The sequence below is a fragment of the Gorilla gorilla genome, chromosome 18, assembly GCF_029281585.2.
Source record: "Gorilla gorilla gorilla isolate KB3781 chromosome 18, NHGRI_mGorGor1-v2.1_pri, whole genome shotgun sequence".
NCBI classification, from domain to species: domain Eukaryota; kingdom Metazoa; phylum Chordata; class Mammalia; order Primates; family Hominidae; genus Gorilla; species Gorilla gorilla.
This window is the reverse complement of record NC_073242.2, coordinates 104,667,340-104,782,119: the sequence shown is the minus strand read 5'-3', so window position 1 is coordinate 104,782,119 and position 114,780 is coordinate 104,667,340. Positions and strand designations below refer to the sequence as shown.

The window sequence follows — 114,780 nt, the reverse complement described above, 5'->3', positions numbered from 1 at the left end:
ACAAACAAAAATTTACACCTTAACTAAAGGTATGGATCCTCAGCGCCACCTACCTGCCCTGGAGTGGGCCTGGAATATCTCTGGATATGAGCTTCTTTCCATTTTCCTCTTCTGTTCTTCTAATTTAAAGAAAAGAAAAAGCTGTTCATTTGTTTCATCATACCAAATTTCTAACGCCTGAACATGCAAACATGACCATGTTGCCTATAACCTCCCAGTGACTGAGGCAGGATTTCAAACAGATTTATCACATCTCCCTGCCTCCAGTTTCAGGTATCGTTTGAATTTCTGGAAAAGACAAGAATATGCAACAAAAAAGTTCCACCCACTTCTTGTTTACTTGGTGCTCTATATGACCTGAATATATAGTAAGTATTTATAGAGTCAAATCAATATATTAAGTAAATGAAACTCTTAATAGACAGAATTAAATAGTATAAGTCTTTCCTCTCAATTTCAAAATCCTTTAATTACAAGGCACCTTTTACCCAAGACAAACACCAATTTTCAAGTCAGCTGAAGCTGTGTGTGACACTGTGAAGCCAAGAGGCACCTTTAACAGAAAGAACCCAGAGCCACTGGCTTCACAGCAGGCTGAACTCGTTGAACAGGGTCACCTCTGTCCTACTCACCTCTGACTGTCCTCCAGCATCTTCACTGCCTCCTTCAAGTTTTTTCCCATTTCAGCTAACGTGGGGTCTGCTATCTGGGGAAAAAAAAAAAAAAAGAAAGAAAGAAATTTTAATAATCCTCTATTACCTCTACAACACAATTCACCCAGAAAAATTAAGTGCATAATTTCTTCTGGATTTACTGTGAAATACATGATTTTAAAACCTGCAATAGTACAAAAGTATAACAGAAAAAGTAAAAGTCTTCCAGCCCCACTTCCTAGAGGAAGCTGCTGTTTTTATTTTTATTTTTTGAGATGGAGTCTTACTCTGTTGCCCAGACTAGAGTGCAATGGCACGACCTTGCTCACTGCAACCTCTGCCTCCTGGGTTCAAGTGATTCTCTTGCCTCAGCCTCCCAAGTAGCTGGGATTACAGGCACACACCACCATGCCCAGCTAATTTTTATATTTTTAGTAGAGACGGGGGCTTCCACCATGTTGGCCATGCTAGTCTCGAACTCTTGACCTCAAGTGATCTGCCCGCCTTAGCTTCCCAAAGTGCTGGGATTGCAGGTGTGAGCCACCGTGCCTGGCCTCCTTAAGTTCCTTTTGAATTTTAGTGCCATGTGTACACCTATCTCCCATCCAAAAAGTAAACAAAATAGAATTTAAATTTTTCTGCAGAATTATAATTTTTTCACCATTCATTCTGGGAAGAACCACGTGAGGCCAAAACCAAGGACCCTACCCTTCTTCACTTGGTACCACCTTCCCACTTGACAAGTTACAAGTCCCATGGGGGTAACCACAAGGTCCCCTCAGCCTGGCCATTGTACACAGCCCCAGGGTACTGGCAACGCATGACCTACACTCCAAGGCAACTGGACAACTTGGTCTTTGGTAAGATCACTTATGATAACAAAGTGAGTCAGCTTCGCTTCAGACAAGCCATGTGGCAGTGATACAAAGACACGCTATTTTGACAAATATTATTTTTGAGACAGTCACTCTGTTACACAGACTGGGGTACAGTGGTTTGATCGTGGCTCACTGCAGCCTTGACCTCCAGGGATCAAGTGATCCTCCCACCTCAGCCTCCTGAGTACCTGGGAATACAAGTGCTCGCCACCATGCCTGGCTAATTTTCAAAATTTTTTTGTAGATACAAGGTCTCATTATGCCGCACAGGCTGGTCTCAAACTCCTGAGCTCAAGTTATCCTTCTGCTGGGATTACAGGCTGAGCCACTGTGCCCGAACTTTTTGCAGAATTAAAACATACACATTCATTTTCCTTTCTCTATTCTTAATCTCTGTAGTTATTTTTAGGGAGAAAATTCTTGTTGACTTCAATCTCTATGTAGTATGAGTTGTGTTATAACAATAAATTATATATTATATTACATATAATATCATATATAAGTTATAGCTCTTTTGTTCCCCTCTTACTCTTCTAAGTGTGCTGCTTAAAGGAAGAGCTGTGTTTACCTTTTCCTATTGCTCACTGTATATCTAGCAATATCTTACAGCATGGCATACAATACGTACGTATTTAAAACTGCATTGCCTCCTCAAAATTGTTTTTAAGAAATTCCACTCCATTTATCAACATAAGATTCAGAAATTGTTACATTCTAGAAGGGACCTAAGGGATCTAGTCCAGGGATTTTCCAGCTGTGTTCTCCTGAGCCTTAAGGTCCCTGGGAGGACTCTGAGAAGGAAGGGTTAGGTAAGCAGTTGGGGCTTCTAACTCCCTAGCAGATCAGCTCTGTTTTGTATAACAGGGTTTTGAGTAAAGTTTTTATTTGTAAAAAGTTTCATTGAATGATAAAGGGGATATCACCACCGACCCCACAGAAATACAAACTACCATCAAAGAATACTATAAACATCTCTACGCAAATAAACTAGAAAATCTAGAAGAAATGGATAAATTCCTCGACACATACACCCTCCCAAGACTAAACCAGGAAGAAGCTGAATCTCTGAATAGACCAATAACAGGCTCTGAAATTGTGGCAATAATTAAGAGCTTACCAACCAAAAAAAGTCCAGGACCAGATGGATTCACAGCCGAATTCTACCAGAGGTAAAAGGAGGAGCTGGTACCATTCCTTCTGAAACTATTCCAATCAATAGAAAAAGAGGAAATCCTTCCTAACTCATTTTATGAGGCCAGCATTATTCTGATACCAAAGCCTGGCAGAGACACAACAAAAAAAGAGAATTTTAGACCAATATCCGTGATGAACATCGATGCAAAAATCCTCAATAAAACACTGGCAAACCGAATCCAGCAGCACACGAAAAAGCTTATCCACCATCATCAAGTGGGCTTCATCCCTGGGATGCAAGGCTGGTTCAACATATGCAAATCAACAAATGTAATCCAGCATATAAACAGAACCAACAACAAAAAGCATACGATTATATCAATAGATGCAGAAAGGCCTTTGACAAAATTCAACAACCCTTCATGCTAAAAACTCTCAATAAATTGGGTATTGATGGACCGTATCTCAAAATAATAAGAGCTATTTATGACAAACCCACAGCCAATATCATACTGAATGGGCAAAAACTGGAAGCATTCCCTTTGAAAACTGGCACAAGACAGGGATGCCCTCTCTCACCACTCCTATTCAACACAGTGTTGGAAGTTCTGGCCAGGGCAATGAGGCAGGAGAAGGAAATAAAGGGTATTCAATTAGGAAAAGAGGAAGTCAAATTGTTCGTTTGCAGATGACATGATTGCATATCTAGAAAACCCCATCGTCTCAGCCCAAAATCTCCTTAAACTGATAGGCAACTTCAGCAAAGTCTCAGGATACAGAATCAATGTACAAAAATCACAAGCATTCTTATACACCAATAACAGACAAACGGAGAGCCAAATCATGAGTGAACTCCCATTCACAATTGCTTCAAAGAGAATAAAATACCTAGGAATCCAGCTTACAAGGGATGTGAAGGGCCTCTTCAAGGAAAACTACAAACCACTGCTCAATGAAATAAAAGAGGATACAAACAAATGGAAGAACTTTCCATGCTCATGGGTAGGAAGAATTAATATTGTGAAAACGGCCACACTGCCCAAGGTAATTTATAGATTCAATGCCATCCCCAATATAGATTCAATGCCATCCCCATCAAGCTACCAATGACTTTCTTCACAGAATTGGAAAAAACTACTTTAAAGTTCATATGGAACCAAAAAAGAGCCCGCATTGCCAAGTCACTCCTAAGCCAGAAAAACAAAGCTGGAGGCATCACGCTACCTGGCTTCAAACTATACTACAAGGCTACAGTAACCAAAACAGCATGGTACTGGTACCAATACAGAGATATAGACCAATGGAACAGAATAGAGCCCTCAGAAACAATGCCGCATATTACAACTATCTGATCTTTGACAAACCTGACAAAAACAAGAAATGGGGAAAGGATTCCCTATTTAATAAATGGTGCTGGGAAAACTGGCTAGCCATATGTAGAAAGCTGAAACTGGATCCCTTCCTTACATCTTATACAAAAATTAATTCAAGATGGATTAAAGACTTAAACATTAGACCTAAAACCATAAAAACCCTAGAAGAAAACTTAGGCCTTACCATTCAGGACACAGGCATGGGCAAGGACTTCATGTCTAAAACACCAAAAGCAATGGCAACAAAAGCCAAAATTGACAAATGGGATCTCATTAAACTAAAGAGCTTCTGCACAGCAAAAGAAACCACCATCAGAGTGAACAGGCAACCTACAGAATGGGAGAAAATTTTTGCAATCTACTCACCTGACAAAGGGCTAATATCCAGAATCTACAAAGAACTCAAACACATTTACAAGAAAAAAAACAAACAACCCCATCAAAAAGTGGGCGAAGGATATGAACAGACACTTCTCAAAAGAAGACATTTATGCAGCCAAAAGACACATGAAAAAATGCTCATCATTACTGGCCATCAGAGAATGCAAATCAAAACCACAATGAGATACCATCTCACACCAGTTAGAATGGCAATCATTAAAAGGTCAGGAAACAACAGGTACTGGAGAGGATGTGGAGAAATAGGAACACTTTTACACTGTTGGCGGGACTCTAAACTAGTTCAACCATTGTGGAAGTCAGTGTGGCGATTCCTCAGGGATCTAGAACTAGAAATACCATTTGATCCAGCCATCCCATTACTGGGTATATACCCAAAGGATTATAAATCATGCCGCTATAAAGACACATGCACACGTATGTTTATTGTGGCACTATTCACAATAGCAAAGACTTGGAACCAACCCAAATGTCCATCAATGATAGACTGGATTAAGAAAATGTGGCACATATACACCATGGAATACTATGCAGCCACAAAAAATGGTGAGTTCATGTCCTCTGTAGGGACATGGATGAAGCTTGAAACCATCATTCTCAGCAAACTGTCTCAAGGACAAAACAACAAACACCGCATGTTCTTACTCATAGGTGGGAATTGAACAATGAGACTAAATGGACACAGGAAGGGGAACATCATACACTGTTGCTTGTTGTGGGATGGGGGGAGGGAGGAGGGATAGCATTAGGAGATATACCTAACGCTAAATGAAGAGTTAATGGGTGTGGCACACCAACATGGCACATGTATACATATGTAACAAACCTGCACGTTGTGCACACGTACCCTAAAACTTAAAAAGTATACTTTTAAAAAATTTTTTTTAAAAATTAAAAAAAAAAGTGTCATTGAAAAGAAGAAAAAAAATTCTTTTGAAGGCCAAGGCAGAAGAATCACTTGAGGCCAGGAGTTTCAGATCAGCTTGGGCAACATAGTGAGAAATAAATTAGCTGGGTGTGGTGGTGCACCCCTGTAGTCCTAGCTACTTGGGAGGCAGAGGTAGGAGGATCACTTGAGCCTGGGAGTTTGAGGCTACAGTAAGCTATGATTGTGTCACTGCACTCCAGCCTGGAACAGAGTAAAACCCTGTCTCAAAAAAAAAAAAAAAAAAAAAAAAAAGTATAGCATAAAAACGTCTGATTCTGGTCTAACATTTTGGAGGTGAGGAAACTAAGATGCAGAGAGGTTAAGCGACTTGCCTATGGTCATGGAGCTGATAAATGACAATGAGGTGCCAAAACCTGGGGTCCCTGACTCTTGTTTCTGACCTCTATTATATCACACTGGCTCCCACAAGGGCTTACAAGGTAATCATTTAGCCACGACCAAATTTTTAGATAAAATAGACAAATTTTAAAACAAGTGTTTTCAATAAAATTCACCACTTTAACTATGAGAAGGCTCAGAAAGCACTCGAAAAAGGCCTCAGTGCTGACAGTGAGGAGAATGAGGAATATGATGGTCAAGAGAATTTATCTTCACCCCTGAGTCAGCTGGTGATGCTCCTGATGATCCTCACTGCTGTGACACTCCCATGTGTCCCCTACCACCTAGCCAAATGATAAGATAAACAGTTTGGCTTGATTCACACCTTCATGCTCCCAACGACCATCCTGTCTGAAACATCCTCATGACTTTTATCTATCTCTCGCCTAGCACCTATTCAATTACAAGTCAATAATTCCAGGAAGCCTTTACAGATAAAGCCACTTTTGCTCTTTCCCATCCCCTCTAATGATACTGATGCCTTTTTTCCTAAACCAAAAAATCTAGATTTGTTGCTTAACAATGTTGGTTGTATTTATGGGGACAATGGGACAGAATGCTTGCAGTTGTTGTGGCTGCCATTTATCCTCATGATTCCTTACACCCTTTACTGTGAATTGTTTTATAGATGTGCTTTCCAGTATAAACGTGCTCTCCAATTAGATTACAAGCTTCTTGAAGGCAAGGATTCAGACTCCTACTAATTTTGACTTCTCTTTAGACCACGGGTCTAAAGTTAGCTCAATTCTCCAATTGTCACATTAACCTGAAAATCCCTTAGGAAGGCATGCCAGAGTGGATATCAACATACTGTTCTCTAAGTGCAACACAGCTATTTCTTTCAACAGAATTATAATGAATATTTCCGTTAAGAATAGATAAAATATGCCAGGTGTGGTGGCTCATGCCTGTAATCCCAGCACTTTGAGAGGTCAAGCCAGGAGGATCAGTTGAGTCCGGGAGTTTGAGATGAGCCTGGGCAACATGGCAAAACCTCGTCTCTACAAAAAAATACAAAAAAAGTAAGCTGGGCATGGTAGTGCATGCCTGTGCTCTCAGCTACTCAGGAGGCTGAGGCAAGAGGACTGCTTGAGCCCAGGAGGTCAAGGTTACAGTGAGACAAGATTGTGCCACTGCCTGGGTGACAGAGCAACAACTTGTCTCAAAAAAAAAAAAAAAAAAAAAATAGACAAAATACAGCTTAGGCAATATGACAAAACCCCATATCTGCAAAAAATACAAAAATCAGCCAGGCGTGGTGGTGCATGCCTGTAGTCCCAACTACTTGGGAGGTTTAGGTGGGATGATCACTTGAGCCTGGGAGGTTGAGGCTCTGGTGGTGAGCCATGATCACACCACTGCACTCCAGCCTGGTCAACAGAGTGAGAACCTGTCTCGACAACAACAAATACACACACACACACACACATATCTAAATACATATATAATACATATATATACACACAAAATAGTTTAGAAGCCGCATTGTGTGAACATGCATTTATAAACACTAAAATCCCATGTAATGACAAGCTGCTTAAACTGAAAGGCAGGAGGGAAATGCAGATTCGCAATCCCCAGGTGAATCTCTGACTCTGGAGTGCACACGCAGTTTACGTAAATGTAAACTGGCTTATGTTTAAATTGTTCTTGCTGGCCGGGCGCAGTGGCTCACGCCTATAATCCCAGCACGTTGGGAGGCCGAGGTGGACGGATCACCTGAGGCCCAGGAGTTCGAGACCAGCTTGGCCAACATGGCAAAATCCCGTCTCTACTAAAAATACAAAAATTAGCTGGGCATGGTCACGTATGCCTGTAGTCCTAGGTACTTGGAAGGCTGAGGCAGGAGAATCGCTTGAACCCAGAAGGTAGAGGCTGCAGTGAGCTGAAATTGCGACACTGCACTTCAGCCTTGGCGCCAGAGCAAGACTGTCTCAAAAAATTAAATAAAAATAAATAAATCGTTCTTGCTCTTCAGGGAGTAAGCCCAGGGGGGAGTGGGTGGGTAGGAAAAGCATCACTGATAGTTAAGTTTGGGTGAATAAATGTGAACAATGACTCCAATGCCATAGACCCTCACGTGTTTGTTGCATTAATTGGATAATTCAAAATATAAAGTATTATCCAGTTTCAGGATAATATTAAGATCTAAACCAATGAATGCTCTATGAAAAGTTGTAGATTAACTGATCCCTTAAAACTAAAAACAGCGTCTTCATAAGCTTCTACTGAGGGCAGCTACCACTTCCTTCATCACATTTCTTATCCTCAATAGCTGTGGGCAATGTCAAAATAGCTGTATGATCAACATTAATAAACAACACCAGGGCAACAGCCAGACACAAACCTAAATGAAGAATTAAATTGTATAAAGATGTATAAAGATGTCTATTAGTTAGTACATAGGAAACTGATAATGTTGGCAGAAAAAAAAAACAGGCCAGGCGCAGTGGCTCACACCTGTAATCCCAGCACTTTGGGAGGCCAAGGTTGGCGGATCACCTGAGGCCAGGTGCTTGAGACCAGCCTGGCCAACATAGCAAAACCCCGTCTCTACTAAAAATACAGAAATTAGCCAGGCGTGGTGGGGGGTGCCTGTAATCCCAGCTATTCGGGAGACTGAGGCAGGAGAACTGCTTGAACCTGGGAGGCGGAGGCTGCAGTGAGCAGAGATGGTACCACTGCACTCCAGCCTAGGCGACAGCAAAATTCCATCTCAAAAAACAAAAACAAAAAACAAAGGAAAAACAGTATTCTATGTCAAGTTCCTGGGAAGAATGTCAAATAATTTCTGAATCCCTTAGCACTGAGTGCAGGGTCAGACACAGAGTAAGCATTCAATCAGATTTATGATCCTTATAATTACTAATACTTACTGGGTTGCTTACTATATTCCAGGCATTGTGCTAATAATTAACGCCTCTACACACATTACTTCCTCACAAGCCCCAAATCATAGTACATTTTAGAGCCAGAACTTAAAACTAAGTAAAATTCTAGGACCAGTGCTCTTAACCACTGGGCAATACTGCTTCTCAATTTTATCAAGTAAGTAAATGAAGCAACTCAACACTTTAAAAAAGCTTGTACTCAAAAATCATATTTAGAACTAAGGTTTAATTTTAAAGATTATCCTTGCTTGATTAATGTTTTCACCTGGGAAGAAAGTGACTCTTTACAGGGAAAATTTCTACTTTACAACAGTCTCAACTAGATGGCCGTAAACTCATCATCCAGATCAGGGCATTTTTTTTTTTTTTTCCTTTTTCCACCAACTCTTAAACCCAAGCATTTTTAAGGGTGAAAGCATGGCCAGGCATGGTGGCTCACACCTGTAAAACCAGCACTTTGGGAGGCCAAAGCGGGGCAGATCACCCGATGTCAAGAGTCTGAGACCAGCCTGGCCAACATGGTGAAACCCCGTCTCTACTAAAACTACAAATATTAGCTGGGCGTGGCGGTGTGCGCCTGTAGTCCCAGCTACTCAGGAGGCTGAGGCACAAGAATCACTTGAACCTGGGAGGTGGAGAATGCAGTTAGCCAAGAATGCGCCACTGCACTCTAGCCTGGGCAGCAGAGCAAGACTCTGTCTCAAACAAAAATCCCAAAACCAAAAAAAGTGCAACAAAGCATTTACAGAGTGGGTATATCTACGTGCACATTTTCTGATAGATACTAATTGCTGAGAATTTAGACACAGTTTTACCTCTCTACAAATTCATAAATTATATTTCAAGTACAGTTAATTCTGTTGTATAAATGAAGTGGGTTCAATATTTTTGCTACAATTTTATCTAACACAGTTGCATGATAGGTATGATTTAATTCTCCTTTCCTAAGAAGAACCATTCAAAAAACAACAACAACAACAACAACAAAAAAAAAACAAGAAAACCAGGCCCACTCGGGGTCACTGGTGAATTCTACCAGACATTTAGGGAAGAAGTAACAGGTCCTCTATACAAACTGTTCCAGAAACTAAGGGAGAGAATACTGCCCCCCATTCCGTGAGCCAGCATTACTCTGATACCAAAGCCAGACCGAGAAAAGCCGCTGGCCGGGCGCGGTGGCTCACGCCTGCAATCCCAGCACTTTGGGAGGCCGAGGTGGGAGGATCACGTGAGCCCCAGAGTTTGAGACCAGCCCGGGCAACATGGCAAGACTCCGTCTCTAAAAAACCAAAAAATTAGCTGGGCGTGGAGGCACAGTCCTGTAGTCCCAGGTGCTCAGGGGGCCGAGGGTGGAGGACCGCTTGAGCCCAGGAGGTTGAGGCTGCAGTGAGCTGAGATCACGCCACTGCCCTCTAGCCTGGGTGACAGAGCAAGACCCTGTCTCAAAAAAAAAAAAAAAAAAAAAACTACAGATAATCTCTGCAAAGAGAATCCAGTAATATGTGAGTATAACATACGACTCGGCAAGATCTATCCTGGGAACACGAGGCTGGCTGAAAATGACTCGGTGTAACTCGCTGTGTGGACACACAGAGGAACCACGGAGCGAAAGCATCTGAGAAATTCGGCCCCCACTGTGAGAAAGCCTCCGCAGACCAGGAACAGGGAGAACATCCTCGCCAATGAGCGTGCTTACCGCTGTGTGAGGGGAGACGTCCCCCAGGACTGGGAACGAGGACGGCACACAAACCAGCAGGGCTCACTCAAGGCTGGCCGTGGTCTGCCCTGACATCCACCACAACACCCTGCGGGTTCCAGGCTGTGCAGCGGGCAAGAGAAAGGAAGTAACATACACAGAGAGGTGAAAAGGAAGTAACGTACACAGAGGGGTGAAAAGGAAGACGACAAACGGACCCACTGACAGACATGGGCTGTCCACGCAGAAAACCCCAAAGAGCCGACAGAGAGCTTTGAGATCTAGTAAGTGTGTTTCATAAAGATGCAAAACACAAGGTCAATAAATTCTATATGCTACCAACGAACAACTGGAAACGGGAACCTTAAAAGCACCGTTGACAACAGGAAACCATCAGGAAACACCCAGAAGTCTCACAACATTCACATCAAGCGTACACGGAAAGCTACAAAAATCCTGCCAAGAGACACGGACGGCGCCTGTGGACTGGGCCTCCCGCGGCTATGAAGACGGCAGCTGGGCCCACAGGGATCCATTCACTCAGTGAGATCTCACTCAAAAGTTCAGATTTTTTGTTTTTGTTTTGGAAATGGAGTTTCGCTCTCGTTGCCCAGGCTGGAGTGCAGTGGCGCGATCTTGGCTCACTGCAACCTCCACCTCCCCAGTAGCTGGGATTACAGGCGTGTGCCACCATCCCTGGCTTTTTTTTTTTTTTTTTTTTTTGAGACAGAGTCTCGTTCTGTCGCCCAGGGTGGAGTACGGTGGCGCGATCTCAGCTCACCGCAAGCTCCGCCTTCCGGGTTCACGTCATTCTCCTGCCTCAGCCTCCCAAGTAGCTGGGACTACAGGTGCCTGTCATCACGCACAGCTAATTTTTTGTATTTTTAGTAGAGACGGGGTTTCACCGTGTTAGCCAGGATGGTCTCGATCTCCTGACCTCGTGATCCACCCGCCTTGGCCTCCCAAAGTGCTGGGATGACAGGCGTGAGCCACCGCGCCCAGCCAGAAGGAGCTTATTCTTATGTGTTTTCATACAAAGGCAAAGAAACCAGAATAGCCAACGTAGCGCGGGACAGAAGCAGTGAGAAGCTCAGCACAGGATGGCAAAAGTGACCACATCGCTCCAGCGTGCACCACGGGAGGCTGGTGGGGGCCACGGTCCACGTGGTCACGGGACCAGCGCTCACCACCACGTCACAGTCCAACACACGTTCCCACAGGATGGCCGAGCAAGGACGGGCTGAGTCTAAGATTCACACACAGGCAGCCCAACACCAGAATGGCCCCGACAGTTCCCCACGGCGCCCAAGTCGGAGGCTTCTCACCGCAGCCAGCTCTGCCGCGGGAACGGACAGACGCGTGCAGCAGTGAGACGGAGGAAGGTTCCGGAACAGAGCCCGCACACGGCACAGTCACGACGCCGAGGCAACGCTGCGGCCTGCAAAGCTGGTGTTGGGACAGTCGGACACCCGGACACCCACATACCACAAGGGGAACCTCAATCCGAGCTTCACACCCCACAGGGAAGGTTACTCAAGCGGACCCCAGACCAAAACGCAAAACATCGCAGAGGAAAATCTTTGTGGCTTCGGATTCAGGAATGAATTCTTAGATATGACACCAAAAACACCGCTGAAAAATAACCAGTCAGTGTCTCCTCCTCCAAATTCAGAACATCTCTGAGACACCACGTGAAGAGGGGGTGAAAACCTACATCACAAACTAGGAAAAAGGTGAACACTTCGCAAATAAAGGGTTTGTATCCTGAAGACACGAAGAACCCTCACACTCCGTGAGAAAGCAACCAGCCCATGGCCTCTCGGGGCCTCCGAGGCTGGAAGGCCGAAGTGGGGGCTGGAATGGCCACGGGCCCTGCAGCCTGCCCAGCAGGTGCCAGCCGTGGGATAAGGACAGACGTCGTTGGCGAAACACGTCTTGACTCGGCCTCCCCGTGCTGGGCCTGATGTGTGAAGCCTCGCGCCCAGGATCACAGAACCCCACGCGGGGGACAACGGGCGGGGGGCTCCCGGGTCCCGCCACTGAGCTGCGGTAAACAGGGTGCCGCAGGGAGACTGCACCGAGGCCCGGCCCCGTCGTCGGCTGTCCTTACCTCACCGGCCCCGTGTCAGGTCTCACCCCCACCGCCGTGTCCGCGCACCCCACCTGACTGGCCCCACATCCCCTGGCTGCACACACACCCGTCCCCCCACTCACCCGTTCCCCCACTCACCCGTCCTCCCACTCACCCGTCCTTCCAGGGCTCTCCCGCGGTCTCCTCGGCCACCAGGATGTCGTACTCCTCGGCCGCATACTTCTCCCAGTCCGAGAGCTCGGGGCCGCCGCTGTCACCGTCCTGGAGGAAGCACACGGGTTACGCACATGGCGTGGCACGGCCCAGCGCGCGTGCCCGCTGCACTCACCCTGCGCAGGGAGATCTGCTCTTTCTGCTCGTGGTCGAGGTACTTCTCGATGTTGAAGAAGGTGTCGAAGACGACGTTGGCCAGCTCGCAGCGCTTCAGGTCCTGCAGCGTGATCTTCCCTGCGAGGAGGGGAGTGCGTCCAAGGCGCGTGAGCCCGGCCTCACCTTTGGGGCCTGAGTGTGGGGTGCGTGCATCCTGTCACACGTGCTTAAGGACGCGGCACGAAGCTCCAGGCTCTCACGCCACGTGTTTGACGTGAAAGGCGGACACACGAGTGTCCTGGTTCTGGGTGGGGACTGAGGCGTGGGAGGCCATGACGCGGAGGCGGCTAGGGGCCACTGATGCCCCAAGGACGCGTGGACTGGGACGTGGCGCAGGGAGGCGTGGCCAGCAGGGGCGCCCCTGGATCTGAAATTACAGAGAACGGAGCTCCCCGTGCAGGCAGAGGCCAGAGTGTGTCCCGGGGACACTGAGCAGCAGGAGGAGCCCCACGGCCAGGGAGGGGCAGGGCTGCAGGGCGGTGCCCGGGCCTCAGAGCCATCTCCAAAGTGAAAGTCCCAGAGCTGAATTCTGAGATGCAGAAGAAAGCCAGGCGGCATGGACGGTGGGGCTCCCCTTTGCCTTAGAGGGCACGGGGGTGGGTGGGAGGAGCTGGGTCGATGGTGCGGAGGGAACAGGGCTGAGAAGAGAAGCGGGGTGGGGGTGAGAGGGGAGGAGCCGGGGTGGGGGTGAGAGGGGAGGAGCCGGGGTGGGGGTGAGAGGGGAGGAGCCGGGGTGGGGGTGAGAGGGGAGGAGCGGGGGGGAGAGGGGAGGAGCCGGAGGGGGGAGAGGGGAGGAGCCGGGGGTGTGAGAGGGGAGGAGCCGGGGGGGGTGAGAGGGGAGGAGCCGGGGGGGTGAGAGGGGAGGAGCCGGGGGGGTGGGGGTGAGAGAGGAGGAGACGGGGGGTGGGGGTGAGAGGGGAGGAGACGGGGTTGGTGGGGGTGAGAGGGGAGGAGACGGGGGGGTGGGGGTGAGAGGGGAGGAGACGGGGGGGTGGGGGTGAGAGGGGAGGAGACGGAGGGTGGGGGTGAGAGGGGAGGAGACGGGGGGGGGTGAGAGGGGAGGAGACGGGGGGGGGGTGAGAGGGGAGGAGCGGGGGGGGGGGTGAGAGCGGAGGACCGCCTTGAGCGACAACAGCACGAACGTGGTAACTGCTCCCTCAGCCCAGTGCTGACATCCCCAGTGAGCTCCGGCCCTAGGTTCTCCAGGTCACCCTCGGGGGGTGTTGACGCCCCGAATAGGAGGTTCTTGCGGCCCTTTCCCAGTGTCCCCTGGCAGCAGGGACAGCGCCTCACAGGGACGTCCCTTCACCCTGGGCCGTCCTCCCTCCCGTCCGTCCCTCACCCTGGGCCGTCCTCCCTCCCGTCCGTCCCCTCTCCCTGGGCCGTCCTCCCTCCCGTCCGTCCCCTCACCCTGGGCCGTCCTCCCTCCCGTCCGTCCCTTCACCCTGGGCCGTCCTCTCGCCCGTCCGTCCCTTCACCCTGGGCCGTCCTCTCGCCCGTCCGTCCCTTCACCCTGGGCCGTCCTCTCGCCCGTCCGTCCCCTCACCCTGGGCCGTGCCCTCACGGGGCATCACCTTCAGTCCTCGGCTTGACCAGGTCCAGCATCTGGCAGAGGCAGTCCTGGGAGGGCAGGGCCTCGATGGCCATGCTGTCCAGCCTTCGGCACTGCTCCTCGTAGAAGTACTCGAGCTCGAACATGGACAGGGCGCCGTCCCCGTCCAGGTCCATGCAGCGGAACCAGTACTCGATGCTGCGGCACAGCGAACTCTGTCAGCCCCTGCCCTGGGCCCTCCCAGCCCGTGACCTGCAGCCCCTGGGGCAGCCCCCCACCGGGCGCGCACACGTTCCCCCTGTGCCTTGCAGCCCCCACCGGGCACGCACGCGTCCCCGTCCCCTGCAGCCCCCACCGGGCACGCACGCGTCCCCGTCCCCTGCAGCCCCCACAGGGCGCACACGCGTCCCTGTCCCCTGCAGCCCCCACCGGGCGTGCACGCGTCCCCCTGTGCCGTGCAGCCCCCAGCAGGCGTGCAGGCATCCGCCTGGGGACACATGTCACATGGGCGGCTCCCGGCCCCTCCACCGGGACAAACGCACGCCGCAGCAGGAACCCACCTGGTCGGTGTTTTTTTGTCTTCCTCAGAGATCAAAAACCAGACAAAGTCGGCATAGCTGATCTTCCCCTCCTTCTGCACTTTTCTGCCTCTAGATCCAAAGCCAGGATGGAGAGACGATGATGCATGTCAGGGAGAGCTTCACAGAAACGGAGCCCCTGCCCACGCGCCTTGGTGAGGGGAGCCCCCCGGGCCCGGCCGTCCTCCTGCCCCTCCTCCTGCCCCTCCAGGGAGGAGGTGGAGGCCCCATGGCCAGAGGGTTTCCCCCAGATCCAGGTGGGGTCAGGAGTGCACCTTCGTTACTGCTCACTCAGGCCCAGCGCCCGACAAGAACCCCCGACCTGGGGCCTGGGCCACCCCCTTCCTCAGACCTCACGTGACAGAGTCTTGTGCCACCCCCCCACTAGGGTTTCACGTGACAGAGACACGTGCCCCCCTCCTCAGGGCCTGGGGTGACAGCCACTCGCTGTGGGGACACGAAAAGCTCATGTCAGGCAACGATGAGGAGAGGGACCCGGGTCCTCACAGGGGCAATGGCTGCCGTCAGGCGCCTGAGCCGTACGTACTGTGTGACTGCTCCTGAGAAGATCCTGTCGATCATCTTGGTAGAAATGGCTGGAAAGGAATGGGGTTGATGGGCAGCCCGCACCGTGCCTCGGCCCCAACGTCACCACCCCCCAGAGCCGAGACTGGATGCGGTGGGGACCGAAAAGCTGAGAGGAGGCCTGGGTCTGGGAGAGCCCCGGGGCCCCGATGCCCCTGCACGGCCCCTCCTGGGTGCCCGCCACGCTTTCCCGTCAAGCAGAGCCAAGTCCAGTGTGAAATCCACAGAGCGCAAAGCTGACCGCGGCTCCAAGACCGACTTGTAAAGAGCAGAATATTCAGGCCTCAAAGGTTCAGCTTTCAGACGGAGAGAGAGACCTCGAGTGTGATCACGGAAACAAACACGTTTCAACCAAAGCTTCACTAACGAGAGGCGGGAGTGAAACCTCACTAACAGGAGGCGACAGTGAGACCTCAGCAACAGGAGGCCGGAGTGAAACCTCAGCAACAGGAGGCGGGAGTGCTACCTCAGCAACAGGAGGCGGGAGGGAGACCTCACCAACAGGAGGCGGGAGGGAGACCTCACCAACGAGAGGCGGGAGTGAAACCTCACCAACGAGAGGCGGGAGGGAGACCTCACTAACGAGAGGCGGGAGTGAAACCTCACCAACAGGAGGCGGGAGGGAGACCTCACTAACGAGAGGCGGGAGTGAAAGCACCGTCGCCGTCAGCTCGGGCCGCCACGAGAAGGTCCCGCAGCCTGGGCGGCCATCCCTGCGGTCACCGGTGTCCCTGGGACGCATGAGCCAAGGTGCCCCCCTCTTCAGGCCGCAGTGCGGGAGAAACAGCGCAGCCTGGCCGCACACGGCATCCTGCCCTGGGACCGAGAGTGAGCTCCATCCAGAGGAACGCGGAAAGCTGGGGCCGCGCCGGGGGTTCACAGGGACAGTGAGCGCCTGGTTCTGGGCCGATTCCCAGCTGTGCAGGTGCTGGCTCAGGCCACACGGGCCGGCGCTGTGGAGCTGTGCTCTCATCGTGGCTAGGTAGGGGCCCAGGGCGCAGGTGGCTCCCTGAACTGAGCGCAGGACAAATCCAGGGAATGCTACGTCTGCTCAGGTGCATGTCCGACGCAGGGATCTACTGCAGCCACGCGACCCACGACCAGCCCCGGGAGACGCAGACGGGTGCAGCTCACATTCGGGGAACCAGGCATATATGAGTCGACCACACACAACAGATGCCACCGTAATTCGGAAACAGTCTTGGTCATATGCTTTTTTTGAGGTAAAAAGCACACTTAGGCCGGGCGCGGTGGCTCACGCCTGTAATCCCAGCACTTTGGGAGACCGAGGCGGGCGGATCACGAGGTCAGGAGATCGAGACCATCCTGGCTAACACGGTGAAACCCCGTCTCTACTAAAAATACAAAAAATTAGCCGGGCGTGGTAGTGGGCGCCTGTAGTCCCAGCTACTCGGGAGGCTGAGGCAGGAGAATGGCGTGAACCCGGGAGGTGGAGCTTGCAGTGAGCCGAGATCGCGCCACTGCACTCCAGCCTGGGCGACAAAGCAAGACTCCGTCTCAAAAAAAAAAAGCACACTTAAAGGAATCCTTTAGAAAACTCCAGCCCCACAGGCCACAGGTCGCTTTGAGTTCCTGCAAGTGTGGATGACTCTTAGAAGGGCCGGGAGGCGGTGGCTGCTGTGAGGACACCTGGGCGGCACCAGCTCCCGCGGAGGTATTTGAACGACCTCTAAGCCTGGGACTCCACCTAGTCCGGGATTGGATGGAAACTGCTCCAGGCCTTGGGGGCTGCAACCTGGAGCTCCTGAGGGAAGGCGTGTGGTCTGCCCGCCCTTGCTCGGGTGTTAACAAGGAAGCCCCACAGCGCTGCTGGCCCTCGGGCCAGGAGCTTCAGGACCAGCGGCCACACTGACCCTGTAGACGGCCGCAGGCAGAGGCCTCGGGCAGAGGCGCACGCGGGGACCCAGACACGGGCCAGCGACTGGGGAAGGAGAGGCAGCTGCAGACACAGAGCGGCGAGTGGGGAAGGAGAGGCAGCTGCAGACACACAGCGGGGAGTGCGGAAGGAGAGGCAGCTGCAGACCCGCAGGCCCTGAGAGAAGGGTGTGCTCGGTGTCCCCGCGGCCCGCCCGCCCCTGTGCCCCCGCGCACCGTGGTCATTGTGCCGCGCCAGGTCGTCCGCATCGATGAGCAGGTCGTGGTCCGTGTCCAGCTCCCAGAACTTGCAGTAGATGACGCAGAAATGCTCGTACGAGAAGAATTCGGTCAGCTGGTTGATGTCCGCCTCCTCCTCCAGCAGCGCCACATTCTGCCAAAGGACCCAGGCGGCCTGAGCGCGGGGCCTCTGCGGGGACGCCCCAAGTCCGCCCGGCTGCGGGCGGGGCAGGGAAGGCTGGGCGGGGCGGGGCCGCTCCGTGGGTGGGGGGGACTGGGCAGCTGGGGCCGGGGGCGCTCCGAGTGGGGGCAACTCTGCGGTGGGGGGAGTTCCAGCATGGGGGTGGCTCCCTAGGCGGGCGTGGGGGTGGGGGTCAGCTCTGGGGGAGTCAGGGCTCGGCTCGCCCTCAGGGTGGTGCCCAGTACGGCCCCACCCGCCTCCTAGATCAACCGTGGACCCCCAACCGCAGGCGGCGCGGTTCCAGTGCTCACAGGCCTGGGGGTGGGCTGGGAGCGCGGTGGAGGTGGAGGTGGAGGTGGGGGTGGGGGTGGGGGTGGGAGTGGGGGGGAGGGGGAAGGAGGGGGAGGGAGGGAGAGGGGGGAGGGAAGGGACTGGAGGTAGGAGAGGTAGGGACAAGGCAGGGGGCAGGGGGCAGGGGGCAGGGGGCAGGGGGCAGGGGGCCGCTCCGCACCTGCAGGAAGGAGCTCCTCCGCAGCTCGGCGCAGGTGATCCTGCCGGACCAGGACCGGTTCACGGCGTAGAAGATCCGCTGGATGACCTGCGGGGGCGCCGTCAGTGCGGTGGGTGCGCAGACCCCCAGGAGCCCCGCCCCACACGGAGACCGGGAGCCAGGAGAGGGGCGGCCTTGGTCTCAGCCCCACCGGGCCCGCCAGGGCACAGGCGGGGGCAGCGGGAAGGGCCCTGCGGGAGGCGCCACCCCAGGCCGCGGAAAGCGGGGAGGGTCTGGCCGGGGACGCCCCGGAGCTACACGGGTCCAGGACAGGTGGGAAAGGGGCGCGGCCACCCCGAAAACCAGAGTCCCCCCAACACCGGGCTCCTGGGCGGGCGGAGACCCTCCCAGGGCGCGGCCGCCTCCTCCGAAAGCTCAGGACCCCCGGGCCCCGCCCGCCCCGCTCCGCAGAAGCCCCGCGGCGGCCGCTGGAGAAACACCCGCGCCCCGCGCTGGAACCGACGGCCTCTCCGCTGGGGACCCACCGTGGTGATGTAGCGCGAGTGGAACTCGGACGCCTCCTTCAGGAACGACAGCCCCGGGTGCGTGTTCACCACGTCCTGCGGGTGGGAAGACACGAGGCGCGCGGTGTAGACGCCGGCCCTCCCGTGAGGTGTGCGGTGTGGACGCTGCAGACGCGGGCCCTCCCATGAGGTGTGCGGTATAAACGCGGGCCCTCCCGTGAGGGATGAGGCCTGTGGTGTAGACGCCGGCCCTCCCGTGAGGCATGCGGTGTAGACGCGGGCCCTCCCATGAGGTGTGCGGTGTAGACGCGGGCCCTCCCATGAGGGATGAGGCGTATGGTGTAGACGCCCGCCCTCCCGTGAGTGATGAGGCATGTGGTGTAGACGCGGGCCCTCCCATGAGGTGTGCGGTGTAGACGCGGGCCCTCCTGTGAGGGATGAGGTGTGCGGTGTAGACACCGGCCCTCCCGTGACGGATGAGGCGTATGGTGTAGACGCGGGCCCTCCCGTGAGGCATGCGGTGTAGACGCGGGCCCTCCCGTGAGGGATAAGGCGTATGGTGTAGACGCCAGCCCTCCCGTGAGTGATGAGGCATGTGGTGTAGACGCGGGCCCTCCCATGAGGTGTGCGGTGTAGACGCGGACCCTCCCGTGAGGGATGAGGCGTGTGGTCTAGACACCGGCCCTCCCGTGAGGCATGCGGTGTAGACGCGGGCCCTCCCGTGAGGCATGCGGTGTAGACGCGGGCCCTCCCATGAGGCGTGCGGTGTAGACGCCGGCCCTCCCGTGAGGCATGCGCTGTAGACGCGGGCGCTCCCATGAGGTGTGCGGTGTAGACGTGGGCCCTCCTGTAAAGGATAAGGCATATGGTGTAGACGCCAGCCCTCCCGTGAGGGATAAGGCCTGTGGTATAGACGCAGGCTCTCACCTGCAAGAAGGGGACAAAGTCCTCCTGCACCAGGTAGTTGCAGCTGGGGCTCATGAGCAGATGGACGAACTTGGCCGTGTCATCGTGGCAGTTCTGGAGGATTCTGGAAGGACAGGATGACTGGGCACCACCCTCACAGGGGGGTGGCTTTCGACCCCACAGACGCAGGGTGGGAACACGTGTGTGGTGTTCCACGTGGTGCGTGGCAGGTGGCCGCACAGGACGGCCAGGCCTGTGCCCGTATAAGGGTTTCTCCTCTCACTGCGGCAGCCTCAGGGGGCACCCGTCCTGGCACCACGGGGACCCGGGGACACCTCTGCCCTCCCGACACAGCCCCCTGCCCAGCCCAGGACTCACTTTCTCCACATGGTGACGAACTTGTGGACGGACACGGAGCCCGTGCGCTCCCCGCCGGCGCCATAGAAGAGCAGCCCCTTCCAGTAGAGGGGGCAGCTGCAGGCCTGGGGCAGAGAGGGCAGGAGTGGGCAGTCAGCGGGGCCTGGACGCTGGCGCTCCTGCTGCGTACCTCGCGCCTGACCGACGCTGCCCAGAGACCCTCTGCTGCAGAAAGACACAGCACGCTCAGCGAGGCCTGTCCGGGCGTCTGCAAACTCAACGTGGTTTTCGCTCCAGCCTTCAAACAGTCGCGAGAGCTGAGCGTGGGAGTGCCGGGCACGCAGTCTCCCCTGACCACAGACCACGCGTGGGCACTGTAACCAGAGGCGGCTGCATCCCCAGCGTCTGGAAATCAAGCGGCACGTACTAAGAACCAGTAAGTATGGGAATAAATGGCCCCGTCAGCCAGGCAACGCGGTGAATCGGACGGCGACAGAAACATCTCATGGAATGTGTGGGACGCACCTACAGCAGCGACCCATGGCAGGTTCACAGCCTTAAATACACGCGTGAGGAAGGAAAGTTTAAAATCGATCGTCTACACTTCTACCCCAAAGGAACAAATACATGGCAGAGATGCAACGAAAAGTAAATAGTAACAGAAAATCAACAAAATCAAAACTCAATGATTTGAAAGATTTCTTAAAAATTAATTAACCCTGGCTGGACTCGGTGGCTCATGGCTGTAATCCCAGCACTTTAGGAGGCCAAGGGGGGTGGATCACCTGAGGTCAGGAATTGGAGACCAGCCTGGCCAACATGGTGAAACCCTGTCTCTACTAAAAACACAAAAATTAGCCTGGCATGGTGGCAGACGCCTGTAATCCCAGCTACTCGGGAGGCTGAGGCAGGAGAATCACTTGATCCTGGGAGGTGGAGGTTGCAGTGAGCCACGATCACACCACTGCACTCCAGCCTGGGCGACAGAGAGAGACTCTGTCTCAAAAAAAAAAAAAAAAAAAAAAAAGAGAGCAAATACAGATTAGCCATGTCAGCTGTAACTACAGATCCTACAAACATCAGATAGTGGATGCTCATGAATCACTTTATGCCTATAAGTCAGATGACTGGTGAAACAGACTCCCTGATGAACAAGTCAAAAAATAAACTACAATAGAAAATCTGAAAGAGCTGTTTCTGCAAGAAATTGTGTCCATAATTTAAAACTGTTCCACCAAGAAAATTCCAGCCCCCAAAGGCTGCTCCCATGAGTCGACCAAACATTGAAGGAAGAAATCACACATGCATTCCCCTGGAGAAGAAAAACGAGGGGCGTTTCCCAGTGCCTGTTCCGAGGCTGGCACAGCCTGGACGCGGTCAGGGACACAGGAAGTCACAGGCCAGTTATCACTGGAGAGCAGAGGCAGAAATCCCACACAGAACACACAGTAGCAAGTCCAACTCGGCAATAACTGAAAAATCATAATAATAATAGACCAGGAAACCAGAATCAGGAGGGACACTCTTACTCTCATAAAGGGTGCTATGGCCTGAATGCCTGGGTCCCCAAGATCCACGTGTTGAAATCCTCTCCCCCGAGGCGATGGTGTTGGGAGGTGGGGCCTCATGAATGCGATGAGTCCCCTTCTAAGGGACCCCAGAGAGCTCCCTCACCCCTTCCACCCCGTGAGGACGCAGCGGGAAGGCGCCGTCGATGAACCAGGCACCACTCTGCCACACCGAGATCTTCCAGCCTGCAGACCTGTGAACAGTAAATGTCTTGCTGGTGACGAGCTGCCCGGGCTATGGTGTTTCGTGACAGCAGCCTGAATGCTCAGACAAAGGGCCTCTACGAAACACCCCAGCTGCTCAGACAGCGATGACACACGAACACTTCCTCCCTGTGCTGGGAACAAGAAGACAGTGTCACCACCAAGGCCGCCTGGACGGCCGAGCCAGGGCAGCAGGCAAGGGAAAGGCTGAAAGATACGCCGACAGGCAGGAAGAGGCAGAATCGTCATAATTCACAAGCAACACACTGTGTAGACAATCCAAATGCTTACCAAATACGGGAATTAATAAGTATCTTCAGCAAAGTTGCTGCATCCAAGGACAATATGCAAAAATAAATTATTTCAATATACTGGCAACAAACAACTAGAAAATAAAATCTTCAATAATGCCATCTATCAAGAGCATGAAAAATCAACCTACGAAAAAATGGAACAAAAATCACACACAGTGTCTACAAAGCAAACTGCAGGGCACGGCTGGGTGAAATTAAAGACAACCTCAACGTGGTGAGGTGGACCTCACTGCTGAGTTCACAGACTGCAATTTCCTCCAGACGACTCTGTTGACCCAGAGTCCACGCGATCCCCACCCAAAGTCCAGCAATCCCCATCCACATGCACCGAGGGCCTGTTGTTTTGGGGTTTGTAGTATACACGGACAGGCTCATGTGAAAACTTACCAGGGAACACAAAAGAACTCACAGGGGGACCAAGTTGGTGGATATAAGTCCTACCGCCCGGTTTCAACCCTTCCTGTAAAGTCAGAGTAATGAAGACTCAGTCAGTCTCCGTCAGGCACCGGTGGCCTAAGAGAGCAAGGGAAGGAAGTGAGTTGGGACAGAGCCCCGTGGAATATCCACAGGCAAACACACTTCACACAAACTGAATACCAGGGGATCCCAGCCCGAAGGGTGAAAGGCCAAACAGCGGCCCTCCTGGAAGGAAACGAGTGACGCTGCACGGCTCTGCCGTGGCCAAGGTTTCTTTCATGGGACACACGTGCACTCCCTGAAGGAAGAGAGCGGCCTGCTGCACCGCCCCAGCGCAGGACTCAGGGTCAGCTACCAGCACGGGAAACACCACGACAGGACATGACACAGAGGGAGAAATGTCTCTGCAAGGCGAGATTCTGATGAGGGACTCAGAGGCAGAATTTTAAGCATCAGTGAGAAACAGGCCCGAACACGACCGAGTCTGGACATGCGCTGCCCTCCGGAGAGGGGTGCACGGCGGCCGTAGACAAGGGGAAGCGCCCAGCACTGGCGCTGGTGAGGGCAGGGTTCACGGGGCACGGAGAGGTGGCAACAAGAACATGACACGCGCGGCAGAGACAAAAAGGACTGAAGACGCCAGACCCCGCGAGGCTGCCAGGCAGCTGGGTGTCCTCCGCGTTGCTGGGGGAACTGGGACGCCGCGCAACTGCCGGGAAAGCGGCCCACGGGGCGGCTGAGCATAAAGCCCCATGGCCCGGCCAGGGCATCCGTCCTCCCAGAAGCACACCAGTGGGAAGAGGGCCTGTGCCCGTGAGAGCCTGCACGGATGGGGATGTCGGCTGCTTGGTTCACGGTGCCCCAGGCGAGAGGAGCCGGACGTGAGAGCAGGGACTAGAGGAATAAACTGTGGCAGAGTCGTCCTGACAGGTGCAGGGCGGGAGTGACCACGGAGGGCGTGGGGGACTGCGGAGGGGGCTGCGCGCCACAGCGGGGATTGCAGTGCAGCTATGGGAAAGGACGCTCTCCGGCTGGCGCACCTGTGCAGCTGGAGGGGCCAGGCCCTGCAGGACGCACAGGCACGTGCCGGCTCCCGTGATGAGGCTCCTGACGGAGCTCAGCCCTGGCCACCTGGAAGGGCGTCCCGGTGCGGTGGGAGGGAACGAGCTGGGTGCAGCACCGGGCCCTCGGGCTGGTGCTAGTCCCACGCTTTTGACCTCATGAGACCATTCTGGCTCACAGGCTGTGCAGGTTTCAAACCCCAAGCGCTCAACACCCAGGGATGGGGGGATGTGTGAGCCTTCACATCTGTGCTCCTCACCGTGTGCAAGACACACCGTAATGACCCAGTGGCAGGGATGGAGCATCAAATCTATCCAGCCCTACAGGCTAGCGTCTAATGTGTCCAGACCTACAGGCTGGAGTACAGTGTGTGATCACAGCGTGATCCATTTTTTATTTTACTTGTTTTTCGAGACACGGTCTTGCTGTTGCCCAGGCTGGAGTGCAGTGTGTGATCACAGCTCAGTGCAGTCTCAACTTCACGGGCTCAAGCAATCCTCCCACCTTAGCCTCCCAAGTAGCTGGGACCACAGGTGTGCGCTATCATGCCTGGGTAATTTTTAAAATTTCTACAGTGAAGTCTCACTATGTTGCCGAGGCTGGTCTGGAACCCTTGGCCGCAAGCCATCCTCCCGCCTTGGCCTCTCAAAGTGCTGGGACTACAGGGATGACACTGCAACCAGAGACAGCTGCACCCCCGGCGTCTGGGGGATGAGAACTGAGCGGGAGAGTGCTGGGCACACAGTCCCCCCACCACACCAAACCCGAAAATTACCTCCAAATGAATTAGCTCATAATTTAAAATAATCCTAAAGTAAATGGAGATAATCAACTCTAAAATGCAAACGATACAAAGGAAAGCAGTTTTACCTGAATGTTACAAAATCCTTATCAGAAAGGGAATAAAACATCAGACACCCTGATCTGACTTTTAAAAGTCTTTTCGTGATCGACACACAGGAAGACCGACTCCTTGTGGGGCCCGGCAACGCAGCGGCATGCCCACCCGCACGGCCAGGACAGGGAACGAGGCCGCCAGCCCTGACAGTCCCTTCCGGCCCTCCGCAGTCCGCTACGGCGACGGCCCCCAGGCCTCCTCCCTGTGGCTCCGGTTCACCTTTTCCAGGACACGGCAACGGGACCCGGCCATCTGCGGACTTTTAGACCTGGCTTCCCTCGCTCAGCACACGCGTGTGGGACTCACACACCTTGCTCTGTGTGGATCGTCTGCCCGTGTACTGCTGAACCCTATTCCATTATGGCTCTGCTGACCTCAGAGTAGCTCCCTGAGCAGGAAACACCACCGGCCCCAAGGCCCACGTGATGGTGCTGCTGAGCGGGGGACTCACGAGGCGGACAAAGTCCTGAGCGTCTACACTCGCACAGGGCACGCCGACACCGACCGACGGGTGTGAGAGGACAAAGGAGGACGCCACAACCACGGCCGGCAAGTTCAGCACGCGTTTCTCGGCGGGTGACGGGACAAGAGGACAATCTGCAGACACGTAAAGATGTGTGAAAACGCTGCCGAGCTACGTGAGCGAGTGACATCGCGGAGCCGGAGGAGTCTTCAGGGTCACATGAACCAGTGGTGGGCTTTGGCTCGGAGTCCCCACCCAAGTCTTAGGGAGAACTGTGATCCTGAGTGTTGGAGCAGGGCTCTGCTGGGGGGTGACTGGGTGATGAGGGTGGACAGCCCCCTTGCTGCTCTCGTAATCCTGAGTTCTTGTGAGATCCGACGGTCTAAAAGTGGGTGGCAGTGGCCGGGCGCGGTGGCTCACGCCTGTCATCCCAGCACTTTGAGACGCCAAGGCGGGTGGATCACCTGAGGTCAAGAGTTCGAGACCAGCATGGCCAACATGGTGAAACCCCGTTTCTCCTAAAAATACACAAATTAGCCGGGCGTGATGGCGCATGCCTGTAATCCCAGCTACTCGGGAGGCTGAGGCAGGAGAATTGCTTGAACCCAGGAGGTGGAGGTTGCAGTGAGGTGAGATGGTGCCATTGCACTCCAGCTTGGGTGACAGAGCAAGACTCTGTCTCCAAAAAAAAAAAAGAGAAAAGATGATACAGACAGCCTGTGTTTACTGAAACAATTCATGCTGTCGTTAAAAACCTTCCCACAGAGAAAACTGTCCCAAATGGCTTCACTGATGAGTTCTACCAAACATTCAAATAAAAATAACACCCATTCTAAACAAATGGCTCCAGAAAAGTGAATTCTAAAGGACATTTTCCAAGCAACTCTCCGAGGCCAGCATCCCCCCGATGCTAAACCAGACCAAGCTATCACAAGAAAAGGAGACCGCAGGCCAGTCCTTCCGAGCGCAGATGCAACCCCTTGCAAGGCCTGGCAATGTGGACCCAACACATAGGAGAAGTGTGACACCGTGTGGTGGACCCGGGATCGGGGGCTGGGGGCTCACCCAAAGACTGGGGCTCACCCAGGGACCAGGGGCTCGCCCAAAGACCGGGGGCTCACCCAGGGACTGAGGGCTCACCCAGGGACCGGGGGCTCGCCCAAACACTGGGGGCTCACCCAGGGACCAGGGGCTCACCCAAACACCGGGGGCTCACCCAAAGACCGGGGCTCACCCAGGGACCAGGGGCTCACCCAAAGACTGGGGCTCACCCAAACACCAGGGGCTCACCCAAACACAGGGGGCTCACCCAAAGACTGGGGCTCACCCAAACACAGGGGGCTCACCCAAAGACCGGGGCTCATCCAGGGACCAGGGGCTCGCCCAAAGACCGGGGGCTCACCCAGGGACCAGGGGCTCACCCAAACACAGGGGGCTCACCCAAACACCGGGGGCTCACCCAAACACTGGGGCTGCCTTCACGCTGAGACGTCAGTCAGGTCAAGACCAGTCCTTCATGACCGCAGACGCTACCCCTGCGTGGCCGGGCAATGCACAGCTGATGCACAGAAGAAGCGTGACACGCTGCGGTGGAACAGGGACCGGACCGGGGGCTCACCCAAGGACCGGGGCTGCCTTCACACTCAGACTCAGTCAGGTCCATTCACCTTTTAGAGGACCAAAGGAAAACCTCACTGCCCCCTCAATACACGCAGAAATACACACCTAGCATCCCGGACAAACTTCAAGGCACTTTTATAATTTTAAAAAGTAAACTGAGGCCAGGCGTGGTGGCTCATGCCTGTCATCATCCCAGCACTTTGAGAGGCTGAGGCAAGAGGATCCTTCCAGCCCAGGAGTTCCAGACCAGCCTGGGCAACGTAGCAGAACCCTGTCTCTACCAAAAAAGAAAAAATCAGCCAGGTGTGATGGCGGGTGCCAGCAGTCACGGCTACTCGGGAGGGCTGAGGTGGGTGGATCACTGGAGCCCAGGACGTCGAGGCTGCAGTGAGCTGAGATCATGCCACTGCACTCCAGCCCGGGGGCAGAATGAGAACCTGTCTCAAAAAAAAAAACAAGAGCTCCCAGCAAACAAGAAACCAAAAGGGAAGGGGCCTCCTGAGTCTGATGAAGGACGCCAGGCAGGGCCGCTGCGTCAGGGACGACTTGAGCCCGAGGCGGGAAGGGGCGTGCTCTCCACAGCTCTCCAGCACTGCACTGGCAGGCCGAGCCTGTGTACAGAAAGTCAGGGAGGAGACACAGATGCAGACGAGAAGAGAAAGGCTGAACTGTGCTCACCTGAAGATGACCTGACCGTGCGTTAGAGACTCTGCCGGACTTAAAGGTTGAGCTGGTAGAGCTGATGACTGAGTTAAACTTGGTCAGAAAATGCAAAGTCCACATATAAAAACTAACAGTGCTTCTCAACATTCACAATTGACAATCATATTAAAGTAAAAAAATACCACGTACAGTGTCATTAGAAACAGGAAATGCTTGGGTATCAATGTGATGAACCGTGAACAAGACCAAACTACGAGGCGTACTGAAAGAAGTGAAAGATGCCTGAAATAAGGGAGAGCTGGACCGCGTTCATGAGACGGAAGCCTCAATATGGTTGAGATTCTTCCGAGTTCATCTAGAGTCAACAGGATGCCGACGCAATCCCAGCAGGCTGTCGTAGCAATGGAGGGGCCGGTTCTAAAATTCACACAGTGGGAACGAACAACGGTGCAGCCACTCGGGAAGACAGCGTGCAGGTTCCCCAGAAAGCCGGAAGTGGAACTGCACATGCACAGGGAACACCACGCGATCCGACCCTCCACACACGCACATGGAACACCGTGCTGTATATGCAACAAACATCTCTGAGCTCTGTGCTCCAAATGGTTATGGTGGTGAATTCTGTTATGTGAATTTTCCCATAATAAAAAAAGTGCCTGCTGTCCGATTCTGTTCACATAAAATTCCAGAAAATTCCGGCTAATCTATATTGACAGAAAGGAGGCCTGAGGTAGCGTGGGATGAGGGCAGGCGTGCGTCAGAAAGCAGCAGAGAAAAGTCCAGCGCACGTGCCCGCTCAAGCGCAAGGATGCAGGGACACCTATTGTCTTGGTGCTGTGGATAGTTTCACGGGTGGGTACGGACGTCAAAGCTCATTGAACTGCACCTTCCACACGCACCATGCATCCCACATCAGTTATATCTCAACACAGCTGCCCCAAAATGAAAAAAAGGCAAACTGATGAGAAAGAAACACGTAAGGTGGTCAACACGTACATCAGGGAAATGAGGAGTGCAGCCAGGACGGGACGCCTGCACACACGCAGAACGGCTAAAGGCAAAGCGTGTGGCCACGTGCCCGCAGGGGTCAACGCTGCTGCCTGGAAATGCGTCACTCAGGGCCACCCCGGAAGCACGTTTTTTTTTTTTTTTTTTTTTTTTTGCCTAGAGACACAGTCTTGCTTAGTTGCCCAGGCTGGAGTGCAGTGGTGCGATCTTGGCTCACTGCAACCTCCACCTCCTGGGTTCAAGCGATTTTCCTGTCTCAGCCTCCCGAGTAGCTGGAATGACAGGCGCCCGCCACCATACCTGGCTAATTTTTGTATTTTTAGTAGAGATGGGGTTTCATCATGTTGGCCAGGCTGGCCTCGAACTCCTGACCTCAGGTGATCTGCCTACCTCAGCCTCCCGAAGTGCTGGGATTAGTGGAGTGAGCCACCACTCCTGGGCCCTGGAAGCAGTTTTACAGCTTCTTACAAAACTAAACATGTGGCCACCAGATGAGGCAGAGCTCACCTCTGTGGTATTAATCACCTCAGGAAAACGCAAGCATGTCTGCGTAAATCAGTGCACACACACACAGCAGCTTTACTCACAACAGGCAAAAACCAAAGCAACCAGACGTCTATCGACCCCGGAACAGGGGAGAGATGGAGCACACACACAGCAGAAGCTACTCAGTGATAGAAAGAACAAACTGCCCATTCGGCCAGGGACACATAGTGAGCCCCACAGTATCCACGCCCTGGCCAGCCACACGTGAGCGCCACAGTATCCACACCCCACCAGCCCCACAGTAACCACACCCCGCCAGACACACAGTGAACTCCATGGTAACCACACCCCGCCAGACACACAGTGAACCCCACAGACACCACGCCCCAGCCAGCCACACGGCGAGCCCCACAGTAACCACACCCCGCCAGACACACAGTGAACCCCACAGACACCACGCCCCGGCCAGCCACACGCGAGCTCCACAGTATCCACACCCCGCCAGCCACACAGCGAGCCCCACGGTATCCACACCTTGGCCAGCCACACAGCTATAGCCCCACAGTATCCACACCACAGGACTTAATCATTCCTCAACACACACATAGCGAAACATCTTGCTGTACCCTGTATACGCAAATATTACTTGTCCATTCAAAATAAAATTTAAAATAAAGATGCTGCCAGGAAGAAGTGAGAAACCACAGACAAAATGCTCCAAGAGTCCTCATGTGAAATTCTAAGAGAGGCAAAGCTACAGCGACCGGAAGCACATCTGCGGCTGGCCCGGGCCAGGGAGAAAAGAGGGGGACTGATGAGGCACAAAAGGTGTGTGCTTTACCAAAACGGATCAAATTGTACACTTAAAATTGGTGAATCTTAGTGTGTGTAATTATATGACAATACAGCTGACAAAACAAAAAACTATTCAATAAACTAAAAAAAATGACAGAAGGAAATGTATGTAAAAAAAGATGACCGTAGAAATTCATGAGGGAAAGAACTGAAATAATCTGTAACACTGACAGCTGCTTACTGAAAGAGATATACGTTACTGTGTAGCATGACGGATCAAGAAAGGAACCAGAAATAAATGATTCTGTCAAGAAAGTGTCTATATATGATGCAGATATGATCAAGATTTTGTAAATCATACAAGACAAAAGCTTTAGGAGCAAGAAATTTCTAAGCTATGCAAAAAATTGTTTTAGAAAAAATGTAAATCATCAAAATAGTTTCAATAAATGAAAACCTTGAATTAGCCAACAACGTTTAAAGGAAATTAACAAAGAGAAAAGTGTGTTTTCCTGTGGGGGCAGCCTAGGGGGTGGAGTTTGGTGGAGGGGAAGGAGCTGATGATTCTTTCTCAAATGGCTTCAGAGAAAACACAGAGGAGTGAAAATGATGAAAGGGAGGAAATGATGTATGAGATCAGCCCTGACTCACATAGACAGGAACAACCGGGCCAGGAGAAGGCACACACGGACCTCGCTGCACGGCCACGGCTAAGATCCACGGGGGAACCCCCCTCATCAAACTCAAAGTCCCCTCAGATGTGAGTTCTCAAGCAGCCGCCGGCCAAAGTCCACCCGCCTGACAACACGCCGTGGGCTGTGACTCCAGGCCCTCACTCACTCACTCACGCGACGGAGAATTCGAAACGGCGCGGGCCTCACGCAGGGAAGCGTGATGATGCCACCCCTACTTGTTCGTCCCCTGGGCCGGGGGCCCGGCTCACAGAAAACCATCCCAAAGGCACACGATGGAGACGTGGACGGACATCCGCACATGGCGGTGAGCTGGGCGCCACCGAGACAGGCTCAGCAGCCTTTCGGGGAAGCTGAAGTTTGCCTGCGGCCCCCACACATGCTGGACGCTCACAGCGTTCTGCCGCCACAGCGCAGGTGGATTAAGTCGCGACAGTGCACACCCTGCTGGCCTCTGCCCACAGTCACCGTGGGTGCCCGAGCACCATGCTCTCTGCCTGCAGGGCCGGGTCGGTGCGTGCATGGACAGTGGGGCCTGTGGAGGTGTCTCTCGGACTCCCAGCGGTGCAGACACTGCAAGCGACACAACTTCAGTCTCAGAACTCTCCCCTGCCCTGCTGGGTCACACCCAGGTCACCCTGCTTCTCTGGGGCATCAAAGACAACGAGAAAACTTGCTTTTTACCACCAAACGTGACATCCAGCCAACGGACCAAGTTCTTTCAAGTCTTAAAGCCTCACTACCTTAGACGGCCACCAAGGCCAGTGCCGCGGTGCGTGGTAGCGAGGTGACACCGAGAACTGAGTCCTGGAAGGAAAACGACATGAAGCGCGCACGTGAGAACCAGGTGCCGAGGCGGGGGAGAACCAGGTGCCGAGGCGGGGAAGCACCGCGGGGTTGGGGGGGGGGGCACCGCTGTGGGGGGCGGCACCACGGAGGGAGGGGGCGCCGTGGGGGAGAAGCACCGTGGGGATGAAGCACCGCGTGGGGAGGGGCGCTGTGGCGGGGAAGCATCGTGGGGATGGGCACCCTGGCGGGGAAGCACCGCGTGGGGGCGCGGGGGGGGGGCGCCGTGGCGGGGAAGCACTCAGGGGAATACATGGGTCCCATGCAGGAACCTCACTGTGTTGCGCGAGTGGCTTTGTAGGACCCGAAGCGGACGCAGCACGTGAGCTGCAAAAGAGGTGACTGACCCAGCCCAAGGCGTGCAGAGACCGTGTGGGTGGGGCCGGGCACACTCCGCGAGGGTGAGTTCTCCACACAACGAAGGCTGTACTGAAAAGGATGAAGGTGTCCCAGCAGACGGAATGCCAGCAAAGAGACCTCCCAGTGAAGGAACTCTCAGAGATACCCCACAACTTCAAGAGCACCAAGGATAAAACGCGGAAGCTGAGCAAGGCGTGTAAAGTCGAGAGAGTCTGCCAGGGCACGGAGCAGGTGCTAACTCCACACGGGACAAGGAGATGGCACTGCTGTAACTACTTTTGGCAAGTTTTTACTGAGAGATAAAACAATTCTTAATGTTTCTGGTGTTTTAAATTACAGCATACTAGGTAAATATTAGTTCTTTTCATTCACTACATGTTTGCAACCGACTATAAGAAAGTTTCTAATATTTCAACAAAAATGATTATAGAATGATCCTAATTTTTACTGGAAGATGGTTTTGCATGGTTGTGACTTATCTGGTCCTTTCATGGCCCCACACTGCCGTACAAGACAGGGACACCTCTACAAATACCGAGTGACTTAGCAAAAACAAATATGCAAGTGTACAACAGCATGCTAATTTTTCTCTAAGAAATGCAAGAAGTATGTATGTTCATAGTCATACATATATTTGTACATAATTGCTCATATTAAAAGCTAAAATAACAATAAGAGGATAAACCAAAGCTATGGAAACTATTACCTCCGGGGTAGAAACAGCACAGACAGGGACAGAACCTGGACTTATCTGAATGTGTCTGGTTTGTTAGTGTTCACTTTGTAACCATGGAGGTTTTTACATATTTATAAAAAACTTTTTAAAATACTTTAAAAACACAATCCCTAATAGAAAAAGGGCGGGGACACTTCTTAATGTGTTCTTTCAGACCCGTATTGCCCTAAAACCAAAACCAGACAAAGGACTCACAAGAAAACTACCAAGCACTGTCTTCTCTGTGAATCCAGTTGCAAAATTATTGGAATCCAGCAACATATAAAAAAGATGAGACACAGCGACCATGCGGAATTTATGCCAGGAAGCAAGGCTGGTTTAACATCCGAAAACCAACTCATTTAATAGACTGTATTAATAAGTTAAAAAAACAAAAACCGGCCAGGTGCAGGGGCTCACGCCTGTAATCCCAGCACTTTGGGAGGCCGAGGCAGGCGGATCACTTGAAGTCAGGAGTTCAAGACCAGCCTGGCCAATATGGTGAAACCCCATCTCTACTAAAAATATAAAAATTAGCCAGGCATGGTGGTGCATGCCTACAGTCCCAGCTACTTGGGAGGCTGCGGCAGGAGAATCACTTGAACCCAGAAGGTGCAGGTTGCAGTGAGCCGAGATTACACCACTGCACTCCAGCCTGGGCGACAGAGCAAGACTTTGTCTCAAACAAGCAAACCCAAAAAACAAAAACCTGCTCACTCCCGAGGACCCCCTTCACAGCTGCAGAGCTGGAGAGGGCCGGGGGGCAGGGGTCTCACCGTGAGGGGCTCACATGTACCGTGCACCGAGGCTCTGGGGCTCTGACCCGGAGAAGTGGGAGCATCCGCTGCCCAGCGACTCCACGTGGAGGGTAGGAGGCTGGAGATGCGGGCACAGGTCCCTGGAAACATAATCGCCCACCAGGGGTCCAGACACGCATCTGGTGTAGGCCTTGCCTTGGTAACGCACAGACACTAAACTGAGTGTGCTCCATCTGCGGGCGTTCACGCGGTCAGCCTGGAAAGCATGCAGCTGAGAAGGAAAGCAGGCGGCGAATGATGCACGCAGCGCCGCAGCACTCAGGGTGAGTCTAGAAATGGGCCCATGGGGCTGCTGCCAGGAGACAGGGGTCCACAGCTGCCCAGCCTGGGATGGCCGCTCCTTGGGCAGAAATGGGCATGGCCAGGAGGGTGCAGAACGGCCTCTGAGAGCCACGAGAGCTGGCGCCACTGGCCCCGGAGGGGAGAGAAGGGGAGGGTGGCAAAGGGCGGGCCTGCACTCTTCACAGCCTCAGGATGAGAATGCAGACGGAATTCCCACTCGGGTTTCAGATGATTAAGAATTCACACAGCAGCAACCAGACAGCAAACCTCAGACCACAACTATAACCTCAGAGAAAACCTGGGCCGCTTCCGCACACGTGTGACATGCACCCTCCTCGGCCGCTCCGCTTCACTCACGCTCCTGTGACACGCACCCGCCTCGGCCGCGCCGCCTCACGCTCGCTCCTGTGACACGCACCCGCCTCGGCCGCGCCACCTCACTCACGCTCCTGTGACACGCACCCTCCTCGGCCGCGCCGCCTCACTCACGCTCGTGTGACACGCACCCGCCTCGGCCGCTCTGCCTCACTCACGCTTGTGTGAGACGCACCCGCCTCGGCCGCTCCGCCTCACTCACGCTCATGTGACACGCACCCGCCTCGGCCGCTCCGCCTCACTCATGCTTGTGTGACACGCACCCGCCTCGGCCGCTCCGCCTCACTCACGCTTGTGACACGCACCCGCCTCAGCCGCTCCGCCTCACCCTCACATGCCCGCAGTACCACCTCGGCTGCTTCACGTCCCAGGAGTGACACGCACCTTGTGCACCAGGCCCATGTCGTCCATGGTGGCCCTCTCGTGGGGGAACCGGGCGAAGGTGCTCTCGATCTTGCTGATGACGGCATCCACGTTGACGGAGTCCTGCGGGTGTCCTCTGGGGAAGTAGAAGGTCGGAATGCTTTGGCTCGTGGCCGGGGGCAGAGGCTCTTCTTTCCGCGTCTGAACCTGAAGAGTCGACAGACAGCGCTCAGTTAGAACCTGGGAGCACTGAACGCCTTCTTCACCCGGACAACACACGGGGCCTCTCTAGGGCCGACGGTGCTGAGGCCACCTGATCCCAGCCGGGAGAGGACACACTGCAATCCCTGCGGGGGACCACACACGTACTCCACTGCAGGGCACACCTTCACCCAGGAGGCCACACCATGCTGCCATGGACCCCACTCTGGGTGGCTGCTCTGTGCCACTGAGCCCCCACCACACCGAGCAGGGCCCTGGGGACAAGGGCAGCTACGTGCCCCAGGCGCCTGAGAGCCCAGCCAGGACCCACTCCCGATTCCCATGAGCCACACCACTGACCCCACCACACCTGGCAGGGACCTGGGGAAAAGGGCAGCCACGCACCCCAGACGCCTGAGAGCTCAGATGTGGAGAGGCACAGGTGCCATCCACAGGCAACCCTGTCCCTGGAGCCCGGGCCACTCACATTCTGAGAGGCAGAGGCAGGGCAGGCAACCACATAGCCAGGAGAAGGGGTCGTCCACCAGGTACTGCTGCGGACACGCCTCAGCCCCTCACCCGGTGCACAGCCCACGCCCACGGGCTCTTGGCCCCACTCAGCACCAGCACTCCCCTCACCCAGTATATCCGCAGGCCCCAGAACACTCACTCAAGAGTCTCCTGCTTGCATCTCTACACAACCTGCGAGGTGGACATTTGATCTCATCCCGTGATGTTAAAACACCATCTGCAACAGTTAATGGCATCAGCAACCGTACTGCGTCCTCCTCCATCAACTGCCCAAGGGACGGTGCTGCGTCCTCCCCCACCATCAACTACTGAAGGGACGGGACTGCGTCCTCCTCCTCCTCCAACTACCCAGGGAACGGGGCTGTGTCCTTTCCCATCAACCACTCAGGGGACAGGGTTGCGTCCTCCTCCATCAACTACCCAGGGGACAGGGCTGCGTCCTCCTCCCCCATCAACTACCCAGGGGACGGGGCTGCGTCGTCCTCCCCCATCAACTACCCAGGGGACGGGGCTGTGTCCTCCCCCATCAACTACCCAGGGGACGGGGCTGCGTCCTCCTCCCCCATCAACTACCCAGGGGACGGGGCTGCGTCCTCCTCCATCAACTACCCAGGGGACGGGGCTGCGTCCTCCTCCCCCATCAACTACCCAGGGGACGGGGCTGCGTCCTCCTCCCCCATCAACTACCCAGGGGACGGGGCTGCGTCGTCCTCCCCCATCAACTACCCAGGGGACGGGGCTGTGTCCTCCCCCCATCAACTACCCAGGGGACGGGGCTGCGTCCTCCTCCTCCATCAACTACCCAGGGGACGGGGCTGCGTCCTCCTCCTCCTCCATCAACCACCCAGGGGACGGGGCTGCGTCCTCCTCCATCAACCACCCAGGGGACGGGGCTGCGTCCTCCTCCATCAACCACCCAGGGGACGGGGCTGCGTCCTCCTCCATCAACCACCCAGGGGACGGGGCTGCGTCCTCCTCCATCAACCACCCAGGGGACGGGGCTGCGTCCTCCTCCATCAACCACCCAGGGGACGGGGCTGCGTCCTCCTCCATCAACCACCCAGGGGACGGGGCTGCGTCCTCCTCCATCAACCACCCAGGGGACGGGGCTGCGTCCTCCTCCATCAACCACCCAGGGGACGGGGCTGCGTCCTCCTCCATCAACCACCCAGGGGACGCGGCTGCGTCCTCCTCCATCAACCACCCAGGGGACGGGGCTGCGTCCTCCTCCATCAACCACCCAGGGGACGGGGCTGCGTCCTCCTCCATCAACTACCCAGGGGACGGGGCTGTGTCCTCCTCCATCAACTACCCAGGGGACGGGGCTGCGTCCTCCTCCCCCATCAACTACCCAGGGGACGGGGCTGCGTCCTCCTCCCCCATCAACTACCCAGGGGACGGGGCTGTGTCCTCCTCCATCAACTACCCAGGGGACGGGGCTGTGTCCTCCTCCATCAACTACCCAGGGGACGGGGCTGTGTCCTCCTCCATCAACTACCCAGGGGACGGGGCTGTGTCCTCCTCCATCAACTACCCAGGGGACGGGGCTGTGTCCTCCTCCATCAACTACCCAGGGGACGGGGCTGTGTCCTCCTCCTCCTCCCCCATCAACTACCTAGGGGACGGGGCTGTGTCCTCCTCCCCCATCAACTATCCAGGGGACGGGGCTGTGTCCTCCTCCTCCTCCATCAACTACCCAGGGAACGGGGCTGCGTCCTCCCCTATCAACTACTCAGGGGATGGGGCTGCGTCCTCCTCGACCAACTACTCAGGGGATGGGGCTGCGTCCTCCTCCACCCACTACCCAGGGGACGAGGCTGCGTCCTCCCCTATCAACTACTCAGGGGACGGGGCTGTGTCCTCCTCCATTAACTACCCTGGGAACGGGGCTGTGTCCTTCCCCATCAACTACTCAGAGGACGGGGCTGCGTCCTCCCCTATCAACTACTCAGGGGACGGGGCTGTGTCCTCCTCCATCAACTACTCAGGGGACGGGGCTGTGTCCTCTTCCATCAACTACCCAGGGGACGGGGCTGCGTCCTCCTCCTCCATCAACTACCCAGGGGACGAGGCTGCGTCCTCCCCCATCAACTACTCAGGGGACAGGGCTGTGTCCTCCTCAACCAACTACCTAGGGAATGGGGCTGCGTCCTCCTCCTCCATCAACTACTCAGGGGATGGGGCTGTGTCCTCCTCAACCAACTGCCATGGAGGAGGGGTCCAGGGAGGAAGTCCCCATACCAATGGACCACAGCTCAGGGCCTTTGCACCCACAATCCTGACTGCCTGGATCAATCCAGGACTGGGTCCAAGCTCCAGTGTCCTCACAGAGAAAACAGCCCACCCTGCCATTCCCACAGGACCCTCACCGCAGGTCACAAGGGTGCCACAGTCAGCACCCCAACTGTCCCCACCCTGCTACTCCCACAGGACCCTCACCCCAGGTCACAAGGGTCCCACCGACAGCGCCCCAACTGTCCCCACCCTGCTGTCCCTACAGGACCCTCACCCAAGGTAAGACTCAGTTGTTTTTCTCTGATCCCCATGTAGGAGGAACAGAGGCCGCCTCCGTAACCTGGGGCAGAGCAGGCTCCCCGCAGGAGGTGCCAACTGAGTGCTCCTTCAGCACAGCTTTACCTGAAGGGCACACCCCTTCCCTGTGATTCAGAACGTGACCTCTGTGTCCTGGGGCAGGAAGTCCCTGCATCTCCCCGAGCCCACCATCCCACAGTGCATCTCCCCGAGCCCACGATCCCACAGTGCATCTCCCCGAGCCCGCGATCCCACAATGCATCTCCCCGTGCCCACGATCCCGCAGTGCATCTCCTCGAGCCCACGATCCCGCAGTGCATCTCCCCGAGCCCGCGATCCCACAGTGCATCTCCCCGAGCCCACAACGCATTCCCGCAGCGGCGCCTTCCCGTCTCTCGCTGCGGGGGTCCCACTGTGGAGCCTGCGGCTCTTCCCCCTTCATCATGCTGGGTTCACACAGCTCTGCTATTTGGGGTACGGAACTGACCCCGCGAATATTCTGCAGTGAGCTCTCGGGCTCCTGTGTTTGGCAATATAGCAAATGACCTGGGTACACAAACCAACCTTCCTGCTGAAAACTGCCAAGAACCCTGGACAGAATAGTTGACAAACGTCTTCTAGACGGCGCCCACAGGCTGGCAGGAAAGGAGGACACCTCAGGCCACAGCTGCCTGGAAGGAGGAACCCGGGGAAGGTCGTGGAGCCTGAACAGGCTCTGCCTTCAGAAGCGTGGGCTGAGTGGGCTCACCCGAAATCTCTCACAGCCTCGCAGAACTCTGAGGAAGAAGAGGCAAAACACAGGGTCCTCCGGGGAAGCTCCCAGAACGCGTCACCTTCAGTGGGAAATGAGCTCCAAGTAAATCCCCAGCGCGCCTCCGGCCCCAGGAATGAAAGTTGCAGCCTTCACCTGGAGCTGCTGGTACGAGCTGGGCAGGGGGGAGTTCTCCCCGAGAACTGACGGCTACAGCGGACTCTCCTGCAGGTTTGCAAACCAAACTCACTTCACCAGGATGATGCGAAAACCCTCAAACCGGCCGGGCGCAGTGGCTCATGCCTGCAATCCTGGTGCTTTGAAAGGAGGCTGAGGGGGGCAGACTGTCTGAGCTGAGGAGTTCAAGACCAGCCTGGGCAACATGGCAAAATTTCATCTCTACTAAAAAAAAAAACAAAAAAACAGAAAACAAAAAACAAAAAGAGTATCAAAAAAATTAGCCGGGTGTGGTGGCACATGCCTGTACTCCCAGCTACTTGGGAGGCTGAGGCAGGAGAATCGCTTCAACACAGGAGGCAGAGATTACAGTGAGCTGAGATCGCACTACTGCACTCCAGCCTGGGCGACAGAGTGAGACTCTGTCTCAAAGCAAAACAATAAAAAAAATTAACCAGGCATGGTGGCGGGTGCCTGTAATCCCAGCTACTTGAGAGGCTGAGGCGGGAGAATCGCTTAAACCCGGGAGGCGGAGGGTGCGGTGAGCTGAGGTCGCACCACTGTACTCCAGCCTGGGTGACAGAGTGAGACTCTGTCTCAAAAAAAAAAAAAAAAAAGAGTGAGACGAATACTTGGACATTTTTAGCCCCAAATTTACAGAGAGCATGCACCCCATTAACAGACACTCTATGGGGCAAAAGCTGAGGAAACGCAGCAGGGAGAAGCCAAGAGCTCCCAAAGGGAAGGTTGGAATTGAAAGGGATGAAGAGCAGGTCAGCGGTAATGAGTGGGAAAACCCCGGCAGCTGACCACATAAATCAGTGATAACAATGTATGTTCAATTTAAAAAACATAAATCAGTGAAAACAACGTATGTTCAATTTAAAAAAAAAACTCAATACAACAGCCTGTCAGTGACATGGTGACTGGATGAGTGTGAGACGGTTTGTGAGTTGGAGGAAAAGATACTGATTAATATTCGGCTTTGAAAAATTTAGTCGACGTTCCTTTTTTTTTTTTTTCTTTAAAGAGAGGGGGTCTCGCTATGTTGTGCTGGCTGGTCTTCAACTCCTGGCCTCCAGCGATTCTCCTGCCTCAGCCTCCCAAGGCGCTGGGATCACAGGTGTGAGGCCCCGTGCCCCGCCAGCCGTTGACATGTGTAGGATAAACAGTGAGCTAGTAGAAAGCGTGTACTCCAAACGACAGAAAAGGCGACTGAGCTGAAAAAGAGCGGGAGACAGAGGTGCAGGATGAGACGGTCACAGTCCATCACACGGATGAGCAGGCAACATCGACCTCAATGCACCGAGTGCTCTAGTTACAAGACAAAGGTCTGACTGCAGAAAGAAAACAGCATTCACATACACGGGAGACACAGAGGACAGAAAGACATGGGAGATATATGTGACTTAAGGACCCAGAGGCTACACATTTTTTTTTTGAGATGGAAAAAGAGCAGGCAGACAGTAGAGAAAGCTGGTGTCGCTGTATTAACATCCATGAAGTGACACAAGGTGATGGACAGACCTGGAGACAGACAGGCCACCAAGGAACGCTGAAGAGGTCAGTCAGGGGAAGACAGGATGATGCTAACTTTATCCATGTCTGACAACGCAGCCTCCGCACTGATCAAGTAAACACCACTGGACACAAACTCAGCCCGCCAGGAAAGGCGGAGCCCACCCACCCCGGCACAGACACGGAGAAGGCCGGGATCACCCACCCCGGGCACTGACACGGGGAAGGCCGGGACCATCCATCCCGGGCACTGACACGGGGAAGGCCGGGACCACCCACCCCGGGCACCGACACGGGGAAGGCCGAGTCCACCCACCCCGGGCACTGACACGGCGAAGGCCGGGACCACCCACTCTGGGCACCGACGCGGGGACGGCCGAGTCCACTCACCCTGGGCACTGACACGGGGAAGGCCGGGACCACCCACCCCGGGCACTGACACGGGGACGGCCGAGTCCACCCACCCCGGGCACTGACACGGCGAAGGCCGGGACCACCCACTCTGGGCACCGACGCGGGGACGGCCGAGTCCACTCACCCTGGGCACTGACGCGGGGAAGGCCGGGACCACCCACTCTGGGCACCGACGCGGGGACGGCCGAGTCCACCCACCCCGGGCACTGACACGGGGAAGGCCGGGACCACCCACCCTGGGCACCGACACGGGTACGGCCGAGTCCACTCACCCTGGGCACTGACGGGGGGAAGGCCGGGACCACCCACCCTGGGCACCGACGGGGGGAAGCTGGGCCCACCCACCCCGGGCACTAATAGACGAGAGACGGAACAAACAACACAACCACCCCATGCGGGCATGGGAGATTTACAAGTTTAATCTCATGGACAGAAATAGACTCGGCCCCAGCACAGCTGCAGAGCACACATTCTTTTCAACACACACAGCTCACTTGGGAACTGGCCACCTCTCGGGCCGAGCAGCAGGTCTCAGGGGATTCTGAAGGAATCACAGGGACTGCTGCCCTGCCCCGAATGTAGCCGGTGAGGCCGGGCATCTACGGTAAACACAGAAGGAGCAAAAACAGCTGCGTGTGTGTGGAAGAATTCTAAAGCCAGCCGCCTGTTCATTAAAAAGTTCAGACAAACCAGAGGGGCCTGTGGCGGCCAGGTCATCTACTTTAAATCCTCCTCAGCACGTGTACTTTAAAAAGTACTTCGTAAAGCGCCCGTCACCCAAAGCGCACTGATAAAGGCAACACCCTGCCTCCCAACAAGCTATTTCTGTTGAGGGCACCGAGAAGGCAGCTCCCTGACTCATCACAATTCCAGAAGTCACAGATACATGTGTCGCCCTTCCAGAGTACACCCACAGTTTTGCAAAACACGTCCATATACGACCAAAAACAAAGGCTGAGCCTAACACTGAGGCTGCCTGCCTTTGCGTAGAAGTGCGTGCGCTTGATGGGTGCAGGTGAGTGTACCCCGAGAACACGGGCCACGTGCACCGTGACACATCCTCTCGTGACACCAGCCTCGCGCAGACCCCCGCATGTGCAGAGGGTGCGCACAGCAGGCAGGGCGCGGTGACCAGCAGAAATGACCCTCGCCCCAACGGCAGCAGGACTGGACACCACGATCAAAGCCACAGAGGAGGTGCCGGAGCAGCAGGGGGCTGGCGGAAGGCACGCTTAGTACAGGCTGCAACGCACAGCCGTGCCCCCAGGAGCCCCCGCCCTGCAGCAGGAGGCGGAAACACGGGAGGCTGTGGTATGGAATCAGGGACGGGGGGGTTCCGCCGGGACCCACACTCATGGATTCCAGCTGAGCCCCTCGCCCACCCAGATGATGGCCACCCCCCGGAAGGCAGGGCCTGCTGCAAGCTCTGAGCATTCTTCTCGGCCCAGCACTCGACTCCCAGGGACCCTCCGAGAGGGCTGGTAGACGGCTGCCAGCTACACCTGCAAACCACACTCTGGACGGCTAAACACAGGAGTCAAAAAGGTCGGTGTGTACACAGAGGAGCCGAACACGGAGATGAGAGGCACCGCGTGTGGGTTTAAAAATCCCCTCTCTAGCAAAGAGGGAGAACTGGTGTGGAGGGGTCAACACAGAAACGCAGCAGGTCCAGGTGTCTGAGTTGGCCAGAGCTCACGTGGGCTAACATTCACTCAGACACATGACTGCAGCCGAGCAACCGGGCCTCAACGGACACTGAGAGACGTCGGCTGGGGCCTGCACCCACACCTGCAGCCCAGGCACTGGTGCCTGCACCCACGGCTGCAGCGAGGTGTGAGTCTCCACAGAGCTCGGAAGGCTGGGCTGGGGAACGTGGGGATCATTCTGTCCACCAGCCAATGGGTGACGGTGGATGCCGCGCAACACAGCGAGGGGAGGATCCGGCACCCTCCCTGCGTCCACAAGCCCCTGGCGGATGCTCCTGAGCTTGGTCTTCTGTGTGGACATTCCCACCCGGGCTTCTGTTTCCCGTTAACCCCCCTTGCTGCAGCTCCCTGCCAGGTGGGGAACCCAAGCCCTGCCTTCTCCCTGCCACTGACCAGGGAGTGGCATCCTGGGCAGCGTCCTGGCCAAACCAAAGGCTGCAAGGGTTTTGGTGACCACTGGCCTTGGGAGGGGAACGGCACGTGCCCTGGCGGTGAGAGCAGGAGGTGCGTCAGGGACGCCCAGAGCCCAGGCTGTCACCACACTGAAGTCAGTTCCAAGTACAGTGGGGCTGCCGCGTAGGGGACGGCGCTTTCAGCCATGCGTGGTGCTGTGCAGGGTCTGTGCGTCCACCTGAAGGACCCCGTGGGGACGCTGGACAGTGTCTGTGTGACCAGGACAGGTGAAAAGGGGTGTCTGTGTGCTGAGTCAGTGTGTGGGGAGCGGGAGAGTCACTCCCCAGGCGGGGAGGGCCAGGCTAGGCAGCACAGCTGTCCTGGGCTGGGAACAAGGTCTGAGCTGTCCTGCTGTTGCCCGGGGACAGAAGGCCCGAGAATCCCTGGGCAGGAGGCGCAGGCAGTGGCTCCAGCAAGAAGAGCTCAGCCAAGCAGCTGCACGGCCCCACTCCAGGTACATGCTGGGTCCTACAGTGAGAGCATGAGCCGTGTAACACGCCACTGTCACACGGGAGCCTCCCCAGACCCACGGTGAGAGTACGTGTAACACACTATCGTCACACGGGAGCCTCCCCGGACCCACGGTGAGAGTACGTGTAACACGCCATCGTCACACGGGAGCCTCCCCGGACCCACGGTGAGAGTACGTGTAACACGCCATCGTCACACGGGAGCCTCCCCGGACCCACGGTGAGAGTACGTGTAACACGCCATCGTCACACGGGAGCCTCCCCGGACCCACGGCGTGAACGCATGCTGTTCCGTTCCCAAGGCCGGCAGTCGCTGAACGCCCCCATCCCCCGAGTTTGGTTTGTCAAGGATGCCGGTGACAGAGAAGTGGGCAGTGGCAGGCAGGAGGAGGAGCTTGGGTTCACCACCTGGGCAGGCAGCACCCGCCAGGGGGTTAGTGGGAACAGAAGCCCAGGCAGGATGTCGCAGTCAGAAGATCAAGCTCAGGAGCACCCGCCAGGGGCTCGTGGGTGCGGCCAACGTTGGCCGCGGAAGGCTGTGCCCGTCAGAGGACCCCTGAAAACAGTACCGTGCTGCCCGGCCGGGAGCGTCCGAAGGCGGAGGTGCGGCACCCCAACACGTCCAGTGGCTCCAACATGGGTGCTCCCTGACAACCCTGAGGGTGTGTCCAAGTGGGGTGGACCCAACAGACAGAGCCCACGCTCATGCGCGGAGTGAAAGCAGCCAGGAAACGTCCCCTTCTCCCCCAACACCACCCCCACAAATACCCCAAAATACGCCTGTAATTCCTCCACCACCCCTCAGACAACACGCATTTCACACGTCTGTCCTCACTCCCTAAAAACGTGGAAACCTATTTTCTGTAAAATGAAGCAAACTTCTGTAAACGGAATTCATGATTTACCAGAAACTGACTTTTTAAAAATAAACAGTCCTCACAGGTGCATCGTCACCACAGCCCCCCACAGAAGAGCCAGGGCCCCACTGCAGGGCTGAAGGGCTTCCTCATCCAGCCACGTGCGAGCTAATCACCTCACTGACTCCGCGACCAGCGAGCCCGCACCACCCAGCAGCTCCCACCATCTAGAGCAAATCCCGCACGAGGCTGATCTCACTCTTCGCAGGTTAAGAGGATTTTAAAGACACCAGCCTCGCCCTTACCCACTTACAGGCAAAATGTCAAAAGCTGGAAGACAGAGGTCAAAAACTCCGAAGGAGTGCAAAACTTGATGTGAGATCTTACGGAAAATATTTCAATTAAAATATCAAAAGAAAGAAGTGGGTCTTCCTCCCCCTTCAAGAAGGATGCCTTGGTTCAGCTTGATGTTAGGCCACTAGTTCCAGACTCTTGGAACTGAGTTTGAAAAGCGCGTCTGATGTGCCACGTGGGTGTGAGGCGCCCGCCACGCACACCCTGTCTGGATGAGATTCGGATCAGATTCGGCCGCAGCCAAACCCTAAATTCTCAAATTATACTGGGATTGTCACAGGAAGACTCTTACACGTTTAAATCACATGGTACTCGTAAAACTAACCCATACAATATACACGGGGTACAGACACAAATTTTACTTCCCTGAGCACTTATGAGAACTGAGATTAAATTTCAAAGCCAGCTGGGGCGGAGGCTCACGCCCCTACTCCCAGCACTCTGGAAGGCCCAGGTGGGCGATCACCTGAGGTCAGGAGTTCAAGACCAGCCTGGCCAACATGGTGAAACCCCGTCCCTACTAAAAATGCAAAAATTAGCCGGGCGTCGTGGTGCATGCCTGTAATCCCAGCTACTCGGGAGGCTGAGGCAGGAGAATCACTTGAACCCAGGAGGTGGAGGTTGCAGTGAACCGAGATAGCGCCGCTGCACTCCAGCCTGGGAAACAGAGAGGCTTCGTCTCAAATAAATAAATATAAATAAAAATAAATAAATTTCAAAGCCACTGAGTTACTGAATAAAACCGCGCTGCATAAATAGTCCGGTATGTGAGTGATATCTCAACCGACTCTTAAGTTAGCCAGTGGGAAGGAATGCTGGGTATTGCAATAACGCCGGGAAAGTTTCACCCACCCGACGCCTTTATGAAGGGTGAAGGAGTTTCCCGATGTTTATTACCAGCAATGCAAGGTATATTTAAATTAAAAATCTGTCTGCAACGAACACTCCCAGGCGCTGACGGCTCACCCCCCTTGGTTGATCACAGCAAGGCGCGCACTCACCGCCAAAACTCCCGGGAAAGGAGCGAGTGCTCTTTTCAAAGCCTGGTTTTCCTAACAAGCTTGGCACCGCTTCCCACAGAGCAGCACCCGGTTTTCGGCGGCGTGCGGCCCGAGCGGGTCCCCTGCGCCCACAACTGGCCCTGAAAATCTGGCGTTTGGGCCCCGCCACGCAACAACGGGTGCACGGCCAGCAGCGGCGAGCGGGGGCCCACGCGGGGCCGGGAGGGCAGGGCTCGCCGGGCCGGGAGGCCTCGCCCGGTGTCGGGCAGCCGCGGGGCGCGCGGGGCTGACCTGCTGGAAGGCCTTCTGCCGCTTCTTGAACCGAGAGGGCAGCACGAAGTCGCAGCCGCGGGCCAGCGAGGCCAGCTCCTGGCGCAGCGAGCGCTCGCGGAGTCGCATGCCGTCGGCGCGCAGGGCTCTCCGCGGGCCGGGCCGGGCGCCGCGCTCTTGGGGCAGGGCCGGGCCGGGGCCGGGGCCGGCGGGGCGCTGCAGGCGTGGCCCGGGCTCAGCGCGCTCCATGCGTCGCCCGCCAGGCGCTCTGGGGCCGGGGCCCGCGCCGCGCGCATTCCTCAGGCTGAGGAGGGCGCATGGCGCCGGGGGTGGGGGCGGCCGCCTCTCCCGACCCGCGACTGTGCAGACCCGGCTGCTCCCGGCGCTGCTCTCCTCTCCTCCTCCTCCGCTCCCCGCACTGCCCTCCGCTCCCTCCGGTCCTCTTCTCTCCTCTCCCCGTTCGGCTGGGCCGTCCGGCCGGGCAAGCGGGCGCTTTCTGCACCGCGGCAGCCGTCACGTGGCTCGCCCTGGAGCGCGCATCAACAGGTCCCCGAGAGGAGAGCCTGGGCGGAGCGCGCATCAACAGGTCCCCGAGAGGAGAGTCTGGGCGGAGCGGGCATCAACAGGTCCCCGAGAGGAGAGCCTGGGGACGGCCTCTGGGACCCAGGCGAAGGCGCTCCCCGCGAGAAGTCAGGTCCCCCCCCCCCACGACAACACCAGAGCTGGCTGCAGGCTCGGTGCCGGCTCCGGCTTGCCCCTCCAGAGCACAGGGCACACCAGGTGCAGCTGCACCTCCACAAACACGCACCGCAGCCCAGACATCCCGGCAGCCCGGCATCAAAGCGCGCCGGCATCTCCGCCCCTCCCCAAACTTCAGGAGTTTCTAGAATACAGCTAAGCTGCAGTGGGCATCCAGGATCTCGTCTTCTCTGCCACTGCTCACTGTGATAACTGCGCTTGTTTGCAATCGTATTTAGAACAAGAAAAGAAGGGCGGTGGAAAAGGGGGGACGGGCAACTTTAAATGAGGATGAGCTGACATCCCGGGGGCCTGCACCTTGATCCCACCGGGAAGGAGACAGGATACCTTCGGGCTGAGGGTCAGAAACTGGCCACATCCCTGCCAGGCTGAACGCTGTCAGCAGAAAGCCTCCCGGGTCCCCGATCAGGAAGGTCCTGCGTGACCGCCTGCATCTGTTACAGTCAATGAACCTCCTTGGACGGGTCACTATCACCCCAAGTCAACAGCGTGCACTGGGCTCTCCCACTGCCGCACGCTCTGTTGAGTCTGGAAAAACGCAGGATGACACGGATCTACTACTGTGGGGTCACGCAGAGGAGTTTCCCTGCCATGAAAAACGTCTGTGTGGCACTGACGCACCCAACCCCCGCAAGCCCCGATCTGTTTCCTGTCTCCATCGTTTTCCTTTTTCCGAGTGTCCTAGACTTGGAACCAGCAGTCTGCAGCCATCTCAGACTGGCCCTTTCTTCTCCTGCAACCTTCCACACCACCTCTGACGCCCACCACAGCCCCCCACCCGCAAGGCCCCTTCCAACTCTTCTTAGGGGTACGCCCCTCTCCACTTCCTTCTCTTCCACCTCCTTCCCTTCTCCAGCCATCCCCGGATCCCTCCATCCTTCTCACTTCCTTACTGTCCTGGAGGATTCAGAAGTCGGCCTCTGACCCCCTGTAAGTCTCCAAACGGAAGCTTTAAGACAGCACCAGAGGGAATGTGCTCAAACCACCAGGAGACGATTTAAACAAGTGCACCCAGTAACCCACGATGCGGGGCGCAAACTCACAGGGCAGAGGTGTCATCCAGTCACCCACATGCGGGGCGCAAACTCACAGGGCAGAGGTGCCGCCCAGTCACCCACATGCGGGGCACAAACTCACAGGGCAGAGGTGCCGCCCAGTCACCCACAATGCAGGATGCAAACTCACAGGGCAGAGGTGCCGCCCAGTAACCCATGATGTGGGGCGCAAACTCACAGGGCAGAGGTGCCGTCCCGTCACCCACGATGCGGGGCGCAAACTCACAGGACAGAGGTGCCGCCCAGTCACCCACGATGCGGGGCGCAAACTCACAGGGCAGAGGTGCCGTCCCGTCACCCACGATGCGGGACGCAAACTCACAGGACAGAGGTGCCGCCCAGTCACCCACGATGCGGGGCGCAAACTCACAGGGCAGAGGTGCCGCCCCTTCAGTTCAGATCAGCACTACACACGGACGGCCTCCCAAACGCAGCTAGGGGAACCAGATTGGGAGCCAACCTCCTGTGATCTCCCTCCGAAAGTCAAAGATCAAACCCAAAATGCACGGGAAGCGAGCCAACGGAGGCGCGATCCTCACACTCAGGCAACACGCCCTGTCCTGCCACGCCGGGTGACACACGCCCTGTCCTGCAACGCTGGGTGACACACACCCTGTCCTGCCACGGCAGGTGACAAACACCCCTGTGGACTTTACTGCCAGGTTTCCTCTTTCCGTACAAGACTTTTGGAACACAGCCAGGCACAGTGGCTCATGCCTGTAATCCCAGCACTTTGGGAGGTCAAGGCAGGCAGATCATGAGGTCAGGAGTTCCAGACCAGCCAGGCCAACATGGTGAAACCCTGTCTCTACTAAAAATACAAAATTAGCTGGGCATGGTGGCAGGTGCCTGTAATCCCAGCTACTTGGGAGGCTGAGGGAGAAGAATCGCTTGAACTCGGAAGGCAGAGGTTGCAGTGAGCCAAGATCGCGCCACTGCACTGCAGCCTGGGGGACAAGAGCGAGACTTCATCTCAAAAAGGAAAAAAAAAAAAAAAAGACTTTTGGAAAACAGCCTCAAAATCCTGAAGTGCACACACACACAGAGATTTAAAGACTCTGACCTGGAGCCCTCAAACCACCTCTGGATGCAGCCCCACTGCCTCCCTGGAGCCCCTACGTCCTGTCCCGATGCAGAACCCGCACCACCCGCCCCCAATGCAGCCACAGGGCTGTCTACACCGGATGGGGGAGGGACAGGGCTGTTCACACTCGACGGAGCCCCCACGGGGCTGTCTATCCACTACCGTGTACAGGGACGGGGCCGTCCACACTTGACAGGACCACCACGGGGCTGTTTATACACTATTGTGTACAGGGACGGGCCGTCCACACCCAGTGGGGCCGCCATGGGGCTGTCTATACTCTACTGTGTACAGGGACGGGGCCATCATAGCATTGTTTTTGCACCACAGGCCAGCACGGAATCTGCGAGGCCTGTTTTCAGCCTGTTCCCCCCAAATTCCTACTCTGAAGAGACAACATTGCCATCTGGGCCGATGAAGCCCCTCACGGCACCCGAATCTCTACCGTCCTTCTCCCGTCGGGACACAACCGTACCATCAACCTCTAAAGGCTCCTAAAATGCCCAGAAGACCTTTATGCAAATTTTCATAAAAATCTCTTCACTTTTCATTCTCACTAAACATACATTTGTTCAGACAGCTTGTTTTAGGATAAAAATGTGTCTTCCATGAGCAAACATAATGGCTTTTCTGAAATCCTAGATTTGAAAGGCTTACGAAGGCGACCTGCCCTTTGTGAAAAAATGTTTTTCTGAACATCCAAAGCTAAAAGCATAGCTAGTAACAGGCAAGCCCATGAGACAGGAAGATGGCCCAGAATCCTGTCCTCACCCTGCAGGCGCCGTCTGCAGAGCACAGCTTCCTCCCTGTTTCAAAGGCCCTGAGAGGACAGGCTCCAGCGGATTCAAAACCCGTCCACCTCATCTCAGGAAACGGCATGGTTCTCTCTGTCAACAGAAGGGGAGGGAGGGATGAAGCTCTTTACACAGTTTCCATGGTTGCAGATTCTCGGAGGTTCCAAGAAGGGTTCTGGACACCTTCCTTCCTCCTCACAACGAGACTCTCATCGGTGCCCACTATGAAAACGTGAATAGGTCGTTGTTACGAAGGCAGTGAGAACTGAACGCAGACAGGCACGCACCTGTACAAAAGCTACAGTTCCTGGGCAAGCTCAGGGCTCCCGCACGAAACCTTCAGAAACCCTGAGCTCCTGCCCTGAGGGTTCTGGGTGCTTTTGTCTTACAACATGTTTGTTAAGAACTTCTAATGAAACGTTAAGATAAGCACACCTGTATGTACATGCACCTGTGTGTGTGTATGCATCTATGTATGTGTGTATGCGCCTATGTGTGTATGTGTGTGTATGCACCTGTGTATGTGTGTGTATGCACCTGTGTGTGTGTATGGACCTGTGTGTGTGTGTATGCACCTATGTGTGTATGCACCTATGTATGTGTGTGTATGGACCTATGTATGTGTATGCACCTATGTGTGTATGTACCTGTGTGTATGCACCTATGTATGTGTGTATGCGTGTGTATGCACCTGTGTATGCACCTGTGTGTATGCACCTATGTGTGTGTGTATGGACCTGTGTGTGTGTATGCACCTATGTGTGTATGTACCTGTGTGTATGGACCTATGTGTGTGTATGTACCTGTGTATGCACCTATGTGTGTATGCACCTATGTATGTGTGTATGCACCTGTGTGTGTGATGCACACGCACGCCCATGTTTATCTCCAAATACCCTGTTCTAATGTTCTAGAATGCTGGCACCCGGTCTAATAAAAATCACAGGTTAGGTGGATACCAAAACTGAGTAGCTTCCAGAAATTAGAGAAGAACTAAATAAACAGATAGAAACTTAATCAAGGAGGTGCAAGAGGTGTACCCGGGGAAGTACACAACGTTGCTGAACAAAACCTAAATGAATGGAAAGTCCTTTGTTTGTGGATTGGAAAATACTGTTAAGGTATCAATTATCCTAAACTGATCCACAGATTCAAAGCAATCCCAATCAAAATTCCAACAGGCTTTTCTTGCTGGAAAGCAATTTTTAAAGAACAGGCTTGGACTCACAGTATCTGCTTTCAAAATTTGCTAGAAAGTTACACTAATCTGGAAAGTGCCATGAAGGTGAGGGGATGCACATACAGCAACGGGATGGAAATAATAATAAAAGAGACGTACGTACTCAACTGACTTTCAACAACACAATTCCACGGGGGGAGAAAAGACTGTTCAATATACGGTGCTGGGGTCATCCAGATACCTCACCTCATACCACGCAGAAAAACTGACCTGAACTGGATCACAGGCCGAAACGCAAACCTAAAACCACACTGCTTTCTCAAGATAAATATAGGAGAAAATCTTTGACACCTTGAGGTATGCAAACATTTTGTAATAAGACACAAAAAATAAGAGTCATAAAAGAAAAAAGTTGAAAAACTAAACACTTTTCTCTTTGAAAGACACTGAAGAAAACAAAAAGCAAGCCGGACTCCAGAGACATATGCACACACCACATTGTCTTACCAAGGACTTGCCAACAGTTGTATGTAAAGAGCTCTCGCAACTCAGTGAAAACATAACCCAATTTAAAAAGCAAACACACGACCTGAACAGACACTTGACAGTGGGAACCACATGAATGGCAAATAAGCACCTGAAAATTCCTCGGCGTCACCAGGCCGCAGGGGAATGCAATCAAAATCGTGCAGTACTGGCCGGGTGTGGTTGCCCTCGTCTGTCATCCCAGCACTCTGGGAGGCTGGGGCGGGTGGATCACCTGAGGTCAGGAGTTCAAGACCAGCCTGACCAACATAGTGAAACCCCATCTCTACTAAAAATACAAAATTAGCTAGGCATGGTGGCGGGCGCCTGTCATCCCAGCTACTCGGGAAGCTGAGGGGGGTGGATCACCTGAGGTCAGGAGTTCAAGACCAGCCTGACCAACATAGTGAAACCCCATCTCTACTAAAAATACAAAATTAGCCGGTCATGGTGGCAGGTGCCTGTAATCCCAGCTACTCAGGAGGCTGAGGCAGGAGACTCACTTGAACTGCAGGAGGTGGAGGTTGTAGTGAGCCGAAATCGCGTCATTGCACTGCAGCCTGGGCGACAAGAGCGAAACTCCATCTAAAAAAAAAAAAGCAGCTCATCCACATGAGGTTCTTACTTCCCCTTGTAAGAACTTACTTTAAAGATGCATTTAGGGTCCCCCCTAGCAGAAGCACCCTGGCTTGCAGCATCAGCCCATCGATACTGGCGTTTTCTTTTCTTTTCTTTTTTTTTTTTTTAGAGACAGGGTCTCACTTTGTTGCCCCAGCGGGAGTGCACTGGCACAAACATAGCTCACTGCAGCCTCGAACTCCTGGGATCTTCCTGCCTCAGCCTCACAAGCAGCTGAGACTTCAGGCATGAACCAATATGCCTGGCTGATTTTACTATTTTATAGAGATGGGGGAGTCTCGCTATGTTGCCCAGGCTGGGCTCAAACTCCTGGCCTCAAGTGATCCTCCCTCCTCGGCCTCCCAAAGTGCTGGGATTGAGCCACTGCACCCGGCCAATGCTCACATTTTCTAATTTGTACCAGTTTCTCTTCCCCAAAGACGGGAAGGAGCCACTGCAAGCACCCCTTTCAAACACAGAATGCAATCTCTCTGTTCAGTAACGATGAAGGCGTGGGTAACGTAAAACAGCCATGGCAGCACTGGTTACGTCTGCTTGGGATGCACCACGTGATGTTTTCACAATGGGCATGCCGTTCCTTTCACCCTTGGCTGGGGAGTTCAATGGACCTAGCATGAACCCTCCTGACAGCTCATACTCCATTCTCTACATGTGTGGGTGAGAAAAAGTTGCTTTATTTATGAAAATCTCTTCCTCTGACCCCAGCATCGCCCCTCCCCAGCCAGAGTTTGTAGCATGGAACTGCATCCTTCACTGTTAACGTGGCCTTGCGTATTCTGTATATGGGATGGACAGGAACAAGCTCTTTTTTTTTTTTTTTTTTTTTTGAGACAGAGTCTTGCTCTGTCACCCAGGCTGGAGTGCAGTGGCGCGATCTCAGCTCACTGCAAGCTCTGCCACCCAGGTTCACGCCATTCTCCTGCCTCAGCCTCCGGAGTAGCTGGGACTACAGGCACCCGCCACCACGCCCGGCTAATTTTCTGTATCTTTAGTAGAGAAAGGGTTTCACTGTGTTAGCCAAGATGGTCTCTATCTCCTGACCTTGTGATCCGCCTGCCTCGGCCTCCCAAAGTGCTGGGATCACAGGCATGAGCCACCGTGCCCAGCCCAAGCTCATCTTTTTTGTCCCAATGAACAGACACATCCTTCTAAGTTATTCACTTCTTGAGATTCAGCTGAAGTAAGCCATAGGTTCCAAACACGTAGACATGTTTAAGGCAAACTTTTAGTCCCAAACAAGGTCAGTCACTGCTTTTTGAAAATTCTTGCCATCTCCTAAGTGCAGAATCCTGCACCCTGCACACCCCGGCCGCCACGCCACGGTCCACACGCGTCCTTCCTTCTGCTTCTCCGGTCAGACCACTCCAGTCGCTCAACGTGACCTGAACATCTCGTCTTTTTTTTTTTTTTTGAGACAGAGTGTCTCACTCTTGTCACCCAGGCTGGAGTGCAGTGGCACAATTTCAGCTCACTGCAATCTCTGCCTCCCAGGTTCAAGTGATTCTCCTGCCTCAGCTTCCAGAGTAGCTGGGATTACAGGTGCCCACCACCACACCCAGCTAATTTTTGTATTTTTAGTAGAGATGGGGTTTCACCATGTTGGCCAGGTTGATCTCGAACTCCTGACCTCAGGTGATCCGTCCACCTCAGCCTCCCAAAGTGCTGGGATTACAGGCGTGAGCGACTGAGCCTGGTCTCATTTTCACACTCTGCCCGTCATCCCTCCCAGAATGGCCTCCCTTGGTCCCACCCCCCATACCCAATAAACTCAGTGCATTTCTCAAGTTCCACTACTCACTTCCTCCTCAAAACTTTCTCCAGGAGAGAAATGATGTCTCCCTGCTTTGAACACCTTTGGAACTTAATTTCCACTTGTTAGAGGCTTCTTGCCTGATTTACAGAACATATCATCCTCTCACATGCACCCAAATGGCCTCGTTTGCACAGACCTGACCTTCCGTCAATATTCCCAGCCCTAGGAGAATTCATGCAAAGTCACAATACTCCCAGCCCTAGGAGAATTCATGCAAAGTCACAATAGTCCCAGCCCTAGGAGAATTCTTGCAAAGTCACACAATTCAAGCATTTACCTTAGCGTCTGGCTGTCATTCAACACGTTTAAGGACAAAATGGCAGCTCATTAGCGATCCCACGGAGAAAGCAAGCCATGGAGGGGAACCATCATTACTAGCACACGCTTCTTGAGTCCTGGCCCTCCTCTCACATACAACCTCCTCAGTAAATGAGGGATTTGGGCAAGAGTTCTTAAGGTGCTTCAGGTTTTGCAACTCACTGGGAAAGTGGACTGGGCCGGAGCTCAAGAGATGCGTCCTGGGGCCCTGAGTCCTCTCCTGGATCGGGATCTGGAGGGCCTGAGCCAGACGGTCTCCAAGCTGCCTCCAGCTCTAGTTCACATTTTCATCGACACGTACTTTTGGAAAACGTTCTAGATCCATCAGAAGACGTCGGACATCACCTCAGATTGCCACCCACCTCTCACTCAGCAAGTAGAGAGGCTGGTCCATTTTGGCTGGAAAACTGTGGTGCTACATAAATATCACTTTGTGACATGCTTATTAGTGCTGCTGATGGAAGGCCGGTGTTCAGCTGAAAAATTTCAAATGGTATAAACAAGTTCCAACGGAACATTCTGAATATTTCAGGCTCCCGTAGTATTCTTGGGACACCAGACACACCAGCCATACGTGTTTCTATAACATCTGGAGCAATGTTTTATCGCTTTAAACTGCATAGTATAAAACGACAGAAAGGATTTTTTAAAATACACGGCTGTCGGCAGGCACGGTGGCTCACACCTGTAATCCCAAAACTTTGGGAGGCCGAGACAGGCGGATCACGAGGTCAGGAGATTGAGACCGTCCTGGCTAACACGGTGAAACCCTGTCTCCACTAAAAATACAAAAAAAATTAGCCGGGCACGGTGGCAGGCGCCTGTAGTCCCAGCTACTCGGGAGGCTGAGGCAGGAGAATGGCGTGAATCCGGGAGGCGGAGCTTGCAGTGAGCCAAGATCGCACCACTGCACTTCAGCTTGGTGACAGAGCGAGACTCCGTCTCAAAAAAAAAAAAAAAAAAATACACTGTTGTGCGCTTGTAATTACTGGAGATTTACTACCAGATAAAGCAAGAATAAAACCCTTAGGCTCATTAACTAAACTGAGCAGAAGAGATTGCCGAGAAGTGGGTAACAGAAACCAACCTAGAGAACTCGAAACAAACTCTTAACAGTGAGACCAACTCGGGACTATTAACTGTGTAAATTAAAAGTAAAACCTGAAGGCTCACAACCGACTAAACAGACCCCCCATTCTTGGCCAAGAGAAACCTTATTTTTTTTTTTTTTTGAGACAGAGTCTCACTCTATTGCCCCAGCTGGAGTACAGTGGCGAGATCTTGGCTCACTGCAACCTCTGCCTCCCCGGTTCAAGCAGTTCTCATGCCTCAGCCTCCCGAGTAGCTGGGCTTACAGGCGCCCGCCACCATGCCCGGCTAGTTTTTGTATTTTTAGTAGAAATGGGGTTTCACCATGTTGGCCAGGCTGGTCTTGAACTCGTAACCTCAAGTGATCCGCCCACTTCAGCCTCCCAAAGTGCTGGGATTACAGGCGTCAGCTACTGGGCCTGGCCCCAAGAGAAACCTTAAAAACTAAGTTCAGGCTGGCGCAGTGGCTCACACCTGTAATCTTATTTTTTTGGGAGGCCAAGGCAGGCGGATCACCTGAGGTCGGGAGTTCGAGACCAGCCTGGCAACATGGAGAAACCCCGTCTCTACTAAAAAATACAAAATTACCGAGGCGTGGTGGTGGGTGCCTGTAATCTCAGCTACTCAGGAGGCTGAGGCAGGAGAATCACTTGAACCTGGGAGGTGGAGGTTGCAGTGACCTGAGATGGCACCATTGCACTCCAGCCTGGGCAACAAGAGCGAAAGTCGGTCTCAAAAAAACACAAAAAAAACAAAAAAACAACTAAGTTCCCAGCCATGACTAGATGGGAGTTTGGACACACCTTATTATACCCCTCCTGCTTTGGCAGCTTAAACACAACCAACCAGCAAAAAGGTTAAAATCAACATCGTAAGGCTGACAGAACAGACTCTGTGGCAAACAAGACCAAGGGCCACCTGAGGTGAGGGTTAAGTCACACACCGCCTACACTTAAAGAATAAACTACAGTTCCAACTGCCAAAGCATTTCTTTTTCTCCAACAGCTAAATGTCCTTTTAGGTTATTCACTAGAGACCTCTGCAGAAACTCGTTTTTAAGATTCAAGAAGTAAATAAAGGATGTTTTTCTTTTTCTCTATTGCTTATCTTGGCCTCAAGCTCGCGCACGCAAGAAGACACTCTCTCTCTCTCTCTCTCTATATATATATATAATTTTTTTTTTTTTTTGAGACAGGGCCTTCCTCTGTTGCTCAGGCTGGTGAGCAGTGGTGCAATCTCAGCTCACAGTAATCTCCCACTCCCAGCTTCAAGCATTTCTCCTGCCTCAGCCTCCTGAGTAGCTGAGACTGCAGGTGCGCCACCACGCCTGGCTAATTTGTGTATTTTTAGCAGAGACGGGGTTTTGCCATGTTGCCCAGGCTGGTCTCGAACTCCTGAACTCAAGTGATCTGCCTGCCTCCAACTCCCAAATGCTGGAATCACAGGTGTGAGCCACCATGCCTGACCAATATAAACAATATTAAAACACCTGCAGCTTCCCGTCAGATCTGATGAACAGACCCCTCTGTTCCACCAGCCGTAACTACAGCTTTGACTGGGAAAAGACTGATTCCAGGCCAGGTGTGGTGGCTCACGCCTGTCATCCCAGCACTTTGAGAGGCTGAGGCAGGTGGATCACCTGAGGTCAGGAGTTTGAGACCAGTCTAGCCAACAAGGTGAAAGCCTGCCTCTACTAAAAATACAAAAATTAGCTGGGCGTGGTGGTGTGCGCCTGTAATCCCAGCTACTCGGGAGGCTGAGGGAGGAGAATCGCTTGAACCCGGGAGGCGGAGGTTGCAGTGAGCTGAGACTGCACCATTGCATCTCAGCCTGGGTGAGAGTGAGAATCTGTCTCAAAAAAAAAAAAAAAAAAAAAAAAAAGACTGATTGCAATCACTTTATCCTGATAACTACTCACCACGGACTGGTTCTGGCCAGTTGACAGAGGCTGCAGAGTTGCTTCACCTTTTGACCTAGGGGGCCTAACCATAATGCATTTACATGTTAAGTCTCCGCTCCAAGGTGAACTTGGGAGTAGGTAACATGCATGTTTGTTCAATACCCATGCGTCAGGACACCCTTGGTGAATATCCATAGCTCTTCCTATAACTTCTTGAATATATACACTTGGCCAACCCACTCAGCATAAATTCCCGTCTCATCTTTTCTTCCCTCCAAGTGCTTGTTTTCAGTTTTTTCTTTTTTTTTTCGGAGACGGAGTCTTGCTCTGGTGCCCAGGCTGGAGTGCAGCCTCTGCCTCCTGGGTTCCAGTGATTCTCCTGCCTCAGCCTCCCGGGTAGCTGAGATTACAGGTACATTAGCCAGAGGCTGCGCTTCTCACCTGCAGTGTATAATCACCTTCTATGAAATAAATGGCGTTTCTTCTAAGAAATACAGTGGGATTTTGGGAGGCCGAAGCGGGAGGATTGCTTGGACCCAGGAATTCCAGAGCACTCTAGGTAACATAGCAAGACCTCGTCTCTGCAAAAATAAATAAATAAATAAATAAACAAACAAAAATTAGCCTGGCGTCATGCTGCACGCCTGTAATCCCAGCTACTGGGGAGGCTGAGGCAGGAAGTCCAGCTGTGTTTGCGCCACCGCACTCCAGCCTAGGAGACAGAGCAAGACCGTCTCCAAAGAATTGTAAAATAAATAAAAAACGGACCAGGCGCAGTGACTCACGTCTGTAATCCCAGCACTTTGGGAGGCCGAGGCCGGAGGATCACTTGAGGTCAGGAGTTCCAGACCAGCCTGGCCCACATGGGGGAAACCCAGTCTCTACTAAAAATACAAAATTAGCCAGGCGTGGTGGCACGTGCCCCTAAGTCCCAGCTCCTAGGGAGGCTGAGGCAGGAGAATCGCTTGAACCTGGGAGGCAGAGGTTGCAGTGAGCCAAGATCGCACCATTGCACTCCAGCCTGGGCAACAGAGCAAAACTCTGTCTCAAAATTAAAACAAATTAAAATAAAATAAAATAAAATAAAATAGGAAGCCTTTCTACCTTTATAAATTGTGTGATTTTTAGGTTAACAACTGTCAATGACGGAATGTTCAGTACGTGGGACTTTCTTGTCTGTATGTGTGTGGTGGGTGGGGGGGTCGGGGCGGGGAACAGACTCAATATGAAACCGTTTTGGGGTCTGACGCTCGCCCACCAGCCTCCACCGAGCAGCCACACGTCCGCTATGCGACCAGAGCCACCTGCGCAGTTGTTAGCAGAAGGAAGAGTAACTTACTACTTTCGTCCCTGCGGATCTACGGGTGCCTCGAGCGTGGGGCGCGTTCCTGGGGCTGGAGGCGGCGCCCACGGGCAGCGCAGGGCCCGGCCCGGGGGTTCCCGGGGGCTCGAGCCCGCTGGACCTGGGGGCGGCGAGCGGGGCTGTGGGCCAGGCCCCGGGCTGCTCCCCGTCCTCCGCGGTCGGCTGGTCCCGCCCGGGCGCCTTGATCCGGCGCAGGCAGTCCTGCAGCATCCGCTGCGTGCTGGCCTCGCTGAGCCAGTACAGGAACAGCTCGTCCACCTTCATCTTCAGGACCGGCTGCAGCACTTTGCCGGGCGGCATGGCGGGGGCTGGGCCCGGGGCGCCCCCGGACGCCCGCGCCCCGCCCCGCCCCGGTGATGCGAGCACGGCCCGCTGAGGGGGCGCGGCGCAGAGAACAGGGCCCGCACCTCGGGAACTGCGCGGACTCGCGGGGCGCGGGGACCGAGGAGGCGGCGCGGTCCGGCCCGCGCTGCTCAGGGCAGCTTCAAAACGGGCGCGCCGGCCGCGCTCCCAAACAAGGGCGCCCGCGTTCACGTCACTGCGCCGCGTCATCGCGACGATGTCATCACGAGGCGACGCCGCCGCTAGCCACGCGCGCCCCGCGGCCCTCGGAGCTTTTGCAGGAGGCTTTGGTGGGGCCAAGCGGCTGCGGTGAGGACGAGGGAGGGGCTGTGGCGGCCGTAGCGCCCGAGCTCTTTCTGCGTTTAGGAGTTTTAGAGGCGTGGCCCATTGCGGCGTGGCAGTCTTAGAGCTGCCGAGATGCGAGCATGCGCAATGCGTGCCTGCCAGAGCGAGGGGAGGGTGGAACCTCCGCATGGAGCATGCGCCGTGCATACCGGTGGAGGAGCGGAGTTCAGGAGGCCGGTCGGGTGAGCATGCGCAGTGGCTGCCCGCGGGGCGCAAGCCGGAGGCTGGGAGGTGTGTGAGCGGGTGGGGCTGGGGGACGGGAGTGCGCCTGCGCAGTGGGAGGCACCGGGAACGAGCGAGCATGCGGGGTGCGCGCCCGCCGAGCTCGGGAGCGAGCGTGCGTCCTGCGGGAGCGCGCGAGGAAAAGACCAAACTTTTCAATAACAGCGGGCTACCTGGGACCCAAAGGGCCCCGTTTACTTTAGCTTTGCTTATCAAACAGTAGAGACAGGTTGGAGGAGTTGGACCACTTTAAACGTTGGTGTTCAGGGGTGAGCGTGAAGTGCGTTGAAAATTGCAAAAATCATCCGCGTCCAGGGAGGTGACATTAGTTAAATAACTTTACCCAATGGTTGTTTTTGTTTCTGCTTTTAACAGTATCCATAAAAACACTGCATTATCATCTGTCTGGCACACATGGACCTGTTTCCTTTACATCTTGCCCCGATTTTTATTCATTTTTTATCAAAATAGGGTTTCACCTGGTGTTGCACCCTATTAGAGAGTAATTTCAAGGTCTTTTATGAGCCAGGTTCTCCTACTTCTGAGCTGCATAAATCGAGCTAGACTCAATAAGTAACTATTGGCCGGGCGCGGTGGCTCACGTCTGTAATCCCAGCACTTTGGGAGGCTGAAGCGGGCAGATCACGAAGTCAGGAGTTCGAGACCAGCCTGGCCAGCATAGTGAAACCCCCATCTCTACTAAAAATACAAAAATTAGCCGGGCATGGTGGCGTGTGCCTGTAGTCCCAGCTACTCGGGAGGCTGAGGCGGGAGAATTGCTTGAACCCAGGAGGTGGAGGTTGCAGTGAGCTGAGATCACACCATTGCACTCCAGCCTGGGCGACAGAGCCAGACTTTGTCTCAAAAAAAAAAAAAAGTAACTCTTTTTTTACTTTTATTTTTTTTTTTTGAGTTGGAGTCTCGCTCTGTCGCCCAGGCTGGAGTGCGATGGCAAGATCTCAGCTCACTGTAACCTCCGCCTCCCGGGTTCAAGGGATCCTCCTGCCTCAGCCTCCCGAGTAGCTGGGATTACAGGCGCCCGCCACCACGCCTGGCTAATTTTTGTATTTTTGGTAGAGACAGGGTTTCACCGTATTAGCCAGGATGGTCTCGAACTCCTGACCTCAAGTGATCCACCCGCCTCGGCCTCCCAGAGTGCTGGGATTACAGGCATGAGCTACCATGCCCGGCCTAAATAACTCTTTTTGTTCGTTTGAGACAGGGTTTTGCTCCGTCACCCAGGCTGCGATCTTAGCTCAGTGCAGCCTTGATCTCCTGGCTCAAGCGATCCTCCCACCTCAGCCTTCCAAGCAGCTGGGACAACAGGCACGCGCCACCATGCCCGGCTAATTTTTAATTTTATTGTTTATAGAGACGAGGTCTTGCTGGTCTCACACTCCTGGCCTCAAGCAATCTTCCTGCCTTTGCCTCTGTCTCTGCCTCCCAAAGCGTTGGGATTACAGGTGTGAGCCACCGCACCCGGTTGAAATCACTCATAAATGATAGTTTTGTGTTGTGTACATAATGATTTGAATTTCAGTTTGTGTTTCGTGATTGGATATAAAAATCCGAGTGTACTTTGTCAGAAGAGCGCCATCACGCAGGAATTCTGTGAAGTTGTTTTTCCTAACTGGGAAGCAAACGTTTGTGTGTGTGTGCGATGCTGTGATTTCTGGAGGGAAGTGAATGTATTAATACAATTCTCTGTTTGAGTGTGTATCGGACACAGACGTCTTTTCAAGGAACAAACGTGCTTTTCATTCTGGGTGTTTCGATGAGCTGCGAGTCACTGTTGGAAGCATCACTGCGGTTTTGAGGGGAAAGGGTTTCCTTTGAATGCCTGCACAAGAGGCCTTTCTCTGCCAGGTTACTGGGGCACAGTGTGGTGAGGCCCAGGGCCAACAGGACAGAAATCAACTCAGGGCAGAAACAGAATGCGCCTTCAGTCTGTGCTGGGGCCCGGGGGCCCACTCCGTGCAGGCTTTGCTCTGGGAGAACAAAGAGGTGCTGTCGGGCCCCCAAGGCTGGCAGGGCCTGAGGTGTTGCAGAGTTTGCTGGGATGTGGCCAGCTGGCAGTTATCCAAGCTGCTCCACAGCCGGATGGACGCCCTGCCCGTTCGGGTCTGTCCGTCTTGCAGGGGTGGTGGGTGGCCACCAGAATTGTCCTGGGGAGAGAAAGGTGAGGGCAGGCCGGGAGATTGCAGTGGCTCATGCCTGTCATCCCAGCACTTTGAGAGGCCGAGACGGTGGATCACCTGAGGTCAGGAGTTCAAGACCAGCCTGGCCAACATGGTGAAACCCCGTCTCTACAAAAATACAAAAATTAGCCAGGCACGGTGGCTCACACCTGTCATCCCAGCACTTTGGGAGGCCGAGGCGGTGGATCACCTGAGGTCAGGAGTTCAAGACCAGCCTGGCCAACATGGTGAAACCCCGTCTCTACAAAAATACAAAAATTAGCCAGGCATGGTGGCTCACACCTGTCATCCCAACACTTTGGGAGGCCGAGGCAGGAGGATTGTTTAAGCCCAGGAGGTCAAGACCAGCCTGGGCAACATGGCGAGACTCCATCTCTAGAGAATATTTAAAAATTAGCTGGGCATCCTGGCGTGCGCCTGTGGGTCCCAGCTACTTGGGAGGCTGAGGTGGGAGGATCGTTTGAGCCTGGGAGGTTGAGGCTTCAGTGAGCCGACATCTCACCACCGCACTCCAGCCTAGGCAGGAATGAAAGACTCTGTCCCTAAAAACATTAAATTTTAAAAAGCAGCCAGACGTAGTGGCTCACACCTGTAATCCCAGCACTTTGGGAAGCTGAGGCGGGCGGATCACCTGAGGTCAGGAGTTCGAGACCAGCCTGGCCAACATGGTGAAACCCCGTCTCTACAAAAATACAAAAATTAGCCAGACGTGGTGGCTCACACCTGTCATCCCAGCACTTTGGGAAGCTGAGGCAGGCGGATCACCTGAGGTCAGGAGTTCGAGACCAGCCTGGCCAACATGGTGAAACCCCGTCTTTACAAAAATACAAAAATTAGCTGGGCATGATGGCGGGTGCCTATAATTCCAGCTACTTGGGAGACTGAGGCAGGAGACTCGCTTGAACCCAGGAGACAGACGTTGCAGTGAGCCGAGATCACAGCATTGCACTCCAGCCTGGACAGCAGAGCGAGACTCCCTCTCGAAAAAATAAATAAAAATAAAATAAAAAGCGAGAATGGGGAGGGAAGAGTAGCGAGGAAGATTCCGGAAGACTCTGCTCCTCTGTGGGATGTAGGTCCAGGAACAAAGAGCTGGGTCAGCGCTTCCCAGGGAGGTGAGGAAGGAGGGAGCCACAGCGGTTGTAGAGGGAGAGAAGCTCCTTCCTTCATCCACCTGAGCCCGGGTCTCCTGTGTGGCCACAGCCTCTGCAGCCTCTGCCCCACCTGCAGCTGCTCAGAAATGCAAACTCACCCACTGTATGACATGCTCTGGATCTCAGTCGGCCTTTGCACCGCAGACCTGGGTGGTTGATCGAACGCTAGAGCTCCAGACCTGGAGATGCCTCAGAGGAAGCACCTGGCAAGTAGGATCTCCCTGGTCCTGCGCCAACCCAAAGCTCCCAGCTAGGTGCGTGCAGTGAGAGGTCAAAGAGGGATCAAGTTTATATCTGCCGCTTGCATTCCGCACGATGACTTAAAACAAACAAAACAAACAAACAAACAAAAAACAAAAAACAAAACCCCAGCCGAGCACAGTGGCTCACATCTGTCATCCCAGCACTTTGGGAGGCCGACACGGGTGGATCACGAGGTCAAGAGATCGAAACCAGCCTGGCCAACGTGGTAAAACCCCGTCTCTACTAAAAATACAAATATTAGCTGGGCGTGGTGGCAGGCACCTGTAACCCCAGCAACTCGGGAGGCTGAGGCAGGAGAATCGCTTGAACCCGGGAGGTGGAGATTGCAGTGAACAGAGATCGTGCCCCTGCACTCCAGCCTGGCGACAGAGCGAGACTCTGTCTCAAAATGAATAAATAAATAGGAAAGTAGTGTGGGTCTGCATTCTGCAGGTTTTGGAAACACATTTCTGAGTGCATATTTCAGGTGAGGAGAGGTGGGGACTCCAGGCAGCGTGCACAGTTTAGACCCTAACTGTGGGCCGGGCGTGGTGGCTCACTCCTATAATCCCAGCACTTTGGGAGGCCGAGGTGGGCGGATCACAAGGTCAGGAGTTCGAGACCAGCCTGGCCAATATGGTGAAGCCCCATCTGTACTAAAAATCCAAAAATTAGCCAGATGTGGTGGCATGCACCTGTCATCCCAGCTACTCGGGAAGCTGAGGCAGGAGAATCGCTTGAACCCGGTGGAGGCGGAGGTTGCAGTGAGCCGAGATCGCGCTGCTGTACTCCAGCCTGGGTGACAGAGCGAGACTCCCTCCAAAAAAAAAAAAAAAAACCACCGTAACTGTGGCAGGAAGAGGCCAGGAACTCTCACAGATACCTCCTCCAAAACCGGCAAAGGAGAGGATGGAACATTTGCTGTAGAGGTTTTCCTGCCTCTTCATAACTCCTTGAGGCTGTGTCCTCATCCATCTTACAGAAACCAAAAACCCTTCACACATCGCCCCTTTTGTCCCGAGCAGCGCCCGCTGCCACCTGCTTGGCAAAATAAAACATAAGTGGAAAAATGCTCCCTTTTCCATTTTCATCTCTAATTGAATTCTCTCCTGACCTCTCGGTTCCCCACGGCTGTGTTTCAGGTTTTGATGATAAGGAAAAGAACTCTGTATTTGGATAATACAATTTTCAGCAACCTTCAACTCAATTTCCTCTCCCCGGAGACAGTGTATCTTATAGGATAGAATGAAATCCCTTATTCATAGGGAAAAAGTTCCAATTTAATCTGAATATTCAGCATGCCGCTGTGGCTGGGGTGATGGATGGCGTATGGAAATATCACGGTTCAAGCAATCAGATGTCGGAATGCACTCTGCTGCTGGAAGAAATAATGACGCCTATCCAATATTCTATAAGGCGCAGAAATGCACGTTGCATCGTGAGGACCCCGGCTTTCTCCTATTACCTTACTAATCACATCTCCATTTAAACACAGAACAAAAAAGGAAGCGTGGTCACAAATTAAGAATTAATGGAAGTGAGACTCTGCAATGGATTCGGGGCCGAGGGCCAAAGGCAGCCGCCACGTGCCGCTATTTACATGAAGTCACAGAGATGACGGGGATGAGCGGGGTCCCCTTGTCAGAAGCTGCTGGGCCAGATGAACCTGACAAGTATCTCCTAAGAAGGATTTAGAAAAGGGGAAGATGAAATCTTTGGAGGTAATGGAGAATTAGAAGCATATCATTACCTATAAATCCTGCGGCCCTGCACGCGGTGTTGACAGCCCTGAAGATGAGACTGGCTGAAAGGAAAAAGATTCTGAGCCTGGAACAAGCGGACCCAGATTCTAGGTGGCTAGGCTGTGTGGTTGCTTTTATCATTCTAGGAGACTTTCGGGAGGAAATGTTTGCAAAGAGCACGCAGATGGCATTTTCTTTTCTCTCTCTCTCTCTTTATTTTTTTTTTTGAGACGTAGTTTTTGCTCTTATCGCCCAGGCTGGAGCCGCCTCCCGGGTTCAAGCGATTCTCCTGCCTCAGCCTCCCAAGTAGCTGGGATTACAGGCACCTGCTACCACGCCCGGCTACCTTTTATATTTTTAGTAGAGACTGGGTTTTGCCGTGTTGGCCAGGCTGGTCTCGAACTCCTGACCTCAGGAGATCTGCCCGTCTCGGCCTCCGAAAAGTGCTGGGATTACAGATGTGAGTCACCGTGCCTGGCCAGCATTTTGTATCACCCCCTAACTGCATCTATTTTGGTGGTGTTCATGATAATAATAAATGTCATGCATATCTCTGATTGAACTTGGCCCGTTCTTGAGCTCGTTAGAAACAGGTTTTCCTATGTGCCATCTCTTATTTTTCTTGGTAATACTTGGAGCTGAGATTTCTTTTTCTCTCTCTTTCTTTCTATCTCTTTCTCTCTTCCTTCCTCTCTCTTTCTCTCTTCCTTCCTCTCTCTTTCTCTCTTCCTTCCTCTCTCTTTCTCTCTTCCTTCCTCTCTCTTTCTCTCTTCCTTCCGAGACAGGGTCTCACTCCGTTACCCAGGCTGGAGTGTGGTTGTACGATCATAGCTGCTGTCTTGACCTCCTAGGCTCAAGTGATCCTCCACCCTCAGCCTCCCGAGTAGCTGAGACTGCAGGCGTGTACCGCCATGCCCGCCTAATTTTTTTATTTTTTTCTAGAGATGGGGTCTGACTATGTTGCCCAGGCTGGTCTCAAACTCTTGGCCTCAAGCAATCCTCCTGCCTCGACCTCCCAAAGTGCTGGGATTACAGGCGTGAGCCACCGCGCCCGGCCAGAAGAAAGACTTTATGGAGAAGAATGTTGACATTGTGACAGCGAATTGTGTGCCTGCTGGCTGTCTGGGTTTCACCCACCCATCACAGCCCCACCCAGCCCCCACCAATCAGAACGTAAGCCGCCGAGGACAGGAAGGTTTCTCCTTGGTCTGTTTCTCTCACTACAGGGACCCCGGGAAATAGAATGGCACCTGTCACACAGTAGCTTTCAGACACACACATTCAGAGTCCAGAATGTTCACCATTACACCATGGAACTATCTTCACGGTAGCTTCCTAATACATGTTTGTTCCCTCGATAAATGAAACAAGGGCGTTGGGACTCCAGCCTGTCATCCCAGCACTTTGGGAAGTAGAGGTGGGTAGGTTCCTTGAGTTCAGGAGTTTGAGACCAGCCTGGACAACACAGCAAGATCCCGTCTCTGCAAAAAAAAAAAAAAAAAAAATACACTAGATTAGCCGGGCATGGTGGCACGTGCCTGTAGGCCCAGCTACAAGGAGATGGGAGGATCACTTTAAATGTTTCGAGTCACCAACTTGGAAACATTCTTTTTGTAGAATCTCCAAAGTGACGTTTCTGAGTCCATCGAGGCTTGTAAGGAAAAATAGAATATCCAATGATAAAAGCTAGAAACAAGCTATCTATGAAAATGCTTTGATGTGTGACTATGTGTGTGTGAGGGTACGTGTGAGTGCGTGTGTGATTGAGCACGTGGCTGTATGTGTGTGTGCATGTGTGTGAGGGTGTGTGTGAGTGCATGAACGTATGAGCACGTGGCTGTGAGGGTACATGTGAGTGCATGTGTGAGCATATGAGCACGTGGCTGTGTGTGTGTGTGTGAGGGTACGTGTGAGTGCATGTGTGATTGAGCACGTGGCTGTGTGTGTGCGCATGTGTGTGAGGGTACGTATGAGTGTGTGAGTGCATGAATGTATGAGCACGTGGCTGTGTGTGTGTATGTATGAGGGTATGTGTGAGTACTGTGTGAGCACGTGGTTGTGTGTGTGTGTGGGTATGTGTGAGTACTGTGTGCTTGAGCACGTGGCTGTGTGTACGTGTGTGTGTGTGAGGGTACGTGTGAGTGTGTGAGTGCATGAATGTATGAGCACGTGGCTGTGTGTGTGAGGGTACATGTGAGTGCGTGTGTGATCGTATGAGCACGTGGCTGTGTGTGAGGGTACGTGTGAGTGCGTGTGTGATTGAGCACGTGGCTGTGTGTGTGCGCATGTGTGTGAGGGTATGTATGAGTGTGTGAGTGCATGAATGAGCACGTGGCTGTGTGAGGGTACGTGTGAGTGCGTGTGTGATCGTATGAGCACGTGGCTGTGTGTGTGTGTATGAGGGTATGTGTGTGAGGGTACGTGTGAGTGCGTGAGTGTGAACGTATGAGTATGTGTGTGTGTGTGAGGGTATGTGTGTGTGATTCAGCATTTGGCTCTGTATGAGGGTATGTGTGAGTGAGTGTGATTGTATGAGCACGTGGCTGTGTGTGTGAGGGTATGTGTGAGTGAGTGTGTGACTGAGCATGTGGCTATTTGTGTGTGTGTGAGGGTATGTGTGTGCATGTGTGATCATATGAGCAGGTGGCTGTGTGTGTGAGGGTACATGTGAGTGTGTGTGATTGAGCTGAGTGCATGTATGATCCTATGAGCACATGGCTGTATGTGTGTGTGAGGGTACGTGTGAGTGTGTGAGCGTGTGACTGAGCACGTGGCTATTTGTGTGTGAGGGTACGTGTGAATGTGTGTGATTGTATGAGCTGAGTGCATGTATGATCTATGAGCACGTGGCTGTGTGTGTGTGAGGGTACATGTGACTGAGCCTGTGACTGAGCACGTGGTTCTGTGTGCGCGTGTGTGATCATATGAGCGGGTGGCTGTGTGTGTGAGGGTACATGTGAGTGTGTGTGATTGTATGAGCTGAGTGCATGTATGATCCTGTGAGCACGTGGCTGTGTCTCTGTGTGTGTGAGGGTACGTGTGAGTGCGTGAGCCTGTGACTGTATGAGCACGTGGTTCTGTGTGTGCGTGTGTGTCCTTGCAGCTGGCAGGGGGGTTGCCCAGGGAAGAACTGGGGGAAGCAGCTTTCTCCCCACTCAGAAGAGGGTCCGCGCAGGTGAGCGGCCACCCAGGCCGCGCAGGAGCTTGGCCTCCTGACTTGGAGTCCCTGGCAGGAACCTGATGCTGGAGTGAAGAGTATGCCTCGTTTAGGGGGGCACCCTGGTTCCCACTTCCCAGCTGAGGAAGCCCCTTGGAGAAAGTGGGGCTTTGTCCCCCACACGAGGTGGGGCTGAGATTCAGAGCCCACCCTGGGACCCACAGTCGGATCGCTGCTCTCCCTATGAGACCTCCTGAGCTCCCATTTTCCCTTCTCTGCCGCAGTTGCCACCTGCGTGCTGGGGCGGCAAAGCGTAAAGGCTGGCAGGTCCTTCCTGAACCCTGGAAGGTGGGAACCACAGCACGGTCATTGTCAGCGTAAAACCCCAGGGCTGTCAGGTGCTGTGTGCAAATTGAACAGCTTCATGACGGTGCAACCTGGACAGGCTCGGGGGGTCCCCAGCGTAGACATTTAACTTCCTCTTTGTCATTTTCCTAAAGGTTGGAAGTAGAAATCGTCCTAAATCATAGCCACGCGATTTCTCTCCGGAAAGGACAACGTTTGGGTAATGTAGGGTTCACGTCTGCAAACTCTGAACTTATTTTTTCTTTTTTTCTTTTCTTTTTTTTCTTTTCTTTTTTTTTTTTTTTTTTTTTGAGATGGAGTCTTGCGCTGTTGCCCAAGCTGGAGTGCAGTGGTACGATCTCAGGTCACCACAACCTCCGCCTCCCAGTTCAAGCGGTTCTCCTGCCTCAGCCTCCCGAGTAGCTGGGATTACAGGCACCTGCCATCATGCCCGGCTAATTATTATTATTATTATTTTTTGAGACGGCGTCTCTCTCTGTCTCCCAGGCTGGAATGCAGTGGCGTGATCTCGGCTCACCGCAACCTCCACCTCTCAGTTCAAGCGGTTCTCTTGCCTCAGCCTCCCGAGTAGCTGGGATTACAGGCGTGCACCATCATGCCTGGCTAATTTTTGTATTTTTAGTAGAGACGGGGGTTTCACCTTGTTGGCCAGGCTGGTCTCGAACTCCTGACCTCAGGTGATTCACCCACCTCAGCCTCCCAAAGTGCTGGGATTATAGGCATAAGCCACCGCACCCAGCCACCTCTGCACTTCTTTGTGTCCTTTCTTTCAAGGAAAGGACACAATGCTGGAATTATAGGAAAGGACACGATGTTGGAGTTATTAAATAAGTCCTCTTTGAGATAAACGGGAATGGTTCGTGTCTTGACAGTGAGCATTTGCAGTAGAAATCACGCACACTCAGCAGAGGGCTGCACAAGGCCAGCCGTGCTCCACCTGCCCCCCTCAAAAATCGGCCTCCGCACCTGCTGCGGCCATTTCATTACATCTCAAAACAACGTCAACTTATTTAATAAATAGAAGAATTTTTAAATCAAGTCCTGAGGCAGGATATATAAACTTTAGTATTGATTATGCGTCCCTAAAAGCGCTCTCAGTAAAGGGACTTTGCTTCCTTTTCCTCAAGTTCCTATGAAGTCGTTTAATCCGTCTAACTCTTATTTTATGTTGTTTTCCCCGTTTTTATTACTTTATATGACAGTATATCTTTGTAGCCACAAACTGAATAGCATAATTGTGTTTTTCTTTTTTCCCTGAGACAACAATGTGCTTTTTGTTCGAGGAGGTAATAACTCTTGACAAAATCTGTTTTAACATCGTACCGAAAAAAAAAAAAACCCACAAAACCCTTAACGGACATTTGTAGTCCCCGTTTGATCTAAAACACTGTGATATTGTTTGTGTGATCTGCTTTTAAAGTCACCAAAAGTGCTTTGTTGTAAATGCTCTGTGATAACATTTGCTTTGTTAACGTATTTTAAATGAAATATAGTTATAATTTCCCTCATGACATTTTCATTTAAATATATATAATTTAAATGTCATGAGGGAAATTATAATTTAATTTAAAAAACGATTTAAATTTATTTAATAAGTTTAAGTAATAAATAATATACAATAAATATATAATAATAAATAATCAAATTTGTTTAAATTTAAATTTATTTAAATTTATTTATTATTTATATATTCATTTAGATATGCATTTAAATTTATTTAAATTTATTATTATTTTTATTTTATTTCATTTTATTTATTTTATTTTATTTTATTTTAGAGACAGGGTCTCCTTCTGTTGCCCAGCTTGGAGCACACCTGTGTGATCTCGGCTCGCTGCAGACTCCACCTCCCGGGTTCAAGCGATCCTCCTGTCTCAGCCTCCCGAGTAGCTGGGATTACAGGCACCCGCCACCACGCCCGGCTACTTTTGTATTTTTAGTGGAGACGCGGTTTCACCATGTTGGCCAGGCTGGTCTCGAACTCCCGACCTCGAGTGATCCTCCCGCCTCGGCCTCCCAAAGTGCGGGGATGACAGGCGTGAGCCAACTCGCCCGGCCACACAGTTGCCTTTTTATGTGATGCGCATCATGTAGATGGAAGAGAAATCAAACGGCCCCATCTACCGGGGTGGGATTGCAGCCTGTTCCAATGTCTCATTTATTCCCTGGGTGCTGGGAGAGTCTCTGGGATGACAAGACTGATGGTTCCTGACCCAGGCCAGGGCAATGCATGACTTTTGACGCCTCGGAGAAGCTCTTCCTTCCTGGACTGTATTCTGACACAGAGTGCGTCTGACGCTTTACCCAGCGGCGCCCAGAGCGACCTTCATCGCGGCCACCGGCCAGCACCGTCTTCTGGATCTTCAGCGGCTTGAGGAACTTTCTGTCCGCTTCTGGGTTGACTGAATTTTTATCGTGAAAAGGCACTGCCTTTGCTCAAATGCTTTTCCTGCATTTCTGCAAATGGTCATGTGAGTTTGGCCCCTTAGCCATGAATACAGTGCGTCACATTCACTGGTTTTCCAGAAAAGAGCTGTATAGAGAGATAATTTACACAGCTGACAATGTATCCGTTTAAACTCTTCCAACCCGTGGCTTTCTGCATGCAGAGACTTGTGCCACCATCACCACAGTCTATTTTATTGCTTTATTTATATATATATATATTTTTTTGAGACAGGGTCTCGCTCCTGTAGCCTTGGACTCTCAGGCTCAAGGGATCCTCCCTCCTCAGCTCCCCAAGTAGCCGGGCAACGTGGCTTCTCCCGAGTAGCTGGAGGATGCTGTTTCTCTGGAGTAGCTGGGTGACGCCGTTTCTCCCGAGTACCTGGGTGACGCGGCTTCTCCAGAGTAGCTGGGTGACACTATTTCCCCAGAGTAGCTGGTGATGTCGTTTCTCCAGAGTAGCTGACTGACGCCATTTCTCCCGAGTAGCTGGTGACGCCGTTTCTCCCAAGTAGTTGGGTGACGCGGCTTCTCCTGAGTAGCTGGTGACGCCGTTTCTCCCGAGTAGCTGGGTGACACCGTTTCTCCTGAGTAGCTGGGTGACGCAGTTTCTCCCTAGTAGCTGGGTGACGTGGTTTCTCCCAAGTATCTGGGTGACGCTGTTTCTCCGGAGTACCTGGGTGATGCCATTTCTCCCGAGTAGCTGGGTGATGCTGTTTCTCCTGAGTAGCTGGGTGACGCGGTTTCTCCCGAGTACCTGGGTGACATGGTTTGGCTATGTCTCCTCCCAAGGTTTACCTTGAACGGTTATCATCCCCACATGTCAAGGGCAGGGCCAGGTGGAGAGAATTGAATCATAGGGTCAGTTTCCCCCAGACTGTTCTCGTGGTAGTGAATAGGTCTCATGAGATCTGATTTTTTTTTTTTTTTTTTTTGAGACAGAGTCTCGCTCTTGTCACCCAGGCTGGAGTGCAATGGCATGATCTCGGCTCACTGCAACCTCTGCCTCCCAAGTAGCTGGGATTACAGGCGCCCGCCACCACACCTGGCTAATTTTTTGTATTTTTAATAGAAACGAGGTTTCACCATGTTGGCCACGTTGATCTCAAACTCCTCACCTCAGGTGATCCACCCTCCTCAGCCTCCCAGATGTGACTTTGCTCCTTCTTCATCTTCCGCCATGATTGTGAGGCCTCCCCAGCCATGTGGAACTGTGAGTCCATTAAACCTCTTTCCTTTATAAATTACCCCATCTTGGTTATGCCTTTATTAGCAACCTGAGAACAGACTGGGACACTTGGACTATAGGTGCACAACACCATCCCCAGTTAAGTTTTTTTGTAGAGAGAGGTTCTCCCTATATGCCCAGGCTGGTTTTGAACTCCTGGCCTCAAGTGATCCTCCTGTCCCAGCCTCCCAAACTGCTGGGATTATGGGTATGAACCATGGTGTCCAGACATCAGAATACATTTTATTTTATTTTTGTTTTACTTTATTTTATTTTTTTTGAGGCAGAGTCTCACTCTGTCACCCAGGCTGGAGTGCGGTGGCACGATCTCGGCTCACTGCAACCTCCGCCTCCCGGTTCAAGCGATTCTCCTGCCTCAGCGTCCTGAGTAGCTGGGATGACAGTCACCTGCCACCACACCCAGCTAATTTTTGTATTTTTAGTAGAGACGGGGTTTCTCCATGTTGGCCAGGCTGGTCTTGAACTCCTGACCTCAGGTGATCCACCCGCCTCGGCTTCCCGAAGTGCTGGGATGACAGGCGTGAGTCACCGCGCGTGGCTGCCTTCGGACCTCTCGGTGGGAGGAACGTGTGGGTCCTATTCAAGCATCAGCTCTGTCTCCCACCTGCTCTCACCTCCGTGGGCATGCCTGGTTCTCGGCACCCGTGGCAGCCGGGCTGTTGAGCCTCGGCTGGGGTTTGCAGAGGTTTTCTGGGAAGAGCTACTCCAATTCAGGCGAGACTGGCAGATCTGGAGAATTCCACGGCCCCGGGGACCCAGGGCAGCTGTCGTGACTGTGGGGTGCAAGGACCTGGTGGCCAGGTGGATCCCAGGCATTGCGATGGGCTCCACGGTGAGCTGTGGAAAAGAGCCTGGGTCCTGGATTTTATATCTGGGAATCTGCTTGCCCACAACCACACTTGCCCACGGCTTTCCTTGTAGTGTTAAAAGCAGCTACTTTTAGGCCGGGCGCGGTGGCTCACGCCTGTCATCCCAGCACTTTGGGAGGCTGAGGCGGGCAGATCACCTGAGGTCAGGAGTTCGAGACCAGCCTGGCCAACGTGGCGAAACCCCGTCTCTACTAAAAATACAAAAATCACCTGGGCATGGTGGCATGCGCCTGTAATCCCAGCTACTCAGGAGGCTGAGGCAGGAGAATCACTTGAACCCGAAAGGCCGAGGTGGCAATGAGCTGAGATCACACCGTTTCACTCCATCCTGGGTGACAAAGACTGAAACTCTGACTCAAAAAAAAAAAAAAAAAAAAAAAGAATGTTGCTGATATCTGCCCCAAAGCAGCTTGCTTTAGTTATAGTGTTAAAAGCGGCTACTTTTGGGCCGGGCACGTTGGCTCACGCCTGTCATCCCAGCGCTTTGAGAGGCCGAGGTGGGCAGATCACCTGAGGTCAGGAGTTTGAGACCAGCCTGGCCAACATGGTGAAACCCTGTCTCTACTAAAAATACAAAAATCACCTGGTCACGGTGGCGGGCGCCTGTAATTCCAGCTACTTGGGAGGCTGAGGCAGGAGAATTGCTTGAACCCGGGAGGCGGAGGTTGCAGTGAGCCGAGATCGCACCACTGCACTCCAGCCTCGGTGACAGACTGAGACTGTGTCTAAATAAATAAATAAATAAATAAATAAATAAATAAATAAATAAATTGGGGCCGGGCGCGGTGGCTCACACCTGTCATCCCAGCACTTTGGGAGGCCCAGGCGGGTGGATCACGAGGTCAGGAGATCAAGACCATCCTGGCTAACATAGTGAAACCCCGTCTCTACTAAAAATACAAAAAAAATTAGCTGGGCGTGGTGGTGGGCGCCTGTAGTCCCAGCTACTCCGGAGGCTGAGGCAGGAGAATGGCGTGAACCCGGGAAGCGGAGCTTGCAGTGAGCCGAGATCGCACCACTGCACTCCAGCCTGGGCGACAGAGCGAGACTTTTCACCCTGATGAAAGCAGTCACCAATTTTCTCTAATTATTTTGCAATTAAGCATCCGAGCACCCCAGATAGCGTGGACTCCCACAGCTCTTAAACCAAATACCTGACTGTCTGAAATTAATTATAAAAATGGATCAAGGGGTGGTTTTCACGTGGTGGCTGATGAATGCTTTCCGAGTCTTGTTTTCCTGTTCGTTTACTGTGGTACGTAAGAGGTACAGAACATAAAATTCACCGTGTGGGCCATTTTTGTTTGTTAGTTTGTTTCTGAGACGGAGTCTCGCTATGTCGCCCAGGCTGGAGTGCAGTGGCGTGATCTCGGATCACTGCAACCTCCACCTCCTGGTTCAAGTGATTCTCCTGCCTCAGCCTTCTGAGTAGCTGGGATGACAGGCGCCCACCACCACGCCTGGCTAATTTTTTGTATTTTTAGTAGACACAGGGTTTCACCATGTTGGCCAGGCTGGTCTCGAACTCCTGACCTTGTGATCCGCCCGCCTCAGCCTCCCAAAGTCCTGGGATGACAGGCGTGAGCTACCATGCCCGGCCCGAGGCCTGGTTTTCACATGGTGGCTGATGAATGGTTTCTGAGTCTTGTTTTCCTGTTTGTTTACCGTGGTACATAACACGTACAGAACATAAAATTCACCGTGTGAGCCATTTTTGTTTGTTAGTTTGCTTTTGAGACGGAGTCTCGCTCTGTCACCCAGGCTGGAGTGCAGTGGTGTGATCTCGGCTCACTGCAACCTTTGCCTCCCGGGTTTACGCCATTCTCCTGCCTCAGCTTCCCGAGTAGCTGGGATGACAGGCGCCCGCCACCACACCCGGCTAATTTTTTGCATTTTTAGTGGAGACGGGATTTCGCTGTGTTAGCCCGGATGGTCTCGATCTCCTGACCTCGTGATCCGCCCGCCTCGGCCTCCCAAAGTTCTGGGATGACAGGCGTGAGCCACTGCGCCCGACCCGGTGTTTATTATTATTTTTTAATGCAAGAGAACATATTTAGATGAAAAATAGTTTATCCGAAAGATGCAGACATAGGCACATACGTTTCTAGGAGACATACATGGAAGGAAGTGTTCAGTTCTGTCCTTGTCCTCCTGAGCTTGTCCCCGGCATCAGCATCCTTCAGTGTCCTCCTTTTTCTCTTCCTTGTTTTGAGAGACAGGCTCTTGCTCTGTGGCCCAGGCTGGAGTGCAGTGGTACAGTCTCAGCTCACTGCAGCCTCCACCTCCTGGGCTCAGGTGTTCCTCCCTCTTCAGCCTCCTGAGGAGCTGGGACTACAGACATACAGCATCACACCTGGCCAATATTTAATTTTTTTTTTGTAGGGACAGGATCTTGGTCTGTGGCCGAGGCTGGAGTGCAGTGGTGCAATCTCAGCTCACTGCAGCCTCCACCTCCTGGGCTCAGGTGTTCCTCCCTCTTCAGCCTCCTGAGGAGCTGGGACTACAGACATACAGCATCACACCTGGCCAATATTTAATTTTTTTTGTAGGGACAGGCTCTTGCTCTGTGGCCCAGGCTGGAGTGCAGTGGTGCAATCTCAGCTCACTGCATCCTCAACCTCCCGGGCTCAGGTGATCCTCCCGCCTCAGCTTCCTCAGGAGCTGGGGCTACAGACAGGTGCCACCACTCCCAGCTAATTTTTAAATTTTTTTGTAGGGACAGACTCTTGCTCTATTGCCCATGGTGATCTTCAACACCTGGGCTTGATATATCTGCCCGCCCAAATCCCGCCTTTCATTTACACCGCCCCCACCCCCGCCCACCCCAGGGAAGGTCTTTATTCTTAAATCTGCCTTTCTGACCTCTCTTCCCAAATATGTGTATTTCTAACAGATCTCCGAGTCGAGATCACGCACACCGTTTTCTATAATCCAAGGATTTGGAGCCGCCGGAGGGGTGAGTAGGGGAGGCGGCCGTGACTGCTAGGTGGAGGTGGGCTCGTAAACGTCGTTTTACGGGCAGGTGGAAACCTTTATAAGCCCACAAATATTTCAAGCCTGTTCCTGCCCCTGGGTCCCTGGAGACTTCGCAGAGGAACTAACAGGGCCTGGTGAAAGGCCTTCATCACCAACCCACTAGGAACTGTTCACCGTGTGCCCGGGGCTGCGTCTGGCACAGAGGTGAACGCTGAAGCCATCCCCCCACCCCCGCGTTCACCCCCAGATCCCCAAGACGAGAGAGCGTTCCGTGAGGTCCAAATAAACGTCCCTCCTGGCACCTTCAAGGATGTGGTTTTTCTTTTCTTTTTTTTCGAGGCAGGGTCTTGGTCTGTTGCCCAGGCTGGGGTGCAGTGGCATGATCTTGGCTCACTGCAGCCTCCAATCCTTGGGCTCAAGCAATCCTCCTGCCTCAGCCTCCCAAGTACTGGGACCACAGGCATGCACCACCGTGCCAGCCTCATTTTGTATTTTCTGTAGAGATAGGGTCTCCCTATGTTGCCCACGCTGCTCTGAAACTCTGGGCTCCAGCGATCCTCCCATCTCGGCCTCCCAAAGTGCTGGGATTACAGGTGTGCACTACGGCTCCCAGCCCTGATGATGGGCTTGGAGAACAAGAGGGTGATAACGTCGCCAAATTCAAACTCACGTCCTCCTGCTTCTGAGCATGTTGAGAGCTGGTGGGCGGGGAGGTGGGTGTGGGGCTGCGGCTCTGGGCTCCCCAGGTGCCCACGCTGAGCTGTCCAGGAGGCTGACAGGGAGGACGTCCCTTCGGTATCCCCCTTTTGCCGCAGAAGAGCCCGTGTGGACCCCTGAGTCCCTGACCACCAGGCAGCCAAGGCCATCTTGGGGTCTCCGGATTGAGACCCCAAGAGAGGGTTCCTGGATCTCGTGCAAGAAAGAATTCACGGCAAGTTTGCAGTGCAAAATAAAAGCAAGTTTATTTAGAAAGTAAAATGGGGCCGGGCGCGGTGTTTCACGCCTGTCATCCCAGCACTTTGGGAGGCCAGGGCAGGTGGATCATGAGGTCAGGAGATTGAGACCAGCCTGGCCAGCACGGTGAAACCCCGTCTCTACTAAAAATACAAAAAATTAGCCGGACGTGGTGGTGGGCACCTGTAATCCCAGCTACTCGGGAGACTGAGGCAGGAGAATCACTTGAACCCGGGAGGTGGAGGTTGCAGTGAGCTGAGATCATGCCGCTGCACTCCAGCCTGGGCGACAGAGCGAGACTCTGTCTCAAAAAAAAAAAAAAGAAAGAATTGTCTATATGGGTACACGTGCTCTGCTACAAGGGTTTGTGATAAAGGATTAATTTTCTTAATTACTATACTTTGCAAGAATCAGTATTATTGTTATTATTTTTTGAGACGGAGTCTCGCTCTGTCACCCAGGCTGGAGTGCAATGGCGCGATCTCAGCTCACTGCAACCTCCACCTCCTGGGTTCAAGCCATTCTCCTGCCTCAGCCTCCTGGGTAGCTGGGACTACAGGCACCTGCCATCACGCCCGGCTAATCGTTGTACTTTTAATAGAGATGGGTTTTACCATATTGGCCAGGCTGGTCTCGAACCCCTGACTTCCTGATCCGCCCGCCTCGGCCTCCCAAAGTGCTGGGATTACAGGCGTGAGCCACTGCGCCCGGCCGAGAATTGGTATTATGTTTAGAGCAAAATTAGGAATACGCCTTTGTTGTCCAGATATTAGGATACCTGGACACTCCCAAGTCTGGGTCTGTTTAGTAAATACTTTTTTTTTTGAGATGGAGTTTCGCTCTTGTTGCCCAGGCTGGAGTGCAGTGGTGCGATCTCAGCTCACCTCAACCTCCTCCTCCCGGGTTCAAGGAATTCTCCTGCCTCAGCCTCCCGAGTAGCTGGGATGACAGGTGCCCACCACCACACCCGGCTAATTTTGTATTTTTTTAGTAGAGACGGGGTTTCTCCGTGTTGGTCAGGCTGGCCTCGAACTGCCAACCTCATGTGATCCACCCACCTCGGCCTCCGAAAGTGCTGGGATTACAGGCATGAGCCACCGTGCCAGTAAACATTATCAATTTCTTCCTTTTTTTTTTTCTGAGATGGAGTCTCACTCTGTCCCCAGGCTGGAGTGCAGTGGTGCAATCTCTGCTCACTGCAACCTCCACCTCCTGGGTTCAAGTCATTCTCCTGCATCAGCCTCCTGAGTAGCTGTGATTACAGGCACCCGCCACCACGCCCGGCTAATTTTTGTGTTTTTAGTAGAGATGGAGTTTCACCATGTTGGTCAGACTGGTCTCGAACTCCTCACCTCAAGCGATCCACCCGCCTCGGCCTCCCAAAGCGCTGGGATTCCAGGCGTGAGCCACCGCGCCCGGCGTAATTCGTTCCCTTAACCGTAAACGTCTCCAGGCGAGGAATGCTGAACTTTCTGAGAAGGCAGCCAGCAAGTTCCAGCCTCATTTTCCAGCCGTCAGTCAAGATGGAGTCACCGTGTTTCATTCGCCTCTGACAACGGGTCCTCCCGGACGCCACGTGGCTTGTTCTGAAGCCGGGCCGGAGACACCGTCTGGACCCCACAGTGCTCCCCAGGGCCGCCTCCAAAAGGATCCCACCCCAGGGAGCCGTGCAAACACCATAAATCCTGCTAATTGCCACGTTCCCGGCAGCCAGAATCCGTGGTCTCTCTATAGTGGGCTCACGGTCTCCAGCCAAGAGCTCAATCTTGCTTCTGGACAAATATTACCGAGAAATGTCTGCAAACCCCGGCTGCCCGGCTCCCACATCACAGGGGCTGCGTCTCAGAAAACAACTTGCTTCTGCCGATCCACCCCCCACCACTGCCTCCCCGGGCACCTCGCCACACAGGACGCTCTGGCTTCCCGTAAGAACACCCGTGTCTGTGACCTGCGGGTGGGGTCACCTCCCCGGCCTACATGCAAGGTGAGGCAGGGTGGCTCACCTGGGGCTCACCTGCCTGAGGGGGTCCTGCCCACGGCTCTGCAACAGAATAGAATAATCAGGGCGTTGTGTGGCAGTGCCTTCTCCCTGCCCCAGCCCGAGGCACTGTGCCCACCACAGGAGGGAGGGCACCTGTTCCCCTCCTATCTCAGCCACTCTGCCCACGTGTGTCCCCACAAAACGGGGTCCGTGCAGCCCTGGGGCCGGTCACCGTACCGCATCCTCCTGACAAAGCCAGAAAGAAACCGGCTCTTTGATTTTAACATAAAAAAAAAGGGCTGCCTTCTGCTTGCAAAAGAAATGCACACAGGCTGCTGGCAGAAAGTTCTGGAAGATGATAAAGGAAAAAAATAAATTAATTCGAGAAAACTTTGAGACACCTAACAGCACAAATACCCTCAGTCTTTAGAGAACAGCTGGGGATACACATTCTAGCTCATTTCCCCATGGAATTTTTATTTTTATTTTTTGAGATGAGTCTCTCTCTGTTGCCGAGGCTGGAGTGCAATGGTGTGATCTCAGCTCACTGCAACCTCCGTCTCCCGGGTTCAAGCGATTCTCCTGCCTCAGCCTCCCAATAGCTGAGATTACAGGCACCTGCCACCAAGCCCCGCTAATTTTTGTATATTTACTAGAGACGGGGTTTCACCGTGTTGGCCAGGCTGGTCTCAAGCTCCTGACCTCAGGTGATCCGCCCGCCTCAGCCTCCCAAAGTGCTGGGATTATGGGTGTGAGCCACCGCGCCCGGCCTCTCTGTTCTTTTTATAAGCCGCTATGACCGGCCCTGAGAAGAGAGACCACACTCACAGGTTTAATAAATTGGGAATCCCAATTTATTCACACAATGTGCTTCTCTAGATAGAATTTTGTCCACTTAAATTGTGGCACAGGCATTTCTCTTGCCAGGAAAACTCTTTGGAAACAGCCCTTCTTCTTTCCTTCCTTCCTTCCTTCCCTTCCCTCCCCTACCTCCCTTCCTTCCTTTCCTTCCTTCCTCCCTTCCTTCCCTTCCCTCCCTTCCTTCCCTCCCTCCCTTCCCTCCCTTCCTTCCTTTCCCTCCCTTCCCTCCCTTCCTTCCTTCCTTCTCTTCCTTCCTTTCCTTTGTTCCTTTCCTTCCTTCCCTTCCTTTCCTTCCTTCCCTCCCTTCCTTCCTTCTCTTCCTTTCCTTCCTTTCCTTCCTTCCTTTCCTTCCTTCCTTCTCTTCCTTCCTTCCCTTCCTTTCCTTCCTTCCTTCCCTCCCTTCCTTCTCTTCCTTCCTTTCCTTCCTTCCCTTCCTTCCCTCCCTTCCCTCCCTTCCTTCCTTCTCTTCCTTCCTTTCCTCCCTTCCTTCCCTCCCTTCCCTCCCTTCCTTCCTTCCTTCCCTTCTTTCCTTCTCTTCCTTCCTTTCCTTCCTTCCTTCTCTTCTTTCCTTCCCTCCCTTCCCTCCCCTGCCTCCCTTTCTTCCTTCCTTCCCTTTCTTTCCTTCCTTCCTTCCCTTTCTTTCCTTCCTTCCTTCTTTCTTTTTCCTTTTCCTTTTCTTTTTGAGATGTAGTCTCACTCTGTCAGCCAGGCTGGACTGCAGTGGCACGATCTCGGCTCACTGCAACCTCCACCTCCCAGGTTCAAGCGATTCTCCTGCCTCAGCCTCCTGAGTAGCTGGGACTACAGACGCCTGCCACCACACCTGGCTAATTTTTGTGTTTTTTTAGGTAGACATGAGGTTTCACCACATCGGCCAGGCTGGTCTCAAGCTCCTGACCTCAAGTGATCCGCCCGCCTCCACCTCCCAAAGTGCTGGGATGACAGGCGTGAGCCACCGCGCTTGTCCTGCTCTGTAAATTTTGTTTTGGGCCAGGCGTGGTGGCTCACACCTGCAATCCCAGCACTATGGGAGGCCGAGGCACAGGGGTCGCTGGAGGCCAGGAGTTTGAGTCCCCCAGCTTGGGTAACATAACGAGACCGTGTCTCTAAAAATGATAAAAGACAAATTAGTGGGCGTAGTGACACGGGTGCCTGTCGCCCCGGCTCCTGAAGAGGCTGAGGTGGGAGGATCGCTTTAGCCCAGGAGTTGGAGGCTGTGGCGAGCTGTGATCTCACCACCGCACTCCAGCCTGGGCGACAGAGCAAGATGCCATCTCAAAAATAATAAAAACAAGGCCGGGCGCGGTGGCTCACGCCTGTCATCCCAGCACTTTGGGGGGCCGAGGCTGGCGGATCGCTTGAGGTCAGGAGCTCGAGACCATCCTGGCTAACACGGTGAAACCCCATCTCTACTAAAAATACAAACTTAGCTGGGCATGGTGGTGCACGCCTGTCATCCCAGCCCTTTGGGAGGCCGAGGTGGGTGGATCATGAGGTCAGGAGCTCGAGACCAGCCTGACCAACATGGAGAAAGCCTGTCTCTACTAAAAATACAAACTTAGCTGGGCATGGTGGCTCACGCCTGTCATCCCAGCCGTTTGGGAGGCCGAGGTGGGTGGATCATGAGGTCAGGAGCTCGAGACCAGCCTGACCAACATGGAGAAACCCTGTCTCTACTAAAAATACAAAATTAGCTGGGTGTGGTGGTGGCAGGTGCCTGCAATCCCAGCTACTCGGGAGGCTGAGGCAGGAGAATCGCTTGAACCCGGGAGGCGGAGGTTGCAGTGAGCCGAGATCGCACCATTGCACTCCAGGCTGGGCAACAGAGCAAAAACTCTGTCTCAAAAATAATATAATAATAATAATAATAAAAACAACTGTTTTCATGCTGCAGACCCAGCACACAGGCCAGGACGTCAGGGTGTCGTGAGGGGCCGTCGGAGAACATCTAAGGGACGTCCCTGCATTCCTGGCTGGAGGTCCTGCACCAGCAGCCTCCGTGTGAGAAAACTTTCACTCTGCAAACTCTCAGAGCCCCCACCTGCTCCCGCCTCCCGTCTGTCCTGGTTCTTGGGACCCCAGAGCCTTCTCTGTCCAGACCTCCCAGGTCCTGACGGGAATCCGGATAAACTCGTTGGGGCGAAGGTGTTAACGGCAGGCCCCTGTCTAATGTATTTCGCCACCCAGATAAAATGAGTGTTTTCACAGCTGCCGTTAATTTCTTACCCTGAGGAAGAAAGGAAGGACTTTGAGGCACCTGCGGCCGGGTTGGGGTGCGGCAGGGGGATTTCTGGACGCGGACGGTGTGTGGGGAGTTCCTGGGGTCCCTAGAGCCACACCATGTAGGTGGCAGCCGGCTCCGTCCTGCAAAGCCCCGGCTTCGGTGAAAGATTTATCACCTGCTCAGCCTCGGAGACGGGGAAGAAAAACAGCCTGGAAGTGGTCCTGGCTGATGGACGGGCCCCTGGGGAGCTGTCCCCAAATGCGCGTCTTCTTTCTCCTTTCTGTCACAGCCTCCCGGCCCTGCCCTGGCTGAGTGGGGCTTTCAGTGAACGCTTGTTGAGTGTCCACGGAGCTGTGAATGCTGTTCCAGGTGCTGGGTACGTGGTGGGGTGTGTGAGGTTCCCTCCTCTCTACTGCAGAGATCAGCAGCGAGTAGACAAAGAAAATAGCATCTAACTGCTGCTTGTGATGAGTTTTTTTTTTTTTTTTTTTTTTTTTTGAGACAGAGTCTCGCTCTTGTTACCTAGGCTGGAGTGCAATGGCGTGTGATCTTGGCTCATGGCAACCTCTGCTTCCGGGTTCAAGGCATCCTCCTGCCTCAGTCTCCCGAGTAGCTGGGACTACAGGCACCTGCCACCACGCCTGGGTAATTTTGTATTTTTAGTAGAGACGGGGTTTCACTATCTTAGTTAGGCTGGTCTTGAACTCCCGACCTCATGATCCACCCGCCTCAGCCTCCCAAAGTGCTGGGATGACAGGCGTGAGCCACCATGTCTGGCCTTTTTTTTTTTTTTTTTTGAGATGGTCTTGCTCTCATTGCCCAGGCTGGAGTGCAATGGTGCAATCTTGGCTCACTGCAACTTCTGCTGCCGGGTTCAAGCGATCCTCCTGCCTCAGCCTCCCGAGTAGCTGGGATTACACGTGTGCACCACCACGCCCGGCTAATTTTGTATTTTTAGTAGAGACGGGGTTTCACTATCTTAGTTAGGCTGGTCTTGAACTCCTGACCTCATGATCTGCCCGCCTCAGCCTCCCAAAGTGCTGGGATGACAGGCATGAGCTACCGCACCTGGCCTATTTTTTTTTTTTTTTTGAGACAGAGTCTTGCTCTTACTGTCTAGGCTGGAGTGCAGTGGGCGAACTCGGCTCACTGCAACCTCTGCTCCCGGGTTGAAGCAATCCTCCTGCCTCAGCCTCCCGAGTAGCTGGGATTACAGGCATGTGCCACCACGCCTGGGTAATTTTGTATTTTTAGTAGAGACCGGGTTTCACTATCTTAGTCAGGCTGGTCTCGAGCTTCTGACCTCAGGTGATCCATCCGTCTCAGCCTCTTAAAGTGCTGGGATGACAGGCGTGAGCCAGCGCATCTGGCCTTGCCTTTTTTTTTTTTTTTTTGAGATGGAGTCTTGCTCTTATTGCCCAGGCTAGAGTGCAGTGGGTGAACTTGGCTCACTGCAACCTCTGCCTCCCGGGTTCAAGTGATCCTCCTGCCTCAGCCTCCGGAGTAGCTGGAATTACAGGCACCCGCCACCACGCCTGGCTAATTTTGTATTTTTAGTAGAGATGGGGTTTCACTATGTTAGTCAGGCTGGTCTCGAACTCCTGACCTCAGGTGATCCACCTGCCTCGGCCTCCCAAAGTGCTGGGATTCCAGGCGTGAGCCACCATACCTGGCCCCTTCAGTATTTTTAAAATATCATTACCCCTTCAAAGACAGCTCCAGGAGCAGCCAAAGTTGGTACCCGTGTTTTCCCCCATCTCAACACGCTGTGAGTTCATTTCTCCAAAAGAACTCATCACAAGCAGGCCACGTGCGGTGGCTCACACCAGTCATCCCAGCACTTTGGGAGGCCAAGGCGGGTGGATCATCTGAGGTCAAGAGTTCGAGACCAGCCTGGCCAACAAGGTGCAACCCGCCTCTCTGCTAAAAATACAAAAAATTAGCTGGGCCTGGTGGCGGGCGCCTGTAGTCCCAGCTACTCGGGAGGCGGAGACGGGAGAATGGCATGAACCCGGGAGGCGGAGCTTGCAGTGAGCCGAGATCGCGCCACTGCACTCCAGCCTGGGTGACAGAGCGAGACTCCGTCTCCAAAAAAAAAAAAAGTGCTGAAAAGAAGCAAGAAGGAGGAGCTGGCTGTGCGCAGGGAAAAGCAATGCAGGAAGAAGGATCAGCGTGTGCAAAGACTCTGAGCTGGGAAAAACCTCTGTGTATTCCGAGAACCAAGACAGGGAGGCAGGCTTAGGGTGGAGAGGAGGATGGCAAGGTGGAGGGTTGAAGGGTTGCCCAGCAGCCTGCAGGGCTGATTGGGAGCTCAGATATTCCATGACAAGGACAAAGGGAAGGGGTCTGTATGCAGCTGTGTCTCCGCTCTCTTTCTTGCTCAGAGCATGGAGACCTCGAGTCCAGCTTCCTTTGCATGCTTAGGGGCCTCTCTGGGTGATGGAGCCCTCCTGAGTGGTAGGTTGGGAGAACCACAGAATTAACCGCACCCTCCAGAGTCTCTCTCAACCAAGAGCTGTCGACGGTGGGTGCATAAATACCTGGGAGGGGCCGGGTGCGGTGGTTCACGCCTGTCATCCCAGCACTTTGGGAGGACAAGGCGGGTGGATCACCTGAGGTCAAGAGTTCGAGACCAGCCTGGCCAACATGGTGCAACCCTCTCTCTGCTAAAAATACAAAAAATTAGCTGGGTGTGGTGGTGGGAGCCTGTAATCCCAGCTACTCGAGAGGCTGAGGCAGGAGAATCGCTTGAACCCGGGAGGCGGAGGTTGCAGTGAGCCGAGATCGTGCCATTGCACTCCAGCCTGGGTGAGAGAAAGAAACTGTCTAAAATAAATGAATAAAGGAATAAATAAATAAATAAATAAATAAATAAATAGAAAATAAAAGAAAAAGATTAAAAAATAGAAGACATTCTAGAATCAAACCCCCTAAGTTCTAGATCTTGCCACCAAATGATCATGAGCTCCAGAAAACAGGGAAAACACCTCTGGGGCTTATGTCTTTCCCGCGTGCATCCGATGAGCCTTAGGTGACCGCTGGGGACGGTACTGAGGGTTCCGGGCAGATGAAAGCCACATCTGCATGCAGAGAAAACTCCAGTGGGGTCAGAGGTGGTGCCGCTAGCAGGTGCACCCTCTCAGAGGCTGCAGCATCGTGTTTAGAAGCCACGCGGGGGGCGGGAGGGCAGGTGTGTCTCATCGCACACGTGTGAACGGAGTGCCGGGGGCCCCTCTTCTCCTGAGCCCCCAAAGGCACGAGCCGGTGGGTCTCGGGAGTTGTGGGGCGATTCCTGGAGGGGGCTCTGTGCAAAGTGTTGTCATATCAGCCAGGAAAACACCCCCTTGCCACAGCCTCAAGTCAACCCAATCTCGTCTGAAAGGCTTGGATGGAGGTGGCGGGGGTCTCTGGCTTCCAACGCTGGAGCGGTGGCCGCAGGGCTGGTCTTCACTGTCATCATGATGTCACCATCGTCCTCACGTTGGGTGTCTCCCTGGATTCTCAGCTCTCCAGGGAGGCGGTGACGGCCCATCCCACCAGGTGCCCACGGAGGCAGGGTCCCCGGGATGCAGGCTTGACCTCAGAGGGAAACCCACCTGAGCCACTCTAGGGGGAGGGGACACCAGGACCCCCCAAAGGCCTGGTCGGCTGAGGTCATGGTTTATCCCGGGGTTGGGGGAGGGGACACCAGGACCCCCCAAAGGCCGGTCGGCTGAGGTCATGGTTTATCCCGGGGTTGGAGCAGAACGGGCCGTGGAGGATGGAGAACGGGCCGTGGAGGATGGGCTCAGGGAGTGTTTGTTCACGGCGTGAATTCACACGGAATCTTCCTCCTTCCCTTCCTTCCTTCTGTCCCTCCTTCCTTCCTTCCCCCTCCCCACCGCCCTCCCTCCCTCTGTCCCTCTCTTCCTCCCTCCTTCCTTCCTTCTTTCCTCCCTCCTTCTTTCTTTCCTTGTTTCCTTCCTTTATTCCTTCCTTCCTCCCTCCTTCCTTCTTTCCTTCCTTGCTTCCTCCCTCCCTCCTTCCTTCCTTCTTTCGTCCCTCCCTTCTTCCCTTCCTTCCTTTCCTCCTTCTCTCCCTCCCTCCCTCCCTTCTTTCCCTCCTTCCTTTCTTCATTCCTCCCTCACTCCCTTCCTCCTTCCCTTCTTCCCTTCCTTTCTTCCTTCTTTCCTCCCTCCCTCCCTCCTTTCCTTCCCTCCTTCCTTCCAATTTCCTCCCTCCCTCCCTCCCTCCCTGCCTTTCTTCCTTCCTTTCTTCCTGGACAGCCTGGCATCTGCACCGTGTCCTGGCTGAGCCTCCTGCCAGCTCTGTGGCCTCGTTGGGGGGGGGGGGGCGTGTCTCACCATCTTTGCACCTCAGCTTCCCCATCTGTGAGGCAGGGATGGCAGCAGGCATCCCTCGAGGTCACCCCTCCAGCATTTGTTTACAGCTTTCTCACATGAACTTAGATCCATGGAAAAGCGTCACCCTGACTCGTCAACCTGCAAAAACGGCCCAGGACAGAGAGGGGGGCCCTTGGGATGGTGGCAGCCGGGACCCGAGGCTGTTGTCCGGTCGTAGAGCCTTAGAGGCTGTTGGCGGTGTAGACGCAGGTCCCAGGCTGCAAGCTGCCTCTCTCCTCTGCCTCATGCTCTTCTTTTCTATTTATTTATTTTTAAGACAGGGTCTCACTCTGTCACCCAGGCTGGAGTGCAGTGGTGCGATCTTGGCTCACCGCAGCCTCCAACTCTTGGGCTCAAGCCGTCCTCCCGCCTCAGCCTCCCGAGCAGCGGAGACCACAGGCATGTGCCCGGCTAATTTTCTAATGTTTTGTAGAGATGACGTCTTTGCTACCTTGCCCAGGCTGGTGTTGAACTCCTGGGCTCAAGGCCTCCTCTCGCCCTGGTCTCCCAAAGTGCTGGGATTAGAGGTGTGAGCCACCGCGTCTGGCCAACATGTCTTTTGGGGGGGACATAATTCTCAACCAAATTGCCTCTGTCTCTCCTTCTCACTCTCTCTCTCTCCACACACACACACACACACACACACACACACACAGCTTGTATGTATATATGCATTTATATAGGTGTAGAGGTATTTGTGCATATAGAGATATATATGATCTAGATGTATATTTAACCCATTAGAAGATGATTTTCATGGCTGATATTTCACTGAATATCTCTCCTTCTCTCTCTGTCTCTCCACAGACACCTTGTATGTATATACGCATTTATGCAGGTGTGGAGGTGTTTGTGCATATATAGCTATATATGATATATACGTATATTTAAACCATTAGAACATGATTTCCATTGCTAATATTTCAGTGAATATCTCTTTTCTATCTCTCTCTCACTCCACACACACACACACAGACACACACACACCTTGTATGTATTATATGCATTTATATAGCTGTAGAGGTATTTGTGCATATAGAGATATATATGATCTAGATGTATATTTAAACCATTAGAGGATGATTTTCATGACTGGCATTTCACTGAATATCTCTCCTTCTCTATCTCTCCACAGACACCTTGTATGTATATATGCATTTATACAGGTGTGGAGGTGTTTGTGCTTATATAGCTATATATGATATATAGGTATATGTAAACAATTAGAAGATGATTTTCATTGCTAATATTTCAGTGAATATCTCTTTTCTCTCTCCCTATCTCTCGCTCTCTACACACACACACACACACACACAGCTTGTATGTATATATGCATTTATATAGGTGTAGAGGTATTTGTGCATATATAGATATATGATAAATATGTATATTTAAACCATCAGAAAATGATTTTGATGGCTGATATTTCAGTAAATATTTCTCCTCTTGCCCTCTGTCCACACACACACAGCTTGTATGTATATATGCATTTATATAGGTGTAGAGGTATTTGTGCATATAGAAATATGTATGATCTAGATGTATATTTAAACCATTAGAAGATGATTTTCATGGCTGATATTTCAGTAAATATTTCTCCTCTCTCCCTCTGTCCACACACACATACCTTGAATGTATATACGCATTTATATAGGTGTAGAGGTATTTGTGCATATAGAAATATATATGATCTAGATGTCTGTTTAAACCATTAGAAGATGATTTTCATGCTGATAGTACTTCAGTGAATATCTCTTAAAAATAATGATCGCACACTTCCCTCATGAAAAGCAATGGTTCCCTAAACACAGACTGTCTGGTCCATCTCGGAGTTTCCACAGTCATGACTCACATGCAAGCAACGTACAACTATCGCAGGGGTGGGGTCCTTCCCTCCCAGACAGGCTCACGAGGAGGCCGTGCAAAGCCTCAGAGCACTGGAACCAGGACGGCCACTCCAGTGACATAAAAGGCACACGGGTGACAGTACGGCCACCGCAGTGACAGGACGGCCACCCCAGAGACAGCACAGAGACCCCAGAGACAGGACAAAGACTCCAGAGACAGGACGGACACCCCAGAGACAGGACGGACACCCCAGAGACAGGACGGACACCCCAGAGACAGGACGGAGACTCCAGACACAGGACGGACACCCCAGAGACAGGACGGAGACCCCAGAGACAGGACGGACACCCCAGAGACAGGACGGTCTCCCCAGAGATAGGGCGGAGACTCCAGAGACAGGACGGACACCCCAGAGACAGCACGGTCACCCCAGAGACAGTATGGCCACCGCAGAGACAGGACGGACACCCCAGAGACAGCACGCACACCCCAGAGACAGGACGGACATCCCAGAGACAGGACGGATACCTCAGAGACAGGACGGACACCCCAGAGACAGCAAGGACACCCCAGAGACAGGACGGACACCCCAGAGACAGCACGGACACCCCAGAGACAGCACGGTCACCCCAGAGACAGGACGGACACCCCAGAGACAGCACGGACACCCCAGAGACAGTATGGCCACCGCAGAGACAGGACGGACACCCCAGAGACAGCACGCACACCCCAGAGACAGGACGGACATCCCAGAGACAGGACGGACACCTCAGAGACAGGACGGACACCCCAGAGACAGCACGAAGACCCCAGAGACAGGACGGACACCCCAGAGACAGGATGGAGACTCCAGAGACAGGACGGACACCCCAGAGACAGCATGCACACCCCAGAGACAGGACGGACACCCCAGAGACAGGACGGAGACTCCAGAGACAGGACGGACACCCCAGAGACAGCACGCACACCCTAGAGACAGGACGGACATCCCAGAGACAGGACGGACACCTCAGAGACAGGACGGACACCCCAGAGACAGCACGCACACCCCAGAGACAGGACGGACATCCCAGAGACAGGACGGACACCTCAGAGACAGGACGGACACCCCAGAGACAGCATGAAGACCCCAGAGACAGGACGGACACCCCAGAGACAGCGCGAAGACCCCAGAGACAGGACGGACACCCCAGAGACAGGATGGAGACTCCAGAGACAGGACGGACACCCCAGAGACAGCACGCACACCCCAGAGACAGGACGGACACCCCAGAGACAGGACGGAGACTCCAGAGACAGGACAGACACCCCAGAGACAGCACGCACACCCCAGAGACAGGACGGACACCCCAGAGACAGGACGGACACCTCAGAGACAGGACGGACACCCCAGAGACAGGACGGAGACCCCAGAGACAGGACGGAGACTCCAGAGACAGCACGGACACCCCGGAGACAGGACGGACACCCCGGAGACAGGATGGACACCCCGGAGACAGGACGGACACACCGGAGACAGGACGCACAGCCCAGAGACAGGACAGAGATCCCCAGAGACAGGACGGACACCCCAGAGACAGGACGGACACCCCAGAGACAGGACGGAGACCCCAGAGACAGCACGGACACCCCAGAGACAGGATGGACACCCCAGAGACAGGACGGACATCCCAGAGACAGCACGGACACCCCAGAGACAGGACGGAGACCCCAGAGACAGGACGGAGGCCCCAGAGACAGCACGGACGCCCCAGAGACAGGACGGAGACCCCAGAGACAGGACGGACACCTCAGAGACAGGACGGACACCCCAGAGACAGCACGGACAGCCCAGAGACAGGACGGAGACCCCCAGAGACAGGACGGACACCCCAGAGACAGGACAGCCGCTCCAGCCCTGCGTTTTTCATCACATATTTTCTCTTCGGCCACACGATGGCAGTGGCACCTATGGAAACGGTGGACCTTTGTCGGACCCTTTGCTGAGTTTTGAAACACGTCACTGCCTTCACCCTTGTGGGTCCCTAGGCTGCGAACCCCGGGACCCCCTTGCCGCCTCGTGGGCCGGCGCTCAGGTCTTTAAATTCATCCCAAACCGGGATCAAGCCCCTTCCCTCCACCGGCTCCCAACGCCGTGCCGTTCAGACCCTGTAACCGGCTACTTCAGAACCGACGTCGTGAAACCTTTGCTCAACTGTGTTTCTGACGCTCCCCTCACAAAACAGAAGCTGTCGGGAGTGAGCAATCATCTAGCCCAGGAGATGAAAATCAGCCACGTTTCACTTTGCACTGTCTCCTCATCCCCCCTATTCTCTGCCACATTTCCAAGATTCCAAGGAAGGAAGCCGCTTCTCGGACCCGGGTCTCAAGCTGTGCGGAAAAGGCCAAGGACACATTTCCGTGTCTGTAGACGCAGCAGGCGGCCGCCACGGCCTCTTGGGCAAAAGACTCCCATTCCCGGCTTTGCCTGCCGACACCCCTCCTCACACGGGCTCTGGAGGTCTGTTGGGGTTTTCATCAAAAAGTTTATTTTTTTTGTGGTTTGTTTTTTCTAGACAGGGTCTCATTCTGTCATCCGGGCTGGAGCACAGGGGGAATGATCTCAGCTCAGGGCAGCCTCCGGCTCCTGGCCTCAAGTGATCCTCCTGCCTCAGCCTCCCAAGTAGCCGGGACCACAGGCACCTGCCACCTCACCCAACTCATTTTTTTTGTATTTTTTTGTATTTTTTTGTACAGATGGGGTTTCTCCACGTTGCCTGGGCTGGTCTTGAACTCCTAACCTCAGGTGATCCACCCGCCTCAGCTTCCCGAGTAGCCAGGACCACAGGCACCTGCCACCACACCCAACTCATTTTTTTTTGTATTTTTTTGTAGAGACAGGGTTTCACCTTGTTGGCCAGGCTGGTCTCAAACTCCTGACCTCAGGTGATCTGCATGCCTCAGCCTCCCAAAGTGTTAGGATTACAGGCATCAGCCACTGTGCCTGGCCGTGTGAAATCCTGTTTTTAAAGACAGGCGATGGTTGTTTTTGCAGGCAGTGCCTCACACGACACAGGAGCAAACTCTCGCCAACCTGCATTGACAGCACAGCTGTCACCCTCACCCAGGGGTTAAGGGGTCGGCTTCTGCCTTGGGCTCAGGACCCTGGAGGTGGAGTCTGGGGTGTTGGGTGGACTCTGGGTGTTGGGTGGAGTCTGGGTGTTGGGTGGAGTGTCGGAATTGGTGTGGTGGGTGGAGTCTGGTTGTTGGGGTTGTGGGTGGGGTCTGGGGTGTTGGGGTGGTGGGTAGAGTCTGGGTGTTGGGGTGGCGGGTGGACTCTGGGTGTTGGGGTGTTGGGTAGAGTCTGGGTGTTGGGTGGTGGGTGGACTCTGGGCGTTGGGGTATTGGGTGGAGCCTGGCTGTTGGGTAGAGTCTGGGCGTTGAGGTGTTGAGTAGAGTCTGGAGTGTTGCAGTGGTGAGTGGACTCTGGGCGTTGGGGTGTTGGGTGGAGCCTGGCTGTTGGGTGGTAGGTGGATGCTGGGTGTTGAGGTGTTGGGTAGAGTCTGGAGTGTTGCAGTGGTGAGTGGACTCTGGGTGTTGGGGGGTTGGGTGGACTCTGGGTGTTGGGTGTTGGGTGGAGTCTGGGTGTTGGGTGGAGTCTGGGTGTTGAGGTGTTGGGTAGAGTCTGGAGTGTTGCAGTGGTGAGTGGACTCTGGGTGTTGGGGTGTTGGGTGGAGCCTGGCTGTTGGGTGGTAGGTGGAGGCTGGGTGTTGGGTGGAGTCTGGGTGTCGGGATGGTGAGTGGACTCTGGGTGTTGGGTGCTGGGTGGACTCTGGGCTCTTGGGGTGGCAGGTGGAGTTGAGGGCTGATGGGGAGGACACATCTCTCTGTGGAGCCCAGCGTCTCAGTGCCCACTGCAAGGGGCATGTGAGCCTGAATGCTAGACGCTTCCATGGACCTGGGGAATGTCATCCTGGGGGTGCTCTGTACGGGGGATTCACATTGGAGTCGGGGGACCCAGGGTTCCCCTCTCGCGAGTGAGCAGAGAACCACCTTCTCTGAGGCTCAGAGGCACAAGACCAAGATTACACGTACTTAGCTCAAGTCTCAGCTGACTGAGGGACCCCGTCCTCAGTGTGGGTCTTCATTGGCCGCAAAGGACCCAACCAATGCAGAATGTGCACCACATTGGGTGGGAGGCAAAGAGAGACACCTCAAATCTTCAGCTCTCTACCCGGCTCCATCCTTTGGTTTAAGACCCAGGGGTGAGTGAAGGAAAATGGTTGTTCTTCCTTCTAGCCCTATTCACAATATCGAAGACGTGGAATCCATCTAGGGGCCCATCAACCATGGACAAGACAAAGAAAACGTGGCTGATGTTGTAAAACTGAAGCTCCAAGCCGAGGGCGTCTCCATGTGTGAGATTCAGACGGGCCTTTAACTCTTGTTGTGCGAGGGTGCGATACTGGTGAAGTCTAATGTTCCATTTTTTACGTCCCTTAAGTGGAGGGAGCTGTGGTTTCATGGGCTCATAGAGATGCATAACTAATTATGTAAAAATGGAACATTCCCCAAGACCACAGAAGGTGGGGCAACCAGAATTCCACTGCTTTAAATGTGCCATATGAAAAAAAATCACTTTGGGTCGGGCGCGGTGGCTCATGTCTGTCATCCCAGCACTTTGGCAGGTTGAGGCAGGTGGATCACCTGAGGTCAGGAGTTCGAGACCAGCCTGGCCAACATGGTGAAATCCTGTCTCTACTAAAAATACAAAAAAAAAAAAAGAAAAAAAAAATTAGCCAGGCGTGGTGGCATTACACTTCCTCTCTCACTCTGCGGCCCAGGCTGGAGTGAAATGCCACAATCTCAGCTCACTGCAACCTCTGCCTCCCGGGTTCAAGTGATTCTCCTGCCTCAGCCTCCCAAGTAGCTGGGATTACAGGCACGTGCCACCACCCCGGTTAATTTTTGTATTTTTAATAGAGATGGGGTTTCATCATGTTGCCCAGGCTGGTCTTGAACTCCCAACCTCAGGTGATCTGCCCGATTTGGCCTCCCAAAGTACTAGAATTACAGCCGTGAGCCACGGTGCCTGGCCTAATTTCCCATCTTTTATTCAGACAGCCAACAGATCTTTTTTTTTTTTTTTTTGAGACGGAGTCTCGTTCTGTCACCAGGCTGGATGCAGTGGTGCGGTCTCGGCTCACTGCAAGCTCCGCCTCCCGGGTTCACACCATTCTCCTGCCTCAGCCTCTCCAGTAGCTGGGACTACAGGTGCCCGCCACCACGCCTGGATACTTTTTTGTATTTTTAGTAGAGACGGGGTTTCACCGCGTTAGCCAGGATGGTCTCGATCTCCTGACCTTGTGATCCACCTGCCTTGGCCTCCCAAAGTGCTGGGATGACAGGCGTAAGCCACCGCGCCCGGCCCAACAGCTCTTTAAGTGGCTTGATTATGACCCTTGCACACTGGCACCTGTCTTTGGGATGTTGGCATGGGCGTGGACCCATGGATTAGTCAAGCACCAACAGGGGCTCAGAAGGAAGGAGAGAATCTGTATGGGAGGCTGGCACATGGCAAGGGATGATTCCTTCATTGCTGCAAAGGCAATGAAGAAGGAAGAAGGAGGCAATGAACAAAGGAAGAAAGAAAGGAGGGAAGGGAGGGAGGGAGGGAACAAAGGAAGAAAGGAAGGAAGGAGGGATGGAAGGAAGGAAGGGGAAGGAGGAAGGGAGGGAAGGACGAAAGGAAGGAAGGAGGGAAGGAAGGAAGGAAGGGGAAGGAGGGAGGGAGGGAAGGATGAAAGGAAGGAAGGAAGGGGAAGGAGGGAGGGAGGGAAGGACAAAATGAAGGAAGGAGGGATGGAAGGAAGGAAGGGAAAGGAGGGAAGGATGAAAGGAAGGAAGGAAGGAAGGAGGGATGGAAGGAAGGAAGGAAGGAAGGAAGGAAGGAAGGAAGGAAAGGAGGGAAGCTTCCCTCCATTCTTCCATTGTAGCAGCAGCATACACTGCCCAGCCCGGGCTGCGTTTCCAGACTCTCTGTGACCTGGTGTGGCTGTGAGTCTTACTCAGTGTGCTTGAGCCAAAATGTCACCAGCTGCCCGCTGACCTGGGATGTCACCTTGGGCCATTCTGTTTTCTCCCGTTCACCGGTCAAGACACTGAAACTCGGGAGCTTTTGGCGGCCGAGCTGCATGAAGGGACTTCAAGAGATGAGGAGACGGACCCCGTGGAAACCTCTCCCACCTGGCGATTAGTGAGGGGGACAGAGGCGACGGCAGAGGCGGTTTCATTGTGTGCTTTGAGACGGCCGTTTTGAGGTTGGGAGGCAGCCGCGATGGGAGTTGGGTTTGTCAATGGCATTTTTTTTCTTTTTTCTTTTTTCTTATTATACTTTAAGATTTAGGGTACATGTGCACAACGTGCAGGTTAGTTACATATGTATACATGTGCCATGTTGGTGTGCTGCACCCACTAACTCGTCATTTACATTGGGTGTATCTCCTAAAGCTATCCCTCCCCCCTCCCCCAGGAAACAACAGGTGCTGGAGAGGATGTGGAGAAATAGGAACACTTTTACACTGTTGGTGGGAGTGTAAACTAGTTCAACCATTGTGGAAGTCAGTGTGGTGATTCTTCAGGGATCTAGAACTAGAAATACCCTTTGACCCAGCCATCCCATTACTGAGTATATACCCAAAGGAATATAAATCATGCTGCTATAAAGACACATGCACACGTATGTTTATTGCGGCACTATTCACAATAACAAAGACTTGGAACCAACCCAAATGTCCAACAACGATAGACTGGATTAAGAAAATGTGGCACATATACACCATGGAATACTATGCAGCCATCAAAAAGGATGAGTTCATGTCCTTTGTAGGGACGTGGATGAAATTGGAAATCATCATTCTCAGTAAACTATAGCAAGGACTAAAAACCAAACACTGCATGTTCTCACTCATAGGTGGGAATTGAACAATGAGAACACATGGACACAGTGTGGAGAACATCACACATCGGGGCCTGTTGTGGGGTGGGGTGGAGGGAGGACGGATAGCATTAGGAGATATACCTAATGCTATACCAACATGGCACATGTATACGTATATAACAAACCTGCACGTTGTGCACATGGACCCTAAAACTTAAAGTATAATAATGATAATAATAAAAAAACTGACCAGGATTTCCCCTCAGAAGGGCCCTTTCCCTGAAGGTATTCGCTCCCCGAGGCGGACCCTACAGTGATCCGTGTGGGGGTTCCTGGGCGGCGGTCGTCCCCTCCCAGGTCTCCTGGCACTGATCTCACCTGCGGGGGCCTCTCTGGCCTGGCTCTTTGATGTGCAGAGATGGCGAAGAAGAAAATAACTTTAAAAATGGTGAGAAGCTGTCATTGAAGTTAACATAAAAGAGGATGACGCGGGGTGTTAATTGGTCTGTCTCTGGCATAATTTGGGCCCGGGAGACGGGGTCCCTGGGCCCCTTGCCCGAGAGCGGAGACTCACATCTTTAATTCAGCAATCTTTGTATTAATTACCTCTGGATAGGTACGCTTTGATTGGGAGCACTTTCTTATAAAATCACAGCGTATCGTCTGCCTTAAGATAAATAGATGAGAGTTGAGCTGGGGAAAGAAAAAAAAAAAGAGTTCATTCGACTCTGAATATCAAATTCAGGATAAAACACCACTGATTCTCAGTCATTCTCAGTGGGGGAAGGAGCTTCTATTCTTGACCCAGCCCACGACACGGGCCGTGGCTGTCAGCGCTGTGAGAGGCACCTGGGTCTCCCCGAGCTGAGGACGGATGAGATTTGTACCTACGGGTTTGTATCCGGTCCTGGGAGGTGCCTCCTTGCCAGTGAAGGACCAGAACTCACGGCCGGCCATGGGTGCCTGGCGCCGGGATGGGCAGGAGCTGTGGCCCCAGGTCCCGGGTGTGGGTGAGGCCCCAGGAAAGGGGAAAATTCACTGGGAAAATGGAGAAGTGAGCAAAGAGGAGGGGAGGGGTCCTGCAGGTGGAGGGGGTGGGAAAAGACAGGGGTGTCCCGGGGACCCGTCCAGACCGCAGGATGGTGTGAGCCCGGGAGGTGGACGCGGTGGTGAGCTGTGATTGCACCACCGCACTCCAGCCTGGGTGACAGGGCAAGACCCTGTCTCTCTCTCTCTCTTTTTTTGTTTTTGGAGATAGAGTCTCGCTCTGTCACCCAGGCTGGAGTGCAGTGGCGCGATCTCGGCTCACTGCAACCTCCGCCTCCCAGGTTCAAGCGATTCTCCTGCCTCAGCCTCCTGAGTAGCTGGGATTACAGGAACCTGCCACCACGCCTGGCTAATTTTTATATTTTTAGTAGAGACGGGGTTTCACCATGTCGGTCAGGCTGGTCTTGAACTCCTGACCTCAGGCGATCCGCCCGCCTCGGCCTCCCAAAGTGCTGGGATGACAGACGTGAGCCACCGCACCCGGCCAAGAGTTTTATTTTTGAGACAGAGTCTCGCTCTGTCACCCAGGCTGGAGTGCAGTGGTACGATCTCGGCTCCCTGCAACCTCCGCCTCCTGGGTTCAAGCAATTCTCCTGCTTCAGCCTCCCGAGTAGCTGGGATTACAGGCACCTGCCAGCACGCCTGGGTGATTTTGTATTTTTAGTAGAGACGGGGTTTCTCCATGTTGGTCAGGCTGGTCTTGAACTCATGAGCTCAGGGGATCTGCCCACCTCAGCCCCCCAAAGTGCTGGGATGACAGGTGTGAGCCACTGCGCCCGGCCAGGAATAAGTTTTTATTACGCTCAAAATCCCCTAAAAACTAGGCACCAGGGGAGGATGAACTGGCTCAGAGAGAAAGAGAGAGAGAGACAGAGACAGAGAGAGAAAGAGACAAAGAGAGAGGCAGAGAGACAGAGACAAAGAGAAAGAGAGAGAGATAGAGAGACAAAGAGATACAGAGAGAGAGAGACAGACAAAGATAGAGAGAGGCAGAGAGACAGAGACAAAGAGAAAGAGAGAGAGAGACAAAGAGATACAGAGAGAGAGAGACAGAGAGAGACACAGACAGAGAGACAAAGAGAGATGAAGAGACAGAGAAAGAGACACAGAGAGAGGCAGAGACAGAGAAAGAGAGACAGGCAGAGACAGAGAGATACAAAGATGGAGAGACAGAGAGAGACAGAGGGACAGAGAGATACAGATACAGAGAGAGACAGAGACACAGAGACAGACAGAGACGTAGAGACACAGAAAGACAGAGACAAAGACGGAGAGACAGAGACAGAGAGATACAGAGAGACAGAGATAGAGACAGAGAGAGACACACACAGAGACAAAGAGAGAGACAGAGAGAGAGACAGAGACAGAGAGACAGAGAGATACACACAGAGAGACAGAGACAGAGAGACACAGAGAGAGACAGAGAGACACAGAGAGAAACAGAGACAGAGAAACAGAGACAGACAGAGACAGAGAGAGACAGAGACAGACAAAGAGAGAGATGGAGAGAGAGACAGAGAGACACAGAGAGAGGCAGAGACAGAGAGACAGAGAGATACAGAGAGACAGAGACACAGACAGAGACAGGGAAGGAAGGGAGGGAGGGAGGGAGGAAGGAAATGAAACCAAAGAAAGGAAAGAAAAAACCCCGAAGAGTCACAATCAATATACGTCCTGCACAAATTCCTCCAGTTTCCGGGAGGTTCCTACAGCTCTCCCCGGCCCGCCACTCCCCGCCACCCCCCACCCAGTCCCAGAGCTGCCTCCTTCAACACCCCGACGTGCTTCATTTACCATGAGGCCCACGGCGGCTTTCGGAATGCGGCAACTTTTTAGAAAAAAAGTTTGCAGCCCGTCGTTTCCGGCATTTGTCTTTTTTTTTTTTTAAGGGGGTAAAAAAAGATAAAGCAACACGGAACAGCACACTCCTCCCAGCCTTCCTTCTTCTGACACCGTTTTCCTTTAGAAGATCTCAAACTACAAGTCAGGACATGACACGGGGAGCGTCCCAGGCACACGCGGCCTCTGCTGTTTGATTTCTGACGTGAGTCTATAGGTGAAGCTGACAGGTTTCAGATGGAAGAGGCAGGGCAGATGCCTTTCAAAAGAGGCGCGTTATCTGGGTCAATCTATCAAGGGTGCGTCCTGGGAGACGACGGGCCGCCTTTGTAGAACGCCACGGCACGGGGGCTCCCACGCTGGGCGCACACCCCGGCTGGCTGACAGGCGGCCCCCGTTTCACCGTGATCACGAATAAAAGCCAGTTCCCTGCAGGTTACGGGGCTGCTGTGTTTTGACATTGACCTTAATACATAATTTAACCACAAAGCATACGAGGTACGTGCAACCTGATGAGGAAAGACCACAGCACTGGCAGGTAACGTGATGTTGAATCAGAAATGATATTTGTTCCTGATCGTGCAGACGTGGGGGCCTCTGCCGAAGAGGCGGAGAGGGGAGGAGGGGGAGGAGGAGGCCGCGGTTGTGTCTGTCCCAGGGCTGTCGAGGAGAAGTCGGTCTGGGGTCCTGGATGAGGAGCAGAGCTCAGGGGCTGTTACGTTTCCTGGGACACCGATGGGCTTGGAGAGCCTCACTGTGCACACGTGTGGCCTGTTTTTTTTTTTTTTTTTTTTTTTTTTTGGGATGGAGTCTCGCTCTGTCGCCCAGGCTGGAGTGCAGTGGCGCGATCTCGGCTCCCTGCAACCTCCACCTCCCGGGTTCACGCCATTCTCCTGCCTCAGCCTCCTGAGTAGCTGGGACTACAGGCACCTGCCACCACGCCCGGCTAATTTTTTGTATTTTTAGTAGAGACGGGGGTTTCACCATGTTGGCCAGGATGGTCTCGAACTCCTGACCTCGTGATCCGCCCGCCTCGGCCTCCCAAAGTGCGGGGATGACAGGCGTGAGACACCACGCCCGGCTATGTGGCCTGTTTGCTGGGACGGAGCCGCTGGCATCCTGGCGGCAGCTTCAAAATACAGTCACAGTCTCAGGGGAGCAAAAGCACCCGGTCCCCATCACTGTTCCCCCAGAAAGGGAGCAGCAGGGGGTTCCCGCGGCTGGCCAGGAAGCTGGGGACAAAAGGTGGCGTACCTGAGCACCTGCATTCCCGCAGTGACGGACAGGTCGACACGGGCAGCTTTGCTTCTTCCCTGGCCAGCTTGGTCAAGCTTCCTGCCTCTGGTGCCTGGAATGCAGAGTCCTGGGTATGCAACAGGCATTGCCTGGGTGGGCTGGCGTTTTTGTTTTGTTTTGTTTTTTTGAGACAGAGTCTCACTCTGTTGCCCAGGCTGGAGTGCAATGGCGTGATCTCAGCTCACTGCAACCTCCGCCTCCTGGATCCATGTCATTCTCCTGCCTCAGCCTCCGGAATAGCTGGGATTACAAGCACCTGCCACCACGCCGGGCTAATTTTGTATTTTTAGTAGAGACGGGGTTTCACCGTGTTGGCCAGGCTGGTCTCGAACTCCTGACCTCAGGTGATCCGCCCACCTCGGCCTCCCAAAGTGCTGGGAGGGTTGGTGTTTTTAGGAGCTTCACACACACTCCAGAGCTGGTGTTGGAGGAGGGTGCAGAGACCCCAGGAGGTACCCTGGAATGGAGCCCAATAGGAAGACCCAGGATCTAGGGCAGCAGGTTCAAGCCTGCTCAGCTGGGAAGACCGTTTCCTTCAGGAGTGTGGCGGGTTCCACAAGGCGGGTTGGAGACATGCACCTGCCCAGGCTGGGCCACTCAGGGTTCACGCCGGGGCACTGAGTATTTTGGGGGTGCAATGAACTCTGCACAACGCACCAGGGTGGGGGCGGAGATGAATCAAAGAAGACAGCTGTTTGTGTGTGAGCTTCCCTGGCCTGTGCACACAGAGACAGACATACACACCCACACACACACACGGGCGCACACAGACGCCTGTACACATACATTCACACCCACACACACATATGCATTCATACTCACCTACACACACATCTGTACACACACATTCACACCCACACACAGACATACATTCATACCCACACACACACACCTGCACACACACACACACAGGTGCACACACACACGCCTGTACACATAGATTCACACCCACACACATACACATTCATACACACCCGCACACACACAGGTGCACACACACACCTGTACACATACATTCACACCCACAAACATACACAGCTATATACACACACACATTCATACACACACACATACACAGGCCCATGCACGGACACCTGTACACATACACTCACACCCACACACAGACATACACATCTGTATGGCAAACATTCATACACACACAGATACACAGCCGCACACACACAGGTGCACACACACACCTGTACACACACTCGCACCCACACACATATACACACAGACATTCATACACACCTGCACAGACACACACATACACAGTCTCACGCACGCACACCTGTACACACACACTCACACCCACACACAGACATACACATCTGTGTGGCAAACATTGACCCCTTCCTCAGGCTGCTGCTGCTGCTGCAAATGTTACTCAGCGACCTGGAGGCCTCATAAACCACGCGTCCGGCCTCGGCTGATTCCACAAGGCTTCGTGGAGCTACCTGTGCAGGGGGGAGAGGCGTGAGGCTCAAAGGGGCCCTGGACGCAGGGACAGACGTTTCTTTACAGACACCCACGTGAGGTAGACAAACCACACATATGTCTCCAACCACACCTGGTAATTCGTGAGGATGAAGAGGTGAATGCCCCAGGCCATATTCCCTTTGTGCTGTCCTGGTCTAGCGTGAAATGTTAATTTTTGCCTTTTTTCGTGTCTAAAGGGGCCCTTAGATTGTTAGATGTTCCTGCTTTCATAGTAGTCGCATGTGGACTTTTGGTGATACTTTGTTGTGTTTCTACTGCTTGTTGGAGGCAGAAAAAGCGACTCGTCAGTGTTTTATGATGAAAATGAAAAGTGTGAAAGGTGAGCGTTTGGAAAGACGGGAAGTCGTAACAGACATACTTTTGTGAATTTTGGTGATTTTTTTTGTTTGTTGGTTTCAGTCTTTGGAAAAAACCTGTGGTTGGCCGGGCGCGGTGGCTCACGCCTGTCATCCCAGCACTTTGGGAGGCGGAGGCGGGCGGATCAACAGGTCAGGAGATCGAGACCATCTTGGCCAACATGGTAAAACTCCGTCTCTACTAAAAATACAAAAAATTAGCCGGGCGTGGTGGCGGGTGCCTGTAGTCCCAGCTGCTCGGGAGGCTGAGGCAGGAGAATCGCTTGAACCTGGGAGGTGGAGGTTGCAGTGAGCCGAGATCGCACCACTGCACACCAGCCTGGGTGACACAGCGAGACTCCATCTTAAAAACAAAAACAAACAAAACAACAACAAAAAACCGGTGGTTATTCCTGATACCACAGAGAGGGTTTGGAGCCTCCCCAGATGCACGGCTGTGTCCCAGTCCAGGTTCCAAAGGGGTTTTGTGGATCTTTTTCTGCGGACAGAATGAATGCTTTGTCCTGCCAAGTCCTACGTTGAAACCCTGAACCCCAAGGTCAGAGTGTTACTAGTGGGGGGTCTTTGGGAGGTGAGGAGGTCGTGATGGTAGAGTCTCATGAATGGGATTAGTATCCCCATAAAAGGGACACCAGAGCTTCCTCTCTCTCTCTCTCTCTCTCTCTGTCTCTTTCTCTCGATCCCCCACCATAGAATGACACAGCAAGAAGGTTGCCGTCTGCAAGCCAGGAAGGGAGTCCTCACCAGGAGCTGAGATGTTGCCACTTTGATCTTGGACCTCCAGTCTTCATGTGTGTGAGAAATCAATGTCTGTTGTTTAAGCCCTGTGGTTTGTGGTACTTTGCTGTAGATTTTCTTTCTTTCTTTCTTTCTTTCTTTCTTTCTTTTTGAGACTGAGTCTCACTCTGTCGCCCAGGCTGGAGTGCAGTGGTGCGATCTTGGCTCACTGCAACCTCTGCCTTCTGGGTTCAAGTGATTCTCCTGCCTCAGCCTCCTGAGTAGCTGGGACTACAGGCACCTGCCACCACACCCGGCTGATTTTTTACTTTTAGTAGAGACGGGGTTTCACCATGTTGGCCAGGATGGTCTTGATCTCTTGACCTTGTGATCTGCCTGCCTCGGCCTGCCCAAGTGCTGGGATTATAGGCGTGAACCACCGCGCCCGGCAATTCTGTCTGTCTGTCTGTCTGTCTGTCTGTCTGTCTGTCTGTCTGTCTGTCTATCTATCTATCTATCTATCTATCTATCTATCTATCTATCTATCCATCCATCCATCTAATCCATCCATCCATCTATCATCTATCTATCCATCTATCTTTTGGGTTTTTTTGAGACAGAGGAGCTGAAACATAGTGAGAGGTTTCTGTACCCAGAGAGCTCAACCTCTAGGGTGGAGAAGTTTAAACATTCACTAAACTGGCTTTCATTTAGTAATTGGTGCAGAGAAAAGAGAGACATTTGTGTATGTGTGTGTGTGTGTTTTCACATCACAATATATCATTCTCTTCATTTTGTCTCATTTTTCAGAAGCAACAAAAAGGAGAAGAGAAGTTTATTTCCATGCAGAGAAGGAAGAGTTTGCTTTCTATTTTATTTTATTTTATTTTTCAGATAGTTTCACCCTTGTTGCCCAGGCTGGCATGCAATGGTGCAATCTCGGCTCACTGCAACCTCCACCTCTGGGGTTCAAGCGATTCTCCTGCCTCAGTCTCCCAAATAGCTGGGATTACAGACACCTGCCACCACACCCAGCTAATTTTTTTGTACTTTTAGTAGAGACGGGGTTTTACCAAGTTGGCCAGGCTGGTCTTGAACCCCTGACCTCAGGTGATCCTTCCGCCTTGGCCTCCCAAAATGCTGAGATTACAGGCATGAGCCACCGTGCTCGGCTGAGTTTGCTTTCTTTGGAGAGCAAACAGATAGCCCCACCAGAAATGTACTTATTTACTTAGTTGCTGGCATGTTTGGAGTGGATATTGGAGTTTTTCTCAGCCAGGGAGGTGAGAAAGTCTCCATCAAGTACTAATTAATTCATTTATTCATTCGTTCATTCAATTCAACTTTGAATTTAAAAGTGGAGAGTTCCCCTCCGTCTGACCACAAAGTGATGTGCAGAAGTAGCTTTATTTTAAACCTGCAGATAAGATGGATCGGTCTCTGATTTGTAATTAGAAGTGCAGCAGATAACGAGACAATCTGAATGTCCTACCAAGTCTTTGACCTGTTCTTTGGGAGGTGGCATAACCTTATCTTCAATCATCAAGGCTGCACGTGGAGAAGTTATTCAGGCAGCTGAAAATATCACCCCAGATCTTGCAGAGGAAGCAACCTAGGAGTCGGAGTGTCCCTGCAGATGCTCCACACACGGGTGGGATATAGAAGGAGTGGAGGTGGACGAGGTCTAAGGAGAACAAGGAAAAGGACATGAGAGGATCAGAGAAGACCTCAATAGCTTAGCCAGGGAAGGAATTCATGGGAAAAACATTAGGAGAATTTATAGTCTTGACAGGGAACCCAAAGACGGAGATTCAGACAACAGGGCAGAACCCAAGGGAGGAAGGTGGTCGGGGAGGACTCTCCAAGCTGCCTCTGGGCTCTGGAGAGGTTGCTGTCGTCATGAGGAATTTCTGTCCTGCAGCTGATTTCCTTTATTCTCTCAAGGTTCCAAGTGCTGGGCAGAAAGTCCAGCTCCCTGGATGCCAGGATGGGGGGATAGAGAATGTAGGAGGCTCCAGGATGCCAAAGAGGGAGGTGACGCTGGTTCCCACTGAGACGTGTGAGGCAGGAATGACCCCAAGATGACAAGGCTCCGAGTCCCGGCACGATGATTCAGCTTCCCCATCTCACATGTTCATGGAAGGAGCATGAGGAACTCAGGCATCAGGAAGAAAGTGCCCTTGGTTTGGGGTGGAGCGAGCTTTGGGAACCTCAGGAAACGTTTCACGATGACCAACAGGATCAGCCAGTGGGAGAGGAAGAGGAGATTTGTTACAGCCATGAGGTGGGTTCACTGTGGACACAAATCAGAGGCAGGACAGCCAAAGAGAGGACCAACTATTGGCCACGTGTGGGTAAGAGGAAAGAATTGTGACTGGGTTCACAGTGCAGGGGGCATGGATTGAAAAGCAGGACACGTCTTTCTCTCTTCTGGTTTCATTGAGCCTTTGCTAAATAGAAGCTAGAATCTCATAGACCTGGTGGCGGCTGTCTTAGTTCCTTGGTGTTGCTATGGCAGAATGCCATAGACTGCATGGCTTAGAAACAGTAGACATTTACTGCTCACAGCTGTAGAGGCTGGGAAGTCTCAGATCAACGCGTGGTAGATTTGGTGTTTGGTGGGGAAAGTCCCGGATCAAAGCGTGGTAGATTTTGTGTTTGATGGGGACCTGTTTGCTCATTCATAGATGGCTCTGTCTGGCTGTGTTCTCATATGGTGAAAGGGGTGAGGGAGCTCTCTGAGGTCCCCCCTTTTTTTTGAGATGGAGTTATGCTCTTGTACCCCAGGCTGGAGTGCGATGGCACGATCTTGGCTTGCTGCAATCTCTGCCTCCTGGGTTCAACTGACTCTCCTGCCTCAGCCTCCCAAGTAGCTGGGATTATAGGTGTCCACCACCAAGCCTGGCTAATTTTTGTATTTTTAGTAGATATGGGGTTTCACCATGTTGGCCAAGCCGGTCTCGAACTTCTGACCTCAGGTGATCCTCCTGCCTTGGCCTCCCAAAGTGCTGGGATTACAGGCGTAAGCCACCGTGCCTGGCCTGGGGTCCCCCACTCCTTTTTTTTTTTTTTTTTCCTTTTTTAGATGGAATTTTGCTCTGTTGCCAGGCTGGAGTGCAGTGGTGCGATCTCAGCTCACTGCAACCTCTGCCACCCTCATTCAAGTGCTTCTCCTGCCTCAGCCTCCCAAGTAGCTGGGATTACAGGTGTCCACCACCATGCCTGGCTAATTTTTGTATTTTTAGGAGAGACAGGGTTTCACCATTGTTGGCCAGGATGGTCTCGATCTCTTGACTTTGTGATCTGCCCACCTCAGCCTCCCAAAGCGCTGGGATTACAGGTGTGAGCCACTGCTCCTGGCCAAAAATTATTTTTTATAGACCTGGGGTTTTGCTATGTTGCTCCGGGTGCTCTCCAATTGCTGGGCTCAAGCAATCCTTCCACCTCAGCTTCCCAAAGTGCTGGGGTTACAGACACGAACCGTAGCACCCGACCGGCCTCTTTATACTATTTTGCAGGAACATTAACTTGCTTTCAGTAAGTGCAGTTCCCACGAAAAAGCCGCGAGTATGGAGAAGTTTGCCTAGAAAACTTAGGCAGTTACTCCTTTTAGATAATTTAACCTCAAAGTTGAAACAGGGCATCGCAGAAAGGATCTGAATTTAGAGGTATGTTTTATTGAATCACTCAAGGCCTAGAAACAGAAATGATCAAAGGGTGTTCGCGAGTGTGCTTTCCAGCTTCCGTGGAGCTGAGCCCAGCTCACTAATGATGGTAATTGTGGTCATAGGTGACTCGCCCCCGAGCTGGGGGGGGCTCTGAGCACCTCTGCCTTCCACCCTACTGGGGAGCAAGGCTGTGGGGCCGCCTCTAATGATTGGTTGTTATTGTCTGAGGATATCTAGAAATTCAAGAGAGATCTACTTTATACTCTGGAAATGAAAAGCCTTTTGTATTCAGCAAAGGGATTGGTGTTGAGAGGGGGTTCACGGGTGTACACCGTGGGGAGTATCCCTCCTGGGTTCCAAGCTCAGACAGGTGGCCCAAGACAAGATGTCTGGCTTTTTAAATTTTAATTTAATTTAATTTTAATTTTATTTAATTTAATTTTAATTTAATTTTAATTTTAATTTAAGTTAATTTTAATTAATTAATTTATTTATTTATTTATTTATTTATTTTCGAGACAGAGTCTCTCTCTGTTGCCCAAGCTGGGGTGCAGAGTGCAATGGTGCAATCTCGGCTCACTGCAACCTCCACCTCCCGGGTTCACGCCATTCTCCTGCCTCAGCCTCCGGAGTAGCTGGGACTACAGGCGCCCGCCACCATGCCCATCTAATCTTTTGTATTTTTAGTAGAGACTGGGTTTCACGGTGTTAGCCAGGATGGTCTCGATCTCCTGACTTCGTGATCCGCCTGCCTCAGCCTCCAGAGTAGCTGGGATTACAGGCGCCCGCCACCACACCCGGCTAATTTTTTGTATTTTTAGTAGTAGAGACGGGGTTTCACCGTGTTGGCCAGGATGGTCTCGATCTCCTGACCTTGTGATCCACCCACCTCGGCCTCCCAAAGTGCTGGGATGACAGGTGCGAGCCGCCGCGCCCGGCCCGTTATTTTTATTTTTAGTACAGATGAGGCTTTTCTCTGTTGCCCAGGCTGAAGTGCAGTGACGTGATCAGGGTCCTTGCATTTTTTGTTTTGAGACAGGGTCTTGCTCTGTCGCCCAGGCTGGACTGTAGGGATGTGATCCCAGCTCACTGCAGCCTCAGCCTCCTGGGCTCAAGCCATACTCCGGCCTCCGCCTCCTGAGTAGCTGGACTACAGGTGTGTGCCACTATGCCTGGCTGTTTTTTTCTAAATGATTTTTTTTTGGTAGAGATGGCATCTCACTATGTCTCCCAGGCTGAAGCTCTGTGGTGTGATCACAGCTCACTGCAGCCTCGAACTCCTGAGCTCAACTGATCCTCCCACCTCAGCCTCCTGATGTCCTGGGATTACGGGTGTGAGCCACTGCACTCAGCCAACAGATAAAGATGGGGTCTCGCTATGTCTCCCAGGCTGAAGCTCAGTGGTGTGATCAGAGCTCACTGCAGCCTCGAACTCCTGGGCTCAAGTGATCTTCCTGCCTCAGCCTCCTGAAGTGCTGGGATTAGGGGGGGTGAGCCACTGCACTCAGCCAACAGGTAGAGATGGGGTCTCGCTATGTCTCCCAGGCTGAAGCTCTGTGGTGTGATCAGAGCTCACTGCAGCCTCGAACTCCTGGGCTCAAGTGATCCTCCAACCTCAGCCTCCTGAAGTGCTGGGATTACGGGTGTGAGCCACTGCACTCAGCCAACACATCTGTAAATATGCCTAAGACATCTATACCGTAGTAGGTTTGCTACAAGGATCAAGCAAGATGGTGTTCTGGAAATACAAGCCTCACCCTTACAAAGCTGTTTCAGCAGGTGTAACAAATGGCCATTCACAGAATGGCTCAAAAAAACACACATTTGGCCAGGCATGGTGGCTCATGCCTGTAATCCTACCACTTTGGGGGGCTGAGGTTGGAGGATTGCTTGAGACCAGAAGTTTGAGACTATAGCCTGAGCAACAGAGTGATGTAGTGATACTTTGTTTCTAGAAAAATAAAAAATAAAATAATTAGCCGGGTGTAGGTGGGGGGGTCTGTAGTCCCAGCTACTCTGGAGGCTGAGGCAGGAGGATCGTTTGAGCCCAGGAGTCCGAGGCTGTACTGAGCTAGGATTGCACCACTGCACTCCAGCCTGGGCAACAGAGCAAGACCCTGTCTCAAAACGAAAACCAACACACAGACGGGTGCGGTGGCTCACGCCTGTAATCCCAGCACTTTGGGAGGCTGAGGCGGGTGGATCATTTGAGGTCAGGAGTGCGAGACCAGCCTGAGCAACATTGTGAAACCCTATCTCTACTACAAATACAAAAATTAGCCAGGCGTGTTGGTGCGCACCGGTGATCCCAGCTACTCCGGAGGCTGAGGCAGGAGAATGGCTTGAACCCGGGAGGTGGAGGTTGCAGTGAGCCCAGATCGCACCACTGCACTCCAGCCTGAGCGACACAGTGAGACCCTGTTTCAAAACAGAAACAACAAGAACAAGAAGTCCTGCCCATTCTTTTTTTTTTTTTTTGAGACAGTTTTGCTCTTGTTGCCCAGGGTAGAGTGCAATGGCGTGATCTCGGCTCACTGCATTTTCTGCCTCCCAGGTTCAAGAGATTCTCCTGCCTCAGCCTCCTGAGTAGCTGCGATTACAGGCACCCACCACCACGCCCTGCTAAATTTTGTATTTTTAGTAGAGATGGGGTTTCACCATGTTGGCCAGGCTTGTCTCGAACTCCTGACTTCATGTGATCCACCTGCCTCGGCCTCCCAAAGTGCTGGGATGACAGGTGTGACCCACCCTGTCTGTCCCCTTTCCTTTATCTTTTACAACTCCAGGACTTTAGCATAAGCCTACAAGTCCTGCCCCTTCTTTTAAGATTTTTTTCCTCTTCAATTTCACTCAGCTGAGAGAAAGGGGAGACCCCCCCCCCTCCTTTTCACCAAACACCTACTCATTTTCCCAAGTTGTACCCACCATACTCACAGCAAATTTCATTTAGGGTAGACGTTTTATTTTATTTATTTTTATTTTCATTTTTTTGAGACAGAGTCTCGCTGTGTCACCCAGGCTGGAGTACAGTGGCACGATCTCGGCTCACTACAACCTCCGCCTCCCGAGTTCAAGTGATTCTCCTGCCTCAGCCTCCGGAGTAGCTGGGATGACAGGTGCACGTCAACCACAGCCCACAAGGTGGCCCAAGGCACGTGGAGTTCACATTGCACACACCATGGGTCGAAGGTGGGCGTCTGATTCCTCCTGAAGGGTGGGGAGCTGTGATGTGAACAGGCCACTTCAATGGGACAGATGTGATCTCCATTTGGGACTAAATACAAGCCCACGGAGGGTCCACAAAGCACCAAGGAAAGCTGGCATTTCATGTCTGCCTCATTTGTCTAAACCACACCACACCACACACCACTCTGGGGTCTGTCTGACCACAGGGAATGTCAGCAGAGCTGAAGCTGACTGAGACACTGACTGAGGGACACTATCTATCTATCATCTGTCAATCAATCAATCAATCAATCAATCATCTGTCTATCCATTATCTATTTATCCACCTATCATCTATTATCTCTCTCTCTCTCATTCATCCATTCATCCATCCATCATCTATTCTATCTTCTATGTATCTATCCATCTATTCATCCATCTATCTATCTTGTATGTATTCATCCATCCTATCTATCTATCTATCTATCTATCTATCTATCTATCTATCTATCTATTTATCTGTCTATCAATCAATCTGTCATCTATGTATCTATCCATCTATTCATCCATCTATCCATCCTGTATGTATATATCTATCATCTATGTATCTATCCATCTATTCCTCCATCTATCTGTCCTGTATGTATTTGTCCATTCATCCATCCATCCATCCATCTATTCTATCATCTATGTATCTATCCATCTATTCATCCATCTGTCTATCCTGTATGTATTTATCTATCCATCCATCCATACATCCATCCATTCTATCATCTATGTATCTATCCATCTATTCTTCCATCTATCTATCCTGCATGTATTTATCTATCCATGCATCCATCCATCTATTCTATCATCTATCATCTATGTATCTATCCATCTATTCATCCATCTATCCTGTATGTATTTGTCCATCCATCCATCCATCCATCCATCCATCTATTCTATTATCTATCATCTATGTATCTATCCATCTATTCATCCATCTATCTATCCTGTATGTATTTATCTATCCATCCATCCATACATCCATCCATTCTATCATGTATGTATCTATCCATCTATTCATCCATCTATCCTTCATGTATTTATCTATCCATCCATCCATCCATCTATTCTATCATCTATCATCTATGTATCTATCCATCTATTCATCCATCTATCTCTCTTGTATGTATTTATCCATCCATCCATCCATCCATCCATCCATCCATCATCTATCATGCATCTACTCATCCATCCATCCTCTATTTATCATCTCTATCATCTATAAGTCAGTCAGTTTATCCATCATCTATCAATCACCCATCCATCTATCTTTATCTATTATCTATCACCTATCTATTTATCTATCTATCCTGTATGTATTTATCCATCCATCCATCCCTCCATCCGTCCATTCCCTATCTATCTCTATCATATAGAGAAAAATGGCAGCAGAGTCCACACTGGCCTCAGAACTCTCTGGTGAGGTTGCACCAATGAAGCAACAGATTATGAGGATGTCACTTTTCTGGTTTTTTTTTTTTTCAAGATGGAATCTCACTCTGTCACCCAGGCTGGAGTGCAGTGGCACGATCTCAGCTCACTGCAACCTCCACCTCCTGGGTTCAAGTGATTCTCCTGCCTCAGCCTCTTGAGGAGCTGGGACTACAGGTGCCCACCACCACACCTGGCTAATTTTTGTATTTTTAGTAGAGGTGGGGTCTCACCGTGTTGGCCAGGCTGGTCCTGAACTAGTGACCACAGGTGATCTGCCCGCCTTGGCCTCCCAGCGTCCTGGGATTACAGGCGTTAGCCACCGTGCCCAGTGATGTCACTTTTCTTTGAATAGTTTAGATGAAACTGCACCAACTGTATGTGACTTTGTTATATCTTTTATTATATGTATAACAAAAATACATAGTTATATGTGTTGTATTTGGAAGTGCATCACTGAATGTGGTTCTGAGGACCTTGGGGAATTATTTAATTTAATTAAATTAATTTATTGTAGAGACAGGGTGTCATGAGGTTGCTCAGACTGATCTCAAACTTCTGGGCTCAAGAGATCCTCCCTTCTCGGCCTCCTAAAGTGCTGGGATTACAAGTGAGAGCCACTGTGCCTGGCAGGAGAATTATTTTAAATGCTTCCTAAGCACAATAAATAATGCATGAGACACTTACTGCATCTGCTCCTCAAATTCCTTCCAAAAGTGCTTTGGGGCCGGGTGCAGTGGCTCACGCCTGCAATCCCAGCACTTTGGGAGGCTGAGGTGGGAGGATCGCTGGAGCCAGGAGTTTGAGACCAGCCTGGGCAACATAGCAAGACCCCAACTCTATAAAAAAAAATCTTGGGAGGCCGAGGTGGGCAGATCATGAGGTCAGGAGATCGAGACCATCCTGGCTGACACGGTGAAACCCCATCTCTACTAAAAATACAAAAAATGAGCCTGGCATGGTGGCAGGCGCCTGTACTCCCAGCTACTCGGGAGGCTGAGGCAGGAGAATGGCGTGAACCCGGGAGGTGGAGCTTGCAGTGAGCTGAGATTGAGCCACTGCACTCCAGCCTGGGCGACAGAGCGAGACTCTGTCTCAAAAAAAAAAAAAAAAATATCAGCTAGATGTGGTGGTTTCCACCTGTAGTCCCAGCTCCTGGGGAGGCTAAGGTGGGAGCATTCCTTGAGCCCAGGACATCGAGGCTGCAGCGAGCCAAGATCGTACCACAGCTCTCCAGTCTGGGCAATAGAGTTAGCCTCTCATCTCTGCAAAAATAAAGATTAAAAAAAATACTCTCATTGTTCAACTCCCACTTAGGAGTAAGAACTTGCGGTGTTTGGTTTTCTGTTCCTGTGTGAGTTTGCTGAGAATGATGGTTTCCAGCTTCGTCCATGTCCCTGCAAACGACAGGAACTCACCCTTTTTCATGGCTGCATAGTATTCCATGGTGTCTGTGTGCCACATTTTCTTTATCCAGTCTCTCACTGATGGAGCATTTTTTTTTTTCATCCTTGGGTTGCTGCCATTAGTACCAAACACATGCTTAACCAACAGGGTGTTCTGAGATGTACCCTCTGGGAACTCCCACGTTATCCATTTGGCCACTAGGACGAAGTTCACCCTTGCAGGTTGAGACACATGGAGCTCACATCGCTCCAATGAACACAAAGCCAGCCCAGCCATAATGAAAATGGGCCCCTGGTCTTTGGGCCCCTTGGGGCGTCCATGACATAAATAGTGGCATTGCCTCCTTCCCACAACACCCAGAGGCAGGCGCTATTTTCAGGTGCATTTTCCTGATGAGGAAATGAGGGGTTCGTTCAACTCCCACTTATGAGTGAGAACATGCAGTGTTTGGTTTTCTGTTCCTGTGTGAGTTTGCTGAGAATGATGGTTTCCAGCTTCGTCCATGTCCCTGCAAACAACAGGAACTCATCCTTTTTCACGGCTGCATAGTATTCCATGGTATATATGGGCCACATTTTCTTTATCCAGTCTATCATTGATGGGCATTTGGGTTGGTTCCAAGTCTTTTGCTATTCCCAGCAGGTTTTCAAAGCCCGTCGTCTTTGCTTAGCATGCACCATGATGTCAGCTCTCTGAATTCACCGTCTTTCTAGATGAGTCCCAGAGTTTTTCTTCATCACTCAGTGTTTGGCAACAGGGAAGTTTTTCTAAGCAGTCAACCCATCAATGATAGACTGGATAAAGAAAATGTGGCACATAGACACCATGGAATACTATGCAGCCATCAAAAAGGATGAGTTCATGTCATTTGCAGGGACATGGATGAAGCTGGAATCCATCATTCTCAGCAAACTCACACAGGAACAGAAAACCAAGCACCGCATGTTTTCACTCCTAAGTGGGAGTTGAACAATGAGAACACATGGACACAGGAAGGGGAACATCACACACCGGGGCCTGTCGAGGGATGGGGGGCTGCGGAAGGGATTGCATTAGGAGAAATTCTCACCATCTATGAATCCCTCATTTCCTCATCGGGAAAAATGTACCTGAAAATAGTGCCTGCCTCTGCGTGTTGTGGTAAGGAAGCAATGCCATTATTTATGTCTCATTTATGTCTCTCACACTGTGGCTTGAGCCTGTGTCTGTTTATGCTGCTCTGGTTTGTGGTGGAGGCTGCCGTCTGTCAGCCTCTGCACCTGCCATCTGTCAGCCTCTGCACCTGCTCTGAAGTTTTCCTCTGGGAATAAAAAGGCTCTTTTTGTGCTGAAAAATTGAGCCCAGGGGTTCATCCAGCAGAGGACTCTGTGGGTATAAATATGAATGGAGAGGATTCTAAATATATAGCAGAGCAGAAGTCAGATGTTTGTGGAGAGGTGAAACGGCCTGGCCAGGTTCTTGGAACTTTAGAAATGAGGATGGCTTCCGGGGGATTTGGGGAGCGACCGTTCTCAAGCGGGGATGAGCATGCACCCCGGCGGACACTTCGCACTGTCCGGGGCGTTTCTGGGTGTTGTAACTGGGAGGGGGTGCTCCTGGCACCTGGTTTGTGGAGCCCGGGGATGCTGCTCAGCACCTTACAGTGACCACAGAGAACCCTCCAGCCCCAAATGTCAGCAGAGGTGAGGCTGAGAGACACTATCTGAGGGATTCCATCTATCATCTGTCAATCAATCAATCAATCTCTCAATCTATTATGTATCTATCTATCTATCTATCTATCTATCTATTATCTATCTATCCACGTATCATCTATCTATAATCTCTCTCCCAACCATCCATCTATCCATCCATCCATCCATCTATCCATTATCTATCATGCATCTATCTATTCATCCATCATCTATCTATCATCTCTATCATCTATAAATCAATTTATCCATCATCTATCATTCATCCATCCATCACCCATCTTTATTATCTATCTATCATCTATCTATCCATCATTCATCTATCATCTACCCATCCATTACCTATCTATCTCTGTCATATATAAATCAATCTATCATCCATCAATCTACCTATTTATCTATATCTATCTATCTACCTTTATTATCTATCATCTATCATCAATCTTTATCTATTATCTGTCTATAATCTATCTATCCGTCATTCATCTATCATCTATCCATCCATTACCTATCTCTAGCATCTATAAATCTATCATCCATCCATTATCTATCTGTCTATATTATCTATCTATTACCTATCATCTATCTACAGATCTATTTATTCACCCGTTATCTATCTATCTATCTATTTATCTATCTATCTATCATCTATCTATGGATCTACTTATTAACCCATTATCTATCTATCATCTATCTATCTATCTATCTAATCTGTGCTTTTCAGCTGCTGATGATTGTCTCCTCTGAGGACACTTTGTCAGTCTCTGGGGACACTTTTGGTTGTCTGGATTGTGGAGTGAGGGTGCTCCTGGATTGGGAGTGAGGGTGCTCCTGGTCGCTGGTGGGTGAAGCCCAGGGACGCTGCTCAACACCCTACAGTGCACAGATCAGCCCCACCAGAGAGAATCGTCCAGTGCCACGTGTCAGAAGTACCAGGACTGAAAGACACTGCCTGAGGCTGAGGCAATCTCTGTCTATCTATCGCCTATTAGTGATCTATCAGTCAATTATCTACCTATTAACTGTCTATATCAATTATCTGTCATACCTATCAATCAGCTATCAATCATTAATCATCTGTCTATATCAATTATCCATCATACCTATCAATCAACTATCATCAATCATCTATCTATACTAATTATCCATCATACATATCAATCAACTATCAATCATCAATCATCTATATCAATTATCCATCAAACCTATCAATCATATATCAATCATCAATCATCTATCTGTGTGAATTATCCATCATACCTATCAATCAACTATCTATCAATCCCCAACCATATATATCAATTATCCATCATACCTACCAATCAACCATCTATCAATCATCAATCATCTATATCAATTATCCATCATACTTATCAATCAACCATCTATCTATATGAATTATCCATCATATCAATCAACTACCTATCATCAATCTATATCAATTATCCGTCACACCTATCGATCAGCTATCTATCAATCATCAATCATCTATCTATATCAATTATCCATCACACCTATCAATCAACTATTTATCAATTATCAATCATCTATTTATATGAATTATGCATCATACCTTCAACTATCATCAATCATCTATCTATATCAATTATCCATCATACCTATCAATCAGCTATCATCAATCCTTGATCTATATCATTTATGCATCAATCATCAATCATCTATATCAATTATCAATCATCTATTTACCTATCAGTCAACAATCTATCATCTATCATCATATCAATTATCCATCAGTCAGTTATCTACCTGTCTATTCAATGGTTTGCAAACTGGATGATTTTCTTTTTTTGAGAAGAGGTCTCAAAACTTTGTTTTGGGCTGGGCACGGTGGCTCACGCCTGTAATCCCAGCACTTTGGGAGGCCAAGGCGGACCGATCACCTGAGGTCTGGAGTTTGAGACCAGCCTGGCCAACATGGTGAAACCCTGTCTCTACTACAAATACAAAAACTAGCTGGGCGTGGTGGCAGGTGCCTGTAATCCCAGCTACTCGGGAGGCTGAGGTGGGAGAATTGCTTGAACCTGGGAGGCGGAAGTTGCAGTGAGCTGAGATTTTGCACTCCAGCCTCGGCAACAAGTGTGAAAATTCATCTCAAAAATTAAAAATAAAAAATAAAATCTTCATTTTGTCCTGAGTTGAAACTGAAGGGCCGGCATCGTGCTTCCCAAAGATGTCCTGTTTTATGCTGGAGGTGGCAGTTTCTTGTATTTGCAGATATGTGTGAAAAACCAGGCCTTGGCAATGACCTTGACAATAGGCGGTAAATAACTCCCAGATGCTTAGCGTTCCAATAATGGAACGCTAGGCATCGATA

The 114,780-nt window shown here is 52.6% G+C and overlaps 2 protein-coding genes across 14 annotated transcripts; one reads left to right on the top strand and one right to left on the bottom strand.

Moving 5' to 3' along the window:
* Positions 1 to 632: 632 nt before the first annotated feature.
* LOC115930163 (serine/threonine-protein phosphatase 2A regulatory subunit B'' subunit beta-like) lies at positions 633 to 58,637 on the bottom strand. 3 transcript variants are annotated; one of them, XM_055366513.1, is made up of 14 exons: positions 57,780 to 58,637; positions 34,071 to 34,256; positions 20,122 to 20,225; positions 19,765 to 19,867; positions 18,859 to 18,933; positions 18,335 to 18,421; positions 17,640 to 17,796; positions 15,490 to 15,538; positions 14,925 to 15,014; positions 14,387 to 14,562; positions 12,772 to 12,890; positions 12,598 to 12,704; positions 10,352 to 10,474; positions 634 to 706 (listed from the first exon to the last, which is right to left on the bottom strand). In XM_055366513.1, exons 1-14 carry the CDS (start codon positions 58,635 to 58,637, stop codon positions 703 to 705), a joined length of 2,238 nt encoding a protein of 745 aa, XP_055222488.1. In that variant the 3' UTR covers positions 634 to 702. The 3 variants fall into 3 exon arrangements, with proteins under 3 accessions (XP_055222490.1, XP_055222488.1, XP_055222489.1); XM_055366515.1 differs by lacking the exon at positions 10,352 to 10,474 and having other exon boundaries at positions 633 to 706; XM_055366514.2 differs by lacking the exons at positions 634 to 706; positions 10,352 to 10,474 and adding an exon at positions 2,663 to 2,810.
* Positions 58,351 to 81,114, top strand: LOC129527725 (uncharacterized). Of its 11 annotated transcripts, none has more exons than XR_008672773.1 (6): positions 58,351 to 58,454; positions 69,351 to 70,043; positions 71,090 to 71,230; positions 75,029 to 75,091; positions 77,372 to 78,049; positions 80,802 to 81,114. XR_008672773.1 is itself a non-coding variant. In XM_055366550.2 (6 exons), the coding sequence occupies exons 3-6, from the start codon at positions 71,105 to 71,107 to the stop codon at positions 81,101 to 81,103; spliced, it is 963 nt and encodes a 320-aa protein (XP_055222525.1). In that variant the 5' UTR covers positions 58,351 to 58,454; positions 69,351 to 70,043; positions 71,090 to 71,104; the 3' UTR covers positions 81,104 to 81,114. The 11 variants fall into 11 exon arrangements, 6 of the variants coding, with proteins under 6 accessions (XP_055222525.1, XP_055222530.1, XP_055222528.1 ...); XR_008672775.2 differs by having other exon boundaries at positions 77,369 to 78,049; XM_055366550.2 differs by having other exon boundaries at positions 77,519 to 77,990.
* Positions 81,115 to 114,780: the final 33,666 nt, after the last annotated feature.

Excerpts from the sequence above, each read along its gene's own strand:
- LOC115930163 (XM_055366513.1), bottom strand. The coding sequence starts at position 58,637 with ATGCACGGCGCATGCTCCATGCGGAGGTTCCACCCTCCCCTCGCTCTG. Across the intron at positions 14,563-14,924 it reads GACAAAAAAACACCGACCAG|CATCGAGTACTGGTTCCGCT; the intron begins GTGGGTTCCTGC and ends GCTGTGCCGCAG. Across the intron at positions 12,891-14,386 it reads GGTCAAGCCGAGGACTGAAG|GGAAGATCACGCTGCAGGAC; the intron begins GTGATGCCCCGT and ends CCCTCCTCGCAG.
- LOC129527725 (XM_055366550.2), top strand. The coding sequence starts at position 71,105 with ATGTTGGCCACGTTGATCTCAAACTCCTCACCTCAGGTGATCCACCCT. Across the intron at positions 75,092-77,518 it reads GATTTGGAGCCGCCGGAGGG|GCGAGGAATGCTGAACTTTC; the intron begins GTGAGTAGGGGA and ends AAACGTCTCCAG. Across the intron at positions 77,991-80,801 it reads ACAGGACGCTCTGGCTTCCC|ACCCAGCACACAGGCCAGGA; the intron begins GTAAGAACACCC and ends TTCATGCTGCAG.